Below are 144179 nucleotides of genomic sequence, written 5' to 3'. Positions count from 1 at the left end.
TGTTTTTCCTCGCCGTGTTGATGCTGTCTGCCACGGCGTGTAGTTCGACAGCCTTTTAGTTGTTCCTTCATATTTTTTCTTAAGATCGGTTATTGTGCCTTGGCTCTTTTGGATGCCAATTTTGAAGGTGTAATGCGGCTGGTATCTGCGTCCTCGGCTGATATTTTCCGTTGTCGCACTGTTGGTCCGGTGGAAGGGAATTGATTAGGTTGCTGGTCGGTCCTTCAGCTGTCCCTGGGTCGGGTTGCCATCCGATTATTTAACCTTACTCTTGGCTGCCTGCCTCACCTCACCTTACATTAGAACTACCTCCTCAGGCCGACCCTTGAAACACTTCTGACCACCACTGTTCTGTTGGTTTTAGACTGTGATTTTCGTTTTAGTCTGATGTACTGTGCGAGGCCTTCTGCTGTTTATTAATTCAGTTTGTTTTAATTTTAAAATAAGGCATTCAGCCGACTTAAATTAAAATTTTGAAAGTTTACTTGTTTAAAACTAAGTTTAAAAAAAATTGCTCTATGTGAAATTCTTGTTATCCAGGCCCTAAGCCCTGAGTTGTTCAATGTCTGGCCTTCAGCTGAGTGTTTAGGTGAAATATTTTTTTTTAAGTAAGGTCTTCAGCGGCTTGTATTCTTTAAGGTAATTTTTATAACTTGTGTTCAGGCCTTCAGCCATTCTTGATTTTGCTGTGGTTTTGGCTCTGAGCACTATGGGACAACATCTGAGGTCATCAGTCCCCTAGAACTTGGAACCACTTAAACCTAACTAACCTAAGCACGTGACACACATCCATGCCATGCGGCAGGATTCGAACCTGCCACCGTAGCGGTCGCTCGGTTCCAGACTGTAGCGCCTAGAACCGCTCGGCCACCTCGGCCAGCGTAGCTGATTAGTTGTGTGCTTTCCAGTATTCTGCAGAGTTCTCGTTTTCATTTTCAGGCTCAATACTTCGACGGCAGACACAGTCGTCTTCTTCAGGTGCTGTGAGTTTTGCTGTTACGTGTAGAGCAAGGAATGGACACTCAGGACATCGAATCTGAAGTTAACGGGAGGTCGGTAGGGTGCAGGGGCAGGCCGTGTGGTACCGGTCAAACAGCCAGCAGTTGTCAAGTTCCTTCATCACGGCTCACTGCCGTGGTTTCGTACAGGAAGCAGCGGCGTGGCTCGAGCCATCCAGCGGCCTGCCGTGTGCTGTCAGCCAGCGGTGCAGACGGAGCACGGCGTCTGCCTGTGACGCAAGAGCCTCTGCCAGTGACGACTTCGGTCCCCGCAGCCTCCTCGCTATGGCTGCAGGAGATGTGGGGCGGCTCTCGCCACCAGCACTGTCCAGCAGGTAGGTGACGCAACGGCCGTCACCCACTGCCCTCAGTCGATAGCCGGAAAACCGCTTCTCAGGGTTGTTGCTGGTCCAGTGTGGCGGTGGCTCCGACTCCCGCGGTTCCAGGGTGGACTGTCCTGTCGCAGAGTCGAACTGCAGTCCACGAACAGCATTCCGGATAGTACCTCCAGTGTCACAGTCCTGTGATAGCAGAGCTGCGACACTAACACGAGTGACTTTAGTACAAAATTTCTGGGTATTTATATGCTTTACGGCTGTGCTCGTGTGGGCTTGTACACTGGACACTTCCACAGCTGCTGGTGTGGAAGAACTCCTGTCCAGGTACTGCTGTGTCAGCCTCGCCAGGCTGGATCGCCTCGCAACGTTGTGACAGCTGTGTCGTATTTTCCAAAGTGCGCGTTTCTGGCCAAATATGCTTCGAACACTACAAACGCAACGGGCGATGCAGTCAAAATTAAGAACGCGTGAGAAAGAGATTGAGACTGACACCGAGGAAGAGAAGCCAAATATCGCTCATCTACATTATGCTGGCCCAATACGCGGGAAGATCAGTTCACCCTTATGGAAACATGGCGTCCAATTTATTTTTCTCTCCTTCAGCTAAGATAAAAGATATTCTTTGTAACGTTAAAAACGTTGCGCTTGTGGCATGTCCTATACCAGGGGCACACTACCAAAACAGTCGAGGAGAAATGGGAGCAACATCGGTGACATAAAATAAATCAATGAATAACTAAAGTTTTCCGTGGCCGAGGTCACTAACACCCAGGACCGTTTGGTGGCAGTCGACCTGGGGGTAAGTCGGTTCGAATCCTGGTGGTGGAAAAAATGATGACTACCAGTATTTTGCTGGGAAGGGGGGAACAAGTGATGGCGTAAAGTTTCTGATCAGTTTACCTTGCGCCAATGTCCTGATTTATAAAGCCAACCTCTCCGCAGTGTCTGATGAAATGGTTCAAATGGCTCTGAGCACTATGGGACTTAACATCTGTGGTCATCAGTCCCCTAGAACTTAGAACTACTTAAACCTAACTAACCTAAGGACATCACACACGTCCATGCCCGAGGCAGGATTCGAACCTGCGACCGTAGCGGTCACGCGGTTCCAGACTGAAGCGCCTAGAACCGCACGGCCACACCGGCCGGCAGTGTCTGATGAAGTGAGGGCGTCAGACACTGTTGATCATGATCCGTCCATTGGATGGGAATGTTAAGACTAGCGGTCCCCTTCGTGCTGTTCACGAAGAGTAGGCTATGTGCCAGCCCGGGGCTTCACTCTCTCCTCTCATCACGATGACGATGATGATCATCATCATACAACACAAACGTTCCCCTCCACTACACACACACACACACACACAAACAAAATTCATACATGCAGTATTACAAATGTTGTAATGGAGCATGTTACAAATAAATAAACCAAAAATATATTTATATACGAGGCTTGGAACTTTAATAGTGGCAAATATTTATTTACCGCCCGTACAAAATAGATACGTGTTCCAAAGTTTTACTGACCCTCAGAGTAGTCACCAGCATTCTGTATAACCCTTTTCCAGCGATGTGGAAGTCGCAGGATACTCTTAGCAGTGCCAATTGTGTTGACATCTCGAGCGGCGCGGTCTATTGCCCGACGAATTTGTAGCAGTTCTGAAGCGAATGCCGCGTAGTGTTTCCTTCAATTTATAAATCGAGTTGAACTGACGAGGGCTTGTCAGGGGAGTGCAGTAGGTGGTACAGCACTTAGCAGCCCCATCAGTCAAACAAATCAGTAACAGCTTGCAATGTACGTGCTTGAGCATTGTCCTGCACAATGATCTACATCTACATCTACATTTATACTCCGCAAGCCACCCAACGGTGTGTGGCGGAGGGTACTTTACGTGCCACTGTCATTACCTCCCTTTCCTGTTCCAGTCGCGTATGGTTCGCGGGAAGAACGACTGTCTGAAAGCCTCCGTGCGCGCTCTAATCTCTCTAATTTTACATTCGTGATCTCCTCGGTAGGTATAAGTAGGGGGAAGCAATATATTCGATACCTCATCCAGAAACGCACCCTCTCGCGAGCAAGCTACACCGCGATGCAGAGCGCCTCTCTTGCAGAGTCTGCCACTTGAGTGTATTAAACATCTCCGTAACGCTATCACGGTTACCAAATAACCCTGTGACGAAACGCGCCGCTCTTCTTTGGATCTTCTCTATCTCCTCCGTCAACCCGATCTGGTACGGATCCCACACTGATGAGCAATACTCAAGTATAGGTCGAACGAGTGTTTTGTAAGCCACCTCCTTTGTTGATGGACTACATTTTCTAAGCACTCTCCCAATGAATCTCAACCTGGTACCCGCCTTACCAACAATTAATTTTATATGATCATTCCACTTCAAATCGTTCCGCACGCATACTCCCAGATATTTTACAGAAGTAACTGCTACCAGTGTTTGTTCCGCTATCATATAATCATACAATAAAGGATCCTTCTTTCTGTGTATTCGCAATACATTACATTTGTCTATGTTAAGGGACAGTTGCCACTCCCTGCACCAAGTGCCTATCCGCTGCAGATCTTCCTGCATTTCGCTACAATTTTCTAACGCTGCAACTTCTCTGTATACTACAGCATCATCCGCGAAAAGCCGCATGGAACTTCCGACACTATCTACTAGGTCATTTATATATATTGTGAAAAGCAATGGTCCCATAACACTCCCCTGTGGCACGCCAGAGGTTACTTTAACGTCTGTAGACGTCTCTCCATTGATAACAACATGCTGTGTTCTGTTTGCTAAAAGCTCTTCAATCCAGCCACACAGCTGGTCTGATATTCCGTAGGCTCTTACTTTGTTTATCAGGCGACAGTGCGGAACTGTATCGAACGCCTTCCGGAAGTCAAGAAAAATAGCATCTACCTGGGAGCCTGTATCTAATATTTTCTGGGTCTCGTGAACAAATAAAGCGAGTTGGGTCTCACACGATCGCTGTTTCCGGAATCCATGTTGATTCCTACATAGTAGATTCTGGGTTTCGAAAAACGACATGATACTCGAGCAAAAAACATGGTCTAAAATTCTACAACAGATCGACGTCAGAGATATAGGTCTATAGTTTTGCGCATCTGCTCGACGACCCTTCTTGAAGACTGGGACTACCTGTGCTCTTTTCCAATCATTTGGAACCCTCCGTTCCTCTAGAGACTTGAGGTACACGGCTGTTAGAAGGGGGGCAAGTTCTTTCGCGTACTCTGTGTAGAATCGAATTGGTATCCCGTCAGGTCCAGTGGACTTTCCTCTGTTGAGTGATTCCAGTTGCTTTTCTATTCCTTGGACACTTATTTCGATGTCAGCTATTTTTTCGTTTGTGCGAGGATTTAGAGAAGGAACTGCAGTGCGGTCTTCCTCTGTGAAACAGCTTTGGAAAAAGGTGTTTAGTATTTCAGCTTTACGCGTGTCGTCCTCTGTTTCAATGCCATCATCATCCCGGAGTGTCTGGATATGCTGTTTCGAGCCACTTACTGATTTAACGTAAGACCAGAACTTCCTAGGATTTTCTGTCAAGTCGGTACATAGAATTTTACTTTCGAATTCACTGAACGCTTCTCGCATAGCCCTCCTTACGCTAACTTTGACATCGTTTAGCTTCTGTTTGTCTGAGAGGTTTTGGCTGCGTTTAAACTTGGAGTGAAGCTCTCTTTGCTTTCGCAGTAGTTTCCTAACTTTGTTGTTGAACCACGGTGGGTTTTTCCCGTCCCTCACAGTTTTACTCGGCACGTACCTGTCTAAAACGCATTTTACAATTGCCTTGAACTTTTTCCATAAACACTCAACATTGTCAGTGTCGGAACAGAAATTTTCGTTTTGATCTGTTAGGTAGCCTGAAATCTGCCTTCTATTACTCTTGCTAAACAGATAAACCTTCCTCCCTTTTTTTGTATTCCTATTAACTTCCATATTCAGGGATGCTGAAACGGCCTTATGATCACTGATTCCTTGTTCTGCACATACAGAGTCGAAAAGTTCGGGTCTGTTTGTATCAGTAGGTCCAAGATGTTATCTCCACGAGTCGGTTCTCTGTTTAATTGCTCGAGTTAATTTTCGGATAGTGCACTCAGTATAATGTCACTCGATGCTCTGTCCCTACCACCCGTCCTAAACATCTGAGTGTCCCAGTCTATATCTGGTAAATTGAAATCTCCACCTAAGACTATAACATGCTGAGAAAATTTATATGAAATGTATTCCAAATTTTCTCTTAGTTGTTCTGCCACTAATGCTGCTGAGTCGGGAGGTCGGTAAAAGGAGCCAATTATGAACCTAGCTCGGTTGTTGAGTGTAACCTCCACCCATAATAATTCACAGGAACTATCCACTTCTACTTCACTACAGGATAAACTACTACTAACAGCAACGAACACCCCACCACCGGTTGCATGCAATCTATCCTTTCTAAACACCGTCTGTACCATTTTAAAAATTTCGGCAGAATTTATCTCTGGCTTCAGCCAGCTTTCTGTACCTATAACGATTTCAGCTTCGGTCCAGCAGAAAGTGTCATCACTTCTGTCTCTGTGCTGTTCATTTCTGGAACACAACCTACGACCAGCTTAGAAACAGAAGTGATGACACTTTCGGCAGGACCTGACCATCATTTTGCAGAACAATGCTCAAACACATACATTGCAAGCTGTTACTGATTTGTTTGACTAATAGGGCTGCTAAGTGCTATACACCTACTGCACTCCCCTGATTTAAGCCCTTGTGAGTTCAACTCGATTTCTAAACTGAAGTAAACACTTCACGGCATCCGCTTCAGAACTGCTACAAATTCGCCGGGCAATAGACCGCGCTGCTCGAACTGTCAACACAATTGGCACTGCTAAGAGTATGCTACGACTTCCACATCGCTGGAAACGGGTTATACACAATGCTGGTGACTACTCTGAAGGTCAGTAAAACTTTGAAACACGTATCTATTTTTTACGAGCTGTAAATAAATAGTTGCCACTATTAAAGTTCCAACCCGCATACTTACTGAAACAATCGAGAAAATCAGCTGTTGCCGAGCACAACCTCGAACATAATCACGAAATGAAATACGATGAGACCAGTATGGTGGTCTAAACGCCAAGTTTCTGGGACAACATGTAAGGTAATAACTTCGGACACTTACTAAAATTATTCTGCTGTGTATGGAATACACTGAATGATGGCGAGTGCATACAAATATTTATATTGTCTTACCTGTAAAGCAGCAATGGTGGAACGGGATGTCTTGTGGTCTCTCGTAAAAAAATATGAATGCTCCCTACAAGCTCAGCAGTTTGCAGTGCTTGCCATAATACTTGAAATGCACATGAAATTCTTTTGGGTGATCACCGAGAACAATTATGAGAAAATCCAACTGCTTTGAAAAATATATGACATGGACAGGGAGGCAGTAATGGATAGTGGTGAATTGCTAACACAGATAAAAAATCTGTGTTAGCACTTCACCACTATCCATTAAGTTATATTGCAAGTTTGACAACTGAAGTTACATTGGTCAAAGAAACGAATATATCATACTTACAAGGGAACCTCCCCATCGCACCCCCCTCAGATTTAGTTATAAGTTGGCACAGTGGATAGGCCTTGAAAAACTGAACACAGATCAATCGAGAAAACAGGAAGAAGTTGCGTGGAACTGTGAAAAATAAGCAAAATATACAAACTGAGTAGTCCATGGGCCACATAGGCAACATCATGGACAATGTGAGCTCAGGAGCGCCGTGGTCTCGTGGTAGCGTGAGCAGCTGCGGAACGAAAGGTCCTTGGTTCAAGTCTTCCATCCAGTGAGAATTTTACTTTATTTTTACATCGTTATTATCTGTCCGTTCGTTCATTGACGTCTCTGTTCACTGTAATAAGTTTAGTGTCTGTGTCTTGCGACCGCATCGCAAAACCGTGCGATTAGTAGACGAAAGGACGTGCCTCTCCAATGGGAACCGAAAACATTTGATCGCAAGGTCATAGGTCAACCGATTCCTCCACAGGAAAACACATGTGATATATTCTATACGACACTGGTAACGGCATGTGCGTCACATGACAGGAATATGTTGTCGACCCACCTAACTTGTACACTTGGCGAATGGGTAAAAAGATTCTTCTACCTTGCCCAATTTAGGTTTTCTTGTGGATGTGATAATCACTCCCAAAAAAGTGATGAAAACACAATAGTTTGTCACATAAACTGAAAATAAAACAATTAAACTTTTTACTCGATGGAGGATTTGAACCAAGGACCTCTCGTTCCGCAGCTGCTCACGTTACCACGAGACCACGGCGCTCCTGTGTTGTTAGAGTCCTTAATGTCGCATATCTTCCCATGAACTACTCAGTTTGTATATTTTGCTTATTGTTTCACAGTTCCACACAACTTCTTCCTGTTTTCTCAATTGATCTGTGTTCAGTTTTTCAAGGCCTATCCACTGTGCCAACTTATAACTAAATCTGAGGGGGGTGCGATGGGGAGGTTCCCTTGTTAGTAACTTACCCACAAACAATGAGGTTTTTACAGCAAATATTATCTAACCTCACTAATCCAGCGTAAATGCAAATCATAAAATTACATATAGCTCTGTTAACAAATCTTAGAAACAGTACGAAAGTGATATATCTAACTAGCCTTTTGTATCAATCAGTTTTCGTACGTTCTGGGGTTACTCAACAATTACAAATTCTCACCCAAGTCATCTGTACTAACACGCTGGCAAAACGAAAATCTTAATTATTTAACATCTTTACCTTGCTTGCTTGAAGACTTCTGCTTCCATGTTCTCGTAATTCCTACATTAATCTAACCCTTGCGGCTTCGCAGAGCACACCACAAAAACTGCTTACACGATCCTCTTTCACTCACAGACAGCTACCTGCAACTATGCACTCAGCGCTCTCTTAGTCCAACACTACTGTCTCAGACCAGATGCAGTATCTTTGGCTCTGCGGTCGTGGACAGTCAGCGATCCGCTTTATAAAGTCTGTCAGAGACATAACATCGTTTATAAAATCGTGCACTAGTTTCATTTTAGTTTACATTAATATTATTATCGTATTCGTGTACCACGTACAAGGGTGCCACAGTAGACTCCTTTCAAACATAATGAAGGAGTCTTTCGAAATAAAGATGTCAGGAAACCTAATAAATAGGGACACAGAATCCCGGCTGCTTACCCAACCACTCCCTCATCTCTCGCCGCTAATACGTGAAACACGTGATCTCGTGGAAACAATGACCAACGGTGTCTAAACACGGTGAACGCCCAGTTTTTCTGCATATGACTTTGGCGGACTGCACGGACGTCTTGCTTCGCACAGAGGCAGTCAGAGCACCACTACAACCTCCATATTACCAGACCTTATCAAGAAGCACCACGCAACACTCATACTGTGGACATCTTGCACAACGACAGAACCATTAGTGTGTCAATAGAGTGAGTAAAGTCAGCAGAGGGTGTTACGGGAAACCGAGTGCAGCGACACTCAACTGGAAGAGAAGGACGAAAGTTTGGAGCGCACTGTGCGTAATGTGCCAGAAGAATCCAAGTCAAGACGGCATGGAACCGCAGCGCGGCAGTCCATATCGTCTCCCTCATCATCAGTTTAAATAACGCTTCGAGTCGAGCACCGATTTATTAAAATCTCGCCGGCCTTCACATTCACCAGTGCTGGCAAACGCTGAGAGAATTTCAGTGTCACGGAATACCAGTGCAGTTCGGTCGTCGAAATATTGGTCAGAAAATGGCAATTTTATTTATTTATTTATTGCCAAATTATAGACCTGTTACCTGATATTTAAAACAGGTCGTACACCTTACAATTTTCGTTTTTCATCTTTTTACAGTTTTCTTTTCTTTTGCTTTATCTACAACATTTACAAAGAATGATACTTTTCAAAATAATAATTTAAGGTTGAAATATAAGTAAAATTTTTTTAAGAAGAATATAAAAAGAAGATAGGATAGAGGAGAGATTTGTTAGTACCATCACCGAATGTGACTGACGGTGAATACCTCGGAATGGTTTCTTCGAGCCGTTGACCGCCAGTCACACACACACATAAATGGCTATTAGTAGAGAAATAATGTTGCTTATCCTATTTATTACTAATCCTATGTATTAACTACTTTAGGTGCTCTTCCATGTACAGCATTTGGTGTTTTCTTGGCTAGATCGCCAGCACATGTACTTTTTTACTGTCACATCTGAGCTTCCTCCCCCTGTTCCTCCTCATTGTCACTATTTTCGCTGTCACTGTGGGTATCGCTGTCCATCCTCTGGAGATTGTTGTTACGCTGCACATAGGCATGTCTGTAATGTCGTGTCCGCATGTACTCTTCACGGTTGTTTTTGAAATACTGTTTGCCGCGCGGGATTAGCCGAGCGGTCACAGCCGGCACAGTAGCTCAGCGTGTTCGGTCAGAGAGCCGGTAGGCCTCTGTAATAAAAAACTGAGTAGAAGGATCAACCACCGAACCTGAACAGGATGTCTTGCGACGTCCGCAATGACCAAACACAACGATCAACAACGAACAAAATGAAAAATGAAAAAAAAAAGCGGTCTAAGGCGCTGCAGTCATGGACTGTGCGGCTGCTCCCGTCGGGGGTTCGAGTCCTCCCTCGGGCATGGGTGTGTGTGTGTTTGTCCTTAGCATAATGTAGGTTAAGTAGTGTGTAACCTTAGGAACTGATGACCTTAGCAGTTAAGTCCCATAAGATTTCACACACATTTTTTTCAAATACTGTCAGTGCGTTTAATTGTGCCCATTGTTCTTCGTCTCTTATTGCTGTGTATATATCTGTGTCTGTATCTGTGTAGTCTAAGTGTAGTGTATGTCTATTGTTCGCGTATTGCCCGCAGAAAAAGAGAGTGTGTTCTGGGGAACCTTCTTCCCCGGATGTGCATGTAGGTGTCTGCCTCAGACTCACGCGGTTTAAGTGCGTGGTATAAGGTCCGTGTCCGGTTAAGAAATGTACCATACCGCGGCTGGGATCGATATGTCTCGTTCTCAACCACTCCCTTACGTCAGGGAGGAAGTCGTGCAGTCTACTTCCCTTATCAGTTACATCGCACCTTGCCATGTATCCAAACGCCAACTTTTAAGGTGACGTATCGTCTCTATCGGCACACCGGTTATTGTGTGCGTAATGAAAATGGAAACGGCAGCTCGGCAGAACACCCGGAAGCACACTGTTAATGCAGAGGGAGGCGTTGCCTGGGAAGTGCCAGCAGCCTCCTTATTTACGGTGGGACGTACACAGCGGCAGCGGGGACGCAGGCGGCGGCGCCCGGTGGTCCAGAAGCGGCGGCGGCGGCGGCGCAGATAGGCCTCCGCTGGCGCTGCCGGCTGGCTCATTTGTTGGCCAAGTTGCGTCGTTAGGGCGGCGGGCGGCGCTCGGCCGCCTTATCGCCCTCCCTCCGCGACGCTCATTTCTGCGGCCAACTTGGCCGACAACTCGGCGTCCGCGCCGCACCCTCTGTATGCCCGCTGCCGTCCTTCTGCTCGCGGAACACGTGTGTCTCCGACGGGCTCTCGCTTGCCGACGTTCCGTCTCTCTCCGTGTAATGGAACTCGCCTCTTTTGTGCCTTACCCACACAAATTATAACAAGGGATGTAAACAAGTACGAAGCGTATCCCGTAACTAAGGTCCGTCTCATCATACAAGAGTAAGCTCATGAGACAAGGTTTTTAGTGACAGTAATTTTTTACTTCATAATTACTTTACTTTTCCATATAATCGCCGCTCACATATACAGGGTGGTCCATTGATCGTGACTGGGCCAAGTATCTCACGAAATACGCGTCAAACGAAAAAACTACAAAGAACGAAACTTGTCTAGCTTGAAGGGGGAAACCAGATGGCGCTATGGTTGGCCCGCTAGATGGAGCTGCCATAGGTCAAACGGATATCAACTGCGTTTTTTAAATAGGAACCCCCATTTTTATTACATATTCGTGTAGTATGTAAAGAAAGATGAATGTTTTAGTTGACCACTCTTTTCACTTTGTGATAGATGGCGTTGTAATAGTCACAAACGTAGAAGTACGTGGTATCAGGTAACATTCCGCCAGTGCGGACGGTATTTGCTTCGTGATACATTATTCGTGTTAAAATGGACCGTTTACCAATTGCGGAAAACGTCGATATCGTATTGATGTATGGCTATTGTGATCACAATGCCCAACGAGCGTGTGCTATGTATGCTGCTCGGTATCCTGGACGACATCATCCAAGTGTACGGACCGTTCGCCGGATAGTTACGTTATTTAACGAAAGAGAAAGTGTTCAGTCACATGTGAAACGTTAACCACGACCTGCAACAAATCATGATCCCCAAGTTGTTGTTTTAGCTGCTGTCGCGGCTAATCCGCACATCAGTGGCAGACAAACTGCGCGAGAATCGGGAATCTGAGAAACGTCGGTGTTGAGAATGCTACATCAACACCGATTCCACCCGTACCATATTTCTATGCACCAGGAATTACATGGCGACGACTTTGCACGTCGTGTACAGTTCTGCCATTGGGCACAGGAGAAATTACGGGATGATGGCAGAGTTTTTGCGCGCGTTCTATTTAGCGACGAACCGTCATTGACCAACAGTGGTAACGTAAACCGGCATAATGTGCAATATTGGGCAACGGAAAATCCACGATGGCTGCGACAAGTAGAACATGAGCGACCTTGGCGGGTTAATGTATTGTGCGACATTATGGGAGGAAGGATAATTGGCCCCCATTTTATCGATGGCAATCTAAATGGTGCAATGTATGCTGATTTCCTACGTAATGCTCTACCGATGTTCAAAAAAATGGCTCTGAGCACTATGGGACTCAACTGCTGAGGTCATTAGTCCCCTACAACTTAGAACTAGTTAAACCTAACTAACCTAAGGACATCACAAACATCCATGCCCGAGGCAGGATTCGAACCTGCGACCGTAGCGGTCTTGCGGTTCCAGACTGCAGCGCCTTTAACCGCACGGCCACTTCGGCCGGCTCTACCGATGTTACTACAAGATGTTTCACTGCATGACAGAATGGCGATGTACTTCCAACATGATGGATGTCCGGCACATAGCTCGCGTGCGGTTGAAGCGGTACTGAATAGCATATTTCATAACAGGTGGATTGGTCGTCGAAGCACCATACCATGGCCCGCACGTTCACCGGATCTCACGTCCCCCGATTTCTTTGTGTCAGGAAAGTTGAAGGATATTTGCTATCGTGATCCAACGACAACGCCTCACAACATACGTCAGCGCATTGTCAATGCATGTGCGAACATTACGGAAGGCGAACTACTCGCTGCTGAGAGGAATGTCCTTACACGTATTGCCAAATGCACTGAGGCTGACGGACATCATTTTGAGCATTTATTGCATTAATGTGGTATTTACAGGTAATCACGCTGTAACAGCATGCGTTCTCAAAAATGATAAGTTCACAAAGGTACATGTATCACATTGGAACAACCGAAATGAAATGTTCAAACGAACCTACGTTCTGTATTTTAATTTAAAAAACCTACCTGTTACCAAGTGTTCGTCTAAAATTGTGAGCCATATGTTTGTGACTATTACAGCGCCATATATCACGAAGCGAAAAAACTGGTCCAACTAAAACATTCATATTTCTTTACGTACTACACGAATATGTAATAAAAATGGCTGTTCCTATTTTTAAAAAACGCAATTGATATCCGTTTGACCTATGGCAGCGCCATCTAGCGGGCCAGCCATAGCGCCATCTGGTTTCCCCTTCAAGCTAGACAAGTTTCGTACTTTGTAGTTTTTTCGTTTGATGCTTATTTCGTGAGATATTTAGCCCGGTCACTGTCAATGGATCAAACGGTTCAAATGGCTCTGAGCACTATGGGACTTAACATCTGTGGTCATCAGTCCCCTAGAACTTAGAACTACTTAAACCTAACTAACCTAAGGACAGCACACAACACCCAGCCATCACGAGGCAGAGAAAATCCCTGACCCCGCCGGGAATCGAACCCGGGCGTGTCAATGGATCACCCTGTATACACTTTCTGTATCACTGCACCAGCTTCTTTAACCCCACTGCGTAGAAGTCTGCCTCCTGGGCATTCAACCAGTTAGTATCGCCAGTCCTGAGTTTATCGTCGTTTTGAAATTGTTGTTCACCCAGTCACCTTTTCAAATGTAAGAAGAGGAAATAGTCGCTTGGTGCAAGGTCCGGACTGTACGGATGGTGATCAAAAAGTTCCCGAGGAATATCTTGAACCTTCCCCTTGGTTTTGGCAGCGGTGTGAGGGCGTGCGTTGTCACGAAGGAAGATTACGCCAGACGACAGTTTCCCACTGAGAGGATTTTGGATCGCACGTCTCATTTTGTTACAGTTTCACACTATATGTTAGCTGTAATTGTTGACCCCACGGTCCATGAAATCAATCAAAAGGACGCCCCTTTTCGTCCCAAAAACCGATAGCCATTATTTCTCGATTCGGGATCGGAGACAGCTTCAATTTTTTTTTGGTTCGGGTGAACTTTAATGGCCCAGCTGCACTGACTGTTGTTTGGGTCCTGAGTCGGTATATGGGATACACGTCTCGTCGCCCTTAACATTAAAACATCTCCATCTTGCCTATACTGATCCAAAAACTGTCGTGCACTCCGCATTCATTGCTCTTTGTATTAAGCAGTGAGCATTTTTGGGACCCACATCGCACACAGTTTGTGATATTCAAGCTGTTCAGTGACAGTCCTGTTAACTGAGGTTCGGACAACATTTTGGAATTCATTAGGCACACAACTACTCGTTAAGCGCCGATCACTTCGAAGTCTTCAGTTCAGTAGATGATGTCGTCGATCCAAATGCTGGGCCTGCCACTCCGCTGTTCATCTTAAACATTTGTGCGGCCATTTTCAAATTCTCGACTCCATTTTCGAACTCATTATTTCAGGCCCACACACTAGGCATAACATATGATGGATTTCAGCACCTGAAGATCCTTTTTCCACCAAAAATCTAATCATACCGCGCACTTCACAACTGGTGGGATCTACGATTGTCTCAATCATTGCGAAATGCTCTCGCCGACTGGCAAACGAGTATTGAATCAAACCAACACCGCAGTTGTTTACTAAAGAGTCGGCAGACAGCGCCGCATGAGTGAAACTTCATTCAGCCGTACCACCAGTTAAATGTCACCGGAACTTAGCTACGTAATACGCCTGTGTGTGCGCGCTCCATGTCTTCTGCTAAACCAGTGGACCGGTTTCAACCGAACTTTCATGGTGTAGGACTACCTCATGAAGCATGAGCCTTCAATTTATATTTCTTTACTACTAACTGTATTCGTGACACATTTTGCAGACACTGTTCTCATATAACACTGAAAGTACCAGAAAAATTACATCATCGTACCACACTTAATTAAGGAGGTATGACGTTTTAAGCTGAGATGAGTGAGAAACTAACGCATCATGCAAGATCTTTAAAAGTATTACTTCGTTGCTACTAGCTCTATTTGCAACACTTCTCGCAGGCAGTAGCCACATATGCCGCTGAATGTACCTAGAAAAATATGTCATTGTACTACACACAGTTCACGAGTTAAGACGTCATAAGCCTTAAGAAGTGAAGAACGGTCACGTCTTGCTTGATGTTTTAATGTATTACTTCTTTACTGCCAATTCTATTCACAAAATATTCCACAGACACGAGGCACATATACCACTGAGTGTACCTGAAAAATTATATTCTTGTACTGAGCATAGCTCAGGAGCTACGACGTCATAAACAATGAGCTGCGTGAAAACTGCTGGGCAATATTCGCTAGACATATGGATGAAATGTGTGTCAAAATACGTGTGAAATTTACTACATATGTGTCAAATATATTTGACATGTGCGTATGCGAACAAATCCATTGTAAAAAGCTCATCCTACACGCCTACAACGACTTCAGTCTAACCTGGTGCACGTATTAGTTACAGTATGGAAAGAAATACGGCAGGGGTAAGGACCTCCAGCCTCCTATTGGGGGTTAGTGTGATAACATGAAGATAGAAGGGAGGACGAGAAGTTGGACTGATAGCAAGGGGGAAGGAGGAGACAGACACAGTTAGGAGGAGGAGGCGGAGATGGACAGAAAGAGAGGAGGGGGAACTGGGGAGAGAAATGGGAGAAGAGGAGATGGACAGAAAAAGGAAAGAAGAGGATGGACAGAGACAGGGGGAGTTGGAAATGAACAGAGAAAGGATAGAGGAGGAGATAGAGAGGGAAGGAGCGGATGGGCAGAAGGGGGAGGGGCAAATGGACAGAGACAGGGCGGAGGAGGAGACAGACAGAGAGAGAGAGAGGGGCGACGGAGATGGAAAGGCAGTGGGTGAAGGACGGGACGGACGAAGAGAAGAGGAAAGAGTAGATGGACTAATTGAAGATGGGAATAAATACGTACTTGGACAACGCTGGCTTCTCAGCTAGTTTGTTCTGATAAATTGTTTTCGTCTCAGTGGCTTCTGTAGTCAGTGACTAAAATGATGAAACAAGTAAGGGTACCAATCGACTGGGAAAAAGCGCAGGTCATTTCAGCTTTCAAGAACGGTCGTCGAACTGACGCACACATTGGAGGCATTCATCGCTGACGCCCGTCTAATTTCGGAAGGCATTCTCTAACGGGATGAAATCGACAGAGATAAACGTAATTTCAGGAGTACTTCAGGGGTTCAAATGAGGTCGATCGTGGCATCTCGGAGTAGATGCAGAAACAACAATGTCGTATCTTGCCACTGACGCTCTCTTTACTAGGTCACACTCAATATTGTGTCCAGGATCACTGTTTATACTGTTACCCGACCCACCCTTTATAACCACGACGTCTTCTTTAATGAAAACCTTATGGAGTGATCCTAAACCCTTCTGTCACCTGTCACAGACCACAGACCAGCACTAGATTCAAACAAACTGGTGACATGCTATTCATATCATTTTCTCTTTACTCACTTCCTTATAGGTAGGTTGGAACTTAAATAGTGGCAACACTGCTGTGAAGACACTATGCAATGGAATCTACTATTGTCGCCGATAGCACACGTTGTTGGCATAACTGCCTTACCTCCGAGCAAATGGACTCGCCCGTCCGACGTCACCGGTGTGCGCATAATCGAGGGAAACACAGTCACTTGTGAGCGAGCGGTCTAACGTAACGGTGTCACTATGTTTTCGAAACAGGAACAACGGAGTTGGATCGAGACTGAATGTGCCAGAGGTCGTACAGCACGACAGTGTCATCAAGGTCTTCAAGAGGCGCGCGGGCAATCGGCATTGCCTATCATTTTGCACGACAATGCGCTGGCGCATACAGCTCAAGCTGTGGCTGCTCTGTTCGGTCATGGACTGGGAAGTACTGTACCATCCACCATACTCCCCGGACTTAACTCCTTGTGTCTTTGATTTGAGTCCGAAGATGAAGGAACCACTTCGTGGCATTCGCTTCAGAACTGTTCCAGATATTCGACAGGCAGTAGACCGCTCCATTCGCACCATCAACAGAACAGGCTCTGCTAACGGTATACTACGCCTTCCACATCGCTGGCAACGGGTTCTACACAACGATGGTGACTACTTTGAAGGACAGTAACAAGTGCAAACATGTAACTCTTTTGTATCGGTTGTGAATAAATAATTGCCACTATTTAAGTTCCAACCCTCGTATTTTTACTTTTCAAATTGTTGCTCGCTGTGTGCGCCTGAAGATTCTGAACACACCCACACACAGAGTAGCGCCGCTCCCTAGTACTCAGCTGCAGTTGCGTTTATGGCCAGCTTCCAGAAAGGTTTGCTGTATGTTTCCTTCGTATTTCCATCAAATAGTTCCCAAGCGAACATTCATGTACCAAATGCAGGTTTACGCCAACACACAGCTCCACTTAGACAGCACCAAGTTAGCACAATAGCACATCATCATCAATGTCTGAAGACAGCCTCAGGACCGTGTCTACAGCCGCCGCCAACAAGAACCAAACTGTACACTCTACAACTGATCGCATTTGTCGTTTACTGCGTTCGGCATTAGACCAGAGTGAAAGACAGATCAGTGAATACGGACGCTTAACTTCTACCACATCCTACTTCGTTCTACAGTTAATTGATATGAAGTTCTTATCAGTAAAGTATTGTGAACTGTTGCTAATCTGTGTTGCCGTCATTTCTGACATGCGGTGTCCAACCCTGTTTGGTGCTGTGCTGTGGCGAGACTTTACAGCTGCTGCATGCATGCAGGCCGCCTCGTAACGTGAACTACCTCTGGTGGTAGTGGCATATCATGTCTGACGCTACGAGTATTTGCTGAATACGACTTTCCTAAAAGTTTCTTGCTTTCTGACGGCACTTACGTTTACCTGAGGCTGATCCGTTTCTACTGAAGCAACAGGTCAAAGCTATTTTCATACTGACCACCAAGCTATCAGTGAACCCCTATGTCTGTTTTTCTACAGCCTGTTGTCACGTTCCGACCTTCTTAACTCTTCTCACTCCTTACCTGTCCAGGTCTTTCCAAGATTTAGCGTCTACAGTAACTAATTCAGCGTGAGGGATAGCAGCTAACACCTACTATTGCACTATGTTCTTATCTCTACCGCATATCGCGCAATGGTAAGGGTTTCATTTACACCATTTCCTACGGCACTTCAGCCAACTCAGTGGAAAAAAAAGAAAACTACACCACTTATCACAAGATACGCCGGAAACAGCAACACTACGGTAACTCTGGCGCTTTGTAGACACGGTAAAACAATTTGCAAGAATGAGTTAATTAAGGTATCGAGAAACTAGAAAACTCGTTTACATTTACAAAAATTTGGCGGATACGCAACTATATGTAAACAAACTACTTGTGAAAAGTTTCAGAAACAAAATTTGCACTGCCTTTCATAAGTATGAACTAATTAATGATGGGATATGCTCTACTTATACTGATGCAAAGAAGAAAAAACAGTTTAACGATACTGTCTGTTTACTGCGCCAAAATGTAAACAAAAATAAGACAACAATTTGACTTAACGGTCTTTTAATACATAAACAAAAGTGAAATCTTTTATAAGTGGCTTAAAGCACCGACTAATGCACGTATTTACTGTGTTGTTTGTACTAAAGTAACTGATACTACGAGCTAAATCTGTTATCTTGACGAGAGCACAAAACTCGCGCGACCCGCATGGCGCAGGGCGACTGCGTAACTTACACGGCAGTTTATTCGCGTTCCTAGCAAAAACCACATGTCTGATTGTTTTTCAGCACGGCGAGGCTACAAACAGCAAAGGAATTGACGACGACAGGTAACTGGCACGAAAATGTAATGTAGTGACGGCTAAACGTCGAATCACTCCAGCACTAGGCGAAGTTAAAAAGCGTGACGCCAACAATGCTACCGCCGTGGCCATAGCGTGAGTGTCACATTTCTAGCAGGTTGTGGGCCATACTGTTCTTCCACAGCCATGGAGATGATGGAGCATTTGAGTTTTCTGACTTTTCGTTTCATGGCTTGTTGTTTCATTTACGATCAAAAAGGTGAATTACGAAAAGTTTATTGAGTCGTGCGTAAGTACCCTGAAGTTGTTTGATTCGTCAGTTCCAAATTGCACGGACAGAAATGGTGAATAATTCTATCTGGAGTAAAACGAGAGAGGAGAATTTTACAGAAATCATATTTACTCTTGTTTTTAATTCAGAACTTTCATAACAGGAAGAAAGAAAGTTAAACACTTACTTCAGTCGAAAAGGGAGCTTCTGTCTTCGCTCCATCGCCTTCTCCGGTGTGTTTTTCTCTCATGTTAACTTCCAAATTTGCCAGCAGCAAGTAGCAAGAATTTTCTGACGGTCTGAAGTATTAACGAAACTTAGCTGCTTCGTGAACCAATCTTTCTACAGAGTAACAAATTCCTACACTGTTGCTTGATTTTGTCATACCTGATGAACTCATTCTGTTTGTTTTTAATTATTTCGATTTGCTCTTTATTCAAAGTTACAGCCGTCATCCAGAGGTCATCCTCAGAATATATCGCCAAAATGTCCACTGAAATGCAGAGTCAGGCGAGGACTGTACGAGATTAAGGCCGATGGAGTGGCTGGTCGGTGAAGGCACTGTATCCTCTCGGCTGTCCGAGAACAGACGTTGAACTTGCACCCAGTGCTTGAGTCTTGACTGCCTCCTGTGCCACTAGTTCATACTGTCGTACGTCGGAGCTGCTCTTCTGTCAATTAACCAGAATACTCAAACGTTTTACCTGGCCTAGTCAACTGTTTTATGCGCGAACGAGGATTTCCCTCAAAATTTATAAGTATGATGTAGAGGGCAGTGATTCGTACCACACTGTAGGGGTCACGGTGAGAGGGAATGATTCCTTTTAATTACTAAGGAATACCCGTTTGCTGCGAGTCTGTTAGTGTATATATTCTGACACCCAAAGCGCCATCTGTTGGCCAAATTTGCGTTAAATTTTTTCCCATGATGTCAGTAATTTGCTTTTCAAATTTGATGACATTTTGAGCAGTGGTTGCCTTTCTACAGTGTTTTGAAACTGGAAGTTTAGTTATGGACACCACATGTAAATATGACGGCTGTTTGCAAACTAAGTTTCAATCGGTCGCGAAGTGAAAGCCAAAGTGAAAGTAAAAAAATTTTTATTCGCGACAGTTAGCCACAACTTCCAGCTACCTCTCTAAATAGTCGCCTCTCAGAGTTAGACATTTGTGGTGGCGTTGTACACACTTTCCAGTACCCCGTCACAGAAAGCAGCCGCCTGTGCTTTCCGCCAATTCTCTACGCTGGTCTGCCTTTCGTCGTCTGTCCCAAAATGTTGCCTTCGTAGCCAGCGGTTCATATGAGCAGAGATGAACAACGGAGGGATCCAATTAAGGGCTGTGTTGTGGGTGATCAAACACTTCCCATCAAAGACGGTGCAGGGGCGTCTTCATTGCCCCTGCAGAATGCGGCTGAAAATTGTCTTGAAGAAAGAAACGCATGACATTTATGTAATGTGCGCTGCATAGCTTCAGGCGAAATCTCTCACCAGATCCACATGCTTGGCGGGAGACACTGTTTTAGGCATTTATACGTAATCACTTTGCTCTCTGGTCTGAGAAGAGCGACGTGAAGCGATCGATAGGCCCACTGAAGACACTGTCCAACACATCTGTGCAAAGTTGCATCGGATTTTCACAGTAGTTTCCATTTAGCGCATAATCGGACCTTACTTTCCGAATACGCCTCGTAACATGAATTTGGCTATGTCTTATGATCTTTCTAAATATGTGCAAACTGATTAATTATGAACTTTACTATTAATATCTTTAATTAAACAAAGCGGTCCCTGTGCGTTAATGATCTGACTGCTGTTCATCAAATGGTCACTGTGCGTTGGTAATTTTCGTAACAAACTGTAGCTGAAATGAAAAATACCGTACCTCGTAACGTAACTGCTCAGAAACGTGGTGCTCGCTGCTCTCTGTGCGTAAGCTGCAAATATCTAACTACAGTTGCTGAGAGGTTAGTGCAATGGTCCAGACAGTAAGTAAACTACTTTATACGCATACATGAAGACATGTCCGAAAGAACAGATACTAACTTCATACATACATACATACATACATACATACATATATATATATATATATATAGTTAAGGTTCACCGGCCAATTATATAATTCAGAATCGTGCTCTGAAAAGGGCACTCCACCTGCCATACCGGTTCCCAACGAATGAACTTCACCAACTCGCAGGGGTACCCTATGTGAAAGACCGATTCAGAACCACTGCCAAAACCTTTTACGAAAACATACAAGAGTCAGATAACGAACTTGTACGACAACTTGGACACAGGGTGCACTACCTGGCGTCCACCAGATGGCCCGATGATCTACACGAATAGCAAGACTACACATCTTGTGCATATATTTTTATATAATTTTAATTTAATTTTAATTTTAATTTATTTTAGTTAAAATTTAAATCTTATTTTATTGTACTTATTATTTATTTATTATTTTTATTAACATTATTTTATACACAAAAAAAGGTGAATGAATGAGTGTGAGAATGTGTTAACTGTAATATGTATGAGTGTGTACAATGTACATATCGTATGAATGTGTGAGCGAATGGGGGGAAAAAAATTAAAAAAATTAAAAAACTAAAAAATAATAATAAAATATAAAACGATTTATCATACAGCCAATGTATTTTTAAATCATTTAAAAGTAGAAAAAAACATGACAACCAAAAAGCTATTGTTTTAATGTTAATTTTTATTATTGAAGGCGTAGCCGCATGGCTTGAACTTCTATTTTCAGACTAGGCAATCCTACATGCCCTAATATATTCCGCAGCGGCAGCGGCGGCCATTGACCGAACTCGTACGGGAATCGGCAAAAAAGCCGCGAGTAATGAGTATAGTGGACAGGGGCACTATGAATATCGTGCGGGCCAATAAGTTGAGAATGTGGGTCTCACGGGAGGCTTGCCTGAGAAAAGTCCGTGCAGTCGTACTATCCTCTGTGTCCTTGGTGGCTCAGATGGATAGAGTGTCTTCTGCCATGTAAGCAGGAGAATCCTGGGATCGAGTCCCGGTCGGGGAACACATTTTCAGCTGTTCTCGAGTGACGCAGGCTTCGTTGTGACGTCAGCTCGGCGGCCAACTGCCCAGCGTGCACAAAGGATTTTCGACACTCCTGCTTGTACTGGAACTGGTGGTAGTATGTCAAGTAATACTGCGTCCCAGCTCTCGGTTAATAGACCACACTGAGGTAATAGAAGTCATGGAACAGCGGCATGCACAAATACAGATGGTGGTGGTATCGCTTAAGCGAGATATAAAAGGGCAGGGCATCGGTGGAGCTTCATTTGGATTCAGATGGTTATGTCAAAAGGTGACCGACGTATGGCGGCAAAACGGGAATTAACAGAGTTTTAACGCCGAATGATAGAGCTAGACGCATGGGACATCCCATTTTGGAAATCCTTAGAGAATTCAATATTCCGCAGTCCACAGTGTCAAGAGTCAGGCATTACTGCTCGCCACTGACAACGCTGTGACCGGCAACCGTCACTTGACGTTCGCGTATAGTTGTCAGTGCTAACAGACAAGCAACACTGCAGAAATCAATGTGGCGTATACGAAGAACTTATGTGTTACGACAGTGCAGTGAAATTTGGCGTTAACTGACTATGACGGCAGACGAACGACGCGAGTGCCTTTGCTAACAGCACGACATCGTCTGTAGCGTCTCTCGTGGTCTCGTGACTATATTGATTGGATCCCAAACGACTGGAAAACCGTGGCCTGCTTAGATGAGTCCCGATTTCAGTTGGTAAGAGCTGACGGTAGGGTTCGAATGTGGCGCAGAGCCCAAGAAGCTGTGGACCCAGGTTGTGAACAAGCACTGAGCGAGCTGGTGGTGGCTTCTTAATGGTGAGGGCTGTGTTTACACGGGGTGGACTGAGTCCTCTGGTCAAACGGTACCGACGGTTGACTCAGAATGGTTATGTTCCGCTGCTTGGCGACCATTTGCGGACCATTTTCAGCCATCCATGGGCTTCATGTTCCCAAACAGTGATGTCATGTCACCGAGCCACAGTTGATTGTGCTTGGTTTGAAGAACATTCTGGACAATTCGAGTGAACGATTTGGCCACCCAGATCGCCCGGTATGAATCTCATCGAACATTTACGAGACGCAATCGACAGGGCAGTTCGTGCATAAAATCCTACACAGGCAACACTTCCGCTGTTATGAACTGTTATAGAGGCAGCACGGCTCAATATTTCTGCAGGGGACTTCCAACGACTTGTTGAGTCTATGTCACGTCGAGTTGTTGCACTACCCCGGGAAAGAGAAGGCCCGACACGAAATTAGGAGGTGTTCCGCGACTTTTGTCACCTCAGTGTATACCTAGCGTACTTCGTACGCTGTAGTGGGAGTAGAAAAGTTGTTCTTCGGTTATTAGGTTTTAGGAGGAAGGAGTCTGCACGGCGTTATGGTAAGTCTTAAAAACGCCGAAGAAATAAGAGCGCGGCTATGTCGGGCGAAAGTTATTGGGAGCGTTTCAGAGTCTGAAAGCACCGGGAGATTTAGCCAAGTTCAGCGTTCCTCTTAGCATGCATGCGTGCGCGCAGCCTCCCGGCATGTTATTAAAGGGCAGACAGCAGCCGGCGGTTCTCGCCGGGGCCCGGGGGGCAGGGGGCAGGGGGCAGGGGGGCAGCCATCGGAAGCGGCGGCAATCACGGCCGCAAATTAGCGCCGGCTGCCCGCCTAGCTGGCCGGCCGCGCACGCCGCACGCGCGCCCTTTGTGGCCGAGTGGCCGGGGGCGGTGGCGGGGGCGGGGGCAGCGGCAGCGGAAGGTCCACCACCTGCCGCCCGCCGCCGCTTACCTTCCGGGAGCGGCCGGCAGCCGCTGCGGCCGTCCTCACGCGGCGCGCTTTCCTCATCGCGAAGTACAGCAGACGTGGCGCGCGCTCAGAAACGAGTTGGCACTTCACACCGAACTCGCTCGTCATTGTGATTCTGACCACAGTGCAATCCAGCGGCAAATCACACAGTTTAGTACGTACGTGCATGCTGCTTGTACACACAATCGCGCACAGTATTTATAACGCAGTTGTGCATCCCACAATATGACGAGCTTTTTGCGTGATGGAGTAGAAAACAAATAAATAAGTAGTCAGTTTCGATTGAATCAGGCAGTGATCCAGAAAGCCGTCTCGTAAGCCTTAAGTCCATGTTCCTTGACATGTTAAAAAATCCTACAGTACTCACTCCTGAGACAGTCTTGTACACACCTAATAGAACATACTACTTTTAAATTAACAATAAAGTCCTAGAATCTTTTATTAAAAAAAAGTGAACAAAAATTGTATGAACATACTACGACGTGAACCAGCTACGTTTGACTTCATAGTTTCACGCCTCTATCCAGTACACTATAACGAAATGGTGTTTTGTATGTCCATGTTATCGATGTTATCGTATCCTGAAAGCTTTAACTGCCGATATGTCATTAAATATTTATTGTGTTGCTACGTATAAGTTCGTAGTCTTTTTTCCGCAAGCTTAACAAACACAACAGATACACATCACTTTAATCATCACTAATGTATTCTCCTTCTCTATTTGCAAAAGCCTGCCAACGCTAGGGTAGCGACTCTAGGAGTCACGTGGTTTTGAGGCGAAGAACTCGTCGAGTCATGTTCGGAGCGCATTTTCGTCCGAAACAAAAGTTGTTCGATAGAGATCGGAAGAGGTGATAATATGGCGGCGCAAAATCAGGTGAACAAGGTGGTTGGAGAATGACCTGCCAACACGACTCCTGTATAGCGTTTTTTTTTTTTTTGTGTCTAGTAAATTGGGTCCGGACTTCATCGTCGACTAGCATCACTTCACTCAGACTTCCTGATCGTTGTTTTCTGCAAGACGTCTCAGTTGTTGACGTTAAATATCAGCAATGACGGTTACATCCTTGGGAAGCACTTCTTAGTAAACTACACAATCACTGTTTGACCACAAGCATAACATTATCTTTTACGGATGGGCGCCGGTCTTTGCACGTAGACTTTCTGCTTTGGGTTCAATTATACGTTTCTTTTCCTTATCTTAGCATAAAGACACCATTTCTCGTCACCAGTAACGACGCACTATTGATAACGGTCAAGCAGAGTTGCACATAGGACAACCCACCGGTTTTTGTGATTTTGTCTTGGACCAGGCCTTACTCATACTCTCGATTTTTTAACCTTCCCTATTGCATGAAAATACCGAACGATGGTGGAATGATCATAATTCATTATATTTCTCAGTTCTCGAGTACAATGACGTGGGTCATTGTGGATCAATGCGTTTAAACACTCATCACCAAATCCCGAAGGTCTTCCTGAACGGGGACAATCACTAATGTCAAAACGATCCTCATTAAAACAAAGAAAGAAAAACATTTTCTTGCCGTGCTCTGTCATTCGGTGTTATTCCCATACACAGCGCAAATGCTTCTGACTGCCTCCTCTACTCAACTCAAATAGAAGAATATGGCGGAAATGTTCCGATTTCTCCACTTGGAACACCATTTTCTAGCGTCCACAGCTCCACTCACTATCTCCAAATGACAAAATGACAAGATGTAAACGCAAACAGTAACAGTGAACTACAAATAAATGACAACTGATGAATAAACCCATAGCAGCCGGAATTCTAACACCCAAAACAAGAACGCTATGAACTTACGCTGCAAAGTGATAATTATAACAAATCGTTCCAAGAACGACAAGTTTTTATTAAATGTTCATTCCGCCAATGCCTCGAAACTACCTGTTTTCATAACACGAAAGTTATATAACATGGAAACCACCAAAGACGACAATTCTTTAATCACATGACATTCATTACTCCCTATTAAGGTTATCTTTAGCACAAAAAGGGATACACAAAGCTGGAATAGAAGTTTTTGATGACTAACCCAGTGATTTAAAATGACTGACAGACGGCAAAATTGAAATCTGAAAACAAACTGGGACAGTTTCTCCTTTACACGTCCTTCTGATCCCTATAAGAATTTGTTATTATAATGTGCCAAAGGTGATGGGTGAGCAGTAATAAATTACATCTGCATCTTTTTTTTAACAAAGTAACCTTAAGAACATTCAGCATGTAGCCATATTTACAAATTAATTATTAATTTTCGGTGCGAATGTAAAGTGACTCGTTCCATATCATTAAGATATATCATGCTAAATGATCCATTGAACATGAAAGTAACTAACTAATCAACCAATATGACGTTTCCCGTCATTTTAGTCTAAAAATTGGTATCAAATCGACTCGATGTCGATAGATACTCAATCTGCCGGTGATTTGAAACACCATACATTCATAGGACGCAAGTTACAAAAAAATGGTTCATATGGCTCTGAGCACTATGGGACTTAACATCTTAGGTCATCAGTCCCCTAGAACTTAGAACTACTTAAACCTAACTAACCTAAGGACAGTACACACATCCATGCCCGAGGCAGGATTCGAACCTGCGACCGTAGCAGTCCCGCGGTTCCGGACTGAAGGGCCTAGAACCGCAAGGCCACCGCGGCCGGTTGCAAGTTACAAATAATGCCCCTCAACTAAAGGCTTGAACAGCAAAAGATGTAATCCGATACGGCATCTCCCAAGTTCTGGTTGGTTGGTTGACTGATCTGGGGGGATCAAAGAGCGATGTCATCGGTCCCATCGTATTAGGGAAGAATGGGGAACGAAGTCGGTCGTGCCCTTTCAAAGCAACCACCTCTATATTTGCCTGAAGCGATTTAGGGGAAACACAGAAAACCTAAACAGGGTGGCCGGACGCGGGTTTGAGCCGTCGTCCTTCCGAAATCGAGTGCGCGTGCTAATTACTGGGCTACCTCGCTCGGTCCAAGTTCTGCTTGTGGAGCAGAAAGCGATTTTATATATAATTGGCCATGTTTCTCTCCCCGAAGCAAACATCTGCCTTGTCTTATTCAGTTGTTTACACCTCGGAATAGTGTTGAAGGTGAAACACAACGTTGTGACATCACGAAACTCGACCACCTCCTCGTCCACGAACGCTTTAACGGCCTGTCTGAGCGCGGCATTTAGCAGCACGAAGCTCGTAGTCTGTTTGCATAGGCAGCCGCTGTGACCGAGCGGTTCTAGGCGCTTCAGTACGGAACCGCACTGCTGCGAAGGTCGCAGGTTCGAATCCTGCCTCGGACATGGAGGTGTGTGACGTCCTAAGGTTAGTTGGGTTTAAGTAGTTCTAAGTCTACGGGACTGATGACCTCAGATGCTAAGTCCCGTAGTGCTTAGAGCCATTTGAACCATTTTCTGTTTGCATGCTACTATCCTCAGCATCTATGGAAAATGCTTAAAGGACGGTGGAAGCACGAGTCCACATGTCACCAACTAGCGCACAGGTCACAGGCTTGTCCACTATATAGAGCAGTATATATGGCGCTCTGTGACAGACCCGATGACGGAACACAGTACTGGTGGAAGCCCAAGTGTTTCGGAGCACACGTTTCAGCGCACACTGTTGAACGTGAGGCTACACAGCATGCGACCCCTCCTCTGGGAGGTGGCATCAGCAACGGCGTCCACCCACCAACCGCCACTAGCTTTCCCAAAACCCACATAACAACGCCGACCCCGTAGGGAATGGGGAAGAAGAAGAAGAAGAGGAAGAAGAAGAAGGTCAGCGTACTTGTGTAGACAGTTTCATCCCACACCAGCATTCAAAGTGACGTCACCACTCCACCGTGACTTCATGTAGAGCATTTTCGCAATTTCGGTGCACATATAAAATTTTGATCCATGGTAATATGCAACATTGGAACGTGAATAAGAAATTGCTTAAAAAGGACACTGGAATAATTAAAAAAAAATAGTATTCTGGCCGTCCAGCCAGATACGTACGTCTTCCATGATTTAGGTAAATCACTATATTTGAACGCTGGAATGGTTTCTTTCAAAAGGACACGACCGATTATCCCCCTCCCCTCTCACAATCTTTGTCCAATTCGAGCTCTTTTCTGTCTCTTAATGATGCTCAGCGATTTGAGCATAGCCCAAACTCTAAACTCCTTGAACTCCACACGCCTTCTCTCATTCTCATTAGTGACGCGGTCGAATCCTCAATTCAAGGAGGAAAACTATGACGTATATTCAAGAATCTTGACGCATAGTTAAATGCTTCCGTCATATTTCTCTACTCCCTCTCGACCTGCCTCATGCGTGTCTGCGCCTTGTGTGAATGATAGTTAAAAAGTGTTTATGCAGTTAATGTCGTATTTCTGTCGTTATGAGTGATAAAGAAAACTATTGGGAAGCAAAGAATGAAATCTAGTGCTTGCACAATGTCTACTTCTCCGGAAGGGCACCATGGATTCATCCGCGCCTAAGTCCCCACACAGCGGACAAGCCACCGTCAATACATTCACATTCCCTCACTCCATGATACCGCATGCAGAACGCTGGTGCGGTCTGGCCGATAAGAAACATACGCCATCACTTTCCTTCCTTTACTGGTCAAGTCATGACGTTAAAAATTCCTTGTATTAGCAGAATTCGAAATGATTTACTGTATGAAAGGCCACCACACACTCATGCGTTACTGACCTTGGCTGTATTAGCAGGTCCTTGCATCAGAGGTTGATCAGGAAGATACACTAAAGCTGTTGAGATATACCTCGAAGAAAAGAAGAAATCGTTTACTAGACTGACATAGAAGGCTGAAGAAGTAATACAATCTCTGCCTGCCCTGACCACTACAAGGCTATGAAGTTAGAAACAGAGTACTTGACAAAGCAGTCCACGGCTGGGAACTTCAATTCGCTCTCCAGCAGACTGGTTTGTCTTTTTTTGCGGAGTCGCTAGTTAGCTGCGTAAGAAAACGCGGGCAGGCTAACCTGTTCCCACGGCTTGGCGCTGGCCACTTATCCGGGCGAGAAGTGCCGAAACACTCCGAGGGCCCAGCGCCCCACACACCGCAGAGCGGTGCTGCGTATTTTCATTTCCATTCTGGGCACCCTCACGCGTTTCTCGCTCTTAATAATCTCCCTGCAGCGAGGGGACCTGGGGAGGGGGGGGGGGGGGGTGCAGATACCGCTGCCGCTTCACTGTCCCTGGTGGCTCACCTGTTGCTTCCCCAGTTGATCCCCAAACGCTGGAGACCCACGGTGGTTTACGAGTCGTTCAAACTCACGGCTCGCTGTTCAGGGGGCTGAACCCCGTGCAGGGCGCGTACGTTCGTGTTCCACAACTGAGCACACGGGAGCAGATTGCACCCGACATTAAATACCAGCCGGCCGCGGTGGCCGTGCGGTTCTGGCGCTGCAGTCCGGAACCGCGGGACTGCTACGGTCGCAGGTTCGAATCCTGCCTCGGGCATGGGTGTGTGTGATGTCCTTAGGTTAGTTCGGTTTAAGTAGTTCTAAGTTCTAGGGGACTTATGACCTAAGATGTTGGGTCACATAGTGCTCAGAGCCATTTGAACCATTTTTTTTTAAATTTACCTGGAAAAGGAAAATCATCTCTAAATCATGATTCTTGCATTTATTTGACAAAATACAACTTACACTTTTGATTTTACACAGCATTCTGCTGAATATTACGGCCTTTTTTCGATAAGCACTAGACTGCTTTGAAGCACGTTAAACAAATGTCTTTGAACTGCTCTCCACGCAAATGTCTCTTACATTACAATTGCCGCCTACTTGTATTCTTGTCTTTCCTCTTCCGCGGGCACGACAACTTCCTGCGGACCCTGATGGCTTCTCAGAATCCACCGCCGCCTCTTCCTCAACACCATGTAACAGTCGACCCCTCTTCCTTAATCATCTTGAGGTTGAGGCTCTTTCGCATTTGTTTGCTTTAACAATACATATGTTTTTGGGTGGGGTCCGCCTTTAGCAAAACACAATTGTGTTTTTTGTCCCAGACCTGTTTCACTGCTGTTGCAGCCTCATCAGCGGTTTTTTTTATTTTACGGCTGTTACACATGAGAAATATTCTTTACTGTTTATATACATGTAAATATTACTTTTTAAATCGAAATTAGAGATTTTTGAAGAGCACATAAAATTACGCAATCATACTTTCTTGCCACATGGTGTGGTTTCCCTGCTGTATTACGTTTTTCCAGTGTCTGTTTTTCTTTACAATTTGTCGACTGCAGCCATATACAGCTTAATATGGACAAACTATTTACGCAAAAATTACGATTTACAAACTGTTTTTCTGTGCCTGGAATTGGTTAATTTTATGTGAAAGGTTGTGTGTGTGTGTTTACATTATGTTTCACTTACTTTTTTTTTCCTACATCTTCTTCACTGTCAAGATCTGCGTGTTTTGTTGTCACTTTCACTGTTTACCAGCTGCAAAAACAAGATGGCGGACGGTGGAACAGCTGAAGGTGTTTATTTCATGTCTATCATCATGACTTGGACCTGTCACTGTTTTGCAGAAAGAATGGTTTAAGATTCCCTTGAAAACTATACAGGAGCTGTACTTGCCGCATCCATTCCTGGATGACAGGAAGCTGTTTTCTGCACCGTATTAGGCATGGTAAAGTGTAATGTGTTTGGTGTTTCCATTGTTTTGTCCAATCCTCACGTGTCTCGCAATAAAGCAATTACTTTATTTATTTATCCAATCTGACTTGATTAGGGCCATCAGGTCCATTCTTACATCGGACCAAGGTTTCACATATAAAGTACATTTCTTAATCATAGTTACATAAGAAATCACAATTTGAATATGAAAACTGCTGTTAAAATTGAGTGTCTATAGAGACAATGAGCATGAATAATACTGACTATGAACAAATAAAGTTAATACTGGCAGTATTTCAACTGCTGCTGTTGCTGCTGCTGCTGCTGCTGCTCCTAAACATAATAATAATAATAATAATAATAATAATGGCAACAATGATAATGGCAGATATAAAAAGAATTTATAAGTGTACAAAATAGATCTTTTCTGCTATAACAAGTTCTCCTGAAAGGAAATTTTAGGAGACTGAACCAGCTAAGAGTGCTGGGAAATGAGGAAGATCTGGTTGGAAAGAAGGACGTTAAGCGACGACGAGTGCGTTCGGGGACGATGGCAGTCATTACTGTTGCCTCAGTAGATGTGCCATTAGCTGTCTTTTGAAGCTGGAGGTGGTCTAGCGGTTCTAGGCGCTCAGTCCGGAGCCGCGCGACTGCTACGGTCGCAGGTTCGAATCCTGCCTCGGGCATGGATGTGTGTGATGTCCTTAGGTTAGTTAGGTTTAACTAGTTCTAAGTTCTAGGGGACTGATGACCATAGATGTTAAGTCCCATAGAGCTCAGGGCCATTTGAACCATTTTTTTGAAGCTGGAGATGTTATTCAGTTCTCTAATATAATTAATGCGGGAGATTGTTCCAGAATTGGATACACGCTGAGGCCGTTTCTCGAATTTCCCGAGTGTTGCACAAAACACTTCGGCGTTGATCGTTGCACCATAAGGGAGGACATGAAACAAATTACCCCCTTCAGAGTCCCAGGGGACAGCCGATGTCACTTTACCGGCTGAGGGAGCGGCTTTGCACATCTTGTTCAGAGGAGATGACGTGTGGCGCCACTTCACGGATTGCCGTTTTGTTTCCGGTCCGAAGTCATGAACCCATGTTTCAACGCCTATGACGATGTTAGACAAGAAATTGTCACGATCAGCGTCGACACCCCCAAGCAGTTCTGCACAGGCGGTCTTTGGTTGCTCTTTATGGTCTTCTCTTTGTCGTTGAACAACCCAGCGGGCACGCGCCTTCCAGCAGCCCAGCTGGTGGAAGAGTGTGTCAGCACTGCCGACAGAGGCGTCCAGTTGTGCAGCGAGGTGTGCGACTGTGATGATCTGTCCGCCACTTCGAGTGCCAGTGTCCGTACGTCCAGCGTTGCAGGAGTCACAGCTGTGTGCAGCTCGCCCGCACACGGGTGCTCGGACAGGTTTTCGGGGTCTTGTTGCAATGATGACAGATGTCTGGCCCAACGACTCACTGTGCTTTTGTTCATTGGTAGGTCTCCGTAGATATTTCGCAAGCGCCCGTGAATATCGACGATGCTCTGGTTTTCTGCCAAAAGGAATTCAATGACACCTCTCTCCTTGGAACGCACCTCAACTGCAGACGCCATTTTGAGGGTTACGTATAGAACCGTCGCCTACCGGAGCTTCATGAAACTATAGGAACTGAAGTGGGAATGTTGGACGATGTCCCACAGCAAATTCCGCATTTTTTTTAACCTAAACTAGCCGAGAAAAAAAAAGTCTTGCATTACTTTTTGAACACCCCTCGTATGATGTACAGTAACAATATAAATGCACAAACGAGAGGCACCAAGAGTTGGCATGTTCTTAGCTTCTGAGGAGCAGGCTTTCGAGTTCATTTTCATTGTAAACTGATCTTTCTCCAGTACTGGTTCCGTTGTCGCGTTCTAATACAATGATCGCGAATTCAAGGGAAAAAGCAGTACTATTACCACCTGTCCGGTGTCTGTGCATTGGGCGTTCCAGTTACGAGCCTACCAAACACTTTGGTGCCGTGTCCGACCGTTCAGTGTAGGCACCGTCTGAGGTGCGTGACGCAGTTATCTGTACGAAGCAGCGGGTCTTATTTTTCTGACGCTCCGGCAGGGAAGGCAGCCGAGGGAGGCGCGGCCGGTCGCCGCCAGCGAGACAAATGGCCGCGCGCCCCATCAGTCTGCGTTAGCCCCCGGGGTGGGATCCGTCACGCGCCCCGCCCCGCCTAGCCGCTTCCACTGCGCAGCGTCGCTGCAGCGCCGCCACTGTCCCCGCCTGAAATATCCGGCCGGCGCGCCATCACTCACGGCTGCCTCCTGTCCAGAGGCGCCGAAAACAATGCGCCAGCCGCCCGGGAGGAATATGGGATGCGACGGTGCGCTGACCTCCAGCCGTGACTTCCGCCAAGTTCTGTAACACGTAGCGCGGTTGCTGACGTGCTACCTGCAGCAGAACGCCGAGGGCCGCGTCCTGTTATTCGAGGATGGCGACGGTAAAATCATGAACCGTTTTATTATGAGGCACGTGCTCTTAGTAAATACATAAAAAAACCCTAACCTGATGTGAGTTATTTACTTGCATGTTGTATACATTATTTTCATGGCATGCACCTCGTGAGGGCGAAGTAAGAAACGAAACCATATCCTACAGACAGCACGAGGCGCTAGGAGCACAGTGAACGACCCACCCAGACAGGAGCGCGCGTTAACACGACGCATCCGGGATTCCGGGAGACGCTGCGCTTTCGGATACAATGCCCCTGACGGACTGACCAAGAGGGCAGGTTTGCCGGCCAGCCTGGATGTGGTTTCTGGCGGTTTCGCACATCCGACTAGTTGAATATCAGCCTACTACTATCAAGCTACTACCCAACTCCCGCATCAGTTACGTTATTCGCTAACAGCTTGAAAAACGTAAGACAAAGCGCAGAGAGATGAGCTACACCTATTGCTTCTCAGGGAGATGACTGGGGGGATAGGGGGTAGCGAGTAATGTTATCAAATGCAGGTTAACCCGCCAGTCCCGTGTAGATGCGGGATAAGACCATGAAAAAGAAGAAGAAGAAGAAGAAGAAGTACACTAGGAGCACAGTAAATGGGTGAACAGCACTCTAGCAATGGCTTAAAACGCAATTACTGTACATGGTGTTTCTTATTAATGTTTATAAACCCCCGGGGCGACGTGGACGTCGCTGAGACAGGTAATTTTGTATAGGACACATGTCAAAAAATACGTCAAAAGTGGATGACAAACATTGAACATTTGACGTCACCAGATGGCGTACCTCGCCACACCCATCAGGGTTAGAGACTGACGGTCTGTCGCGCCTGATCATCCCAACCCAAATCAAATAATCACGCTGGTGTGGCTCCCAGCCTACGTGCGTGACCGTAGCGCTTGGAGTCGAGGGTTCGAGTCTTACGTCTGGCAGGCAGTATCATTCTTTTGCATTGAGTTGGACAGTTGGGTGTTTACAGTGAGGTAATATTCATTATTTTATTTACCAGTCTCGCAGTCTTCGCTGGTTAACTGCACTGTACAGTACAACAAAATCCTAACATACTGCGTCACAAGTAAAGAAGTATCACCTTCCAAACTGTATCGCTGGAAGTAAATGACCCGAAAAATAGAAGAAGAGGCAGAAGGAAAGAAATACAAAATCAGAACAGCTTTTGCTTGGTTAGAGCGAGGACAATAACCCTGAAACTTCCACGTTTGCACTACACCACGTTTACCAAAGGGGCTCGAAAACAGAGTGGCCTAGCAGAGCGATGTGTAGTACTCCCTCGGTCCCCCTGTCGGCGAGGGTAGGATCGACAAGCGCAATCAGTACTGCTCGTGGGCGAGTTACGTCATCTAGAACCATAACACATTGAATATCTGTCGTCCTAACATTTTCGGTCTCGTGTATCTTATATGATACACACAAAAAAAGTTACGCATCACCTCGGTTCCGAGAGTTCCGGAACTTGTACAAGAAAACTGGAACAGAGATCAACATAAACATCATTTCCGCCCTTTTTATTGCTCATGAATGCCACACATAGCGTGTTTCACCACCATACAGCGAGATATTCAGACGTGTTGGTCCAGATTGATGGACACTCCGGTACCTCTTATACCCAGTAGCAAGTCCTCCTGCATTGATGCGTGCCTGTATTCGTCGTGGCATACTATCCCCAAACCGATGAAGACACTTTTGGTCCACATTGTCCCACTCCTCAATGGCGATTCGGCGTAGATCCCTCAGAGTGGTTGGTGGATCACGTCGTCCATAAAGAGCCCTTTTCAATCTATCCCGACAGAGTTCATGTCTGGAAAACATGCTGGCCACTCTAGTCGATCGATTCGTTATCCTGAAGGAAGTCATTCACAAGTTGTACACGATGGGGACGCGAATTGTCGTTCATGAAGACGAATGCCTCGCCAATATGCAACCGATATGGTTGCACTATCGGTCGGATGATGGCATTCACTTATCGTACAGCCGTTACTGCGTCTTCCATAACCCCCAGCAGCCTACGTCGGCCCCACATAGTGCCACCCCAAAACAGCAGGGTACCTACACCTTGCTGCACTCGCTGGACAGTGTGTCTAAGGCGTTCGGCCTGACCAGGTTGCCTCCAAACTCGCCTCCGATTATTGTCTGGTTGAAAGCATATGCGACACTCATCGGTGAAGAGAAGGTGATACCAATCCTGAGAGGTCCATTCGGCATGTTGCTGGGCCCATCTGTACCGCGCTGCATGGTGTCGTGGTTGCAAAGATGGACCTCGCCATGGACGTTTGAAGTGAAGTTGCGCTTCATGCAGCCTACTGCGTACAGTTTGAGTCGTAACATGACGTCGTGTGGCTGCACGAAAAGCATTATTCGACATGGTGGCGTTGCTGTCAGGGTTCCTCCGAGCCATAATCCGTAGGTATCGGTCATCCACTGCAGTAGTAAGCCTTGGGCGGCCTGAGCGAGGCATGTCATTGACAGTTCCTGTCTCCCTGCATCTCCTCTATGTCCGAACAACATCGCATTGGTTCCCTCTGAGACGCCTGGACACTTCAATTGCTGAGAACCAAAGAAATGGTTCAAATGGCTCTGAGCACTATGGGACTTAACAAAAAAATGGTTCAAATGGCTCTGAGCACTATGGGACTTAAAATCTGAGGTCATCAGTCCCCTAGAACTTAGAACTACTTAAACCTAACTAACCTAAGGACATCACGCATATCCATGCCCCAGGCAGGATTCGAACCTGCGACCGTAGCGGTCGCGCGGTTCCAGACTGAAGCCCCTAGAATGGCTCGGCCACACCGGCCGGCTGTTGAAAACCCTTCCTGGCACAAAGTAACAATGTGGACGCGATCGAACCGCGGCATTGACCGTCTAGGCATGGTTGAACGACAGACAACACGAGCCGTGTACCTCCTTCCTGGTGGAGTGACTGGAACTGATCTGTTGTCGGACCCCCTCCGTCTAATAGTCGCTGCTCATGCAAGGTTGTTTACATCTTTGTGCAGGTTTAGTGACATCTCTGAACGGTCAAAGGGACTGTGTCTGTGAAACAATATCCATAGCCGGCCGCGGTGGTCCAGCGGTTCTAGGCGCTTCAGTCCGGAACCGCGCGACTGCTACGGTCGCAGGTTCGAATCCTGCCTCGGGCATGGATGTGTGTTATGTCCTTAGGTTAGTTAGGTTTAACTAGTTCTAAGTTCTGGGGGACTGATGACCTCAGATGTTAAGTCCCATAGTGCTCAGAGCCATTTGTGCCAATATCCACAGTCAACGTTTATCTTCAGGAGTTCTGGGAACCGGAGTGATGCACAACTTTTTTTGATGTGTGTTAATTACTTGTCTCAGCGTCATCTACGTCGCTTCGGTGGTTTTTAAACATTAAATAAGAATCACCCTGTATATGAAAAGCAGGCAGTGCAATGCGACAAGTTACGGTATCATGTAGCCGCTACAAAAATGTGAAAAACTTCACGAAAAGTGTTTGTGAACAGGAACATCCAGTATGGATTTTGCTTTGGTCGTTGATAAGCTATATTCTTTGATTGTTCCTATATTTTATTTAAATATTTCGATTTTTTCATAAAATGAATAGTCCTTCACCGTTCAGATGTCAGACTGCACAACAGACAGCTTTCACAACACATACAATTTTATGAAGTTCGAACATAATAGGCAATACGACCAGCAGCTTCGGCATGAAATAGTCTTTTTTACCAATATCCATCACAGTGGCCGCAAAGAAAATGACTATTATCGCAACTGTGACGAATATTGGGAAAAATGAATACAAAGGGTGAGTCAAAAAGTACTTAACAGCTATGGCATCATATAGAAATGTATTGAGATAACTTATAGAACTGGTATATTTTTCATTTTGTTGCAAATAACCTCAAGTTTCACATAAAAGTGTCAAGTATCATTTTGGTTCGATGTGACTACCATTTGCGACTCGGAAAAACATATTTCTTCCCCACCTGTTGCAGCAGATTGGACGTAACTTGTGCAATGACAGCGTACATTCGATTTTTCGGGTCGGCTAGAATTGCTTGGTAGGAGGGGAACATACACACGGTCTTTAATGAAACCCCCGAGAAAGAAATCCAGTGGTCACCAACACGTGAACGACCTGGTGCTTTGTCATGTCATAGTGAAAAACCCGTCTCAAAAAACTTCTTGTGACAAGAGTAAATTGTAGGGTTGCTCGGAAGTTCCTTAGCGTATTCGGTGCGAAATTTACGCCGAACAGTTGTTGCATAGTTCGCTTCATGAAACCAAAACACATAGCGAGCCCGCTCCGCACCAGTGAAGGTAGCCATCTCAACTGTTCACCATGGTGGCGCTCCTGGTGATAGAATGCGGTACTAATGTGTTAAGAGAATCGAACTTGAGGCTGTTTGCTACAAAATGAGACATCTACCAATTCTTTAAGTTATCTCAACAAATTTCAATATCATTCGAAAGTGGTAAAGTCCTTTACGAGTCAGCCGGTATTGCACGCAATGTTTTCGCAGACGTATAAATGTGATTGACCACTTGTGACAGAAGAGACTCAGTAAAAGAATAAAACGCCAGGGGCGTTGCAGTAGACTCGTCTCGAGCAGTCAGTTGAGACAAGGAAGTCGACCGTGTAAAAGGGGCTTAAGAGAATTTTCTCATTGCACTCTGTTCACAGCGTGAGCAAGCAAGTGCCTACAAAAGGGGAGAAATCTCTTCGCCGCAAGCTAGTCGCGACACGGTGCAATGTAAGCAGCTTTCAGCTTTGACTCTTTCCCCAGTACACAAGGGGAAAGGGCGTGTCTTACAGGAATGGCGCGCTCCTTCGTGGCGCCAGTTCTGACACTCACGCCGGGAGGGACCACCCATCTCTAAATCTTTTCAACCCGGAAAGGCATAACTAGCCCTTTGTGAACATACGAGAAAAGGGACACCAGCCCGTGTGGCGAACGCTGCCCTGGGACACGACGGCGCCGTGCCCACACGCTGCGACCGACTCCCCTATTCTGGCGAAGCGATGCCCAGCGGGAAATATCGTTACAAGCGAAACCTCTCTTGCTCTTGCTTTTCTATCAACTGAAGTTGCGAAATAACTGCCTCTCAGCGCAGGGAATCTACACTACATAGAAAATGCTTTGTAAATTGCGTTACTTATTGGACTGACCCTATTGTTTTTGCTATTCATCAGTCCCAAGATCATTCTGCTTCTACCATAGACGCGGAAATTTGCATGACATTCCTACTCTCCCTGTGACTGAACAGTAAATTGATTGTGCCTCAGTAAGGGAAAGAGACAGACCTGTGACTGTTGACATTATACATGGATGTTGCTGAGCTTTGACAAACAGCTTAAGATTAAATCAAGAAAAGTTTGTGATTCAAATGTGTGGAACAACAACAGATTCCATGTTGTCGAGGGAACTTAAATCAACAAGTGAGACTCAAATAAAAAAGAAAGAAATTCCAAAAGCAACAGAAAACAGCTTTGGCAGATAAAGCTTAAGATCACGCTTAAAATACGACTGAGGGTGTTTGGGGAGCACCAAAAATTTGTGCGGCGAGCGTGTAATTGATCAATTATGTTGTCTTTGCAAGAAAAATAGTCTGATACACTGACTGATCAAAAGTATTCGGACACAGTCGTGTAATGCGGGACTGACCACCAGATGATGAATTCTTCTCGGGTTATCAGCCGAGTGGTCGTCTTGTCGCAACGTTTCAATGAGTATCGTACCCATCATCTTCTGGCCGGCCGGCGTGGCCGAGCGGTTCTAGGCGCTACAGTCTGGAACCGCGCGACCGCTACGGTCGCAGGTTCGAATCCTGCCTGGGGCATGGATGCGTGTGATGTCCTTAGGTTAGTTAGGTTTAAGTAGTTCTAAGTTCTAGGGGACTGATGCCCTTAGAAGTTAAGTCCCATAGTGCTCAGAGCCATTTTTGAACCATCATCTTCTGGCGAAGTCAGCTTCGCAAAAATGGTTCGGTCGGCAGACTTCGGTAGCCTCTAGCGTGGATACCACCTGAGTAACTGAAACTATCTCTTTAATTACTTTTTATTAAAGACTGACCTACAGAATTTTCCCTGATAAAGACAACTCAAACTTAACCTATTCATTTATTACCCACAATATACTAAGACTTCCAATAATTAACAGTAGAAAATGGCCCTGAATTGCAAGAAATCTTAACAATAATACAAATCCAAAAAATATTAAATTAAAGAAATATGAAACTATCTGCAACTCTTAATCGCCTAAACTCATTTCAATCAAGAATCCCAACATTCCAAACGGCATTCCTTTTCATAAGTTACTTACCTCTCACAAAATCTTCATAACACGAATTACAGCAAGTAGCAACTACAGCCAGCTAAATAAAAATTTGGCATATGGTTCCCGAAACAAAGATTTTGTTGAAGAGCTGACAGTGTATTTAGAAAATTTTACCTTATTCATGCGAAATCCAGTTCCAAAAATTATATAGTCGTCAATAATTCCACTGCCCAAACATTAGCCACCAAACATCCATCATCATACATTTCCTTGGGTATTTTCTTATAAACACACAATTTCATCTGACTTTACAATGCATGTCCTACCAACACAGAGTCTCTACTAATAATATCACGTCCATACACTGTTCTATCCACTCGCTAACTGCTAGTCCTTCCAAACGCAGAATCTCCTGCCGAGGGCACAGAGCACTGTCAGCGATATTAACACAGTCTACAGCGCTGCCAACGTACAGACGGGCTACTTACATAATAAACGAATCAGGACATTTCAACCTTTCCAAAACAGCCAGAATCGACAGTTCGTTACATTACTGTGAAGTGAAAACGCGAAGGAACAACCAGAACCAAACCGAGACCAGGGCAGTCCTTAGGTACTGATGGATTGCGGAAGTTGGTAGTACAAAATCACATGAAATCAACGGAAGGAATCACGTGTGAGTTCCAAAGTGCTACCAACAGTCTAGGTAGCACAATGACTGTGCGTAGGGTTAACAGGAGTGGAGTACGGTCGTCGAGTAGCTTCGCGTAGGCCAGACATTTCTTTAGGCAGTGGTAAGTGAAACTTGAGGTTGAGTAAACAGCGACGCCACTGGACGGTGATTTACTGGCAACCAATGATTTGGAGTGACGAATCACGCTGTACCCTGTGGCAGTCCGATGGATGGCTCTGAGTTTGGCGAACGTCCGGGAGAACCAAACCTGTCGTCATGTGTAGTGCCAACAGTGAAGTACGGGGAGGTGGTGGTATAGGGGGGGGGGGTGTTTTTCGTGGTTAAGGTGTGATCCCCTTACTGTGCTTAATAAAACGCTACATGTGGAACGTTATGATCATATTTTGCAGTATTACTAGTACGTACAGTACAGGAACAATTTGTAGTCGATGACTTTGTATCAGCATGACAACGCACCATCTCTACAGCAGCACCTGTAAGAAAATGGTTTGTGAAGAATAACATTCCTCAAATGGACTGCCCTACCCAGAGGCCCTACCTGAACCTAATGGAAAACATCTTCTTTACTATAATTCCAGTCTTGGCTCACAATATTTGTGACTATAACCGAGTTCTTCTCCATGTGCGGTTCTAGGCGCTTCAGTCTGGAACCGCGTGACCGCTACGGTTGCAGGTTCGAATCCTGCCTCGGGCATGGATGTGTGTGATGTTCTTAGGTTAGTTAGGTTTAATTAGTTCTAAGTTCTAGGCGACTGATGACCTCAGAAGTTAAGTCGCATAGTGCTCAGAGCCATTTGAACCATTTGTTCTCCATGTGCAGCCTGTATGCTTCAGTAGTGCTCTTTACATACTGTAACTTTATCTGTTTGACGAAGCCGAAATGGCTAATGATTCTGACTGCACTATCACAAGTAATGGGGTTATATATGTAATGCAACACGTTTTTACTCAGGTCTGAAAGCTGCCATTACCGACAGAAATTGATAACCTGATTACAAATAAACGTTGTGGTACAATACTAAAATTGTAATGAAACAGACTGATGACCACAGATGTTAAGTCCCATAGTGCTCAGAGCCATTTGTAATGAAACATTTTCCTGAATGGCTGGAAACTTTTTCGTGACTATGTCACAACTTGTCTAATGGGAAACCTTTGGATTGAATCAGAGTGTCGAATTCGCTCCAGACTCGAACCTCCAACATCATTACCCTCTCTGGTTTTTGCTCTTCAGGAAGATTTTAGTGTTATCCCTATCTCTCTCTTCTCCTCCTCCTTCTTCTTCTTCTTTAAAGAGAAGCATAGCCCTCCCATCCTCGTATTATTACAGTGATCAACAGAAAAAATGGTTCAAATGGCTCTGAGAACTATGGGACTTAGAACTTAGAACTACTTAAACCTAACTAACCTAAGGACATCACACACACATCCATGCCCGAGGCAGGATTCGAACCTGCGACCGTAGCAGTCGCGCGGTTCCGGACTGAGCGCCTAGAACCGCTAGACCACCACGGCCGGCGATCAACAGAAAAAGTTCTACTGTCGCTTCTGGGAAAATGTTTAGCGTGCTAATCGAGGAGCCAGAGGATGCACGTCTGTGATGTTGTCCGTACGTTTGTCGTACGTCTGTGATGTTGTCCGTACGTTTGTCGTACGTCTGTGATGTTGTCCGTACGTTTGTCGTACGTCTGGATGCGATCACCCTCTAATACCGTCCCGTCGATTCGACACAAAACGATGGAGGGGCAGCGATTTTACGGGCAAAGGGCAAAAAAGTGTCACAGCAAGTGCTTTGGGAAAATTTCTCTGCGAGAATTTGTATGGTAAGTAGGACTGCTGGATGATTTGTGGCAGTAGCGACAGTTCTGTGAGTGTTGGGAAATGTCACCGTTGTAGCTGGACTAAGACGAAATCTCTCTGCCTATCTGCAGCGTCAGTGTACCTCCTGTAACTTGCCCAAGTCTGCATACGAGAAGTTAATTTCGTTGTAAAATCGGCCACTTGTTGCATATAGTCGTGGGGAGTTTGCAAGTGTTTTGTGTGTTCGGCTTTCCTATTTTCGCCGGTTCGTAGGCTGTACGAAAGCAGCTGGCGGTGCTAGCCAGGTTTCCTGTAATACAAGGGTTCGCCGAAATTGCTTTGTTTGTGTGCTTAGTTTAAGCCCGCCATACGAAGTTAACTTTCCCTAAGAAAAAGTGTTCCTCTAAGGGAAGAAGTGTTCCTCTACAGACCTTCAGATACCTCACTGCAAATGTCCCTAGCAGAGTTAAGCCGTCATAAAGGCGAAAAGTCGATACACCCCATACTGAAGCTCGCTAATAGAGATCCGGTCCCTTTTGATTAGATGGTATACTAAGACCTGTTTGTTCGTAAGTCTTCAGTCGAATGGCGTATCTAGTCGAATATTCGGTATGCGTGTACTTCGTTTCTTCAAGAATACTGAACTGTCACAAAAGCTTACAGGAAAACAAGAAGCCACAGAACGATCACACTATACATCTCTGAATTCTGCGAGAGAACTACGTCAGTGACGCAGGTCTATATTTCAGCAGATTGGAATAACCTGTACCTTTTCAAATGGCTGCCACCCTCCGATGTTCTAGAAATCGCTGGTAAAATAGTGCTAGAACGGCCATCTTATCAGAGATTCAATTTAAAATCTAGCGATTTAAAATAAGTTAAGTATTAAACAGTGGGTAAGAACGGATAACCACAGAAAGACGTCAGACTGCACGGTGTTTTTTTCAACAAGTGCCTGTACAGTAACGTAAGGATACCTGCTTTTTTTTCCTTTTATTGAAAATGCTCTCACAGAAGGTACATAGAATAAAGTTATGGGCGAGAGCAAAAAATGCCCTCCTTATGAGTGTAAGAAATGCAGCACACTTAAATTTCTCGCTTCCGTTACAGCCATATTTAAAGAGTGACCGAATTACGACGGTGCTAGTGCCGAGGCATAACTAACGCTGCACTCCCAGGAAAGCCGATGTATCGTCGGACGGTCGCTATCAGTAGCGAGGGCCTCGGAGCACAGAGCTCTGCGCAGCGGTGACCTTAATCGCTCAATCTGTGACATCCTGACTTACAACATAACTCCTTGCACAAGTACCTCTACGAACAAGCAAATTGCCTTCAATCGCTGCCCGTCCTTCCTTCAACGAGCCACGATCATTGCAGAGTGGCGGCGCGTGCGCCCCGCGCTCTGAGCTGGACGCGGGCCCGGCGGTGCGACACGTGGCAGCCTGGCGACAAGTGTGCTCCACTTACAAGAACGTCTTCCAAAGAGGACAGCCAGTACACTTACAGCAACTGTACGCAACTAATATCAATGTATACAGTGAAGCGCCAAATGAGCTAGTGTAGACATGCGAATTCAAATACAGAGATATGTAAAGGAGCAGAATACGGCGCTGCGGTCGGCAGCGCCTGTATAAGACAAGTGTCTGGCGCAGTTGTTGCATCGGTTACTACATCTACATACATACTCCGCAATCCACCATACGGTGCGTGGCGGAGGGTACCTCGTACCACAACTAGCATCTTCTCTCCCTGTTCCACTCCCAAACAGAACGAGGCAAAAATGACTGCCTATATGCCTCTGTACGAGCCCTAATCTCTCTCTCATCTTATATTTGTGGTCTTTCCGCCAAATGTAAGTTGGCGGCAGTAAAATTGTACTGCAAACCTTCCTCAAATGCTGGTTCTCTAAACTTCCTCGGTAGCGATTCACGAAAAGAACGCCTCCTATTCTCCAGAGACTGCCACCCGAGTTCCTGAAGCATTTCCGTAACACTCGCGTGATGATCAAACCTACCAGCAAAATCTAGCAGCCCGCCTCTGAATTGCTTCCATGTCCTCCCTCAATCCGACCCGACAGGGATCCCAAACGCTCGAGCAGTAATCAAGAATAGGCCGTATTAGTGTTTCATAATCGGTCTCCTTTACACATGAACCACATCTTCCCAAAATTCTACCAATGAACCGAAGACGACTATCCGCCTTCCCCACAACTGCCATTACATGCTTGTCCCACTTCATATCGCTCTGCAATGTTACGCCCAAATATTTAATCGACGTGACTCTGTCAAGCGCTACACAGCTAATGGAGTATTCACACATTACGGGATTCTTTTTCCTATTCGTCTGCATTAATTTACATTTATCTATATTTAGAGTTAGCTTCCATTCTTTACAACAATCACAAATCCTGTCCAAATGATCTTGTCTCCTCCTACAGTAACTCGACGACGACACCTCCCCGTACACCACAGCATTATCAGCAAACAGCCGCACATTGCTATCCACCGTATCCAAAAGATCATTTATGTAGACAAAAAACGACCGCGGACCTACCACACTTCCCTGGGGCACTCCAGATGATACCCTCACCTCCGATGAACACTCATCATCGAGGACAACGTACTTGGTTCTATTACTTAAGAAGTCTTCGAGCCACTCACATACTTGGGAACCAATCCCATATGCTCGTACCTTAGTTAGGAGTCTGCAGTGAGGCGCCGAGTCAAACGCTTTCCGGAAGACAAGGAATATGGCATCCGTCTGATACCCTTCATCCATGGCAAGATATCATGTGAAAAAAGGGCGAGTTGCGTTTCGCAGGAGCGAGGCTTTCTAAAGCCGTGCTGATGCATGAACAGCAACTTCTCTGTCTCAAGGAAATTCATTATATTCGAACTGAGAATATGTTCGAGAATCCTGCAAAAAACCGACGTTAAGGATATTGGTCTCTAATTTTGAGGATCCGTCCTTCTACCCTTCTTATATACAGGCGTCACCTGCGCTTTTTTCCAGTCGCTCGGGACTTTATGTTGGACAAGAGATTCGCGATAAATGCAAGCTAAGTAAGGAGCCAATACAGTAGAGTACTCTCTGTAAAACCGATTTGGAATCCCATCAGGACCTGGCGATTTATTTATTTTCAACCCATTCAGCTGCTTCACAACCCCAGGGATGTCTATCACTATGTCCTCCATACGGGAATCTGTACGAGACTCAACGGCGGAATGTTTGTACGATCCTCCTGCGTGAAAGATTTCTCAAATGCAAAATTTGAAATTTCAGCTTTCGTTTTGCTACAATGGCAGGTTATCATGACTGAAGTGGGTTTGAACATGGTGATACAGTCGGCGCACGAGCGATGGGACGCAGCATCTCCGAGGTGGCGATGAAGTGGGGATTCTCCCGAACGACCATTTTACGAGTGTGCCGTGAATATCAGGAATTCGGTAAAACATCAAATCTTCGACATTGCTGCGGCTGGAAAGAGATTCTGCAAGAACAGGACCAACGACGACTCAAGAGAATCGTTGAACGTGGCAGAAGAGCAACCCTTCCGCAAATTGCTGCAGATTTCAATGCTGGGACATCAACAGGTGTCAGCGTACGAACCATTCAACCAAACATCTTCGATATGGGCTTTCGAAGCCGAAGTTCCACTCGTGCACCCTTGATGTATGTACGACACAAAGATTTGCGCCTCGCCTGGGACCGTCAACATCGACATTGGACTGTTGATGACTGGAAACATGTTGCCTCGTCGGAGGAGTCTCGTTTCAGAATGTATCCAGCGCATTAACGTGTGCGGGTATGGAGACAACCTCATGAATCCATGGACCCTGGGGTCTGTTCAACCTGGTGAAGGCTCTGTAATGGTGTGGGACGTGTGCAGTTGGAGTGATATGGGACCCCTGATACTTCTAGATACGTACATAAGCATCCTTTCTGACCACCTGCATTCATTCATGTCCACTGTGCATTCCGAAGGACTGGGCAATTCCAGCAGGGCAATGCGACACCCCACACGTCCAGAATTGCTACAGAGTGGGTCCAGCAACACTCTTCTGAGTTGAAGCAGTTCCGCCTGCCTCCAAACTCCCGAGACATGAACTTTATTGAGCATATTTGGGATGCTTTGCAGCGAGCTGTTCAGAAAAGATTTCCACTCCGTCATATTCTTACGGATTTATGGACAGCCCTGCTGAATTCAGGGTGTCAGTTCCCTCCAGCACTACTTCAGACATTAGTCGAGTCCATGCCACGTCGTGCTGCGGCACTTCTGCCTGCACATCGGTGCCCTACACTACATTAGGCAGGTGTAGCAGCTTCTTTGGGTCTTCAGAGCATATGCCGAATCATCTACGTAGCCAGAGTTGCCAATGAATATTACTGCGATGGCGATCGATATGGGGGTAGCCCGGTTGAAACATCCGCATTAGAGCGGTAAGAAAAGGAAAGTTCGCGATATACAATTTGCCATTGCCAATCAGTGCGCCAGTGTCTTGTGTTGAATTCCGTGTCTCAGTGCAGAATCTAGTCGAACCAGGACATACGATATTCTAATCCTAACTTTTTATCGTCACCGTATGTCCCACTGTCAGGGTTCCTTGTCTCAGTCTGTAAAGACGGAACCCTTGTAGGATCGCCTTGTTGACCGTCTTTCTGTCTTCCTGGCCGTCCGACTGTTAAGAACCCTTTTTCTTACACGCAAACCTGCAGATGTCATACACTCAGATCGGTAACAAACGTTGTATGTCGATAGAGTGCCAACCGAAACACCGATTTAGTTCGTACTGTGTGCTGTCGTCCAGTGGAGCATGCGTAACCTGTAATTAAAAGATCATCAGAGCTACGGAACACAGGAAAGCGTATATGTGAGTGTATAGTAGATCTCGCGTGGGTGAAAAGGTAGAGCGATCAAACCCCACTGATGCCAATTTTTTTAATTGATTACGCGTGACATTGATGTAGGGGTGAACATTTTCCTGACATGTAAAAGGACTTTTCGGAGTTTGTAGCAATGATATCTTAGCATTCGGTTTTCGCTTCGTTAGTTGAACATTATATACTTTGCATTGCTCTTATTATTTTGTATATTATATACTATTATTATTATTACTATTACTTACGCATGTATGCTGCAACTGTTTCATTATTTGTGTTCTGATTGTATATTCTGTGAAACTACAGATGTACTCTATGGGTTTATAACTATCAAAGAAACGAAGCGAAATGTCAAACACGTTGTCTCATACAGTACTTTCACGCATAATACATTAAAAAAAAGTTTGTCGACATAGCAGTTTGAAAGCCTGACTCTCGATACGAGATCTAACACTCTTCCAACTTTCCCACCGAAGGAACAGGTGTTAGTTGCAGGTATGCTTTGACGTGCTCCCTAGTTACGGTGTTACTTTTAATTAATGTTTACTCCAGTTCTGCTGGCTGACAGCACATAGTACGAAGTAAATCCGAGTTATGGTTGATACTCTATCGACATACATCGTTTGGTACCGATCTGAAGATCTGATATCTGGAGGTTTGGGTGTTAGGAACGAGCAGACGTATCAAGTTTAAATTTATGTCAGGTACTGAGGTTCACGGTCCCTTGGCGGTGTAAAAATTTTAAGTTTCCAAGTCAGTTCAGTCAAAATATGTGGCCATTTATGTCATATATTTTGATACCCGCAAACTCATTGTTCAGAAACTATAGTGTACTTCCCGGTGACCCAGAATCATTAAATTTGCCGAGAAGCAAAGTTTCACAGAACAAATATAAGAAAACGTTCAAAAATTCTAAATTTGTAACTATATAAAACGAAAAAATATTTTTTTCTCATTTTTTGTACGACTGTCTGTGTGTCAGTCTTAAGACTTTTTTTCTCTGGAACAGATTGTCGTATGAAGTTCACATTTATGTCATATACTAAAGTCTATGGTCCCTTATTAGTGTAAACATTTTAAGATCCTAAGTCATCTCAATCAAAAGATGCGTTTATTTATGTCACATATTTTGCCACTCGAAAACTCCCTCATCAAATGATAATTAAATCGACATCCTAGTTGCAAACAGACGTTGATATACATCACTGGGAACATGTTGAAAACGTGTGCCTCTACCGGGACTCGAACTCGGGTTCTCCTGCTAACATGGCAGACGCTCTATCCATCTGAGCCACCGAGGGCATCAAAACCTATAGGGTACTTCCCGTTGACAGAGAATCATGAAATTTGGCAAGAAGCACGGGTTCACAGTACAAATAAAGAGAAAAATTCGAAATTGTTAATTTGTCATTTGTTATACTACTCATTTGGAATTTGTACTTGCAGCCATCTTGTAACTGACATTGCTACATAGATGTATGTGACACTGTTGACGATTGTCTGTCGGTCTGATTGGGGCGTTAAGCGCCGTAGATACCTTGGCACTATCGGAGAGAAGTAGACTGTGAGCTGGTCACAGCTTTAACTGTTTCCTTTCATAAGTAAGAACTATGTCAGGGAAAAAAGAGGGAATCTATCTCAGTATGTATGACAAAATCCTGTCCACCACGAAGTAAGTGGTTAAGACACTGCTCTCGTATTCGGAAGGATGATGGTTCATATCTCCCACCCAGTCATCCATATTTCCGTAAATAACTAAGGGAGGATGTTGGGGTGATTCTTTTCAAAATGTCACGGCTGATTTCCTTCCCCATCTTTCCTCAATCTGAGCTTGCGTTCCGGCTCTAACGACCTCGTCGTCGACGGGATGGTAAGCGCTAATATATATATATATATATATATATATATATATATATATATATATATATATATATATATATATACAACGACTTCGGACTGTGCTTAACAGTTGCGTATTTATTCGCTACAAAGTCAACGAAATGTTAAGCAGAACATAACGTAGAAGGGTTGTCTTCTCTGGCATTGTATTTACAATTCTCACTTATATGTTTTATGTAGGGTAAGACAGACAGTTTACAACGTGTCTCCCATTTGCTGTTATTGCAAATGGATAGAGCCACCGTTCGAAGTATGTCTTTAAGAAAGACTATACTAACTGGACAGCGCTTTTTATTCGGTTTTGGTTAATAGAGATGAAAATTGACGTTATTCTATCCCGCTACGCACTGGATGCTGTTTCGCTTCCTGTCTGTTACGTACGCGATGTCGCTGTAGTTATTCAGATTTAAAAACATCTCTTTCATAAGAACTGTAATTTATTTTTAGTATCGTTCACATTTCATGCTACCTTTCTGTTTTCTTTATATTACATTTTTCCATCTCTATTTTGAATGTACATCACATCTACATTTTCTCAGGAAGACATTAGACCGCTTTTACAGTGGGTTTAAGTTTTCGGCTGGCGTTTTTCGTCAGTGATTCTGTAGTCAGACGTGCCTCACCTTTTCTGTCTCTACAGAACATCACCACATTGGTTGAGTCTTGCTAATATTTACTATTTTATCTTGATTTGAAATCCTAGTTAAATCACTTTACGATACTTCTACGGTAAATGTATTCTGCCAGCATTTTTCTGGTATTTACAGTCTGCGTTGCACGAGCTCTTTTCTGATCGGTTCAGAAGTGAGCACTCCACTGTTCACGGTCAGTCTCCCCCGTCTTCATTCGCTTTCGTGCACCAAACAGGCTTTCCAGCAGCGGAGAGCGGCAGCTTCTTATTTTGCTTTAATTTCAGATCGTCAAGGACTTTACGATTTGACAGCAACGTACTGGCAAACCTGAACCGCTTACGAAGGTTTGCGTATGACAGGCAAAAGTACCCAGAGCAATCAGCATTTCCTATTTCCTGTTGTACTACAGATTATTCTTAGCTATTTGCACAGGCTTCCGCGTTATTGAAAGGAAACCAGCCTCACTGTTACTCATGTGCATAGTGAATAAGAGCTAATGATTTTAGTTCAATATGCGAAACCCAACTACTCCTGGATAGTCGTTAGCTGGTTCTGTATTAACGTTATCTCATCTGTTATAACACTTGTTTACTTAAGATTTGGTTCAGTTGCTTCAGAAATGGTAAAGTTGCAGATTGCAGATCCAAGAGTGCTGAATACGATCTGTGCTCAGTCGTGCGATGTTTATCACATATCAGTTCTTTCACCTTTGGCGATATTCGTCAATGTGAAAAATGACGAGTTGCCTAGACTGTAGCTCCCCCCGCCCTACAACTGGCTGGATTAGTCAGTTCAGAGGTCAGGTGAAGCCAGTGCCACACCACCTCTAGCACGACCGTACTTAGTAAAATTGTGCGCTCTTCAGACCAACCCTGAGGTTGAGGACAGCATTACCTTTATTAACTCCCATGATGTTTTACAACATTAATTTCGTTGTTGGAACCACTGCTAATTGCTATTATGTCTTCACATTCTCATAACTGATCTATACATTATGAAGTTTCCTTTATAGAATCTTTGCCTTTCTTCTTCCATAGACAGAAATTAGGTAGCAATTGTTGCTGATAAAGATTTTACAGGGTGTAATGGGTTGCAGACCAGTAATTATTGCTACCATACGTCGTATATTTTTAGCTTGGGTAGAATCTCCAACTACATGTGTCAAGACCAAGCCATTATTTCTTATTTTCCCCTGCGTAGCAGGTCAGGTGTCGAAGTATGGATGGACAGAGAGAAGGCGGTTAGTCTACACTGACAGGTGTAGTCCACTTGCAGTTGCGAGCATGCGGAAAACATCAGGTCATAAGGTTTGTGATGTGTTTTGGGAAGACAGTACAATACAGAAAATAAACAACTAACACACTGATGTGTGTACATATTAAGATACCACATATAAAAATATCTCCACTTGTACCCGTACATCCAGTATATTAGCCTTCTAATCATAACTGAAAAAAAGACACTTTTGCTTGCAAGACGCGACTTACTGAAAATCTTTATATCTGTGCCCATAATGTACAATATCTTCATTAAAATTACCACCTACTGCATAGGAGAATCATTAAGTTCTAACTAGGCAAAGGAACAAGCTTTAGAAATGGATGATAATGGATAACCACTTTGCCTGAGAAACTTTTTGGTTTCCTTTCAGAAACAATATGTTGATTCACTGTATGTTAGTATAATGAAGACTATAAACGTCGGTGCTACAGATTCAGGTACACTTAATCAGGATAGTGAGGAATTCGTAACTGAAATGGCAAACAGGTTAGGAGATTCCAAATGACACAATTTTTTTCAACAATCCTAGAGGAATCGTTTAGATTCTTAAAACAGCAAAAAGGAGGTGGTTCAAATGGTTCAAATGGCTCTGAGCACTATGGGACTCAACTGCTGAGGTCATTAGTCCCCTAGAACTTAGAACTAGTTAAACCTAACTAACCTAAGGACATCACACACATCCATGCCCGAGGCAGGATTCGAACCTGCGACCGTAGCGGTCTCGCGGTTCCAGACTGCAGCGCCAGAACCGCGCGGCCACTTCGGCCGGCAAAAGGAGGTGGAAGACGTCTTAATGGAACATATCTAAAAACACTTTCATTCAGTTGGGCCGGCCGGGGTGGCCAAGCGGTTAAAGGCGCTACAGTCTGGAACCGCGCGACCGCTACGGTCGCAGGTTAGAATCCTGCCTCGGGCATGGATGTGTGTGATGTCCTTAGGTTAGTTGGGTTTAAGTAGTTCTAAGTTTTAGAGCCATTTGATTCAGTTGGTGATGATGGATGTCCGTATATGTGAAACCGTACTGAGTGGAAAAGTTTAGAGAGGCCTTATCAGAAGATGATACTGGTGATGAGCAGGCTACTTGATGTCGTCATCATTCACTGAGGTAAATCTTGCTGTGGCGTACGTTATACATTTTCCAGAATGAATTTCACTCTGCCGCGGAGTGTGCACAAATTTGAAACTTTTTGGCTCATTAAAACCGAGTGTCGGGTCAGGACTCGAACGTGGGACCTGGTCTCTGGTTCGAGTACCGGCCCGATACACAAGTTGTCATCGGTCGAAAAGTTTCGTTCTACACTTTGCCTGATTTTCATCATACATAACACACAGGGTTTTCATATGTCGTTTTTTCGTTATCTTTTTACTCGGTTTATGTAAATCAGTTGCATGACGCCGACACAGAGAAGCGAAGAATAATAGTGATTTATTGTACTTGAAGAGACTTTCCACGAATTGGCATTACAGTCTTGAAAATTAGGAAAACTGCTTCTAGCTGTTTAGTGAAATGAATAAAGAACGGCAGGTTTGGAAATATTTGAAATTCGCTTCATATTTTGGGATCTTTATTTCAGACAACAGTAGCCATTGTGTTATCACATTACATTCTATTGAATAAACTTCGCAAGTTATACATAAAATCCCCACTTTCATTATGAGGGCTTTCACCATTGTCTCGTTTTCAAAGGTGCGATCTGTTAAGTAAGAGCGTGGTCGGCATTACACACAGATGGTAAAAGATACCACCTTATTTCTTTCAGAGCCTAATAGAGGCAATCTTTGTCCTTCATAGAATACCGATAAAACATTAGTTTACATTGAACTCTTAACTGAGATACACAAGAACAGATACGAATGCAGCTTACGTGTCGCATTTTGAAGCTGTGTTTCACTGCAGTCACCCCAAAGGTCCGAAAATGAGTCATGCAGCGGGTCTGAAGATATGGAAAATCAGAGTCATTTGTACAGAAGTGGGTAACACACTATTAATTGGTTTAAAACGTGGATGACTTTGAAAATGCGCTGCAGTCATTTCTTTTCTTGTGTGTCTCAGTCAAGAATTCAAAGTAAGCGAACGCTTTATGGACATTTCATGAAGCACAAAGGTTCCCTCTATTGGGTTGTGAAAAAAAAACTAAAGGAATATCTTTTACCATCTGTGTGTAATACCGACCACACTCTTACTTAATAGACCGTATATCACATTATCGTAAACGATCTAGAAATAATAATTTCTTACAATGTTAACCCTGCAACAAATTAATTGATTTTCTGCGGCACTGCGTTCAAATCTTACGAGAATCGTGCCCAGGCTCGGTAAATCGGAAGGGAAGTCTCTTAAAGCCAAGGCCGCCGCCACAACAGCGCCTAGAAGTGAAATGCGTGCCATTAAAATGGAATTCCGTTTCTGCTTCCATCCTGTTGCATATTTCATGTGCGGCAGACATAAAATTCGGTTTACGCTGTCACATAAATCACAAATAATTAGCAAGCGCTGTAAAACTTAAAATATCTTTGCCTTTGGGCGGCTTCAAATTACAGGAATTGTTTGCGACTGTACCTCATTTGATCTTGTTAGATTAAAATAACTGTGCGTTTTATAGGGAATGTCGCTCCGTCCACATGTAGAGATTGAAAGGAATGTCATTCCATTCTCAACTGGTACTAATGTTAGTGGTAGTAAACAGGCATAAGAACGGTTGTTTTGTATTTAAACGCACGGTCAGACCTTTCTTCAGACCTTGCGTTTACTCAGAAGGAAAACTTCCGAATTAGAAATGCAGTATACAGTGTTTCGGTTCCTACCTGCCCTGTCGGAAATCAGTTCTACCTGTGATACGCCGAACTATAAAATGGTGGGGAGAAGGACGTGGGAGGGTGGGGAGAGAGGCAGTAATCAGATACGAAAATGTGTGGGTGTACTGCAGTAACTGTTCTATATGCGTCTGAGAAGTAGCTAACTGTACGACTCCCAATATTGGCGGTTGTCAGACCCAAGAATGATAGCAAAGTAACACCATATATGGTAGACACACAGAAGGACGTACGAACTGGCCATCGGAGAGAGGAAACATGTGTCTCTGTTGAGCGGAAAGTTTTCGGGTTAAACCCAAAACTTCTGTGCAGGGTACCAGAGACTGAGGCCGCGAAAGTTTTGTGTGTCCATTCGACCGTCATGTCGGGACGTTGCGTTCGATGGCCCGTTAGGTTCAATTCGAAAGCAGCAGACTGTGTGTTAACACTAAGTTGTAGCCTCTGCAGCCTTTTCATTGCATCCACCCGTAAGAATTTCAGCACAGCACACGTTCATAATATACAGGTCGTTTGAAAAGAGCGTCACGTGTTCCTACAGGAGACAGCACGGTCCAAACCTAGAAGAAACTCCGTGCGAACAGGCCTCGGAAGGGCCATCGGTAGCGACCGAACGCCGTGTGATCCTTAGCCACGGGCGCCAGTGGATGCGGATTTGGAGGGGCACGTGGTCAGCACACCGCTGCAACCTGTCGTGATGGGAGCCGCTACTTCTCAGTCAAGTAGCTCCTCAGTCGCCCTCACAAGGGCTGGGTGCACCCCGCTTGGTAACAGTCCTGGGAAGATAAGGACAATCACCCATCTAAGTGCTAATCAATCCCGACAGCGCTTAACTTCGGTGATATGACAAGAATCGGTGTTGCCACTGCGGCAAGGCCGTTGGCAAAACTAGAAGATAAGTTCCTGTAGACATATATCCGAAAACCAATACATGTTGACATATGGGCTGTTTTACTTATGACGAGTAGTATTTAGTGGCGTAGACAGGGTTTACAAGAGATGTGTAACGTATCACTATGTTTACGACGTTTTTCATCGAGCCATATACGTTATCTCGCATTTCTAGCTGCTTCTCTCGCACAAATAATGATAAAAATTTAGAAAAAAAACGGAGCTGGAAAATTATTAGTTTAATTACTTTAATAGTTTAATTACAAGTACGCAAATTTCTTTAAGCAGCCAGATAAATAGCACTCCATGTCGTGCATGAAGCAACTTGATTAATTCAGGAATGGAAGTCAGAGTAAGGGGGTAAGATCGAAACCAAAGAATTTATCTTTCACGTAAATTATTTATTGTAACTAAATATTTGGTTGCACATCCTAACTACACATAACTGGTTCCTGACTCGAAATATTTAAGTAAGAATCACGTGAGAATGAAACAGAGCACAATGTAACTACACCAAGAAGACGGGGGTGGGAGACAATTATACTATCATCTCCTTTGCATTAATACCACAAAAATATCTAAGTGAGATTTGCATTGCGGTTCTACGCATGCTTTATTCTGGACAGAGGTTTAACAAATACACAAGACTGTGCGATAATTATTTAACATACTAACTGCGTCTACTGCTTGCAAACTGTTGTGCTGCTTTGTAGAAAGCGCACGAAAGAACAGATATTCTTGCAGACATTGTAGATCATTAAACAAGCAAACTATTAAAATAAAGCCTACTGCGGTGCCGTGGTGAACCAGAAGGGTCATTGATTATCAAACACGTGGCACAAAATCGACACACAAAGACAAAAGCAATTTCCACAAAATATAAGATTAAAAATCATAAAAAAATAACTCGCTCCACACGCTTCAGATAAGCTTAAGTTCTTAAGTATTTCACCAGTCAAACATAACGAAGTCCTAACTCAACCTGATTACTATCACCTGAAACCCCCCTTAAGAGCTACGGTCCGTACTCACCAAGCGTTCACCGAAGAGTGCCGCTTTCTCTCACGAGATTACCTAGCTCCCCGTGCAGCGGAAGCTACCAGAGGGGTAGCCCTCCGTCACCAACCTCACACACAAAAACAGCCTTCGACTAAGACGGGTAAACCTCTCTGTTCAGGTATTGGAAACCTAAGTTGCTCATCCGGTGCTCTCCTTTGAACGAGAAGCAACATCGTCTGCTCCCAGCAGACGATGACCAACTCAGCGTTTCCCACAAAAGAAAACCGAAACCCCACATTAAAACACACATATAATAATCAATAGACCTTATTTCAGTGCTCAGTCTTTCTGGAAGAGTTCATGAATTGAGCTAAAATCAGGTAGTAAAATGATTAAGTTGTACCTGATTCGACAAGCGTCTTATGAAACGACTTCACAGAGACGTTTCAGATGGTTCAGTATATTACCACAAGTAGTATGTCAGGGCACTTGCAAATCCTCGAACAATCATGGAGATGAGCCATCAAGCACGCTTGTATCAGTGTGTGAGCAGGAATTATCTGTGATAGGCACATACGGCCATACACTTTACCTAACAGATTAATAGGTGCTGTGTACCTCTGAGTGATGAACTGCCAACACTATCGGAGGACGTTACCCTCATGAAAAAAAGTAAACAATGTATTACGAACGACGGTGCACCACACTATTTCCTACGGATGGTGCAGTGGTACCTCACCGTAACGTTTGATGGGCAATGGATTGGTATAAGAGGTCCGGTCTCCTCAATCACCGGTCTTGAATTAATTGGATTTCTGGCAGTGGGGATATTTTAAGGCATTGGTGTATCCTCAGTCTATCGACAATTGTACAGACGTTATGAAAGCGAATGGAGCCAGGTGTATTTGAAAGAGTGCGTGATTCGTTGCGAAGAAGGGCTGAAGGATGTGTGAGGATGAGTGGTAACCACATGCAGCGCTACCTGCACTATCTACTTGTACGAAGGTAACAAATGGGAATTAGACGACAGGTTGGCCCACACCTCAATATTTGTGTCCGGACATACAAATAAATGAACTTTTCTTCTAGTCTTGACCAGTACTATCTCCTGTAGGAATATCTGAAACGGCTTTTAAACATCCTATAGATACACTATTAACACTTAACTGAGAGGTTAGAAAAAGGCACCAGCCATTTACTTCCTCTAAGACATTAAACAGCAATATTTGAGGTACCTTTTATCTCTGACGCTCAAAATAGGTCTTACTGTTTAAAGCTAAAGGTGAACATTAATAAAACCGACAAACTGAAGGAAATGGATGCCTGACTGGACATGAAGAAAAAAGGGTCTTACGGACTCGTGTCTGGAAACAGACAGAACACAGCTGCAGCTCATCCACGTGGCAACAGATGCTCAAAGCGGCCTCCATGGAATTGCAGGTGATGGGGACAGTAGCTGTTGTCACGCAGGATACAAAAAATCGTAACCATGTTGGTGTGTCTTGCCTGGAGCTTGCACTAAGGTTCGTCTCAATACCCTGTAGAACCTGGTCCTACTGATATGGTGTTCGTAGAATCCACTCTCTCCTTGCACATTCGTCTGTCTGAAAAGACCCACGATCAGACAAACGTCAAAAAAGAACTTTACATATTGTGTGATGTGGCTGGTATCAGTGAAAGTACTTGCTGTGGTATGGCCATGCTGCCTCTCGACCGTTTCCTTCTGCTTGGCAGTACACAAACACCACCTAGGCTTGTTCCCTACAGCAATACCAGACGATTCCGCCGCTTACATTACGCTACATCAATCGCACAGCCTGCAACACACTACGAATACACTTTACGTGGTCAGAGGAAGTGTCATTCGTCAGCGTCATCTCCCGTGGCAACAATGCATTTCCGGGCGCATGTTAATAGGATATTTTCCTCCATTTCCAGTCAGGAATTGGTCCCTGCAGTTTGTTGATTTCATTAATGTTCATCCTACATAGTACAAAAGAACAATCCGTATGTCAGACCTTAGCCATCTTCATAACAATGTGTTAACGTGTACGTAATGCATGTGACAAAGTTCTCGGTTCAAGAAATCAGACGTTTCCTCCTGTTGGTTGAGGGTACGGTGCGAGTAGCATTTGCGACAAGTTAAAACATGTGCCGCACTGGGACTCGAAACCATAGCTCTGTCTTCGACGGACAGAGCACTGCCAACAGCTCTATCTAAACACACCTCCTCTCGGACCTACTCGTAGCTTCCTCGCACCTAGCAGGAATGAATGAAAAAGTCAGTTACGTGGAGCTGACGAACTTGCAACTTGGGTTAACTGATTCAGCTACGTACCTGTAACAAACAAAAAATGGTTCAAATGGCTCTGAGCACTATGGGACTTAACATCTGAGGTCATCAGTCCCCTACAACTCAGAACTACTTAAACCTAAGGACATCACACACATCCGTGCCCGAGGCCGGGATTCGAACCTGCGACCGTAGCGGTCGCGCGGTTCTAGACTGAAGCGCCCAGAACCGCTCGGCCACACCGGCCGGCCTGTAACAAACAAGCAGGTGCAAGAAGTTTCACCACCCTTAAACGTACCCCCATTTACTGATCTATGTTTCATAGTGAACAGATTCTTTATGGAGAGTCCGTATCTGAAAAGTTACTTAGCAAATAAATTTGCATCTTCACTTGAAAGTTGAAGAGTTTGCCCTAAAACATTTGCTGTTTTCCATCGCCATACACTTCTAGCATCTACAGTTTTTCTAGTAGGTTCAAGCAAATTGTGTTTTAATTGAGTTGGTGGTTGTAAATAATAATGAAACTATGTTCCCACTTAACAAAAACTTTTATGACTCTAGCAGTCGCTGCCGATACCCGAAAGGATAGAAATCGCATTATGATCCTACCTCTACTATTGTAATTTAGTATGCTTTTACCTAAATAACAAAAAAAGTCTTTCTCTATGTTGTCACGTATACTATACCCAAACAGAACAAATAGTCCTGTTACGGGAAAAGCCACGTATAACCCTTACTAAAATTTAGTTTAGTTTCCGAATAAAGTACACTATGGGAGGATAGTCCTGTTAATAGGAAAAGCTAATCAATAAAGCTACCCTTTTTACAGGATTTGACCGTATGTTGTGTAATTGATAAGTAAATCAGACTATTCAATTCTTTTCCTAAGATATTATCCAGCAATTAAATAGTAACGCAGTATGAATAATATTATACTGAAGATAGGACAACTCAGTTGCTGGTTCATTTAGTGGTTTAAAACATGTACTAATGGTCGCCAGCCTATCCAGGCAATGAAACAGAAGTATTGGCAAAGCAGAAGTATGAGTTTTTGCCTACTTTCATCCTAATGTTTAATTTGGTTCTTTAAATTAATGCCGGCCGTGGTGGCCAAGCGGTTAAAGGCGCTACAGTCTGGAACCGCGTGACCGCTACGGTCGCAGGTTCGAATCCTGCCTCGGGCATGGATGTGTGTGATGTTCTTAGGTTAGTTAGGTTTAAGTAGTTCTAAGTTCTAGGGGACTGATGACCTTAGAAGTTAAGTCCCATAGTGCTCAGAGCCATTTGAACCATTTTTTTTAAATTAATATTACTCCACGTAAACAATGTTAGAATTTCTTTTTAACTACTACACCCTTACACATTACGTTTTAAAAAGAGAAAAAGCCCATTAGATAACTAAAGGGAAGCTAAACATTTGGGCCGGGGTGGGGGGGGGGTGACATATGGGAAACGATTTTTCTATAATACTAAAATACTTAGATATTAAAGCACACAATTTTTATACTGATCATTTCACTTCAAGAAAACCTCTTTCTAACTGGAATTTAGTGTTAAAAGCAACTATTCTTTGAACTACCTTTGTATAGTCATTTACCAGATTCTAGTAACTTGTCTACACTCTGATTGGATTTTACTAAAGCGAACTTTTACTATAACGCTTTTCAGTTGTTAAGAAAACACAAAAACAATTTAAATGGTGCCTCTTTATATTAACTTGGCACTTCATAATTTTGTAAAATAGGATACTCGGATTTATCAAACTCAGGTTCAAATGGCTCTAAGCACTATGGGACTTAACATCTGAGGTCATCAGTCCCCTAGACTTAGAACTACTTAACACTAACTAACTTAAGGACTGCACACACATCCATGCCCGAGGCAGGAGTCGAACCTGCGACCGTAGCAGCAGCGCGGTTCCGCACTGAAGCGCCTAGAACCGCTCGGCCACAGCGGCCGGCTCAAACACCAGGAAGGAACCCTGCATAGGTGTATGATTAGGATGAAATAACAGGGTGAACCACTTTCTTGAAAGTTCAAGAATGATTATTAAAACACAGTTTAAATTAATGGTTCACGCTGTACAAAAGTAAATTTACTATAAAAATGTGTTATCTGGTGGCTGTAGGCTTGGGTGTGGAAAACAATTATGGCGCCTACACTACTTCTCTTCTTGGCGTCGTTCATTTCTACATACAGTAGCCCTACAAGTCGCAGCTATGCCGCAAGCCGTTCTCAGTCTCCATCCGAGGCATTTTATGCAAATTTGCAGGCAAAGCTTATCCTGCTCCACAAACGTGTGCCTCAATCACTGGTGCCTACAGACTGTGTGACTTACTTCCCGCGCTTGCTCTAGGTAGCGCGCCAATTCGCCCCTTCCACCTTTTCCACTCCCCAGAGCCACTTTCGTTTTAAACAGAAGCACACTGGCTTTTAAAAACACCTATTTCTTATATTGTTGCTAAGCGTGACCATTTCTTAAATTGTCAAATTTACATCAAAATGAACAATTTGCACACACAAATATTTTTAAATACGAAAGGTCTTCAGAAAATTATTTAACGTAATAAACAATTTACATAGTTTTTTTTTTACATACATTACTCACATACAATGCAAAGAACTTCAATCTCCAATATAGTACACTTTACTTTACGTACAGAGAAAAGTTAGTGCCAATCTGCGAAATTTTTGCAGCAAAAAAATTATAAAAAAAATTCATATGAATGATAAACAAATATTCTTATAACATTGCTTGTAGATAGTTTAGTTTTTGAACTAACGTGTTGACTGATTTCAGGCATGAAGGAATTGTGAGTTTGGTAATGGAGGGAAGTGTGGAGGACAAAAAATTGTTCATGGTGACGAGAGTTTGCCAGAAATCGCTAACTGCTCTCACCATCAAACACTGGATGAATATTGTGTGGATAATTTGCGCATTATTTTTACCAAGAGCTAGTTTTGCACGCATCTCAGTGTTTATGGCGACACATCTCCTGAACTGAGCGTCGCACAATGAGATAATTTTGCAAGTAGATTCCGTGGTACATGTGGATAGTGTCTGCAAAATGTGTTGCGAACAGAATTACCCATAAAGAAGTAATACATTAACACGTGATGCCTGACGCTGAGGTTTTACTGCACGAACGGCGAAAATGTAGTAATCTTTTTTCCTTTCGCCATTTTGTGGGGACTGTTAGCGAGAAAAAGTTGGCCAAGTCGCTAAGTGCTCTCATTTTCGTATACTGGATGAATGTAGTTCCGCTCCTCGTAAGCTATGCTGCCTCGAGGCATAATGTGTACACAGTTTCTAACGGCAGTACTTGTCTCACTGCGCTAAATCTTTAACGCAGGGTTGTAGTCCGTAATAAGTGGATTATGACAGCATTTTAAATTCGATCAGTAATTATATGAAATATTCAAAATCAAATTCTTGTGGGGTGACCATGCCCAAGGCTAGCCGTTTAGTGATACAGATAATGAGGAACCGTTCGCTATTTTAATTGTATATGATTTATTGTACCATTATCTAGTTTCTGAGACACTGTTGGTTCGTCAAAAGGAGGAATTACAAGGACATTACATTCCGGACCACGTGCACCTATACGCTATGGTGTTTTTTTTGTTTTTTTTCCTCCAAAATCTCCATCACGAGAGACGGATGCGGACGAATGGGAACAACAAACCCGTAATGTTCGGATAGAGCATTAGTATTGTCATGCTTGACGCAGTCACTCGTTTAAATATCTGGTCGTAACGTTGTTAAGCTATATGAAACGGAAAGAGCATGTGAAGATTGTGGTAGGGAAGGCAAATGGTCGGCTTCGGTATACTGGCGGAATTTTAGGAAACTGTGGTTCATCTGTAAACGAGGCCGCATATAAGATGCTAGTCCGAGTATTGCGAACAATTGTAGGCCGGTGACATAACATCGTTATTTGGGAAAATCAAGTCGATGGATGACTCCAGATGGTCCGTAAGTAGTCGAACATAACCATTTCGAGTCAATGATCGTTTCAGTTGCACTAGAGGACCCTGTCCATTCCATTTCAACACAGCACACACCGTTATGAAGCCACCACCAGTTTGCTCAGTGCCTTGTTGACAACTTGACTTCGTCGGGTCTGCGCCACTGTCGGCCCATACCGTCAGCTCTTACCAACCGAAATCGTGACTCATCTGATAACGCCACAGTTTTCCAGTCTCTATGGTCCAACCGCTGTGGTCACGGCCCTACGAGAGGCGCCACAGACGATGCCGGGCTGTCAGTAAATGCACTCGCGTCGGTCGTCTTCTGCCATAACTCGTTAACGCCAAATTTCGTCACACTGCCCTAACGAATACGTTCGTCGTATGTCCCTCATTGATTTCTGCGGTTATTTCACGCAGTGTTACTTGTCTGTAACAGACAACTGCCTACTCTACGTAGACCGGTCTAAGGCGCTGCAGTCATGGACTGTGCGGCTGCTCCCGGCGGAGGTTCGAGTCCTCCCTCTGTCATGGGTGTGTGTGTTTGTCCTTAGGATAATTTAGGTTAAGTGGTGTGTAAGCTTAGGGACTGATGACATTAGCAGTTATGTCCCATAAGGTTTCACAAACATTTGAACATCTTTCTACGCAAACGCCGCTGCTCTCGGTCGTTAAGAAAAGTTCGTGGGCACTTGCGTTGTCCGTGGTGGGAGATCATGTCTGAAATTTGGTAATCTCGTTACATTCTTGACACTGTGAGTTCTCTAACGATTTCTGAAAAGGGATGTCCCATGCGTCTAGCTCCAACTACGATTCAGCGTTCAAAGTCTGTGCCGTAACACTGTCGGAAACCTTTGCACGTGACTCACCTGGTAGACGCGACTACTGCGTCAATGCACTGCCCTTTTATACCTCGTGTATGCGATGCTACCGTCATCTGATTATGTGCATGTCGCTATCATATGACTGCCGTCACCTCAGTGTAATGGTCTGATGACGAATCTCGAAAACCAGTTAATGGTACAATAAATCGTGTCAAATTCAAAGAGTGCTTGTGACACAAAATACGCACACAGACACGGAAATACGTTAAAAATGCTGTAACTGTTCTAGGCGAGTGACACGGAAGCTCAGAATGCAACCGAACAAAGAAAGCGGCTCCCGTTAGCGCGGCAACGTGATAGATGGTGTGCGTGGCGCTAAATCTCGGCCGTTAAATAGGAGCCACTGAGCGACGGGCAGCCGGCCTAAATTGGCCTCTCACCGTCGAACCCGTGAGCGCGCGCGCACGCACGCAGAGGAACGGCAGCGTTCGCACGCACGGCCGCACGCAAGCGGCACGGGCCGGTTTGCCCGGCCCGCTAACCTTCCCCCACTCGCCGCTGGCCTTGGAATGAAATAACGATCCGAACGAAAACTCGTCCAAGTGCTCGGCAGCGAATATGCGATCAGCCGGCCGCCGAATTAGCATTGTCGTCCCCCCGGCCGCGTCGCCGCCGCCCGCTTCTCCACTCGCCTATCGCGATCTGCTCCGCTGGCCCGGCGCGGCCGTGGAACTAGGAAAAACGACTACAGCAGCTGCGTCTGTTTCCCCGCTATGTATGTGCCGTGTACGTCTATAAATCTTATTTGGATATCGGAATCAGAAAATGGTATTCCCTCCCCGAAAAGTAGTTGACCTTAGGACCGCCGAAATAAAAGCGGTGCCCCCCTCCCTCCCTCCCCCTCCACTCCCCCACGCGTTAGAGTTCAAAAGACGACTTTCTTTATTTAGGCTGCCCAGTGGCAGCAGGAGGGGAAGCGGAGTGGGGGGAACGGTGCGTTAATGTGGTGGGAGATCGCAGTGCGTGACGGCGGAAAGAAAGATGGGGAAATAGAGCGACGTGCATTCGCGCGCTCTGTTCGGAGCGGTCGCCGAGTGGGTTCGGACTCAAAATTCGTCCCGTAACCGGATCTGATTCATGCAGAGGCTCGCTTCGGAGGGGATTCCGGTTTGGAAACTTCATCTCTCGTCTCCCGGTTCCTTTCTTCCATCCTTCATCTCTTAATTTTTCTCCTCCGCTCTAACGTCTGCCTCTCTTGCAGGAGGAGGACAGCGGACGCTCTCAGAGGAGGCAAGACAGGATGAAAGTCGTGAGACCAGCAGCTGAAGCACGTTTCTCTCTAGTTTAGCTGAACGTCATTTCCAAAGTAGTGCTACATCTGCACAGGTCTGTCTCGGTGCTTTATGCACCTACCTATATCTAACACACCATTGTCTCAAACCAAGAAGATAAGGTCACACCGTAAAGGTTTCTATGATGGAATAGCTAGTATTGCACACCATTCACTTGGTGGAGAGGAAAGTTTCATGTTGTGGAAAATATTTCTTAGTGCGTTTTGGTTACCCGATCACAAATTTACTTGTCGCTCGTCGGTCCCTCTCTCTCCAGACCATAGCTCTTTCAGAAGAGTTTCTCGAGAATAAGAGAGGAAATTCACTTCCTATAGAGTCCACGGACACGATTATTAATGTCATTATACAGGGTGAGTCAATAACTATTGCCACCAAAACTGCGAAAGTATGGCAGGAGCTGAAAAGTTTGTGGGACAAATGTTGCGTGGGACAACGGGGGCCATAATATGACATTCGTTTTATGTTTCTATGAGGAGTCACTTCAGAGATATGAAGGTCAACTTCGTTTTTTTTTCTTTGCTTTTTTTTTAATAGGACGCTATAGTTCGGTACTTATTTTCTGATAGCGGCTATCGAGACGAATCCAATGATGTCTAACAGAAAGGTCTTTCAAGGTCAACGAAGGTCACAAAAGTGGCATGAACGTCGATTTACAGAAGATGTTCGAAGTGATGTCCATTGGTATCAATGCAGTGCTACAATCTTCTTATCATCGATTGAGTGATATTCCTTATCACAGCCGCACTTATCGAAGCACATGCTCTGAAAATTCTCTCTCGCATATCTTTCGCGTCCAATCCAACGATTTGCGAATAGTCTCTGCAACTCGTTTCTAGCCATCAGCGAAAAATATGCCGGACACCCATCGTCTTGATACCACGTTCTATTCCTTGTTCTTAAAAATATTTCTTCCAATAGCAGACCTAATGTTTCTTGCAGGAATGCGGTGAACTTCCTACCATTAAGATTTCCTTAGATGAAATAGGGGCCTATAATTCTGTCCTCCAGAATCCCACACCATACATTCACCGACCATGGTTTTTGGTATGCAGCTTCCGGCAGCCAACATGGATTTTCAGTAGCCCAATAATGCATCATATGCAAATTAACATTTCCATGGTTCGTCAATGTAGACTCGTCAGTAAATAAAATCAAATTAATAAATGGATCATCCCTCTGAATCTGAAGTTGAGCCCATCGGCAGAATTCAATGCGACGCATACAATCTGTACCAGTTAATTATTGATGAAGACTGATATGGTAATGGTGATATTTGTGGCGATGCAGAACACGAACAACACTACTCTGGCTCATGCCAGATGCCCTTGCGATTTGACGCGAACTAACACAACGATCTCCAACCACGGTGGCAAGAGTACCAATTTCCGTTTCCTCGTTAGTAACTTTCCTTTGTCGGATATGTTTCCGATGCGTTGAAGATCCAGTTGTTCTCAATTTATCGTACACATATTTAAATGAACGACATGTAGGGTAAGAACGTTGAGGATATCTTTCAGCGTACAAGTCTCTAGCTCTCACTGAATTTCGTTGGCATTCTCCGTAAATGAGAAGTATGTGGACTTGTTCTTCGAAGGAATACATGATTCACATTCGCTTGATTCGACGATACTAGCCTTGCCGTTCCTCTTAGTGTTGTATTGCGAAACCATCGAATGGTGTTTACACGTTAATGGCACGTTACATGGATACGCCGTAGTCGGCGAATATTTACTATTTGCACGATATTCGAGAGAGAACTGTCAGAGCATGTGCTTCGATAAGTGCCGATGTGATAAGGAATACCATTCAATCCATGATAAGAAGATTGCAGCCCTGCATTGGTACCTATGGTCACCACTTCGAACACCTTCTGTAAATGGACGTTCATGACACCTTTTTGACCTTCAAAGACCTTACTATTACACATCATTGGATTCGTCTCGATAGACGATATCAGAAAATAAGTACCGAACTATTGCATCCCATTTAAAAAAAACAAATTTGACCTTGATATTTTTGAAGCGACCCCACCTTGCAACAAAAAAACCAACGTCACATTACGGCCCCCGTTGTCCAATGCAACATTTGTCCCACAAACTTTTCAGCTCCTATCATACATTCAGGGTTATTCTAGACGTTAATAGTTAGTGACTCACCCTGTATTTTGATGCACGTAAGGTGTTTATTCTGAGCATCATCGAACACTGTATTCGTGTCACCTATGCATGTACAACGTGGCTTAAAAAGTTAAATTCCATCTTTCAATGGAAATGTTCAAACTTTCAAACTTTTCCTCGGCACGTCATCGGATGCACAGCGACGTGGAACAGCCAGTATCGATGCTCTCTTAGTGAACATTTGTTGATGGGCACAGATCAATCGTCGGCACGAAAGACAGAGTTAAATCTGTTGAACACGTGCTCTGCTAAGAGTCAGTACATCTACCCTAACAGATCCTTTGCAGCTTATGCAGATAATTTGCTCAAAAACCAAACAAGATAATGTATCCAAGTCACATACCACAAGAGCAATATCAAAACACCCTAGGAAACACAGGAACAAACGTCGTTTGTTAGCTGTAACTACCTTTCGCCATGTCCGTCACTTCCACCAAACTACACCTCCAGCTAGTGTACGGACTCACGATATACTACGAGACCTGGACTACGAATTACGCGAGCCCTCACTAGGCCAGAACACTAGCCTACAAAAAACGGGAGAAACTGATAAGAATTCCACAAGCTGCGACATCGCCGCGAATCGAATTGTCGTCCAGAAAATGTAGAATACATTTCTTTATTTCTGTCTATGACTACACAGTGTTAGGTCTTGAGACTACCGGTTCTGGTCAGCAATGACAATCTTCAGATCTGTTTTTAAAACATATCCTAGTTTAACGGAACCAAAGTGGCATCGTCAAAAGATAAACACAAAATCAGCTCAGCATCGTCACACCTAAATGATAAGAATTCCTCATGCCGTGCACGGCAGCGCACCTCAGAATTCTTGCACGTTTGCCGTAATGCAACAATAACTTTATAAAAAACCGTCACCACGTTTCGACATCGTATACCAGTAGTGCCACTCGAGTCACATCCTAAATCCAGCAGTGCTGAGTCTTTGCGATTTTCCATTCAGTCCCGAAATGGTTTTAAACATCGAAATCTTTGTCAGTCACGCCTCAGGAGCAGAAATGTTAACTTGTAGCTCAGAAGCAAACTATGACGCTGAGCATCGCCTTCGACGGCTAATACCACTTCCCCGAAATGCTTTTCCTTCTGTCAGTATTTCTCGCAGTATGATTTCCTAATTAATGCCATTGAGAAGTACCGAACATTGAGTATGTCCCTAACCTCTTCAGTGTCCCTAGGAGAGGCACAGCACAACAGCTTGCTCGTACCGTGAATCTTCGCTATAGCTCGCTTTATGTGAATTAAGGAAAACCACGCCGTCAGTTATCAGCAGAAGACAAACAGAGACCTATAGCTCAAATGGTTCAAATGGCTCTGAGCACCGTGCGACTTAACTTCTGAGGTCATCAGTCGCCTAGAACTTAGAACTAATTAAACCAAACTAACCTAAGGACATCACACACATCCATGCCCGAGGCAGGATTCGAACCTGCGACCGTAGAGGTCGCTCGGCTCCAGACTGTAGCGCCTAGAACCGCACGGCCACTCCGGCCGGCAGACCTATAGCTCAAAGCGCTGTCGGAAGCAGCCATCGCCAGCTCTTACGACGGTAGCAGCTGAGACCACGTCGCAAGGTCACGGGCGTCTGCGGAGACTGACGCATAATGACACGAAATCGCCGCTCCAATTGAAATTCTAAACTAGTAACTGTTCCTCTAAACTCGTGCCTCAAAACCCTCGGGAATGATATATGACAACAAGAGTCAGTCGTTTCATTCATGTACCCTACATTTCGGCTAAATTTTATCAGGCTAGCATGAGTTGTTATTTCTGCGTTGTTTCTTTTATTTATGTGACCCATTACAAAAGGGTAACGACTTATATTCTGTATTAAATACACTGAAAGAAATGGCAATTTTTACTCCATTAACATCTTGACCGTATGCTACCACAATGATGCTTCAGTACTTCCACGGGTCTGGGAGGTGTTTATTAAAATTCATCCTTACGCGAGTTTCACCGAGCGAGGTGGCGCAATGGCTAGCACACTGGACTCGCGTTCGGGAGGACGACGGTTCAATCCCGCGTCCGGCCATCCTGATTCAGGTTTTCTGTGATTTCCCTAAATCTCTCCAGGCGAATGCAGGAATCGCTCCTTTGAAAGGGCACGGCCGACTTCCTTCCCCGTCCTTCCGTAATCCGATGAGACCAATGACCTCGCTGTCTGTCTCCTCCCCAACCAACCCCTTACACGAGTTCATTTTCAGTACAGAAAATATCCATACCTACAAATGCTGCATCATGTGGGTGCACGATCGCTACTCGGTGTGTCTAACGTCACTGGAAACTTTCAGGCGGAGATCGCAACACAGTCCTGCCGGAGAACGTGCACGTTCAGGTTGTGCCAACTTCGTACCTTGAGAAAGGTCCAATGATTAGCATGAGGGGTGTGGGAGTATCGTACGGATAGATCGCACAAACATTTGTGTGTAGCGCAATGATTGACAAACGAGTGGTGAAGAGATGTACAGGGGACAGCAGTGCTGGCAAGAAGGGTAAGCAGGGATCCTTCCAGGAGCACTTCACCACGGGGAGATCAGAGTACCGTTCGGAAGGCTCGGGCAAACAGACGAATGACTACAGCTGAATCAAGGCGGACATTGCAGGCAGAGTATCACCAGGAACTCTTCGGAAACCGATTACTTGGAGTTGGATTGAGGTGTCGTGCGTCATTGCACTGCCAGCTAAGACTTGCGTCGTGTAGAACCAGACACAACTGGGACACTGAGTGGCATTCTGCGCTGTTCAGCAATAAGTCCCACTTCTCTTTATGCCGGTTAAATCGACGTCAACGTGGCCGTAGATGGAGTGGTGGCGGGCGGCAGCAAGCAAAGATTCTCGAGACCTATTCCTCTTCATCCTCTGGAATCATGGTGTGGAGCACTGTTGGATATGAAAATAGGACTGATTTCGTAACTGTACAAGGAAGGCCGAATGCTCGCCAATATGAGGCAATAACGGGAAGTGCCGTTGGCATACCATTCGTGGTCAGAGTGAAAAGTTCCTCGTCGTCCGTTGTGGCGGAGCTTCTGTAGCGCCCCGTGAAGTCCCCGCGGCCAGGCGGTGCAGTGCGCGAGACAAATCACGCGACGTGTTGCTCCGTACACGTCCTCCCAAACGTCTGTTGGTGGACCTGGACAATTTTTTGGCCCTGTCACACCCACGCTGTAATGCCAAGTAACGGGTGCCAGTCTCACTTAGGACAGGGAGACAGGCTTAAAACAGCCACTTCCGCTATGCCACCATTCAGTGCCCTGAAGTCATCTGACTACCTCTAAAACCTCCCAAGTCTGACCACTGGATTGGACAACAAACACCGCAATCAGCCACCATACTGTCACCAGTCGATTTCTCAGATATCTTCTGTAAACAACACAGGAGCACAGCCAAAAGTCAAAGAAGGTAAGGACATACACGAGACTTCTCCACTTCAAATTTTTATTGGAGCATTACTCATTTTCTGTTAACCCTGTTGGCCGTGCGGTCTAACGCGCGGCTTTCCGGAGTGGGAAGGGGCGCCCGGTCCCCGGCACGAATCCGCCCGGCGGACTTGTGTCGAGGTCCGGTGAGCCGGCCAGGCTGTGGATGGTTTTTAGGCGGTTTTCCATCTGCCTCGGCGAATGCGAGCCGGTTCCCCTTATTCCGCCTCAGCTACACTATGTCGGCGATTGCTGCGCAAACAAGTTCTCCACGTGCGCAAACACCACCATTATTCTACCACACAAACGTAGGGGTTACACTCGTCTGGTGTGAGACGTTCCCTGGGGGTCCACCGGGAGCCGAACCGTACAGTAACCGTGGGTTCGGTGTGGGGCGGCGGAGGGGTGAACGGAGTGGCCGAGCGGTTCTAGGCGCTACAGTCTGGAGCCGCACGACCGCTACGGTCGCAGGTTCGAATCCTGCCTCGGGCATGGATGTGTCTGATATCCTCAGGTTAGTTAGGTTTAAGTAGTTCTAAGTTCTAGGAGACTGATGATCTCAGAAGTCCCATAGTGGTCAGAGCCATTTGAACCATTTTGGAGGGGTGAAGCGGACTGCAGTAGTCGTCGTGGGGTTGTGGACCACTGCGGCTGCGACGGGGACGGAGCCTCTCCGTCGTTTCTAGGTCGCCGGTTAATATGCAATACAATACAATACTCATTTTATTCTTCACCTAATAACCCTCGCCAAATCCGCTTCCTTCGGTACACAACGCCTCCCGCTATCCAAATGCTCCACACACTATTAGGCGGTCTCCTACTTAACAATCCCTGTACGCTCGCTAACATCAACATCCGCTTCGCAAACCAGCAACAGATTAAGACGTTTCCCGCGCGCACGAAAGGGAGCGCACTTCCGAACACGTCTGAACTCTCCACATCTAGAATACAGCCTGACTGCGAACTTCCGTAATACCTCACCGCACCACCTTTGCCCCAGAAGTTTCAAACTCGTCCCCTGCATCCTACCAGAGCCACCGACCGACTGCTCGATTTCGCGAACTTGCCCACAGCTCGACGGCAGTAGCTTTACGTGCCTACATTTCGGACGATCAGCGTCCATAGCAGAAAGTAGGCACTAGGACTGGACATTTCCTGATCGTGCTCGTAGCACTACGGTGAACTGCTGCTTCCCGCAAACACATTTAGTAGTTTGTTTCCCAGAGAGTACTAGGAAACGCCAGCCATTCTGCTGGAAAACATTCGCGGCAGGCCAGCACCCTTTAGCCGGGTTGACGGAACCCACCCCGTTACCGCCAGGCCTGTGAGCAGCCGCGCACCCCCGCGGACACTGGAAACTTGGCGCTGTCACTCACGATAGAGTCAGTACTCACCGATGGCAGCGGAACGTAAGTAATCCTTTAGAAGCGTACCGAACGGTATATTCCAGGACGATAATGCTAGATCCCAGACTGCAGTTCTCTGCACAAATCTTTGAAGAATGCTCGGATACTCGAGCGGTGTGCCCGGTTTTTCACCCATAAACCATGAACAGAAGAAAGCTTAGGGTGTGGGATAAAATGTCAGGGTGAAAGGATGGGAGTGATAAGACTCGTGGTCCTCTCCAGTGGAATGAACAGTGTAACGAGTGCACGCTAGTTTTGATCAAGAGTAAACCAAAGAAAAACGAACGTAGTGAGGAACAGCAGAAATACTAGGTCTACAACTTTGCTTCCGCCGTTTTTTCTCGAAGTTCGCGGCTTTATTGTGAAAAACTTAAAAAAATTATGATTCATAGTATTGTCCATCGCTGGCCACTACATACTACCATGTTTCGGATAGCATACGAGTCCCGTGGCAGAAGAATTGGGCGTCTTTTGTGGGGATCCAGGAATCGATTCAATTTTGTACTTGTTCATATGATCGGAAGTGCTGGTCAGCCAGACTGTACGCCACTGATCGAAAAAGGTGGTAGTCAGAGAGAGCAACGTATGGAGAATACGGCGCGAGGGACAGGACTTCTCATTTCAACGTTTCCACGTATATTCTGACGGGTTTTGCGACATGGGGCCGAGCACTGACCTCCTGAAAAATTACCTTTACGTGTCTATCGCTCAATTGTGGCCGTTTGTGTTCCAGTCCTGGGCTCGAACGCATCAGTCTTCGTCTGTTTCAGTAGTTACGAAATCGTTCTGTCTTCCACCGCCATGCCGGCCTTCGACATTAAAATCACCGTTCTTAAAGCGTTGAAAACATTCTCTGCACATTCTTCCACTAATAGATCCCTCGCCATTGGTCTTACCCAGCACTTTAAGAGCCACAGCCACAGATTTCTTCATGTTAAAGCAGAAAATTAAAACTTCGCGCAAATGGCGAGAAATGGGTACGTAAGTTGACGTACTTAATCGAGAATAATCTTATGATGCAATCAGGAATCGACTAATATTTTTATGGCATTTTGTTTACAGATGCCTAAGCTTATTGTATTACACGTATGACCAAACACCTGAACCCCACTTGACGCTACTGCCGTCTATTGCAAGACGGCGGAAGCAAAGTTGTAATCCTAATAAGATTAGCGATAAAGTGGACCGTTACACCCAAAACAAGTCTACTAGTGTCAAACATTCGACATATTTTGAGGAAGAAAATTCCCTGGATGCGCGCCTGGACCACAAAATGTATGGAAGTGAATCATGTTCCTTTGGGAATACGGGAAAAGTAATTGAAGCACTCGAGATATGGTGTTGTGAAAGGATGTTGAGGGTCAAGTGGAGTGATAAGAAATGAATATGCAGAATCGGAGATGAAAATGTGAGAAACATGCACAAGAAGAACGGAAAGTGAGATAAGGCACGTGTGAAGCCATGGAAAATAAGTTCCTTGGTGCTAGAGAGAGTTGTAGGGAGCAAAAATTACATGAGAAGACAGAGGTTGGAATACATCCGACAAGTAATTAAGGACATAGGATGTAACTGAAGAGGTTGGCACAGGGAACAAATTCGTTGCGGATTGCATCAGAGCAGTCAGACAAGTGATGAGTGGAAACCAGGAGCTAATATGCGATGCTTCATGTACATGTATACTTTCATATACCAGTCAACAGCCAGCAATCTGTATGAACAGGGACAGCATGTGTTTTAGATACGACTAGAAGTTCTTCAAGATGACACGCATAGGCAACATGTACGTGAGTGCATTCGTGGCTGTGGACGACACACGTCATACTGATGTTCAGTTTGGACATCAGTTCCGAGTGGGAGGTTAATCATCCAGTAAGCTAAATGTGATCACCATCTCCACAATGTCTGACAGATACCGGATTGTTCATTTATGCTGTAACAGTTTCCACTTCCGTCAATGTATTTATCTTACAGTCTAAGACCATTAGTTTAGACACGAATATGATATCAGTGGCAATGACATGAACATCTACATTTAAATGATGACTTTGCAGTTGACAATTAATCACCAGCAGAGGGCTCATCGAAGTACCTTCAAGCTATTTGTCTACCATTCCATTCTCGAACAGCGCGCGGAAAAACGCACATTTAAATCTTTCCGTGCGAGCTCTGATTTCTCTTATTTTCTTATGATCATTTCTTCCTATGTAGTCGGGCACCTAAAAAATATTTTTGCACTTTTAGGAGAAAGTTGGTGACTGAAATTTCATAATGTTGCGGCAGCGAAAAACGCCTTTGTTTTAATGAATGTCACCCCAATTCGCATATCATAGGGCGTGACACTGTCTCCCCTATTTGGCCACAGTACGAAACGAGCTGCCGTTGTCTGAACTTCATCGGTGTCCTCCATCAATCCTATCTGATGCGGATCGCACACCACACTGCAGCGCTCCAGAAGAGGGCGGGCAAGCGTACTCAAATGGTTCAAATGGCTCTGAGCACTATGGGACTCAACTTCCGTGGTCATCAGTCCCCTAGAACCTAGAACTACTTAAACCTAACTAACCTAAGGACATCACACACATCCATGCCCCAGGCAGGATTCGAACCTGCGACCGTAGCGGTCGTGCGGTGCCAGACTGTAGCGCCTAGAACCGCTCGGCCACCCCGGCCGGCGACAAGCGTACTGAAAGCAGTCTCTTTAGTAGACATGTTGCATCTTCCAAGTGTCCTGCCAATAGATCGCAATCTTTAGTTTCCTTTCCCCACAACATTACCTATGTGATCATTCCAATTTAAATTATCCGTAATTGTAATCCCTATGTATCCAATTGAATTTGCAGAATGTGTACTTGTGTAGTTTATCGTGTAAACGAAATTTAACGGATTTGTTTTACTACTCATGTGTATGACTTCACACACATTATTATTTAGAGTCAATTACCACTTTTCACTCCATACAGATATCCTGTCTACTTACTTTACAAGACTGTAAATGACAGCATCATCTGCAAACAATCCAAGAGGGCTGCTCAGAATTACACCTAAATCGAGTCTGTAGAGCAGGAATAGCAGAGGGCCTATAACACTTCGTTGGAGAACGCCAACTATTACTTCTGTTTTACTCAATGACTTTCCGTTCAGTTACTACGAACTGTGACCTTTCCGACAGGAAATCACGAATCCAGTTGCACAGTTGAGACTATAGTCCACAGACACGCACTTTATTTATTTAATTACGCGTCTAGTTCCGTTGGGCCAAAATTGAAGAGCAAATCTCCAAGGTCATGGAACGCGCAAGCACATGAAATTAGTACATACAAGTAATACCAGATAAAATAAAATGTTTATGATGCCAAAAATTATCAAGCCGTAAGTTTAAGTAAACGCAATCAACAATATAACATAGAAATCAGCTTAGTTTTTCAAGGAACTCCTCAACAGAACAGGAGGAAACTTCATTTTCGGTTTGAAAGCCCGTGGATTACTGCTAAGATTTTTGAATTCTTGTCGTAGCTTATTGAAAATGGATGCAGCAGTACACTGCACACCCTTCTGCACAAGAGTTAAGGAAGGGCGACCCAGATTGGATTTCTGCCTAGTAGCAACTGCATGAAAGTTGCTAATTCTTCGGAATAAGCTGAAATGGTTAACAACAAACGACAGTAAAGAATATATATATATTGAGAGCCCAACGCGAAAATACACAGGCTAGTGAACAGGGGTCGCCGGCCGAAGTGGCCGAGCGGTTCTAGGCGCTACAGTCTGGAGCCGCGCGACCGCTACGGTCGCAGCTTCGAATCCTGCCTCGGGCATGGATGTGTGTGATGTCCTTAGGTTAGTTAGGTTTAAGTAGTTCTAAGTTCTAGGGGATTGATGACCTCAATGCTAACTCCCATAGTGCTCAGAGCCATTTGAACCATTTTTGAACAGGCGTCGATAAGAGATTCGCGAACTTACACCACTTATTACCCGAACTGCCCGTTTCTGAGACATAAAAATTTCCTTTTAGAATGGGGAGAGTTACCCCAAAATATAATACCATACGATATAAGCGAATGAAAAAAAGCAAAGTAACTAACACGTTTGTTTGTGTGGCCATCCTCCGCAGCAAGCATATAAATACCTGTTTAGCAAATCAAACTGCCTTTTCCTGCTGCTATTTATTTTATTTAATCCATACACGTTTCGCCTTCTCCTGTTCTAAGGCATCATCAGTGGAATCTATAATGATACAGTTTTGTCAGTTATAGATTATCAAACAGTTCACTCTGCGATTTTTTAAAAAAAAATGTAATTACTTACGATTTGCTGATCTGCGTTTCCTCGCATCTGGTCTGGAGGTCGCACTACCACTTTTATCACTGTTCTATATTCACCTCTTCGTGTTTTCGCCATCCATACACTGTTCAGCATGTTTGTCGCTCTTTTTTGTTGTGGACTATCGTTCTTCTGTCACTCGATACAACTATTTCGTCGTTCACTTCTTTTCACAGCGTAAATATTGCGACTCCATTACGTGTTTTATCGTCTTTGGTACGTTTACCTATGTGTTGCCAACCTCAAAAAAAAAAAAAAAAAAAAAAAAAGAAACCGGCTCTATCCCCCCTTCGCTCTCTCACTCATACGCACACAGACGGTATAAATACCATCAACAGAAGTTAGTAACGAACATATACTTAGTTAGGTTGGCGACACATACGTAAACATACCAAAGACGATGAAACACGTAATGGAGGTGCGATATTTACGCTGTGAAAAGAAGTTTACGACGAAATAGTTGTATCGAGTGACAGAAGAACGATAGTCCACCACGAAAAAGAGTGACAAACACGCTAAACAGTGTGTGGATGGCGAAAACACGAAGAGGTGAATAATACAACAGTGATGAAAGTGGTAGTGCGACCTCCAGACCAGATGTGAGGAAACGCAGATCAGCAAATCGTAAGTAATTACATTTTTTTAAAAAAATCGCGAAGTGAACTCTTTGATAATTTATAACTAACAAAAATGTATCATTATAGATCCCACTGTTGATGCCTTAAAACAGTAGAAGGGGAAACGCGTATAGATTAAATAAAATAAATAGCAGCAGGAAAAGGCAGTTTGATTTGCAAAACAAGCAAAGTATCTAATTTTCGTGTCGAACGATCACTTGCTTCAGATACAGTTCGTATAGTAAAAATGGCAGCAGTAGGTGTTTGAACAAGATCCTGAACATGGGCTTTCCACGACAGTTTCCTATCTGTCTGAACAGCTAGAATTTTGAACTGTTCAATGTCACTAATCATACGCCCATTTCGATTCCGTACTATTAATCGACCTATTAATTCTGGTTTTTATTTAATTGTACAATAACGGGAAACGCGTCTGTTAATATGTAGAGCTGAGTGACGGAACTCGTCCAGGTTTATCTGAAGTACGTAAATGCGGATAACGGGGAGCACGACAGGTGCGATGCTGGTGTCCAGAAAGGGACAGGCCGGCTGGAAGAGTCGAGGAGAGCGCAACGAGTTATTAGGCGGTTCCGGCGCGGCAGGATGCGGTGCGAATCGAGTGGGTGTGCGGCGTGCGGCGGCAGCCGGCGTAACAGGTCAGACGGGTCGTCCGCGCAGGCGCAGCCGCGGCCGCGGCAGTCACGACGCAGACGTCGGCGGCGCGCACGCAGCGCGGCCATGCGGCGCCGCAGGCCGTGCCGCAATGAGCGTGGGAACCACCGTGTGGACACCCGAGTACCCGGCGAGGCACTGCGACCGAGCGGGGCTATTGTCGCTGGGAGCGAAGCGCGCGGGTGCCTCCCCGGCAGAAGCGACGGTTGCAGGACATCCAGTGACGCTTGTGATCTGAGGATGACACGGCGGCCGGTCGGTACCGTTGCGCCTTCATGGCCTGTCCGGGGCTGCGTTTAGTTTTATATATAACCAGGTTCCCCCCACGAATCGTAACCTTGCCGCGATGGCATCGCCGGGCGCCTCAGATGCAGCTATATCGGAATGGTATCTGTGGAGAGGTCAGACCATAGCAACTGAAGCGACACCCGCCGGCCGGAGTGGCCGAGCGGTTCTAGGCGCTACAGTCTGGAGCCGCGCGACTGCTACGGTCGCAGGTTCGAATCCTGCCTCGGGCATGGATGTGTGTCATGTCCTTAGGTTAGTTACGTTCAAATAGTTCTAAGTGCTAGGGGACTGATGACCTCAGAAGTTAAGTCCCATAGTGCTCAGAGCCATTTGCACCACTCAGCAGCCACTCGGCTGGCGTCACCAAAACTGGATACGGAGGCTGCCAGATTCCTACGCTATCACTCGAGTGACGCCACTTTTAGGTATGCCAGTAACAAAGTCGCTGTAATTTCGTGGCGCTACTTTTCTCGCCCCCACCCCAGATTATTCTCATTCGGGTGCCGCCTCGTGGCTGAATTTCGAAGCGACGTCGCTGTATTCTGGTTTGCTTGTTTCTTAGACACCTGTCCAGTGAATTCGTCTAAGGAAGTAACAAGGTAGCTAGTGGCAGTATACTTTTAGCTTCACTCTAGCTTTTAATAGAGAAACGTGAATATCCAATTTCCAACTACATTATAGTGTCTTGCAGTGCACGTGCGCAAAGCGTACCTCCAAAATTCAATAAAAAGTAACTGCAGTATTTACAATGCCCATGGTGCCTTATTTAGTAACAGATACTGGGGTGCAAAAGATACTACATTAGCTGTCATACACACTGATCAGCCAAAACACTGTGACCATCTACCTAATAGCCGGATAACAGCGCCGACGCGTCTTGACATGGAAGTGGTGAGTTGCAGACAGAAGTCCCTTAGTTCCCATAAATTCCGGGGAGGGCGGCCATGAGCTCTGACGCTACATTCAGTACCATTCCAGGTGAGTTCAATCGGGTTCTGATTTGGCGAATTGGGGGGCGGGGGGGGAGGGGGTGGCAGCACATCAATTGGTGGAACTCGCCACTGGGTTTCTCGAACGACTCCATCATACTCCTGGCCTTGTGACACAGTGCATTATCATGTTGAAAAATGCCACTGTCATCGGGAAACATGATCGTCATGAAGGGGTGTACGTCGTTTGAAATCGGCGTACGATACTCGTTCGCCATCATGGTGCCTTGCACGAGCTCCACTGGACCTAAAGATGTTCCCCAGAGCGTACTGGAGACACCCCGCCAGCTTGCCTGCGTCCCGCAGTACAGGTGCCAAGGAGCTGTTGCACTGGAGGGCGACAGATTCGTTCCCTCCCGTCCGTATGGTGAAGATGGTATCGGGACTCGTCAGACCGTGCACTGCTCTGCCACTGTGTCAACGTCCAGTGCCGATGGCCACGTCCCCATTTCACTTGTAGCTGCCGATGTCGTAGTGTTAACATTGCGACATGCACGGTTCGTCGGTTGCGAAGGCCCGTAGTTGCAAGTGTTCGGTGCACTGTGTGTTCAGACACACTTGTACTGTGCTCAGCATTAAAGTGTGATGTTACTTCTGTCACATTTCGCCGCCTGTCCTGTTTTACCAGTCTGCCCGTCCTACGACGTTTGATATCTCTAGTGAGGAGTGGATGCCGAACCCCACGAGATCTCCCGTGGTTTCAACTTGGCTTCATCACGTGTTGGAAACACTCACCACAGCTGTCCTTGAACACTCCGCAAGTCGTGCAGCTTCCGACATGCTCGTGCCGTGCCTCTGGGCCACCGTAGCCTGCCCTCGGTCACACTCAGACAGGTCGCTCGCGCCTTCCCCATTCCACGCGCGGGCAGCACGCTCACTGATACCACATGTCCTGTGCGTGTGTCTGCCTAGCAGTCATTCCACACTATGTGACGCTGCTACCGCCTGCACGGGTTTATATCGATAGTAGGTCGGTAAACCTTCCTGGCATCGTAAGTGGCATCCAAAACATCACACAACTCAGCTGATGTACTTCTGGTGACGTGGTTTTGTACTGAGTGAGTCAGGAGGAAAGGTACGTGCTTTGAGGGATGACAATATTGGTGATTCTGAACAAATAATTTCACGTGAACGTATGCCCTTTTCTTAACCCTTCTCACATACAGTTGTTTGAAAATCCATATGGCCAGTGTCACAGCACCGCACTGAAACGTATCCTGGGTGTTGGATCGGTCGTTGTTGTGTCATTTCTTGGCTACCGAGGCTATCCGTTCACTCTCCATTAGATTACTGTTCGTGGGGTTGGCATAAGAGTGAAGTCTACAAGAGCAGAGTAGACACAGAGGAGGAAATTGTCGCTTACCTTTTAGATGCGTCCATCGCCCCACGCGCATGTGAAGTGCGCATTGATATGGTCACTAAAGACAAGACTATGTAGCTTAACGTCACTTAAGTTTTTGTTTTTTTTCGCTCGTGAGTGCTAGTGAAGAAGAACAAGCGCCTGATGCCCATGTGGTCAAGTTAAGGTCCGTGCGAATGACGCTCAGATCACGACACAGCATGTTTCTATTAGAGCTTCAAAGTGCATTGCAGTTGACGGTGGACTATTTGAACATCTTTTCTGAGAAAATGTATATAATTAAACGAAACATTGGATCACAACATTTAATTTACTATCGGCTTCATTTTTTCTGTTGCCCATAGTTTTCAACAGTTTCCTTGGAAACTGTTAAGGAAACGAAATTGTCCGTACGGCATTTTTTGTTCCGAATAACTAATACTATCCCCTTTCCGCCTGACTCACCCTGTATACGGGAGATATGACACGCAATCGCCAGATGCTAAACATCGAAGAATCACTTGCAGTTTCATTCGAGCCAATACTGCATCTCTATTGTGAGTAAAGGATTTTTTAATATAGCCCGATACGCAGCTCAGAAAGAATGCTAAATTTTCTATTATTATTCGAAAGTGGTTTACGAAAGGATTTTAGTTTATTTTTTTAGACAACATAGTTGTATGGAGATAAACAGCGATTAATTTACTTATAATCAATTATTCAAAATGACGGTCACAATCGCATTATTTATTTTGACGCCAACCGGTTTCAACCCACGATGGTGTCATCTTCAGGGCAATTTACACCATTTGGTCGCTCGCTGGAGTCGTCACCCTGCCTGTGCGCAGTTGGTAACCATGCCGTTACGAACCGTGCACAGGCAGGGTGACGACTCCAGGGAGCGACCAAATGGAGTAAATTGTCCTGAAGACGACCCCATCGCGGGTTGAAACCAGTTGGCGGAAAAATAAATAATGCGATTGTGACTGTCATTTTGAATAATTGATTTTCGTTTATAATGGCTAATTCCCTGTGTGTTTGATCTCTCTGTCTTCTCTCTGTTCAAAACCCACTTACAAATCCAACATTAATGATTTCTTTTCTTGTGAAGTGGATTCTTGGCTAAATTCATGTGCCATAACCTGAATGACAACACCACTGTCCGTACGAATAATCTCAGTTGACGCCATATTGAGAAAGCTGCCACTGGGATTTTGAGACTATCGTGTGTAAACAGCAATGTGCGGTGCCACAACCGTATCACCGGTCATGCCATTTGCTGTGGCGTGGCCTCAGTTGCGTGTGGAATCTCGTCTTATCGTCTGTTTCTTAAACAGGTCCGTTTTAGTATGTATAGAGACTCAGAGACAACAGTCTGGAAGTCACTGACCTAACATTTAAATAATTAGCCGTCGTGGCCTTGCTATGTTGGAACTGCCAACAGATAAAAGCAAGACAAAACTACAGCCATTATATTTCCCGAGGACTTGCCGGTCTGCTGTATGGCTTAATGGTGATGACATCCTCTTGAGTGAAATATTGCAAACGCAAAATAGTCCCCCATTCTGATCTCCTGTTGCGGACTACTTTGAATATGTTGTCATCCGGAAAAACAAAAAAAATGAATTCCATGGGTCAGAGTATGCAATCTTAGATCTCAAAATCTGGCAGAAGGGTTAGAGAAATTAACAAGAGAACTGTATTAGTTGCTGTTATGTAACGCGGGAATAAGAGAAGCCTGTGACAAGCAGAAGTGGACGCCTGGTGAGGTGAGTACAGGTTTGGCAACACCACACACACACACGCACACACGCACACACACACAACGAGGACAACGCAGAAAGATACCTAATTCGTTTTATTATTCATTATAAGAAAAAAGAGATTTCTAATAACAGAGAAAGGTTGCACACGGAAAGACTGGATTAGTGACGAACAAATTAGAGAAGAAATGGTTGTGAAGGGATAACAAACACAACTAAGAAATATATGAGAGAAGAAAGACTGACTAAATAACCGTTGAGATACAGTCCTAGAGGAAAAAGACACCCTAACTAGCTCAAAATGAGATCAGCTTAACAGTAACTTCTGGAGATGGAACAGACAGTTAGCCTAATTCCTGAAAGTGAAGATGACGATCATAAAAACAGGAATGAGAGTGAGCTACTAAGAACAACAAAGTTAAATCACTGCAACAACCACGATAGACAGAAAGCCAACTTCCACTATAGCAGTACAAGTTTGAATGCCTACTACATTCGCAGATAAGAGACTGAAGGACTATAGCCAATGATGAAATGGAAAAAAAATATTCAGATCGTTAAAGGAGACTAAAATTTAAATGTTACTGGGGACGGGAATTTGAAAGTGAGAAAAAGAAGAGAAGGAAAAACAATACGAGAATATGGACTGGGGCAAAGGAATGAAAGTGAAAGCTACCGTGTGGAATTTTTCACATGTACCTACAGTGACACTCACACATATACACAACATACATACACAATACACATATAAACAATTTTAACACAAGCACTTATTTTTAGCTGACACAAATTCACCTGGCGATGGAGGCTCAAATATCCAATACGCATAGTGGAAACGAAAATAAATTGTTGACTGGTTACAATAAAATTGTAGTTTCTATTGGAGAAGGTCTATGCTGGTATCTGAAACTTATGTATCGACTTAACCCACTGTTTAATACGCTGAACAGCAGGATGGAAATGTCTGTCTGACCTCCTGGATTTTGGCGCTCTGTGGTTTTCCTGCATCGCTTCAGTGTAGAGTCTCATACTTGCATATTCGGAACTCTCACTTTGTCTCTAATAAGCTAGTTGTCGAAGAGACGTGAGACTCTAATAGTATTTTCCTCTTCTTGCCTATAAAATATTAACGGAGAACTGAGGATAATGTTCTTGAAACTATATGTCTGGAGCGTTGCAATGTTTGGAAATGTACGTCGTAGTGTAAGAGAGTGTCTGCATATATGCATGAAGCAATAACACGGCACAACACAACAAGCGAATGGAAAAAAAAGGTTCAAATGGCAATAAGCACTATGGGACTTAACATCTGAGGTCATCAGTCTCCTAGAACTTAGAACTACTTAAAGCTAACTAACCTAAGGACATCACACGCATCCATGCCCGAGTAAGGATTCGAACCTGCGACCGTAGCAGCCGCGTGGTTCCAGACTGAAGCGCTTAGCACCGCTCGACCACAGCGGCCGGCAAGCGAATGTAGAATGTAAGTACAAAGTGCCATCGTTAGTTTTTGTATTCCATTAAAAATTGAACTGTGTTGAAATTATAGGTACTAAAGATAATAGTACGACGTGAGGTAGACACTAACTGTACGTTTATTTAACGGACAACGAACACCTATCACTTTCATTTCATACTATGTACCTTCAACAGCACGGTTTCATTGTTTAAACTTAAACAATACTAATTTATTTTGCAGTACTTTACTTTTTCTCGTACCACACTAACGCTCTGCCGGTAACTTTGTGAATGAATATGCACGGGTGTGGTGTGCTTGTATCCATCTGCAACAGCGAGACGGCACTGGGGCTATGGCTACACTTTACTAAATGGAGCTTCGATATTCACCGTGTAAATCCTTCTCGACATGCAAATAACCGCACTACGATTCAGATGTATGGGAATGATGTAAGTGCAAGGAAGTGAAAGGGAATGATGACACTGACATGTGAACCATAGCTGGGGGTCGGGTATGAAAATAATAAATATGAGAGTAGCTTTGGGGACACATGACTATTGGAATGAAATGAGAATTCAGAAACATTGGACAAAAGTATTCAAACCGTGTAGAATGTATGACCCAGTGCGGCTGACTATTGTACCAGGCGCCATGGTAAAACTGTAAAACGCTTACAACTGAGTAGACTATGATATCAACATACCTTAGTAAGTAACCTTGAGAGGTATTGCACAAAGATGTCAGGCTGAAGGTCACGTTCCGAGACAGCAAAGGTGAAGGGACCTCTGCCACTCAATCTAACCTAATATCACTCTTCTTAATCAAATTTTCTTAGTTTTATAATTTCCTGTTTGCAATATGATGTGTAATATTTTTATAACAGAGCTGCCATTTAACTAAGAAAGGGGACAAACCGCATCTACGAGGCCCCACCTCCACGTGGTGCTGCCCACGGGCTCAGCTGCTTAGCATGAAAGCTGCACGGTGGGACCCACTGGTCCCCTCTGAGAGGACTGAGTGGATAACTAAGGCGCACACAAAATTTATCAGATGGCGGGGGGTGGTAGACCAAATGCAGCACGAAAAACAATCAAATTTCTGTATGGAATGAAGTGAGTGCTGAACCAGAGTTCGTGAAATAATCACTTTAACTGTTGGGGTGACAGGTATAGCCCATAAAGGAACTGAAATAGCTCTGGTAACAAAACTTCGCACAGAATGTAATTCAATTTATACCCAGGGTCATTCTGAACGTGATGATTTCATCGATTTGATGAGTGAGGTGGGTAAGCATGTGAAAAAACTCTACGACAAAGCCATGGGCAAGAGGTGAAGAACAAAGCGTGACCTGCTAGTATCATGAAGTCTAAAAGCTCCTATTCCCGCACGAGTGTTACTTGCTTGCCACATTGCTGTGTAAACTTACAAAAGTTACACGAATCTGAGGTGAGAAGAAGAACAGAGAGTGAGGGTCAGCAGAGTAGGCGACGGCTCCAGACCTCTGCTGTCCCCTCCTGAAGTGTCTCTGAAGAAGGCTAACGCCTGCCTGCCTCTCGAGAACACTCCCGCCTGGATGTCCAACAACTTGTGCTCTCCGCTTCTGCACTCGCGATCTACTGGTAAGTCAGTCTAAATGAATGTCTCAAGCTCTGCCAACGGGAGATCTCATCTCAAAAATGGAGCATTCATTGTGCAAAATAATCGGATCTATTTCGGGGAGTTGTGACGAATGGTAAGCCACGGTTCCCACGGTTTGCGAACGCCGACCAATCGTAACTCAGCCTTACTTTCCCACCTACTCTTCACATGGACAGTGCTTTTAATAGCGACTCCAGCGAGGAGGTTTCAGCAAGCTACAAAGCTGGTCTTCAGAGCGAAATTTTGCTTTTCCGAAGTTAAGAATCGGTCTCAACTTGTCAAGGTATCCAGAGTCGCACGGCTGTACCTCCTGCCGACTGGACACCCCGTCCCATATGCGGGTGATGAATAGTAGTTCGGAGGCTCTCTACAGAAGATACCGCGTCCTCGCCGAAGCGCAGCGGGCGGCTGGGGGAGCACGCCAGGCCAGGCGCCGCCAGTTCGAGGAAACGTTAATCCCTTCAAACATAGAAACCGCCGGACTACCTGAAGGACCACGGCGAAACGGCCGGCTGCCCTCACCTATACAATGGCTTGTGGGTGAATGGATTTCCGGACGCTGACTTGGCTTCCAGCCCTTTCCTAACGGCATTCTCTGGCCACCGATCTGCTGTTCTGCCCTCTACATACCCACAGATGTAGTACAGAAAGAAGTATTAAAATCAGGAATGGGTTATCCAGCATCAATCACTCATGCCCTTTGGGAATTAAGACCCACATTACGTATACGTCACATTCTCCAGAGCAAAATCTACCTGTCATTTTACTGATTCAATAAGCATGCGTGGTTAGAATTAAGCGCGAGGCAAGGATACAGCCTGATGCGTTCCACAGCAACGAAACATTGTAGAGTACATCATAGCAAACACACTTCACTGAAAAAAAAAAAAAAAAAAACAGACTCGCACAGTATGGGACTGCTACATTCCAGACTCAGAAGAATGCTGTTGGCAACAGTAATATTACTAAACAAAGAGTATAAGAATTTCCTTTAGGGTCATTCCATGTCAAGTGTCCCAGTTTAAATGCTCCCAGCTCGACCATCTTCAGTTTTGATTAAATTTGTACAGTACGTACCTTAGGGCCCTACACGAACTTATGCAAAGTTTCAGGCTCACCTCTAACTTTGTTGAGGTGCTAGAGCCACTTTTGTGAAGACCACTTTTACTGAGACCGAAAAGTCGTGAAGAAATCTTCAAAGCCGCGCGGGATTAGCGGATCGGTCTCAGGCGCTGCAGTCATGGACTGTGCGGCTGGTCCCGGCGGAGGTTCGAGTCCTGCCTCGGCCATGGGTCTGTGTGTTTGTCCTTAGGATAATTTAGGTTAAGTATTATGTAAGCTTAGGGAGTGATGACCTTAGCAGTTAAGTTCCATAAGATTTCACACACATTTGAACTTTTTTTTGAAATCTTCAAGTTTGGCATTCTACTGTTCCTAATGTAAAAGAACTAGACTCTTGCTTCTGGGTGTAGTGGTACAACTTTTTGTGCACTACGCACAAATGATTCAAGTAGAGTTCAGCAATCAATGCGTTTGGCATAATTTCAATTCAAAGTGGGCAACAAATCGTGTCGTGAGATATTTGTCCCATACTTTAACGAGGCATAAGTAGTGGAGAAAGTGCGCTATGGACCTAGTCTACTACGATCTGTCTGGGTGTTTAGTATATCTCAAATTTGGGCCTGGCTTGTGTGTTTAATTACTGTGCTACCATCCTGTAAATTTGCTAAAAAACATGAATGTATTAAAATATACCAATGTTCAAAATCATGTGTCTCAAAATGGACACCTACCCCATTACATTCATTAACGACATTCAACAGAGCACATTCCATTCTATTAGAAAAACGTTTTTTCATTTTGGTGTCTCTTGGGTAAGGTGCAAAAATGCGCCTAAACTATTTTTTTTTTGTAACTCGAGAAAAATCTTTGCGTTGGTCCATGGTGACTATGCCATTACCAATCTCAGTGACTGGTAGCCCCATCGCCATGGGACCATTTCCGATAACCATGCAAGGTCAGCTATTGGTGGATTTCTTTACTGCAGGTTCCCAAGCCTTGTTTGGGTCTCTCTGTAGTTCCCAAACTATAATGCAGAATTCTTCAGTTGTTAAATGCTTTAAATTTGTTGCTAATGTCCAAAACTATTGTTCCTGGCAAAATGTATTGTCGCCCCATCATTGAAGCAGCTGGAACTGGTATGACTGCAATTATCTGTTGTTCTGGAATCCAGCATATGTCTCTTCTAGTAGGCCACTGATATGATCGAGCAGCTCAATGAGGATGCATGAAATTAATCAAGGCATCTTTTTCTTCACATGAAACTTCACAGATACTTCCTATGCACCATTTTCCATCATAAATGCAAGCGACATACTGGCCAGGCGGTAGTTCACTAATGGCAACATATTGAGTGGCAACTTTAGCACAGCGGTTAACGTTTGCTATAAAGGACAATGTATCATTTGATACTCTATGAATCTGAAGTCGCTTTTCATCAGTTGGTACAAAATGATTATGGTCTCTTTACCAGTCACTGTACGTGAGACGTCCTGCTAAACCCGCTGGACTGAACAGGTGATTACGATTGTGGAAAGGGCCAAATAAGGTTGGGGTCAGTTGCACCTTAAATTGTAATTTTTTGTAATTTAATAACAGATTTACAACCAAAGCGGGACATACCCGAACTTTTACAACTACAAGTTTCCAAAATGCAATTCTTTCACAGCTGAAGACCTCCAAACAGGAAATTTTAAAAATCAACAAGTTAAAAATGCAGTTAAAATAGCAAATAAAATAATTAAAATATATTTTTATCACAGTTAGGCTGAACCCCTCAAGGCAAAAGTGGGTAGACAAACATAAAGAAAATGCAATACAAACGGCCGAAGGCCCACAATAAAATTTTGATGATTTTAAAATAAATTAGCATAACCTATCAAAGGCAGAAGGCCGCAGTGTTTTGCTTAAAGGGTAATTTTAAGAATAAGGATCCAAGCCGCAATGTTTAAGCTTGAGATGTAATGAGTTTCCAAGGCTGAAGGCCCACAGTTAATTTTCCAAAATTAAAAAAGAAATATAACCATAAGCCTAAAGTTTTAAGGAACCGGACTAAAAGAAAAGACAACACAACGGCAATAACCTTTCAGCAATTATCCACTTGCCTGAATTCAAACTTCCTTTCAGAAAACACAGTAGAACCAAGAATTTTTTTGTCATTGGCTATGATAGATTATAAACAGACAACTAAACACCGGTGAGAAAGCCAGTGAAGACAACAGCACTCAGAAGCCTCCGGGGGGTCGGTCTGCCCCTGTTAACTTAGTTGCGACAGGTGGTGAGCCCAACTACACTTGATCCGTCGGAACCCAACCAAGGGACAGCCACGGAGCGACCGACAAACGACTTGCTTGCCACTAATCGGTACATGAGAAGTCAAACAAAATGTTATGGGAGTGATTATCCACAATCAAATATGTATATGTATTAAGCTGTCAAAAATACGCACCGTGTTGGACAGTGACAACAGGTGAGGAAAGGACACTGCCTGAAATTACGTTAGTGGCCAGGGTAGGTAACCGGAACACTAACGGCCACAAGGCAGAAAATTCCGCTGGTGCACTCGAATTGTAGTCAACCAATACAGTTAATTCCACCGCATGGCGGCTAAATTTCAGGAATACAAACACTCGGTGTTGCTCAGAGGAGCCGGCCGCGGTGGTCTAGCGGTTCTAGGCGCTCAGTCCGGAACAGCGGGACTGCTACGGTCGCAGGTTCGAATCCCGCCTCGGGCATGGATGTGTGTGATGTCCTTAGGTTAGTTAGGTCTAACTAGTTCTAAGTTCTATGGGACTAATGACCACAGATGTTAAGTCCCACAGTGCTCAGAGCCATTTGAGCTATTTGCTCACAGGAAAACCTCCCCAACAGCGAACCACCGAAACGAACCACACAACACGAATGGATGTGGCTTGGGTACTTGAAACGACTACTCAACTTTGACGTCCTGGGGCGGTGAACCACGAAGCTCGTAGCGATCGGACAGCTCCACTAACGCTCCGACACTGCGCAGGGACTGCCAGCGGACCCAGCGGACTGCACCGCGCGGAGATATCCTCCCTGGTCCACACCAACCGACCGACTGCCCTCAGACCCCCTAGCTGCAAACTATATGCACAAAACCAAATTTGGTACACGGTGCAAGTATTGATACACATCGCTGTTGCCACACATAGGAGGGAGAAGAACCACGGTCTAACCGCAACAAGGGCGGGAAACCAAACACAGACAGACAGCCAAGTTCACAAAACTGCGTAGTTGGGAGTGAGCGCGGCTCAGTACGTCCATCCTCAAAACGTTTTTCTTGATAAATTTTTGCATCTTCAATTGTTGTTGTTGTTGTTGTGGTCTTCAGTCCTGAGACTGGTTTGATGCAGCTCTCTCGCCGGCCGGTGTGGCCGTGCGGTTAAAGGCACTTCAGTCTGGAACCGCGTGACCGCTACGGTCGCAGGTTCGAATCCTGCCTCGGGCATGGATGTGTGTGATGTCCTTAGGTTAGTTAGGTTTAATTAGTTCTAAGTTCTAGGCGACTGATGACCTCAGAAGTTAAGTCGCATAGTGCTCAGAGCCATTTGAACCATTTTTTTGATGCAGCTCTCCATGCTACTCTATCCTGTGCAAGCTTCTTCATCTCCCAGTACCTACTGCAACCTACATCCTTCTGAATCTGCTTAGTGTATTGATCTCTTGGTCTCCCTCTACGATTTTTACCCTCCACGCTGCCCTCCAATGCTAAATTTGTGATCCCTTGATGCCTCAAAACATGTCCTACCAACTGATCCCTTCTTCTTGTCAAGTTGTGCCACAAACTTCTCTTCTCCCCAATCCTATTCAATACCTCCTCATTAGTTACGTGATCTACCCGCCTTATCTTCAGCATTCTTCTGTAGCACCACATTTCGAAAGCTTCTGTTCTCTTCTTGTCCAAACTGGTTATCATCCATGTTTCACTTCCATACATGGCTACACTCCATACAAATACTTTCAGAAACGACTTCCTGACACTTAAATCTATACTCGATCTTAACAAATTTCTCTTCTTCAGAAACGATTTCCTTGCCATTGCCAGTCTACATTTTATATCCTCTCTACTTCGACCATCATCAGTTAGTTTGCTCCCTAAATAGCAAAACTCCTTTACTACTTTAAGTGTCTCATTTCCTAATCTAATCCCCTCAGCATCACCCGATTTAATTTGACTACATTCCATTATCCTCGTTTTGCTTTTGTTGATGTTCATCTTATATCCTCCTTTCAAGACACTGTCCATTCCGTTCAACTGCTCTTCCAAGTCCTTTGCTGTCTCTGACAGAATTACAATGTCATCGGCGAACCTCAAAGTTTTTACTTCTTCTCCATGAATTTTAATACCTACTCCGAATTTTTCTTTTGTTTCCTTTACTGCTTGCTCAATATACAGATTGAATAACATCGGGGAGAGGCTACAACCCTGTCTCACTCCTTTCCCAACCACTGCTTCCCTTTCATGCCCCTCGACTCTTATAACTGCCATCTGGTTTCTGTACAAATTGTAAATAGCCTTTCGCTCCCTGTATTTTACCCCTGCCACTTTCATAAATTGAAAGAGAGTATTCCATTTAACGTTGTCAAAAGCTTTCTCTAAGTCTACAAATGCTAGAAACGTAGGTTTGCCTTTCCTTAATCTTTCTTCTAAGATAAGTCGTAAGGTTAGTATTGCCTCACGTGTTCCAACATTTCTACGGAATCCAAACTGATCTTCCCCGAGGTCCGCTTCTACCAGTTTTTCCATTCGTCTGTAAAGAATTCGCGTTAGTATTTTGCAGCTGTGACTTATTAAACCGATAGTTCGGTAATTTTCACATCTGTCAACACCTGCTTTCTTTGGGATTGTAATTATTATATTCTTCTTGAAGTCTGTGGGTATTTCGCCTGTCTCATACATCTTGCTCACCAGATGGTAGAGTTTTGTCATGACTGGCTCTCCCAAGGCCATCAGTAGTTCTAATGGAATGTTGTCTACTCCCGGGGCCTTGTTTCGTCTCAGGTCTTTCAGTCCTCTGTCAAACTCTTCACGCAGTATCATATATCCCATTTCGTCTTCATCTACATCCTCTTCCATTTCCATAATATTGTCCTCAAGTACATCGCCCTTGTATAAACCCTCTATATACTCCTTCCACCTTTCTGCCTTCCCTTCTTTGCTTAGAACTGGGTAGCCATCTGAGCTCTTGATATTCATACAAGTGGTTCTCTTCCCAAAGGTCTCTTTAATTTTCCTGTGGGCGGTATCTATCTTACCCCTAGTTAGACAAGCCTCTACATCCTTACATTTGTCCTCCAGCCGTCCCTGCTTAGCCATTTTGCACTTCCTGTCGATCTCATTTTTGAGACGTTTGTATTCCTTTTTGCCTGCTTCATTTACTGCATTTTTATATTTTCTCCTTTCATCAATTAAATTCAATATTTCTTCTGTTACCCAAGGATTTCTATTAGCCCTCGTCTTTTTACCTACTTGATCCTCTGCTGCCTTCACTACTTCATCCCTCAGAGCTACCCATTCTTCTTCTACTGTATTTCTTTCCCCCATTTCTGTCAATTGTTCCCTTATGCTCTCCCTGAAACTCTCTACAACCTCTGGTTCTTTCAGTTTATGCAGGTCCCATCTCCTTAAATTCCCACCTTTTTGCAGTTTCTTCAGTTTTAATCTGCAGTTCATAACCAATAATTGTGGTCAGAATCCACATCTGCCCCAGGAAATGTCTTACAATTTAAAACCTGGTTCCTAAATCTCTGTCTTACCATTATATAATCTATCTGATACCTTTTATTATCTCCAGGATTCTTCCAGGTATACAACCTTCTTTTATGATTCTTGAACCAAGTGTTAGCTATGATTAAGTTATGCTCTGTGCAAAATTCTACAAGGCGGCTTCCTCTTTCATTTCTTCCCTCCAATCCATATTCACCTACTATGTTTCCTTCTCTCCCTTTTCCTACTGACGAATTCCAGTCACCCATGACTATTAAATTTTCGTCTCGCTTCACAAAATATATAAATTTGAAGGTGCAATTATTAAGAAAACTGCAGAAATATGAGGACTTGATCCCAGTGAACTGGAGCAACCATCTTTTTAATATAGATCAATTCAATGCATGCTTATTTTTTGGTGATATTCAAATAGATCCGTTGGTGTTAACATTTGGTTGTCAATTGAGCGTTGAAGGGTATCTCTTGCTGCTAAACGCTTAACCGTGCCCCCAATTCCGCTACATTGTGATTTCCCATGGCTTGTTCCGAAAAAATTCCATTCTGCAATAACGCCAAAATCTTTTTTGTGATGGCAAAGATTTCGGAAGCTCTTAAAATTTTTGTACTTTGCGGCCGAACCATCACTAAAATCATGAATACACTTAATTTCTTTAAAAATGCACTGCAGGGGTTTGATCAAGTACGTTAAAAACACGTACACTGCAACTGTGTTATGTCGGAGGCAATCACTGATTATGCAGTAGCTGACGCTTTTTAGGTCTTCATTATCTTTGTAGTAAATGACAAATGGACGTATTGCAGCTTGACTATTTTCCCAATGGAATCCTTGAACTGCGTTTTGGACGACAAAGGAGTAATTTTCAGCGAGATCCATTAATATAATCAGTTCTCCTGGTTTGAGACCTTCTTTAGTGAACTAAAAATGCTTGCTCTGACGCTTTGCAATGTAGTGGTGAGTAGAAAGGGCCAAAAGTTTTGTAACTAGTAGTCCAATGATTACTTCAGCTGTCATTTCCCTGATTTCAAGTATATCTCTGTCAGTGTTAGTCCATTGTTTGAACTTAATTGTATTCTCAGGATCAATATCTGCAAAGGCAATTTCTAAATATTCCTTTAGAGCTTCTGTTCCTCCAAAAACTTCACAGGGATGAGGCAATCAATCTCTTGTTTCCAAATTACAGACAATTTTGCTCAGTAATATTTTGTAATCTTCTTTTATTGGGTTACGTGCCAACATTAGTTTCACATTTTGATGTACTGTGCAGACACAAACTGAATGTGAACCAGCTGTGCCTAAAGTCACACACCACTTTGGCCTTAATTCACAAAATTTGGAAAATCCAATTTCCGGTCCATTTTTATTGCGGTACCTAAAAAACATTTCTTTTAAGTTGCTCAGTAATAAGTATGTTTGGTTTTGAACCTTTTCTCCGTCAATCCGAACAGTAACACAGTCCTTTTTTCCTGGACAAATCCGACTAAACTCTTCATTATAAAAATATTCTACGGCTCTTGCCTTCACAGCCTCAGAAAGCTTTTGCCAACATTTACCTGTGGGCTGTGCCAATATTCCCTGTTCAGTTTTTAACTTTCTAGCCTTCCTTACCATTCATTCTGAAGCACAAAATTCTTTTTGATAGACCAGCTTTGGGGAACTAAGGTCAAAATTTGAATTTTCTCATTATGATTTGATATATGTAATTGTCTTTCAATTCTTGGATCAGGTGACTGTAATCTGAACAAGTCAAGCATTGCTTGCTTGTGGATGGTTGCTCCAGTTCACTGGGATCAAGTCCTCCCATTTCTGCAGTTTTCTTAATAATTGCACCTTCAAATTTATATATTTTGCGCTTTGCATATCCTTTTGTATCTCTTGCACCAATTCGTTGAAGTTTTAATGTTGATATTCTAACAGCTTGTATGCAAATTGTGAGCAATATAAGTCGTATCATCTCCATCTGACTGACATGTAACTTCCATTTGTGAATTTTTCTGTGTAACAAATTCTTTTCTACAGGAACAGCACATTTTTTGGCTTGGTTTAATATCAGACATGGTTATCCTTTTCAGCTGTTTCTACGTTGATTGAGCGCAAACTTATTCGGTTGCAGCATGATCTTTGCAAAAATTCAAATCTTTGTAGGAGTGAAGCTTTATGGTGGAAGCATAATTGAGCATTTTCAGTAGAGTGTAAAGCACTCCGTTTAGTAAGTAATTCTTGTTCCTCTAGGGGAAGATCCTTTACAGCTTTTAGTCCTTTAAAAGGCACTGTATGTCGTTAAATGGCATGGGGAATCAGCATTTCCAAAACTCTTATTTTTCCGTTTTAGCAACAACTTGATATTCTTCAGGCACTAAAATCAAATTGTCGATTCCTAGGTGAAGAAAATAAATAAAATTAATAAGCATTCAACTTCACAAAAATTATGTAAAAGTCTCTAGTAATGTTGAATGGTTAAATTTAGCAATGAAATTGTCACAAACAGGTTTAAAATCACCAAATAAACAGCAAAATGAATATTTAAACACTGCAGACATAATCAACAAAATTTCAAATTTAAGTCGCAAAGAGAAACCAAAATGACAGTAAGTTTATCTAATAGAATGAAATGTGGTCTGTTGAATGGTATTAATTAATGTAATGTGGTAGACTCTGAGACACATGACTTGGAACATGGGTGTATTTTGATACATTCATGTTTCTTAGCAAATTTTTCAGGATGGTAGCACAGTAATTAAACACACAAGCCAACCCCAAATATGTGGTATACTAAACACCCAGACAGACAGTAGTTTGGCAAAAGACTAGCTCCATAGCGCACGTTCTCCACTACTTATGCCTCGTTAAAGTATGGGACAAATTTCTCACGACATGATTTGTTGCCCAATTTGAACTGAGATTATACCAAATGCATTGCTTTCTGAACTCTACTTCCATCATTTGTGTGTAGAGCACAAAAAGTTGTCCCACTATACCCAGAAGCAAGAGTCTAGCTCTTTTACATTAGGAACAGTGGAACGCCAAACGTGAAGATTTCTTCGCGACTTTTCGGTCTCGGTAAAAGTGGTCTTCACAAAAGTGGCTCCAGCACCTCAACCAAGTTAGAGGTGAGCCTGAAACTTTGCATAAATTCATGTAGGGCCCTAAGGTACATACTGTACAAATTTCATCAAAACTGAAGATGGTTGAGCTGGGAGCCCTAGGACACTTCACGTGGAATGACCCTTTAGTTTCTTAATAACAAGCAAAGGAAAGGAATGGTACTGGCGATGATCTATTAATAGGAACCATCCTGATATTTCTCTTCAATGACTTGAGAAATGCTGGAATTAGTTAAACAAACCATTACTGTTTTCGTACTTCCCACAGCATTATGTAACTTGCTACTATAATAACACCATAAATCAGAATTAAAATTGTCATTCCATTCTTTTAACTGAATTTCATCTGTGCAACACCATTAAGTGGACTTGAAGAATTCATGTAGAGAAACGAAGTAGTTTGTTAGGGAAAAACCTTCTCTTTTACTCAAGAATCCAGCTACCTGTAATACACTTCACCTACTGTGGAAACCTAGAAACCTATTGAAAACATATATTTTGCTGCAGCCTCTTGTGGAGAGTAGTCACAGATAGGGTAGCAACACAAACATTGTCCTGTCTTGTATTTAGTAGACAGATTCTGTTGTCGCTTTTAAACAAGTTCATCTTCACAACTGCGACGCTCACAAACGAACAGGTGTACCTCGATGACATTGTAACAATTCGTAACTCGTTTACAACAGACCTACATGAAGTGATACTTGCTTTGTTACATACGTATCCTCTTCTGTCTTTGCCTCGTTGCCTATGACTGTCCTGTTTGGTTTTCAGTACCACTAGCTGTTCCCGACCATCTCGCCGGTGAAGCAGAAATATACTTCTGGCGCTTAAGCACTCAGTGAGAACTTACAAGTTAACGAGAGCTGCTCAGAGGAAATGCCCGTTAAAACAACGAAGCAGCGAGCCGGCTTTGCATTAAACAGCGTTCTCACCCGGCGAGTCGTCGATATCTTCCGAGAGCTAATTACAGCGTTTCTGTAACTCGTTAAACCCGTTTAGATGGGAATCTCTCAAGTTTTGATTGACTGTGGACGCGACGTAAATTGTCGAATCAGCTATAGCAGGTGGGCCGGGCCTCTCCGGCACTTCGGAATAAACAGTAACGGGCCATTACGCCGCCGGGTAGGCACCGATAATTACGTGTCGTAATGGAGGCGCGAAGGCGCCGCGCCGCGCCGAGCCGCGCCGTGCCCGCAGATTGGACTCCCGTAGCTGCAGTCCCAGAGGCCGGCGGCTGTCTCAGCGCGTCACGCTGCCTGTCGTCAGTAACTTCCACAGCGAAGTCTTCACCGTTACAGAATTTCAACCAGCAGCTCCTAGAAGCCACACGAAGAAGGTTCAGACATTGATGAGAAATCTGTTTACGCTGGAAAGATACATTACATAGCGGAACTAAAAAATTTTCCTATCCTTTTTATTAGGTAATAGTGTTTTTTGAGCACTGCATGGAAATCTGACATCAGTTTTTTTTCTATCACATACAGATTTATTGAAATGTGTCTTCGTTAAAAAATGGACAATGATCAAAAAACACAGTTGGGAAGGATACTTATTTATTATAAAATGGTTTTATTGAAGTGTAAACATTAAGGTACATGTTCACTACGTAGGAGTTTTGCACCCTTTGGCATATATTTCCTTCCTCTTTTGTTCTTAAAAGCATCCAGTTCAGCTTGTCAGTCGTACAGCTCAACGAAGTGACCAACATAAGTCTCTCATACTGATATTTCAAAGGCTCTAATTTAAGTCTTTCCGTCACCTTCAACTCTTGATCAAAGCTCTCACCATGTTCATCAGCGAGATTACATATTTCTCTGGAGAAAACTCAAATGATTGTTCAAGACTTACTTGTAAATATATATACGAAGACTGTAACTTGTTCTCGAAAGGACAGTTACTGTTGATGACCCTGCAGCTTCTTCCTAGAATAAATGTCTATAAGGTACAATACATATGTAGAATTGTGGACAGTTGGGAATGTGAGTCTCACGGGAAGCGTGCAAGGGATAAGTCCCTGCAGTCGCGCTATTCATCTGTGTCCTCGGTGGCTCAGATGGAGAGAGGGTCTGCCATGTAAGCAGGAGATCCCGGGTTCGAGTCCCGGTCGGGGCACACATTTTCAGCTGTCCACATCGAGGTATAACAACAAAATCTGTCGGCAGTTGAGGTTGTCAGTTAGTCATCATTTACTTGTAAATACTGAAGCTCATCAAAGAGTCTAGATTCTCGAATTTCCCCATTTACACCTCCCTGGCAGATACCCGAGCCTGACTCTCAGCATCATCATCATTAACAGTTTCTGGCCTATCCATTCATGTTTCTCTATCTTCTCTGTCTTTGTTTTTCTCTTCTACTCAGACGCCTTCAATCCAACGACATCATCGACATCATTACCGTCACCACCACCGTTTTTGTTGCTGTCGTCTTCAGTCCTGAGACTGGTTTGATGCAGCTCTCCATGCTACTCTATCCTGTGCAAGCTTCTTCATCTCCAAGTACTTACTGCAACCTACATCCTTCTGAATCTGCTTAGTGTATTCATCTCTTGGTCTCCCTCTACGATTTTTAGCCTCCACGCTGCCCTCCAATGCTAAATTTGTGATCCCCTGATGCCTCAGAACATGTCCTACCAACCGGTCCCTTCTTCTTGTCAAGTTGTGCCACAAACTCCTCTTCTCCCCAATTATATTCAAAACCTCCTCATTAGTTATGTGATCTACCCATCTAATCTTCAGCATTCTTCTGTAGCACCACATTTCTAAAGCTTCTATTCTCTTCTTGTCCAAACTATTTATCGTCCATGTTTCACTTCTGTAGTGTCGGCAGACTTGCCAACACTACGCACACTAATTGAAAGAGGCGGCCAAGATGCACGAGCTAACTCACGACGGATGGAGTGAGGTCTGAAACAGGAGACTTAATGAATGCTATAAAGAAAAGTACATATCTTCTGGACTACTTAACTTTTAATCCTTCCTTTGTATACATCGTTCTTGATGAGACATCTGGAGATTGTGGCGATACAAGTGCGACTCTTTAGATACAAGCTATCTAAGGCTAATGGCGCCTTGCTAGGTCGTAGACATGAACTTAGCTGAAGGCTATTCTGTCTGTTTCTCGGCAAATGAGAGCAAAGGCTTCGTCCGTATAGTCGCTAGCAACGTCGTCGTAAAACTGGGGCGAGCTGCTCGTAAGTCTCTCGAGACCTGCCGTGTGGTGGCGCTCGGTCTGCGATCACACAGTGGCGACACGCGGGTCCGACATGTACTAAGGGACCGCGGCCGATTTAAGCTACCACCTAGCAAGTGTGGTGTCTGGCAGTGACACCACAACTTCCACCACCACTTTCTACAATTTCCACCCCTCCCATCACATTTCTCTCTTCTCTCTGTCCCAGTCTTTTCCACCCTTCTTCACACATTCCTTCAGTTCAATGATATCATCGTTATCATCTTCGATAGTTTCCTGCGCCTCCCACCACGTTTCTCTCTCTTGTCTGTCAAAGTCTTCTCCTCTCTTCTTCACGCATTCCCTCAGTCCAACCATATCATAATCATCATCAACATCATTAATTGCCACCCCTTCACATCACGTTTATCTTTCCTCTTTGTCCCATTCTTCCCTCTCTTCTTCACAGACTCCTTCAGTCCAACGACATCATCATTATCGTCATCTTCTATAGTTTCTGACGCTTCCCACTATGTTTCTCTCTCCTCTTTATCCCAGTCGTCCTCTTTCTTGTTCACGTATTCCTTCAGTATAACGATCCACCCCTCTCAAGGTCTTTCTCTAGGTCTCTAGCCTTGTACTGTCATTTCACGTGCATGTCTCTGTATCCTGACAACTACCTGTTTCTTAACATGTCCATAAAATCTTTATCTTGTCTTTTCTACAGTCTCTTGCATGGGCATCTCTTTCACCGTCTTACCGTGTCATTCGTTACTCTATCTATTCTAATACGTCCCATCCCGTTGCCCTGAAATTTCATCTCGCCATCTTGTATCCTGCTCACCTGCTTCTCTTCATGCCTTGCCTTTGAAGCATGCGTAAGTACTGAAGCTTACGTAAGTATTGGAGAATGCGCAGTATAATGTTTGTTCCCACTGACGCATTCTTTTTTATTAATAAAATAAGTTTTACTTTATTAAATTAATTAATAATTAAGTAAGTTAATTAAACCAAAGACTGCATTTTACTGGCAGAACACTTAGAAGATGCAACAATTCTAATACAGTGACTGCGTGCACCACGCTTTTCCGTACTCATCTATGGTATGATTAACAAAGGACACCGAACATCGAAAAATTTCAAAGAGCAGCTCTATCGTTTTATCTGGAAACTGGAGAGGGAGTGTCACGAATATGATAAAGGAGCTGGGTGGGAATCATTGAGACAAAGGCGCTTTTCTTTGCGGCGAGATCTTTTCACGACATTTCAATCAGCAGTTTGTTTTGCAATATTCAGGATTCAACCCACTTGTCAATCGTGTCATTATTGCCACAACACGTTTCGGGATAACATTATCGCATTTTCAAGAGCAAAAAGCAAGGAAACCAGATAAAACAACCCTCCTTGTATACATAGACATATAACGGCTACAGACGTCCTGGGTTACAACCTGCCTTATGAAACTTTCTGCCATTACGCCTCGCCACAACTTAAAAACAAGTTGCACACGTGCAATGTAAACTCAGACGATAAAACATCACAAGACGGTGTATTCACCGTTCCCGAGGTACAAGTGCAAACTGAAAGCTGCCATCACCTTTCAACGTTGATATTTACTTAAAGCCTAATGCACAGAACCAACGATACTGTCGTCTGCCATAAAATCCTTGAGAAACGCCTGTTTTCGTAGCCCATTCTAACTTAAACTATCTCTACGCTGTAATCTCAGCGGAAATAGCGTGCGAAAATCCTATGTCAGTAGGGAAAATACGTTGGTGGCTGCGTCTTAAGGAGCATATCACCAAAGAGTGTCCGTAAATGCCATTCAGACACTTCCGTCCTCTCATTTAAAGCGCCGACGCACTCCTTTTTCAAGGCACAATAAATCTCTACCTCCTCTAAGTTTGATAAGAATCACCCTTTTTCTTCAACGTGCAACACTCTCATGCTTTCCATTATACCCCCAACGAATGCTACTCATTCTTGAAATACTTTGCTACGGCTGTTATAATGCTCTTTATATCTAACTTTATAATTCTGTCCCATGTGCCTCACACATCTCGCTTCACAATCCTAACATTTTACTTCATACACTCCCGATTCCCTCATCCAGCTCTCATCTGTGTCGATCTTATGCCTCGGCCTCTGTCCTAATTTGATGTCTGCCTTGAAAGCAATTCTAACCCCTTTCTTGCTAAACAACCTCGCTAATTTATGTGAGATGACCCCCCCCCCCAATACGGATGACTATGCATTTTTCTGGATTGTTATCATTTTGCTAGTTACATGCCTGATTGCTACAGCCAACCGATCTTTTCCAACACGCGTCAAACACATTTTCTACCGCTAATTTTCTAAATGTTTTTCATTTCCTCATTCTTCTTTTCTGGATTTAGAAGTACGAAATCGGCCTTGTGCACAGCGTTTTTGAAAAAAATTAGTTTATTTTTATGGGGGTGGCATCAGGACTTGTCAATAAGCGCCCCTATGAACGTGGGTTCCCTAAAATTCCTATCTCGAGCTCGTTATATTGGTTCTCGCTCCTCAGGTCCACACATGTTTACATAGGTTTGTTGTTATGTTAACTGCTAAGGTCATCAGTCCCTAAGCTTACACACTACTTAACCTAAATTATCCTAAGGACAAACACACACACCCATGCCCGAGGGAGGACTCGACCTCTGCCGGGACCAGCCGGTCCTCAGGTCCAGATAATTTAAGACTACATGTTTCTCATGCTCTACTGTAAAAACCATGTGCTCATGCATCTTGCATCATGAGTGGTTAACCAACTCACAGTAGAGCATGAGCAACGTGGAGTCAAGTTATCTGGACACGTATGGAGTTTGTTTTTAAGTTGTGACGAGGCCTAATGACATAAAAAAAATTTAAGGCAGGTTATAACTCAGTAAATTTGTAACTTTTACATCTGTGGGTATAAGGAGGCTTGTTTAACTGGTTTCCTTGTTTTTAGAACTTGAAAATGGTGCAATGTTGTCCCGGAATATACGAGTATTGAGGCAATAATGACACGATTGACAAATGGGCTGAATGTCCTCAATATTACTTGCATAACAGTTGCACGATGACTTCACATCAGTAATCCAGAACATGAAAACATTTTGTTGACTCTCCTTACATAGGAAGAAATAATCATTGCAATGTAGTAGGAGGAATCAGTGCTTGCACGGAAAATTTTCGGTGATAATTTTTTCCACGTGCAATTCGAAAGCGGAAAGGTCGAGAAACGGCCTGAAATTGGCTCTGTGAATCCTCTACCAATCACTTAAGTTGGAAATCTATAGCAGATGTGCCAACGGAACAAAAATAAATTTTCGCTGACCTCTATGCCCTCTCTGTATCAGTACGAGAATTTTCCACTTTGTTCTAGTTAGTTTTCTTTTCGATTGTACAGGAAGTGTGATAAAAAAGTAAAGGGAATTTTAATTTCGCGTGCTTGATACATCCGATATTTAAAACTTTATTTTTCTTGTTGGTATGTGTTGTGTACATAGTTCTGCGTAGTCAGCGCGTACACAACTCTCCCACTAGAGCGCGCCCCGCTAAGCACAACAGCGCAGGCGCAGCTCTGGCCCGTCTCCACACTACGAGATGGCGCTGCCTTAGAGACGGACCAAATTCTGCTTCCGCCGGTCCACGTATTAATATGTAACGCAGCCAATGAGATTGCTGCTAAAGTAGAACCTTTTCTCCTCGCGGATCACACTCGCGCAGTGATACATGAACGTGCGAGGTATTACAACAAGTGTACAAACCTCCGATTAGTCAGTCTGCATCAGTCTGTACCAGTCTGCATCAGTCTGTACCAGTCTGCATTAGTCTGCATTTGTCTGTACCAGTCTATAGTCAAGTTGCAGTCTGCGCCTAATAAGATTATCATATTCCTGTACATAGCCATGAAGATAAATGTATAGACACCTTGTCAAGTATCAGAGATACGTGAGAATAAGATTAACGCACCAAGACCAAAGGAACTTCAGATTGTCAATTGTAAACAGCATCCAGAATCAAGTTACGTAATATCTATGCCTTTTATTATTTTAATAAATATGTGTGAAAATTAATCAAGTTCTGTTTAAAGTTGGTCACCGTCAATCTGCTACTCTAAGCGTGCAAGTGGCATTTCTATCGTCTGACGTAACGGCAGAAGATAAACACGCCACGATAAGACCACGAGACATATTGCTGACACTCGCCTACTTCGTTAGAGCGACAAGTCAAATAATCTGATGGTGTGTGTACCAAAGGTCTTACAGTACGCACACCACAGTATGTTTGAATATCTAGTTTATTGTTGACAATCGGAAAAAGATGGGTCAAAGATCTGCATTAAATTGTGCTTGAAAAATTGAATAAAGTGAAGGAGCGAATGTGAAATGTTGACTGTGGTTTTTGGCGAATCTACTATAAGTGGCAAGAGCTTACGAGTAGTATAAAAGTTTCAAAGGGGGTCGAGAAGACGAAGACGATGACTGCACTGGACGGCATAGCACATCAGTTATTGAAGACAGTGTGGAACAAATAAAGAAAATGGTTCTGGACAATCGCCGAATCACCATCAGAGAGTTTGCTGACGATTTCGGCATATCTTTTGCCTCATCCCAAGTAATTTATTTCGGATGTTCTGGGCATGAAACGTACTGCAGAAAACTTGGTTCCGAAGCTGTTGAATTTCGACCAAAAATGACGTCACGTAGGCATCGCTCAGACCTTGCTGAATGATGTTGCCAACGATCCAAAACTTCTATAGACGGTTGTAAGAGGAGGCGAAACATAAGTATACGAATATGACGTCGAAACCAAGGCCCAATCGTCCTAATGGAAACTGCCGGAAGAGCTGAGACCGCAAAAAATTCGACAAGTTCGATCACTTGCGAAGGTTATTCTCACTGTTTTCTTCGATTATAATTGCAACATGAGTTCCTGTTTTATGTCGTACGGTCAGTAAGGAATACTTGCTGGAAGTTACGCTTCGTTTGCATGAAGCAGTCCGAAGAAAACGATCAGAACTGTCCCCAAACCACTCGTGGAAATTGCATCACACCTGAGTGCTTGGTCGGCGTATTTGGCAAAAAGCAAAACCGTCATGTTTCCTTTTCCACCGTATTCGCCTTACATGCCCCCCGGCGACTTCTTTCTGTCTACCCCGCGGCTGAAGAGAACCACGGAAGAACGTCGTTTTGCCACCGCTGATGATAGAAAACAGAATCGCTGAATGAGCTGAACACCATAACGAGAAGTGATTTCCAGAATACTTCTACGATTGTAAAAAACATTGACACAACGGTATTACACTGAAGCGCAAGAGAGTATAGGCACGCGTATTCAAATACAGGGCTATTACAAATGATTGAAGCGATTTCATAAATTCACTGTAGCTCCATTCATTGACATATTGTCACGACAAACTACAGATACGTAGAAAAACTCATAAAGTTTTGTTCGGCTGAAGCCGCACTTCAGGTTTCTGCCGCCAGAGCGCTCGAGAGCGCAGTGAGACAAAATGGCGACAGGAGCCGAGAAAGCGTATGTCGTGCTTGAAATGCACTCACATCAGTCAGTCATAACAGTGCAACGACACTTCAGGACGAAGTTCAACAAAGATCCACCAACTGCTAACTCCATTCGGCGATGGTATGCCTAGTTTAAAGCTTCTGGATGCCTCTGTAAGGGGAAATCAACGGGTCGGCCTGCAGTGAGCGAAGAAACGGTTGAACGCGTGCGGCCAAGTTTCACGCGTAGCCCGCGGAAGTCGACGAATAAAGCAAGCAGGGAGCTAAACGTACCACAGCCGACGGTTTGGAAAATCTTACGGAAAAGGCTAAAGCAGAAGCCTTACCGTTTACAATTGCTACAAGCCCTGACACCCGATGACAAAGTCAAACGCTTTGAATTTTCGGCGCGGTTGCAACAGCTCATGGAAGAGGATGCGAAACTTGTTTTCAGTGATGAAGCAACATTTTTTCTTAATGGTGAAGTGAACAGACACAATATGCGAATCTGGGCGGTAGAGAATCCTCCCGCATTCGTGCAGCAAATTCGCAATTCACCAAAAGTTAACGTGTTTTGTGCAATCTCACGGTTTAAAGTTTATGGCCCCTTTTTCTTCTGCGAAAAAAACGTTACAGGACACGTGTATCTGGACATGCTGGAAAATTGGCTCATCCCACAACTGGAGACCGACAGCGCCGACTTCATCTTTCAACAGGATGGTGCTCCACCGCACTTCCATCATGATGTTCGGCATTTCTTAAACAGGAGATTGGAAAACCGATGGATCGGTCGTGGTGGAGATCATGATCAGCAATTCATGTCATAGCCTCTACGCTCTCCCGACTTAACCCCATGCGATTTCTTTCTGTGGGGTTATGTGAAAGATTCAGTGTTTAAACCTCCTCTACCAAGAAACGTGCCAGAACTGCGAGCTCGCATCAACGAATTCATTGATGGGGACATGCTGCGCCGAGTGTGGGAGGAACTTGATTATCGGCTTGATGTCTGCCGAATCACTAAAGGGGCACATATCGAACAATTGTGAATGCCTAAAAAAACTTTTTGAGTTTTTGTATGTGTGTGCAAAGCATTGTGAAAATATCTCAAATAATAAAGTTATTGTAGAGCTGTGAAATCGCTTCAATCATTTTTAATAACCCTGTACAGAGATACGTAAACAGGCAGAACACGGCGCTGCGGTCGGCAACGCCTATGTAAGACGACACGTTTCTGGCGCAGTTGTTAGATCGGTTACTGCTGCTACAGTGGTAGATTATCAAGATTTAAGTGAATTTGAACGTGGTGGTATAGTCGGCGCACGAGCGATGGGACGCGGCATCTCTGAGGTAGCGATGAAGTGGGGATTTTCCCGTACGACCATTTCAAGAATGTACCGTGAATAGCAGGAATCCGGTAAAACATCAGATCTCCGACATCGCTGCGGCCGGAAAAGTATCCTACAAGAACGGGACCAACGACCACTGAAGAGAATCGTTCAACGTGACGGAAGTCCAACCCTTCCTCAGATTGCTGTACATTTCAGTGCTGGACCATCAACAGGGGCCAGCGTGCGAACCATTCGGCGAAACATCATCGATATAGAATTTCTGAGCCGAAGGCCCACTCGTGTACCCTTGATGACTGCGCGACACAAAGCTTTACTCCTCGCCCGTGCCAGTCAACACCGACATTGGACTGTTGATGACTGGAAACGTGTTGCCTGGTCGGACGAGTCTCGTTTCAAATTGTATCGAGCGGATGCACGTGTACGGGTATGGAAACAATCTCATGATTCCATGGTCCCTGTATGTCATCACGGGACTGTTCAAGCTAGTGGAGGCTCTGTTTTGGTGTGGGGCGTGTGCAGTTGGGACCCCTGATACGTCTAGATACGACTCTGGCAGGTGACGCGTACGTAAGCATCCTGTCTGATCACCTGCATCCATTCCTGCCCAGTCTACATTCTGACAGACTTGGACAATTCCAGCAGGACAATGCGTCACTCCACCCTCCAGAACTGTTACAGAGTGACTCCAGGAAGACTCTTCCGAGTTTAAACACTTCCGCTGGCCACCAAACTCCACAGACATGAACATTATTAAGCAAATCTGTGGTGCCATGCAACGTGCTGTTCAGAAGAGATCTCCACTCCGTCGTACTGTTACGTATTTATCGGCAGCCGTGCAGTATTCATGGTGTCAATTCCCTCCAGCACTACTTCAGACATTAGTCGAGTCCGTGCCACGACATGTTGCTGCACTTCTCAAATGTTAAAATGTGTGTGAATTCCTAAGGGACCAAACTGGCGAAGTCGTCGCGTCGGTCCCTAGACTTACACACTAATTAAACTGATCCGTGACATGGCGCCTTAAACCACGCGGCGCCACTTCTGCGTGCTCGCGGTGGCGCTATACTTTCTTTTCTTCTTCGCGGATGGATCACTTAGGACCACGCGTAATCAACATTTGTTGGCCTTCCTTTTTGCCCAGTATTCCTTCATAAACAACGAATGGGCTAGCTTTCGTTGCGTAGACCGCGTATGTCGGTTAGTTTTTCTCTCTTCTTTCTCAAAACCCCGTGTGTTTGTGATTTTTCTCATTTCGTTTCTGTCATGTAGATTCGGAGACCCTAATTCTCTTAGGTCTTTTTCCGTCTGTTTGTACCAGTTCGGTCTTGTAGTTTTGTTCTTTAAAAATGTATGGATTTTGTGCGTTAACCTGTTTGAGTCCATTCTTTCTAAGTGCCCCATGAATTGGATTCTTCTCATGCGCATTGTGTCTGTTACTTTGGAGATATTTTTATATATTTCTGCATTGGGTTTTGGATAATGCCCACCATCTTTAGTTCTTGGTCCTAGGATTTTCCTCATTATTTTACGTTCTTTCACTTCTAATTCCTCTTTTAGTGTTCTGTGTTGAAGGTTTAGTGTCTCAGATGCGTAGAGAGCTTCGGGTCTTACTACTGTTGTATAGTGTCGCATTTTGCAGTTACACGAGAGACTCTTTTTGTTGTAAATGTTTTTTGTTAACTGAAACGCCGTCTCCATTTTCTGGACTCTTGATCTGACAGATTTCTTTTCATTACAATTTTCTGCAATCCATTCACCTAAATATTTAAATTCTTTTACTCGAGAGATGTAGTTATTACCAATTTTGAGATCAGAAGGTGCATCTTTGATGTCAGTCATAAATTTTGTTTTTTCAAATGAAATTTGTAACCCTATTTTAGCTGCCTGCTCTTGTAATAATTCTAGCTGTTTCTGTCCATCGGTAATGTCTTGTGCGATCAGCGCCATGTCATCAGCAAATGCTAAACAGTCTAATTCTATGCCCTTACGTCTTGGTCCCAGTCTGCGTGCTGGTGCACCTGCTTTTCTCCATTCTCTAACAACTTTTTCAAGAGTAGCGCTTCACTGTATTAGACAGGTGTACCAGTTTCTTTAGCTCTTTAATAGTGTATCAGTGGGGGATTACTTGGAAGGGGGCAATGTTGATGTCGATGAATAACTAAAGACACTTTAAGAAAAACAAAAATTCCCGTTATTTTTTGGCCCTGCGTCGTATGACAGTCCGATTCGAGAAAGAAAGCCACCCCGATAAGCCAGAGGCTTCCCCGGCCGACTACCAACAAGGAGCGCCGGGCACAGTGGTCAGCGGTGTTTCGCTTCGCCCCCGCCGCCGCCGGGTGGGGAGCGCGCGCGGGGCCGGCCGCGTTTATAAATCTCCGGCGGCGGCGGCGGCGGCGGCGGCAGAGGGCGCCCCTTTCACGCCTCCCGCTTAATTAGGCGTAAACTAATTTCTCCAGTGTGTTTGTTGTCCGGGTTAAACGGCGCAGCGCGGCCCGCCGCTGCCAGCTCCCGGGCGAGGTACGCAGTTAGCCGCTTTTAATTTAGTGCGCGCGTCTCCCGCGCAGCTCGAGGACAAATTATGATTACTGGCGAGCGGTGAGCCGCTCCGACGTCCCTCCCGTTGTTTCGGAGCCCCGGAAGACGTGTTCTCAACATCTGTTGCGCTGTCGTAGCTCGCCGAATAGGGGCCGTGCATGGTCTGCTTTGAGTTTGTCGTCATTCGACGCTTGCGCGACAGTCACCGTCTGCGGGCAGCCGTATTGCCGCCCCACACACTGCGACGATAAGAAGCACTTTAAAGCCTCTGATTCACGCAAAAATTACTCAAAAAATCTGAAACTAACATTTGGTGTCGACTCTACAATACCTCTAAGCGTGTAAAAAATTTGCTCTCGATTTTAATTAGGGCCATGGTTAACTTCAGTTTTTTGAAACGAGTTAAATTTTCCGCTTCCAAGAATCAAACTTACAACGTCTTGTTTCGAAAACTGTTAAACTCACGAAATACTTTTTTTTGCGATCGTTAATTAGCGCCACTCGACTAAAGATGGTTTCAAAGTTGCGTGTCGGATTGCGTTTGCCATACACATGCTTTAGAGATCGTTGTTTTTCCTTTAAAAATATCTATGAAAATTTAACTTCTTTAAGGTAAGATGTTTAAAGTCTCTACCTCGTACAAACGTCACGTAAAAATTCTGTAATTCTCATGTGAGATACAGTGTCACTAAGTATGTAAATAACATCTTGTTTGAGGCTAAACTGTAGAGTCCGGGAACTGACAGGCACAAAAATTTGCGTGGCGGATGTTGCAACGCAGTGGAAGGCAAATATGCCGCTCTCCTGTTGGCGTATTGGTGACGGGAGCAGTTCAGCCCGCCAGCTGCCAAGTGACGACTACTTTAAATCGGACTATAGCTAACAGTTTACTTACTAGCCTGAATTTGCCTGAAACAAACACGTAGCAAATTTTAGACTTTTCACCAATATTTTAATTTCTATACGATATTAACACTCGTCTTCAAAAGTCCTTGTTTACCAAAAATACTAAATTTACGTACAGAGAGAAATGGTAAGAGCAATTGGAGAACAACTCACAACTTGTACTACGATAAGGAAAGCTAATCACAAAGTGACTGTGTTACGTTTTCATAAGTCATTCCACAAAGAACTTCGGCTGGATATCCTTCAATTACTTGCATTATACATCCCCTAAAGACGTGTTTATGTTATTAGCAAGATATTGTAGGAACCAGCAAGCTGAAAAGAAAAGAAAAGAAAAAAAAACCATCCCAATAAATAAAGCAAAGCAGGGTATAATCAAGAAGTATGAGCTATTGTTCACTGTCTAGTAACAAAATAGGCAGTACAAGAGATCTGGTACTCTTGTTGACGCATGCCGCACCCCTTGAAGTACCAAGAGCAGCAGACACATTTATTTACGAAAATGTTTGAAACTGTAAATTTGAGATAATTCAATTTATCAGTAGTCAAATTGTAGCCTCTCTTCCTGATAAATTTGAGTGTTTTCAGCCATACATAGTTCATCTTCATATTACAAAATTTGAGTGGAGGTACAGCCCTATTATAATGATGTGAAAGGTAAAAATAATAACCAAAGAAATCTTCTTCCTAACGAAGAAAACAAGCGATATTACGTATTTTCTTTTTCATAGACTACACAGATTTCTATCCATTCCGCGTCGGTATATCGAAACACATTCATGTATTCGTTAAAGAAACTTTTCACTTATTTTATATCTTCACACACTTCGCTTATTGTTTTTATTTGAGTTATTTCGTGGTTCAAATGGCTCTAAGCACTATGGGACTTAACATCTGAGGTCATCAGTCCCCTAAACTTAGAACTACTTAAACCTAACACGCATCCATGCCCGAAGCAGGATTCGAACCTGCGAACGTAGCAGCCGCGCAGTTCTGGACTGAAGCGGCTAGAACCGCTCGGCCACAGCGGCGGGCAGAGTTATTTCATGTACCAGTTGCTTTCGCACTTTTCTTTTTTTCTGGGAACGCCGTATGTCGCGCGGGAATTTCAATGTGTACCACGATTGCAGACGCGTACCTCAAACAAACAAAAAAGTAATTGAGAGAATGTGAATTTCGTAGCGAAGATCTCTTGTAGAAAATCATATTGTCGATTACGGGATTCGGTAACCGTGGTTACTATCTTCAGATATCGGTGAAAGGTAATTGCATGTCTCCTAAACGAGCAGTACAAGTAGTCTTTTTAAACACTCTCAGGTGTGTGTGGTTGGAGACGAACGATACATCGGCGAGTCAAAGTTAAAACCACAATGTACAGAGCAGTTCGTCAAATGCCCGTTTCCAGCTCATTGCAGCCGGGTCACCGCTGGGTCTAGGTCTAGTGGAGCCCTGGGGATGCAGAAGGGTGTGGTATGGGACTCGAGCACTTGCTGAATTACTCTGGATATTGTCGTTTTAACTTTGACTTGCGGATGCATCATTCACCGCCACACTCACGCAGCTGACAGTGTTTTAGAAAGATTACTCGTACAGCTGGTTTAGGAGACATGCAATAATCTTTTACCGAGATCTGAAGACGGTTTTCACCGTGCCCAAAACTAAAAAGAACACATTCGAAGACTTCACTTTGATAGTAATAAAGCGATACAAGCAGAGATGAGGTTGTGGCTCCGTCAACAAAGTCAAACGTTCTACAGCGACGGTATCAACAAATTGGTCTCCCGCCAGCGTGACTATGTTGAGAAATAAATATGTAGAAGTGAAGAATAAAGATGTAGAATGTTAATAAGGTACTCAAGAGTTGCAACATTGGCTCGGTTTCAAATAGTGCAGTACATGACCTCAGTTCATGGCTTGTAGAAAATAAACTAACGTTAAATCACAGTAAGACTCAGTTTTTACAGTTTCTAACACACAATTCAACAAAACCTGACGTTTTCATCTCACAGAACGAGCATATGATTAGTGAAACTGAACAGTTCAAATTCCTAGGTGTTCAGATAGATAGTAAGCTGTCGTGGAAAGCCCACGTTCAGGATCTTGTTCAAAGACTTAATACTGTCATTTTCACTATTCGAACGGTATCAGAAGTGAGTGATACTTCGACACGAAAATTAGTCTACTTTGCTTATTTCCATTCGCTTATGTCGTGTGGTATTATATTTTGGGGTAACTCTCCCCATTCTAAAAGGATATTTTTGGCTCAGAAACGGGCAATAAGTGGTGTGAGCTGACGAACGTCTTGTGGACCTCTCTTCACGAGTCTGGGTATTTTGACATTGTCCTCTCAATACGTATATTCCTTACTGCCGTTTCTTGTTACCAATATTAGTTTATTCCCAAGAATAAGCAGTTTTCACTCGGTTACTACTTGGCAGAAATCAAACCTGCATTTGGATCGGACTTCCTTAACTCTTGTGCAAAAAGGTGTGCTGCATACTTACTGCTGCATCCATTTTCAATAAGCTGCAACTCGAATTCAAAAATCTTAGCAGTAACCCAAGCGCTTTCAAATCGAAACTTAAAGAGTTTCCTCATGGGTCACTCCTTTTATTCTGTCGAGGAGTTCCTTGAAAAATTAAGCTGATTCTTATTGTATTGCTGATAGCGTTTACTTAAACATATGGACTGACTTTTTTCAGGTTCATTAACATTTATTTTTATCTGTTATTACTTTTATGTTGTAATTTCATGTACTGACACGTTCCATGTCCGTGGAGACTTGCTCCTCAATTTGGTCCTACGGAACTTGACGTGTAAATAAATCAATAAAATAAATAAACATAAAAATTTCAGAGGCATTACTTTTCGGCACGCCTCGTAGATTGCATCTTAGAAACAACATACATTAAGGGACTGTATGAAAAATTTACTCTCGCTCGAGTTTGTTCGTACAACACGAATCGTAGCTTCCGACCCCACTTTGACGGATATTTTTTATTTCGCAGCGCGTGCGTAGACTCGCCTGCGCACTGCCGCTCGTGCTGTGCGCGTGGAAAAAGAGAGCGACACACGTTTGATTCCTTCTGAACGGGCGGAAGAATTCGGTGTTTACGGAACGCATAAAGTGCTGTAAATGTTATGCCTCGTAGAGGGAGCGCGGGGAATAACAAGATCAATGGAGCAGCCAGCTCGGCTGCTGAGTCAGGAATTTATTTTTACCGCCGCTGCACCGAGCGCGCGCCGCCTCCTCGCCCCCCTCTGCCCCCCCCCCCCCCGAGCCTCGCCGTCCCGACGCCGACTAGCGCCCCGACGGCCGGGCGCCGCGACGCACGTGTCCAGCCGGCCAGGGGTCTTTGTCCGGTGCGGCGCCGCGGGCTGGGGGGGGGGGGGGGGTACGCGTCTTCCCCCGCGCGTAGCTCCAGCCTCCGTTTCAGCTGCCGGCCGCTTTCTGCTGTCACCCAACACCGAAAGCGCAGTTTCGTTACGTCGAGGTAAACACCAGCTTGCCTCCGTATCTGTGGCTACTAGTAAACGTAACTACATTTACTGAACTCTTCGTCGGCGTCTGGGACAACTTGATAGCAAACACGAAACGATATCTCGCCTTTCAGCAACAATGTTAAATTTATCAGTACCCATTGTTGGGCTTCTTAGGAATGCAGTATAATGAGGAGACAAAAGTCATGGGATACCTCATTATGGCGTGTCGGACCTCCTTTTGCGCAGCGTACTGCAGCGACTCGACGAGGCAACTCGACGTTGGAAGTCCCATGAAGGAATACTGAACCGTGACGCCTCTATAGCTGTCCATAACTGCGGGAGTGTTACTGGTGCAGGATTTTCTGCACGGACTGACCTCTCGTTATGTCCCATAAACGTTCGAGTGGATTCATGTCGTGTGATCTGGATGGGAAAACCATTCTCTCGAATCAACCAGAATATTCTTCAAACGAATTGCAAACAATTGCGGCACAGTGACATGGTACGTTCTTATCCGTAAAACTGCATCGTTGTTTGCGAACGTTTAGTCAGTGAATGGCTGCTGATGGTCTCAAAGTAGCCGCACATCCAGGACCCAGCTCATTCCGTGTAAACACAGCCCGTACTATTATGGAGTCACCACCGACTTGTACAGTGCTTTGTTGACAACCTGTGCCTGTGGGTTCATGGGGTCTGCGGTACACTTGAACTCTGCCATCAGCTCATACCAACTGAAACCAGGACTCATCTGACTAGTCTCTAGGGTCCAACCGCTATGGTCACGAGCCCGAGAGGCGGTGCGGGCGATGACGTGCTGTCAGCAAAGGCACTCGCCTCGGTTGTCTACTGCCACAGCCCATGAGGGCCAAATTTCGCCACACTGTCCTAACGGATCCTTCTGCGGTTATTTCACGCAGTGTTCTATGTCTGTTAGTACTGACAACTCTGCGCAAACTCTGCTGCTCTCGGTCGTTAGGTGAAGGCCATCAGCCTTCGCCGTGTCCGTGGTGAGAAGTAATGCCTGAAACGTGTAGTTCTTGGTACAGTATTGACACAGTGGATCTGTGAGTACTGAATTCCCTAACGATTTCCGAAATGGAATTTCTCATGCCTTCAACACTCTGAAATAACAGGCGCAGTACAGCTCACATACTTGCTTCCCTGTCTGTGCCAAGTGTTAGTGCACGAGTGCCAAAAATGAGCGAAATAGTACATCGAAAAGGTCCGAGGATCCAAAGCCAAATCGCCGAGCGGAATAGCGAAATCCTCCAGTAGGGTGATCCAGTCGTATCCGTGTCCATTAAAGGCGAATTTTGTTGGCGTTTGTATAAATCATTAAAACTGTTGAATTTATTTGTCGTTTAAATTAAATTCAAAGAACTGAAACATAAACACAAAAATACGTATTACAGAAATGGTCACATTCTAATATCGAGGTCATATAAATGTGTTCCACAGCGTTGAAGGGTGTGAGCAGAAAAATATATGAGTCCGTTGGGTAGTAACTATGGAGGTGAAGGTAGGTGTAGGAGTGGCTTGTGGCATTACACAGGATGACGAGCAGTACGGTGGGTGGGTAGAGCCGTACAATCAAGAGAGATGGAGAGGGAACAGCAAGAGGGGAGCCGAAATGTGATAGGTGGGGCGGAGCGGTATTTCGTAGTATGGATAGATATCGGTGCCGATTTCAATGTCTGTGATAGGAAGACGTTTCAAGTTGCGTTGGATTAGGGTATTGAGTGGTGTAGGTGTAGAAACGGCGCCATGTTTTGGTAAAGGCGGAACAGCATATCAGTACTGGTGATGAGACGGCAAAGAAGGCTTGTTGGAATCTAACTTGTGGGTAGTGCGGGATATACGGGGGCTGTCTGTTTAGGTTAAAAAGCCGGCCGTTGTGACCGAGACGTTGTAGGCGCTTCAGCCCGGAACCGCGCTGCTGCTACGGTCGCACGTTTGAATCCTGCGCCGGCTGGAGTGGCCGAGCGGTTCTAGGCGCTTCATTCTGGAACCGCGCGACCGCTACGTCGCAGGTTCGAATCTTGCTTCGGGCATGGATGTCTGTGATGTCCTTAGGTTAGTTAGATTTAACTAATTCTAAGTTCTAGGGGGCTGATGACTTCAGAAGTTAAGTCCCATAGTGCTTAGAACCATTTGAACCATTTAGGTTAAGAGGAGTGGAAATTTGATGAGATGGTAAACGTATGTGGAAAGCAGGGCGGAGTGCAAGACGTTCAAGGATTTGGAGGGCCACTGCACGGCGAGTGCCTATCCTTACGTACTGGCTACTCGCTGCAGCTGAGGCACCACTTCACGTTTCGCGGGCACCTCCTCGCGCGGGGACAGTGTCTGTGAGCGACTGAGCAGAGTCGATAGCAACGTCTGAATCTGCTCCTTAGTTGCCTTTATGCTGGGATACAAGACTAGTAGAGGATCAAACAGGCCTAGTAGAAATCCCTGAATAATATACTAGTAGTAGAGAATCAAACAGGCAAAAAGACTAGCCCTAGTAGAAATCCTTGGGTAATACCCTAGATACTGAATGTAATTGATGAAAGGAGAAAAAATAAAATGCAGCAAATTATACAGGCGAAACGGTACGCAGACGGTTGAGAAATTAGATTCACAAAAAGCAAGAATGGCTAGAGGAGAAATGCAGATCTATAGAACGATGCGTAAGTATGAGAAAAATAGATGAAGCCTGTAGCAAAATTAAGGAGATTTTTGGAGAAATGAAAAGTATCTGTACGATAACAAGCAAGTACTATGCTAAGAACGGAAGGCTGAAAGGTGGGAGACATACATTGTTGTTGTTGTGGTCTTCAGTCCTGAGACTGGTTTGATGCAGCTCTCCATGCTACTCTATCCTGTGCAAGCTTCTTCATCTCCCAGTACCTACTGCAACCTACATCCTTCTGAATCTGCTTAGTGTATTGATCTCTTGGTCTCCCTCTACGATTTTTACCCTCCACGCTGCCCTCCAATGCTAAATTTGTGATCCCTTGATGCCTCAAAACATGTCCTACCAACCGATCCCTTCTTCTAGTCAAGTTGTGCCACAAACTTCTCTTCTCCCCAATCCTATTCAATACCTCCTCATTAGTTACGTGATCTACCCACCTTACCTTCAACATTCTTCTGTAGCACCACATTTCGAAAGCTTCTATTCTCTTCTTGTCCAAACTAGTTATCGTCCATGTTTCACTTCCATACATGGCTACACTCCATGCAAATACTTTCAGAAACGACTTCCTGACACTTAAATCTATACTCGATGTTAACAAACTTCTCTTCTTCAGAAACGATTTCCTTGCCATTGCCAGTCTACATTTTATATCCTCTCGACTTCGACCATCATCAGTTATTTTACTCCCTAAATAGCAAAACTCCTTTACTACTTTAAGTATCTCATTTCCTAATCCAATTCCCTCAGCATCACCAGACTTAATTCGACTACATTCCATTATCCTCGTTTTGCTTTTGTTGATGTTCATCTTATATCCTCCTTTCAAGACACTGTCCATTCCGTTCAACTGCTCTTCCAAGTCCTTTGCTGTCTCTGACAGAATTACAATGTCATCGGCGAACCTCAAAGTTTTTACTTCTTCTCCATGAATTTTAATGCCTACTCCGAATTTTTCTTTTGTTTCCTTTACTGCTTGCTCAATATACAGATTGAATAACATCGGGGAGAAGCTACAACCCTGTCTCACTCCTTTCCCAACCACTACTTCCCTTTCATGTCCCTCGACTCTTTATAACTGCCATCTGGTTTCTGTACAAATTGTAAATAGCCTTTCGCTCCCTGTCTTTTACCCGTGCCAGCTTCAGAATTTGAAAGAGAGTATTCCAGTTAACATTGTCAAAAGCTTTCTCTAAGTCTACAAATGCTAGAAACGTAGGCTTGCCTTTTCTTAATCTTTCTTCTAAGATAAGTCGTAAGGTTAATATTGCCTCACGTGTTCCAACATTTCTACGGACATACATAGAAAGGCTATACAAGGGCAGCTAACTTGAAGACATCGTTATAAAAAGGAGGAGGAAGTAGAGGAAGAGGTGACGGGAGCTGTGACACTGCAAGGAGAATTAGACATGGGCACTGAAAGGCTAGAGTGGATGACACACCCTTAAAATAATGAAAATCTGATGAAACCATTCCACATAGTATGCAAGACATACTAGACAGATGAGATATTTTCAGATTTCAAGAATAAAATAACAGTTGCAATTACACAGAAGACAGATGCACGCAGATGTGAACACTACAGAATATCATTTTAATACGTCACAGTTGCAAACTACTGACACCAGTTATTGACAGAAGGCGGAAAAGACTAGTAGATCAGCTTCGGTTTCGGAGGAGTGTTGAACACACGAAGCAACACTGACCCTATGAAATTTGTCAGCTCTATGTGACAATGCTTTGCTGAATGTATTTATATGTTTTGACGATGCCATTACGGCCTTATCACATTAGGACATGGTGTAGAACAGGGACTCTGTACCTTATTTTATCTATACATTTTCCAGTTTGTATGATAGTATATCGTGATATGAAATGCTGTATTGTTTTGAAAGATAGACTGTCCACTAGGTGTATATTATTTTTTTATACTGTAGATCTGAAGATGGTCATTACTGACTGAAACCGGTCGTCGTCGAAGGACTTTATATTGTGATCGAAGACTAGAATAAAAAAACATTTGATTTGTTAGGAGATAGACTTGAGAAAGGCAAATGGTATTCATAGTAATTGCAGATCTATGAAACCTTCTGATAATGTTGAATGACATACAGTCTGAAGGTAGCAGGCATAAAATACAGAGTGGAAGGTCATCTGCAACTTGTACAGAAATCAAACTGCAGTTATAAGGGTAGAAGGACATGAAGGGAAGCAGCACTATCAAAAGGTAATGTGCGACGTGGTTGCAACCTATCCCTCTTGTTATTCAATCTATACATTGAGGAAACAGTAAAGGAAAAACCAAGAAATAATCTGAAAAGGGAATTATAGGCAAAATAGAACAAATAAAAGCTTAGCTTTTGTCAGACACGATGAAGGATTTGGAAGATCAGTTGAGCAAAATTCGTAGCAAACAGGTTACATGATGTACACCAACAAAAGTAAAAGGAGGCTAATGGAGAGCAGTCGATTTAAATCAGGTGACACTGAGAGAATCAGTGAGACTAAAAGTAGGCTACGGCTTTTGCTGTTTGAGTAGTAAAATAAATTATGATTGCCGAGATAGAGAGGACATAAAAGGGACAATGCCAACAGCGTGAAAAAAATTTGTGAAAAAGATGAATTTTTTGACATGAGATGTATATTTCAGTGTCAAGGAAACGTTTTTGAAAGTATTCGTCTGGAGTGTAGCCTTGTACGAATGTGAGACGTGAACGGTATGTGTTCAGAAAAGAAGAAAATATAAACATCTAAAATGTGATACTGAGACTTGCTTGAACACTTCATTTTATGTGTGGCTGGCGCACACGAGTGCAGCGAATGTGTCAGAAATTAAGCAAAACCTCCCACTCTACCTAAATTTGAGAGTTTCACAGAACATGAGAAGAAATAGCGTTGACGTACTTTGTTTAAACTCATGTTATACGTGAACATACTTGCAATAAGTGTCATAATGCGATATTTATGCGGTGCATTTTCCTTGCCTTGTTTCATTTGCTTTTTATGTTGTACGAAGTAGTGAGCGACGTTGGCATCGTGTGCGATCGAAACGACATGATAACGCTGTACTCGTACATCTCTAAGTCTCCTACTTTCCTCTGTGTACATTAATATACTTACAAGTACACGAGAGGTTCACATTTTCTTTCCGGAACACATTGTTCCAAAGTTAAATTAAAAATAGTTCTAAACACCCTCACTTGGTTTCCCTTAGTTGCAAGGTAAATGCCGGAAGTGAAATTTGTTCCGATGTAGTGGCAGTTGGAACCCTTATTGCCCCGCTACATTTCGCTTAGTATTCGGCTGAAAAGATTGACTCCGCATTTCGAACAGCCCACTGTACCTGTGGGGGGTATAAAATGAAATAATATTTTTTTTAAACAGTGAGAACAGTAAACAAACTATTTCAATGTAACCGTCTGATTATTTACTGGACACGCAACATGTATAACACACATTTAACGGAAAAATGAACTGTGTAATATCGACATCATTTTATTTCTAATACAGCGCACCAAGTATTCACTGGTACTCATGAGATGAAAATTGTATTTCCTTCTATAGAATTGAGTATCTACGTTTCAGATATACCTGGTTTTCAGAATAAATTCCGCTGAAGATGGTTCAGTTCCAGTGAAAGATGTTTTTTAGATGCATGCATCTTCTGACATCAATTGGGACAGCAGCTAATACATTTATGAGCAATAGTGATTATGGCTATACAGTTACCGTGTTTTCCATCACATATGCTTCACTGTTATTCTGCAGTTTTGTTCCATCACTTCCTAAAGTCATTACAAAAGCTCAACACAACAGTGGATGTCGTGATTCCTATGTAATATTTTGGTACATACATTTTGTTATATGGATCCGTAAGATTCCTTTTAATGCAGAGAGTTATATATCATTACTGCAACCATGTATATCAATCTATCGCATCGCTTCTACATGATACTGTTTGTAATTTTTGTTTTTTCCCAGTGTTTTTTGATATCTTAAGACTCTCCTTCCTTCAAAGAATTAAGATGATGTCAACATTCGAATGCACCACAGACGAAAGGTATTTGGAGGCATTGCGATTAACTTTACGTATTACTTGTGAAAGATAACCCTGATTATAGCCGGACTCTCATATATTATGTTATATTCAGTTCACTTTTGCATACACCGATACTAGTGGACCTTTACTGTAAGTATAATGGTATACTTGTTTTGTAAACGTGATCACCATACCTTATAAAGGTGAGCATTTTCGACACTCCGATTAAACTTATGCAGCGTGATTTTCTATGTATGCTATGCTGTTGGTAGTAAACAAGTACACCGATGTTCACGTCAGCCTATAGATATCGTCACATGCTATATTTATTACACATACGATATGTTTACGTCAGATAAGGGTCCGCTTCTGGAATGATACACATGTCAAACTATTTATTCCCACACCAGATTACACTTTGCTACACTAACAAAATATACCTTACTATTAAAACAGACCACATGTACAGAAATTGCAATTCAGATCGTATACCTGCTTTGACTGGGCGAAGTATGTGGACCATCGTACTTAATCACATGTAGCCTATTATGTTACAAATAGTGTTTCTACTCCACATGATTATATCTTTTAACACGTGTTTCAATTCTGACCAACTTAAGTTGTAACCAAATCAACTATAAATGTTCTGTTATACAGAAGAGTTATACAGTTCTCAACACTCGAGATCCCTACATAGTTACAATATAGGCTATTTGGTTCTCCACAAAAAGAGTTATTAGAAGAGATACACTTACTGTAGTTGATATCTTCACTATTTGAATTCTACGTTTTGTATAATATGTTGAATAATATGTTTACTGAACCTAAGAACCTGAATATGGTGAATTGACCCACCCAAAGCCGTCCGTAAATAAACGAAAATTAATACACGAAGCTGAAGGCATCATCATTATTGCACAGAAAAATCTTTTGGTTTTCAAAAAAGTCGTGACGTTACAATTAGGCTGATCTCGATTTGGTTGTACACTGAGTAGGTAAACTTCGCCATTTTATAGGAAAGACTTCTGTATTTTGACGCCTCATTTGCTATTGCAGACACAGCACTATCGCATTTTGATAAAGACGAAAAGGTTTTAGTATGATTGTTTAGAGAACCATCCCAGCATACCTCGAAGTAGTTTAGCGAAACTCCAAAAAATGTAAATGAAGGCACTATGTAGATTTCAGTGTCGCTGTTTCCATATACGAGTGTAGCGCCTAAGAACAGCGTGACAGCGCTTAATTTCAATGGCACACAGAAATGAAAGCATCTGGGGAATTATTCTAAATTAAAATAAAGTAGATTTGTCGCACTATTTGATTTCTCGAGACCAGGTAAAGCTGACTAGTTGGTTTCGTAAGTGCTGAAACGTTGTTTCCTCAATAAGAAAAACTCAACCTTCACCCTCACCAAAGAAGTTCACTCTGACTGTAGCCAATGAGTCACGCATTACTTCGCAACGAACTTACGTCCTTCTCCTAGTCAAGCAATGAGATCTATTAAGAAAAAAGAGCTGTGCGTCGCAGTTCAAAAGACTCGCATTTATTCACATTGCTTAGTTCACAGTGATACGACATCAGGTAAAAACGTCCATCTAATGGGGTAAATTAGTCAGAAATTAATTTAAACCTGGAATATTTCGGAAAGCCATCATCGCATCGGGTCATAACTCAAATCAATAAGCATGCTCTTCGCGAAGCTCTACGAACAATGGAACCTGTTTCCCTGGATACGTCTCGCCATCAGTTCGGCAACACACCAGGAAGAGTAAGTTGTCATAGGCGCAAAGCCCTTGGAACACCCACATTAAACGCAAATTCGTGAGGTGGGCTAAGGGGGAAATTTGGACGTCTATTCCAGGTATGAATCTTGACATTTTTGATAAACACGTTTCAGTAAGGGAATGAAGACTTTTTTGTCTTACGAACTTTTCTTCAGATCGATACATTTTCAATGTTTACGTGCTTGTACTGTATATTTAACTGCGCGCGTTCGTTACAAAAACTTATTGTCAAATGATAATATGTACAAACCGCTCTGTGTATCTCTTCGACATTTTTTAATTAGAAGCTTCGCTCATATCCTATTTACTTGCGTTATCGCTTCTGTTAATGCTTCCGAGGCTCTTTTTTATTTTAGGTCGGATTAACGTATTAGCTCACTGTCTAGATGTTGGTATTTTGCGCTGTAATATTGGTAATAACGAGTAGAAAAATCCACGTTTCAGAAAATATTACTAGTAATACGAAGCAGTTTTTCCTGGAAATCAACAGAAAGCCATAAGAACATTTTTAACAACAAAGATTACTGGCAATAGAAAAACAGTATTAGTATCTCGACACTGTTTAGTTGCGCAGGTTGCTGTTTTTTTATTTGAAGAACATTACTATGCTATTCTGTGCATTTCTGCAATACCCACATCACATTGCTAGCGTTATTTTTAGAGTTTTAGTTTTCTCTTTGCCGTTGCTTTTACCACGCTTAGTACATTCAAAAATTACAATGCTGTTTTGTATCTAATTTCCGTTAGTGGGTAGCTAGTTATTTCCAGAAATACAATCGCGATTGTAGACTGTAGCAACAAACTACGTTGGAAGTGAAACATATCGGTCCCAGCCGCAGTATGGTACATTTCTTAACCGGACACAGACCTTATCCCACGCACTTAAATCGCGTGAGTCTGAGGCAGACACCTATGTGCAATGCGGGGAAGAGGGTTCCCCAGAACACACTGTCTTTTTCTGCGGGCAATATGCAAACAATAGACATACACTGCACTTAGACTACACAGATACAGACAGATGTATACACAGCAATAAGAGACGAAGAACAATGGGCACAATGAAACGTATTGACAAACCGTATTTAAAAACATTAAATGAAGAGAAAATGCGAACACGACGTAACAGACATGCCTATGTGCAACGCAACAACGATCTGCAGAGGGTGGACAGCGATACCCACAGTGACAGCGAAAACAGTGACAATGAGGAGGAACAGGAGGAGGAAGCCGAGATGTGACAGTAAATAGGCATAAAGTGCTGGCTATCTAGCCAAGAAATCACCAAACGCTGTACACGGATGGGCACCTAATGTGTGTTTCTGTGTGTGTGACTGGCGGTCATCGGCTCGAAGAATTCATTCGGTGGTATTCACAGTCAGTCACATTCGGGGATGGTACTAACAAATCTCTTCTATCAAATCATCTTTTTATATTATTCTTAGAAAAATTATTTGTATTTCAACCTTAAATTATTGTTATTTTGATAAGTATTATTCTTTGTAAATGTTTTAGATAAAATAAAATAAAAGAAAACAGCAAAAAGATGAAAAACGAAAATTGTAAGATGTGCAACCTGTTTTAGAAAATCAGCTAACAGGTCTATAATTTGGCAATAAATAAATAAAATAAATGTCAAGCGGTACACTGATATCTGTAGGTCACCCTTTTTATGGAAAGCCCTAACAATCATTCTTCCTGCGTACCATTCGCGACTGGAACAGGAAAGACACGAAGTGATAGGGGTACGCTAAGTACCCTCCACTAGTCACCATAAGGTGGCTTGTGAAGTATGTATATTCAGATGTACGAGGGTGGGTCAAAAAGTTATGCCTCGTGTGTTAAAAAATTAAATAATGAACATACAACTGCGGAATTGCCTGAAATGACATCTTACACAATACTGCAGTTTAACGCGGTCATCATGTATTTGTACACATTTGCGGCATCGTTGAACCCAGGCATCAAAACCAGATAGCAAAAATACATGATCTTGCTTGTTGACCCATGATTTTAGAGCTCTTTTAAACTCACTCAAGTCATTGGACCTATAACTACGTAGATTGTCTTTCATAGCTGCAAACAGGAAGAAGCTAGACGGAGCCCAATCAGGACTGTAGGGTACATGGGGTACCATTGAACAGTTCGGTGTTTGAAATCGCTTGAGTTGTGAGAAATGAAGTGTGGTTGCGTACATTATTCCCTCCTTAATTTCCTTAAGGAAACAGGGTACTTTATCCGCTCCATATTATGTTAAAATGAACACCCATTTGATTCGTGCACTATTTATTTGGTATACATTTTACAGTTTGCCACATTTAATGCCGAATACTATCTAAACAATTTACGAGTAGTTTGAGCAATTTACGACATACTGATGTTTTTGAAAAACAATAACAAAGAAATTGTAGCATAAAATTTTCCAAATTGTTTCGTCCAATTCAGGTACCATTTAACCCTATAATACACATTTGAAAGAGACCAAATATTTACCATATATATGTATTTTGATGACAAATGCTAGATTTATTCAATTCCACACATTAAGTATATTAACCAAAAAAATATTATTACATCTTACATCTCAATTTTTAAAATATTTTTCCTAATAAAAATTTTTATTTCTCTATAATTTGCATGAAACTGCAATAAAGTTTGTCTACTGGATAAGTACGCACAACTGCAAGTAACAGAAAAAATTAGTACAATGCTTTGTGAACCTAAGGAATTATAAATAAATAAATTTAAAAAAAAGAAAAAAAATACAACTCGTGGGAAACTGCGAATAAAGCCATGAGTCATATTAAACTGTGCCTCAGAAGATTCCTGAAGTATAGTTCTTTCTGTTGAATTTCTTCATTTTCAACCTTTCTTTTGGTATTCCTTTTAGCCCTTCTTGCTCTTTGGTGACTTTTAGCATGAACCTTTCAGCTTCCTGCACCTGCAGTCTATCACAGAGAAGCAATTAGTCTTCCATATCAGAGTCATATTTAATGCTCAAATTTCTCAGAATTTTCTCTGTATCTATCACTCCATCATTGAAATTGTCACTGCACACTAAAGCTAATCTATACCCACAACTACAGGTAGAACTTCGGCAACAAGTTTTCAGTAGAACGTAAACAGACCACCTTAGCAAAGTTAAACGAAATAAGGCCAAAATTATCGTTTAGAAATGCTATAAAACAGCAGTGCTATACCAAACGGAATCGCTGGCAATAAAAACTTAATAACTGTTTTACGAAATTCTAATGGTTTCTGTAATTGAAATAAAGGTGGCATGGCAGCGTACATGATACTTACGATGGAATTTAGAAAATAACTGTCATTTTTCATTCGAAACCCAATAACGTTTATATCAATGTAACCAGGAAAGATAATCGAATTTAATAAAGTTATACAAAAATTTCTATTTTTCCATCATTCAAAAGTACCTTGTGCCCTTAAATGTGGTTTCATAGGTTTTGCTGTTGATTGTTTACACACCTGTCTTCCCAAACAACTTAATTTCAACTCCTCGGCTGGCAGCTGTGACAGAAATTGTTGACTGTCCGGTTAATCAGCGACGTCCATTTCTCTGTTACCAAACTTCTCCACCCACTTCGCACATTGCTTATGCCCACTACAGCATCACCATACACTATCTTGATGGATGAGGCCAAACCAGTTTTCAAATCATGGGCCAAGAAGCAAAACCCTGAATTTTTCAAAACTGGTTCTGATGCCACAGTTCAACACAGGCGCGAATGTTTACAAATGCGTGATGTCTATATTGAACGATAATATTGCGTAGAGACAGTTCAGGGGATGATCTGTACTAATTCCGTTGTTGCATGTTCATTATTATTTTTTTATGGCACGCGAGTCATTATTATTTGATTGACCCCGTCAATGTTAGCCACTAAAGCGGTCTCTAGACGGTCAGTACATCTACATCTACATCTACATCCATACTCCGCAAGCCACCTGACGGTGTGTGGGGGAGGGTACCCTGAGTACCTCTATCGGTTCTCCCTTCTATTCCAGTCTCGTATTGTTCCTGGAAAGAAGGATTGTCGGTATGCCTCTGTGTGGGCTCTAATCTCTCTGATTTTATCCTCATGGTCTCTTCACGAGATATACGTAGGAGGGAGCAATATACTGCTTGACTCCTCGGTGAAGGTATGTTCTCGAAACTTCAACAAAAGCCCGTACCGAGCTACTGAGCGTCTCTCCTGCAGAGTCTTCCACTGGAATTTATCTATCATCTCCGTAACGCTTTCGCGATTACTAAATTGTCCTGTAACGAAGCACGCTGCCCTCCGTTGGATCTTCACTATCTCTTCTATCAACCCTATCTGGTACGGATCCCACAATGGTGAGCAATATTCAAACAGTAGGCGAGCAAGTGTATTGTAACCTACTTCCTTTGTTTTCGGATTGAATTTTCTTAGAATTCTTCCAATGAATCTCAGTCTGGCATCTGCTTTACCGACGATCAACTTTATATGATCATTCCATTTTAAATCACTCCTAATTCTTACTCCCAGATAATTTGTGGAATTAACTGCTTCCAGTTGCTGACCTGCTATATTGTAGCTAAATGATAAAGGATCTTCCTTTCTATGTATTCGCAGCACATTACACTTGTCTACATTGAGATTCAATTGCCATTCCCTGCACCATGCGTCAATTCGTTACAGATCCTCCTGCATTTACAGCATAATCCGCAAAAAGCCCCAGTGAACTTCCGCTGTTATCCACAAGGTGATTTATGTATATTGTGAATAGCGACGGTCCTACGACACTCCCCTGCGGCGCACCTGAAATCACTCTTACTGCGGAAGACTTCTCTCCATTGAGAATGACATGCTGCGTTCTGTTATCCAGGACCTCTTCAATCCAATCTCCGCTTTGCGGAAGTCAAGAAACACGGCATCTACCTGGGAACCCGTTTCTATGGCCCTCTCTGTCTCGTGGACGAATAGCGCGAACTGGGTTTCACACGATCGTCTTTTTCGAAACCCATGCTGGTTCCTACAGAGTAGGCACAATAACGTTTTGCAATATTACTGACATTCTTCCTAGCTTGCTCAATAATATTGACTGTGATATTGTGCAATAACACTGTGGTTAGAAATGTTGGAAGACAAGGAAGCTGTTGCTCTGACAGTTGCTCTACCTTGCTGCAAGCAGAAAAAAAGGCGGATGAAAATTTGGTTTAGGGCGCGTGAAATATCACTCACGAAAGCTTTTCGAGAAAACTGAGGTCGAAGGAAAAACTGTCACAATTGTCCACAGATGGTAGAGTATATCGGGGCAGGGCAATGTATATCCGTTCTCAGCATTCTTGCTCAACCTCTCAATCTCACACCTAGATCGTCAATATTATTGCGCACCAGGAAATATTGCGCAATATTATTGACCGTCTGGGGACCACTTAATACCGACGTCGCTACTGCGACTGAAGTGTTTCCTGTGTCGACTGACATCAGACACTCAGCCTTGTTTTGTGACAACAAGGTGTGCTTCCAGATGGACGCCTGCCAACACGAGTTAATGGCATGCCGAGCTCTACTCGTGACGTGATAAATTTCACGGATTATCGCCCGCGGCGTTGATTATTACGCCCCCGCCAGTGGGCCACAGTGCAGAGCAGAGGCGGGGGCAGGCGGCCGGTGCCGGCGGGACATAAATCGCGGGCGTGCAGCCTGCGGGGGCGGGGGCGGGGGCCCGCTAATCCCCTTCCGGGAGGCTGGTGGCTGGTGGCCGGTGGCGGGTGGCGCAGTCCTTGACCTCCCTACGCGCTGAGCGGCGCGCCGGGCCGTGATTCAGCCGCCGCCGCCGCCGCCGCCGCCGCCGCCGCCGCCGCTATGAATGGCCGCCTCCGGCCCGTCTACCGCCTCTCAAGGTCACGGCCATTGTGCGCCGCCGCCGGGCGCCACGTTCAATGAAATTGCGCTTGCTGCTCTTTTTCCATCGCGTACAATAGCTTTTGCATGTTACTGGACGCCTTCTGCTTCGTCATCGTAGTCATGCCGAGTCGGCAGACCGGGATCTCTCAGTCGTGTCGCAGTAGTTTCGTAAATGGCACCTCAGACCCGGCCCAACTGTCCTACGCTCGTGCCCCCAACAGGCAGTCCAACGGTCAGTTGCATGTCTATTTTAATGGAAATGCCGTAAAATACAACCCTACCCCAAAATATCTGAATGTCAGGCTTGACAGACCGTTGACATTAGGATCACACTAGGCTAACATTACAGTCAAACAGTCTTTCGTGGGTTTGCCGCTGGATGACGTTGCGCAAACTCCACAATATTTCGTCGGCTACGGACAACAAGGTTCAACCACCTGAAGATGTCGAACAGCTGCACCGAGGAAATATTGTGGAATTTGCGCAATGTCATCCAGCGGCAAACCCGTGAAGACTATTTACAATATATCCGACGGAAAAGCTTGGTCAGCCACATTACAGCCAAATATTGTAAATGACGGCATGTTCGCTGTCCCCTCTTATTGTTAATAATAATTTGCACAATTGCAATTTCGAGCTTAACTCCTTTTGAAGTGGTTGATCTGCAGTCGATAACAAGCTCATTAATAAACTCTGCAGAATCCTAGTGGTCGTTATATTCCCAAACCCACAAAACTGTGGGCAGACGAATTCTTTAAGATCTACCCTTTAAATGTCAGTGCTGCTCAAAGGGAAGTGGACAACACGCAATTGTGGCCTTGGAATCGACCTTAAAGTGGAGAATATGCATAAAGCTAAATCTGGTTAAAGCTAGCTGACTGGACTAATTTAGGTACTTGCATAAATTTACTACGACTGAATGTATGTCCCTGAACACTGGTTAATTGCCTGTAACTTGACAGAGTCACGGTAGGAAATGGCAACACTGAATAGTTAAAACACACAAATGAATTCACAAACACATCAATTAACGACATATAAATTCAATTATAAAAATAATGACAGTTCTGTATCCAAACTCGGGTATAACTTTAAGTGGATAGCAGTGTTGTGTTGTATTGTATGAACTGGGGATCTAGAAACGACGGAGAGGCTTCGTCCCCGCCGTAGTCCTCCGTGGTTCACAACCCCACAACAGGCTACAGCAGTCAACTCACCCCACCGCCGCTCCACACCGAACCCAGGGTTATTGTGCGGTTCGGACCCCAGTAGAACCCCACCCCCTCCCCGGGAACGTCTCACACCAGACGAGTGTAACGCTAATGTCTGTGTGGTACAGTAATTATGGTGTACGCGAACGTGGAGAAAGTGTTTGCGCAGCAATCGCCGACATAGTGTAACTGAGGCGGAATAAGGGGAACCAGCCCGCATTCGCCGACGCAAATGGAAAATCGTCTTAAAAACCATCTACAGGTTGGCACACCGGACCTTGACACTAATCCGCTGGGCGGATGCGTGCCGGGGTCCGGCACGCCTTCCCGCCCGGAAAGCAGTGCGTTGGACCGCACGGCTACCCGGGCGTGGGATAGCAGTGTTACTGACCCATCTATTAATTTACTGCTTGCCCACTTGAGAATTCACTCTCAAATAAAGTACAACAATAATTCTACTGTGTACAATCGTACAAATTGCCGACTGGAACAGTGACTGGAAGTGGGTGACTATCCCCAAAGGTTCACACATTCATACACGCGTATTTTTTTAACTTGAGACAGGTGATCGTCTTGGATTCTAGAAGTGTGAAACCGAATTTAACTACTCTGCCGGTGCTGCATATTATGGCGGAGTTGCACTGCGCTGTACTCTGCAGGAGTACATCTACACCTACATCTACATCTACATACATACTCTGCAATCCACCATAAAGTGCATGGCGGAGGGTACCTAGTACCACAACTAGCATCTTCTCCCCCTGTTCCACTCCCAAACAGCACGAGGCAAAAATGACTGCCTATATGACTCTGTACGCGCTCTAATCTCTCTTATCTTATCTTTGTGGTCTTTCTGCGAAATATAAGTTGGCGGTAGTAAAATTGTACTGCAGTCAGCCTCAAATGCTGGTTCTCTAAATTTCCTCAGTAGCGATTCACAAAAAGAATGCCTCCTTTCCTCTAGAGACTCCCACCCGAGTTCCTGAAGCATTTCCGTAAAACTCGCGTGATGATCAAACCTACCAGTAACAAATCTAGCAGCCCGCCTCTGAATTGCTTCTATGTCCTCCCTCAATCCGACCTGATAGGGATCCCAAACGCTCAAGCAGTACTCAAGAATAGGTCGTATTAGTGTTTTACAAGCAGTCTCCTTTACAGATGAACCACATCTTCCCAAAATTCTACCAGTGAACCGAAGACGACTATCCTCCGCCTTCCGCACAACTGCCATTACATGCTTGTCCCACTTCATATCGCTCTCCAGTGTTACGCCCAAATATTTAATCGACGTGACTGTGTCAAGCGCTACACTACTAATGGAGTATTCAGACATTATAGGATTCTTTTTCCTATTCATCTGCATTAATTTACATTTATCTATATTTAGAGTTAGCTGCCATTCTTTACACCAATCACAAATCCTGTTCAAGTCATCTTGTATCCTCGTAGAGTCACTCAACGACGACACCTTCCCGTACACCACAGCATCATCAGCAAACAGCCGTACATTGCTATCCACCCAATCCAAAAGATGATTTATGTAGATAGAAAACAACAGCGGACCTACCACACTTCCCTGGGGCACTCCAGATGATACCCTCGCCTCCGATGAACACTCACCATCGAGGACAACGTACTGGGTTCTGTTACTAAGAAGTCTTCGAGCCACTCACTTATTTGGGAACCAATCCCCTGTATGCTCGTACTTTAGTTAGGAGTCTGCAGTGGGGCACCGAGTAAAACGCTTTCCGGAAGTCATGGAACATAGCATCCATCTGATCCCCTTCATCCATGGTTCGCAAGATATCATGTGGAAAAAGGGCGAGTTACGAGTACTGGCCCTTAGTGAAGATGTTGCAGACTCAACCACGATGCAACACCGAGCCGATCTGTCCTGTAAGCTACCGTCCACGGGTTCCACCCGCACACCTCCACGATCAATGCTCGAGACTATGCGGACGCCACCGCGAGAAAATATCTAGTTCCTTCTCTCTTGGCGCTCGCTTACATCGTCTTAATTTCTTCCCGACAAACGGTGTTAGTTGCCAGTTGCAAAATTGAGAAGCACTGTTGCCCAATCGCAAGGATTCCCTTCAACTAGAGAATCCCGCGAAGAAAGTGCACCTCCTTCAGACGGCAATCACAACACGAATATATCCCTTACTTCCAAAACACTGTGCTCACGACTTCTCATACTATTACGCTAGTCGCGCGTTCTGTCCCCGCCTCGCACCACAGGGCTCGAGAACTAAAGCAACAGCCGCTACGAGGCTGGCTAGCCTTTGTTTCCTATAACGCTCGCTTTCCACAACAGGTAGGTGGCCGCCTTCAGAGCAGGTCCCCCAAACAGGGAAAGGTTTCCCCGTTCCCTGCGCCCGGCGCCGCACTGCCCGCCTTCCAGACATCAGTCTGTGCAGACGTACAGCTGGACAATGGACTGCTGCCCCACGGGGCGGGCGTTCCGTCCTCCGTTCTGAGAATCAACCACCCGGGTGACCCGTCCTTCACCACGGTTTCCCGTCTCACCATGTCACATCCAACACGGTGTTCATTTGGAAGCACGCCAGAAACTTCCGCAAACCAGTGAGTTGATATCTTCGTTAATAAAGGAAAAAAATTACAATTACGAAGAGGACCATACTTCCAAGTCACCATCATTCCATCTCACCAATGCACTTTCTCATACCGATTTACCCTGATTTCAGTCTCTGAATATCAAAATCTCACATTATTTTTGATGAAAACAGCTTGCCGAATTGCATGCCGCTCTTCAACTCCACAGACAAAAATCATAGACATTTCACTGTATTTCCATGAAAACTCTGCACTGGCAAGTGACAAAAATTACTCACCTGTTGAAATTACAGTAGTTGTCAACGTAAACAAAAGAAGTAAAAAGAATTGGAGTGCACATGGCTCATCTCAGCATTATTCAGCTATTTATATTATTATTTTGAGCTTTTCCTCATTACAGACGCTTATCTCCAACATAATAATTTACTTGGAAATTACAATACAAACAATAAACGTTCTTAAACTATAGTCTCAAAATATTTCTCCAGGTGTTTCGATCTTGTGTGTCCTCTTCCTCTGCGCCCATTCTCCTCATTATGTGCTGTACATTCCTAAGGGGCCACACTGCTTAGATCATCGGTCCCTAGACTTACGCACTACTTAAACTAACTTATGCTAAGATCAACATACACACACCCATGCCCGAGGGAGGACTCGAACCACTATATTTTTTAATTATTATTTTCTTTCTCTTTTTAATTTTTCTCGATTCCTGGCGGGGTCAGGGATTTTCTCTGCCTCGTGATGACTGGGTGTTGTGTGATGTCCTTAGGTTGGTTAGGTTTAAGTAGTTCTAAGTTCTAGGGGACTGATGACCATAGATGTTAATTCCCATAGTGCTCAGAGCCATTTGAACCATTTTTTTCTTATGACCACCTTAGCTGCACTGGCGTTACAACTCCCATACATTAACCACCACAAGTCCGCCCCCGGTAGCTGAGTGGTCAGCGCTACAGACTGTCCCTCCTACCACCCACACCACACTGGCAGCAAGTGTCCTGTCAGCGCCAAATGGTTTTAAAATTGTTTAAAATACGAGTACTTTACAGAGGGAGGAAATGAAGTTATGAGTTTGTGTAGAGTGCAGTGGGCAATAGTATTATGAAATTTGTGGGTTTTTGGGTGGAATGAAGCATGGATTTCATGTGGATGGATGTTTGTTTGATGTATTCGGAAGAGTGATAAGAGACAGGTTTGGCAAGAAGCCTTAGGATGCTGGTGCAGGGGAGTGGTGACGACGGGCGGATTGTGCTGGAACTGGTAGGAAAGTTACACAGCTGGGCGGACTCCATGCTCACGTAAGGAAAGGCGAGTTGATATGAGGAATGTGTTTCTGTAGGCGCAGCAGAGTCTAGGATCGGGGGAATATATAAAAATGGCTCTGAGCACTATGAGACTTAACATCTGAGGTCATCAGTCCCTTAGAACTTAAAACTACTTAAACCTAACCAACCTAAGGACAACACACACATCCGAGGCAGGATTCGAACCTGCGACCGTAGCGGTCGGACGGTTCCAGACTGAAGCGCCTAGAACCGCTCGGCCCCACCGGCCGGCAGGGGAAAATATATGCAGGGTGTATCATAATTAAAGGCGTAAACGCATACAGTTGAAAGTACACCATACTAGAAGCAAAAAAGTCTCAGTGAACACAGGGTCGAAAATGCATACCTTAAGAGCTACGAGTAATTTTTCATCTTCTATACTGTGAAACAAATCTCTTCTACTGCAAGCTCTTTGCTTTCCATATTTTGGGAAATGGTAATGTGGACGAAAAGAAGAAAAAAATGTCCGGTAAACATGTGCTCTAAAATGCATACCTTAAAAGTTATGAGCACGTGCTCATCTTCGCTACTTTGAAACATAACTCTTCTAATGAACAAATGTTCATAACTTTTAAGGTATGCATTTTAGAGCACATGTTCACTGGACATTTTTTTCTTGTTTTGGTACATACTACCACTTCACAAAATATGGAAAGCAAAGAGCTTGCAGTAGAAGAGATTTCTTTCACAGTATCGAAGATGAAAACGGCCGCTCCCTTGCCGGTGGTTCGAGTCCTCCCTCGGGCATGGGTGTGTGTATGTTGTTCTTAGCGTAAGTTAGTTTAAGTAGTGTGTAAGTCTAGGGACCGATGACCTAAGCAGTGTGGCCCCTTAGGAAGTCACACACATTTGAACATTTCTGGAGATTAAAAATTGCTCGTATCTCTTAAGGTATGCTTACTGAGATTTTTTGCTTCTAGTATCGTGCACTTACAACTGTACGCGTTTACGCCATTAATTATGATATACCCTGTATAAGATGGTTAATGGCAAGTTGGAGAGTAATGTAGGAAGTTCAAAAATGTTCAGTATAGAAGACAAGTGTGCAAAATTTCATAAGTTCATAGAGAATTCCTGTAGGGGACAGTAGTCGGATCCGAAAGGGGAAGTGGAGTGCGTGGAGTTCTAGGATCTGTAGGGCATGTGAGAAATTTGGAGGAGCGGAAATTCGTGTTAGATTTACATAGCAGAGGATGGGTCCGATCAGGGAAGGTGCGTGGGACTGTAACAGGGCGTCCCCGTGTTCAGGCAGCTGGTAGTTTTAGTGCACTGTGAGCCTTTGCTTGGATGGTTAGAAAGGGGGGATGGGCGGTTTCCGTTTTGGTGATCAAGGTCAAGCTCCAGTCCAAGGTTCATCACGTCACATACATAACCTGTAACAGGGATCAAAGTACACACTCTCGTCACGGAGACATGTCGCAAAACAAGAAAATAAATAAAACACTCTTAACTAATTTTATAGTGAAACTGGATCCTTGATTTCTACGAATGTCAATAACGTACTTCGTACTGGTCAAAAACAGGTGGGAATCAGCTATAATGTATTTACATATGTAAGACGCACATAACCGTCTTGATATAAAACTTGTGGTATTACTGGCACAGATATTCGTGTGTGCTAAGCTTAAGATAAGAGAAAAATGAGGAATATGACACTTTATTCTCATTGTAAGTTAAATGTAATAAATGCTACAAAGCCTTAAAACCGGTATATTCATTTAGAAAAACCCTTTATTTGGTTAGTTTATTGTTGTTTGAATCTCTGGCGTAAGGCGTACACCGGTTTTATGTGGGACACCCAGTATTTCTGTCACTGTATTAGCGTAATGAGCGATATAGGAGCTCAGATGAGTGAATTTCGGGCAACGAATTTCCCATGCAGCGCAACGTCGATAACGAATTGGGGCTGTGGAACGTTGTATAGTATACGGTGCGGCATGTAGCCGGTTATCGCCTCGTTGCGGCGGCCAGTGTGGAGGAACTGTTGGAAGTGCAGGCGAGGGCTGAGGCGGAAGGCGCGGCGGCTGCCGCCGACACCCCGCGGCCACGGCGGGCCGCCGCGTTTACTGTACAGCACCGCGGCCCACTGTGTGTCGCGCCCTCCAAGTTCGGCCGACTTCTGCAGAGTGCCAAAGCTACGAGTCTGTGGCCCTGCGCTCGAGGTGGCCTTGTCTCCCGCAACTCACCGCCAATTAATGGCCTTTTCTTATGGCCACTGCCTGGGTTCCCGGGTTCGATTCCCGGCGGGGTCAGGGATTTTCTCTGCCTCGTGATGACTGGGTGTTTTGTGATGTCCTTAGGTTAGTTAGGTTTAAGTAGTTCTAAGTTCTAGGGGACTGATGACCATAGATGTTAATTCCCGTAGTGCTCAGAGCCATTTGAACCATTTTTTTCTTATGGCCACCTTAGCTGCACTGGCGTTACAACTCCCATACATTAACCACCACAAGTCCGCCCCCGGTAGCTGAGTGGTCAGCGCTACAGACTGTCAATCCTAAGGGCACGGGTTCGATTCCCGGCTGGGTCGGAGATTTTCTCTGTTCAGGGACTGGGTGTCGTGTTGTCGTAATCACCATCATTTCATCCCCATCGACGCGCAAGTCGCCAGAGTGGCGTCAGATCGAAAGACTTGCACCCGGCGAACGGTCTACCCGACGTGAGGCCCTAGTCACACGACATTACCACCAGAAGCACGAACAGGCAATTAAATTGTAACGTAATTCGCGGCGTTTACTGCCGTTCAGCCAATAAAATTGCCATCTTCCAGTACCTATGCAATTTAACCACTGACGCCTGATTGATTCCGAAATTTTCATTTCAAATATAAAAATACTATTTTATTAGGCTAAGAATCGCATCGTATAACAGAAAACAGTACCTCTTTATTTTTATTTAAGGCAGTCAATCTCGGCCATGAGTCTGACCATCTTTCGGTTACCTTTAGGCCAGGAGGATAACCAAATAACACGAGTATACAATCCCACATCTAGTATAAATGCCAAAATTTGTGTATGAGTATGTTTGCTACTCTTTCACACTAAAACGGCTGGTCGGATTTGGAAGAAATTTGGAATGGAGGTAGCTTACACCCCGAATTCACACAAGGGCTACTTTTAGAAGTGTACGCGAAATGTGGAACTATAATTACTCTTGGAAAAAGCTTCTTCCACTTTTGAACTGTTTCATGTGTTATTGTTTAATATGTCCTACATAATACGATTCAACGTGATGAAAACAATGCTTATACAATCCTCAGAGTGTTCAGTCCGTTCTGACATACAAGCCCGTTGCATTTTAGCCGCTGAGGGTGTCACAGCTTCTGAGACGCGTAAAGAGCCATGGCGACGACGCCATGTAAAGTCACAGAGGCGTCGTGCCTTCACATACAGAACGTGGCAGGCTTTTAGTGAGGCTGGATTTCACTGTGATGTGCTAGCGTATCCTCTGATAATAGGCACATAGGTTATAGCACATATAGAATTTCAGCTGCTCCGAACTAGTAATTGCTTTTTATTTTTTATTTTTTCCTTCGTTCAGTTAGTATATTTGTTACTCCTCCACGCTGGAGCGGCTCGGCAGATTTGGATGAACTTTGGAATGGAGACAGCCTATATTCTGAATTAACACATAAGCTATATTTTATTCCGAAAAAAAACCACTGTTACCGTGTGATGGCCAATGTGACTACTGTTCGCATGGAACAGGTGCGCGTCTAAAAAGTCATCCATGAAAGTAAACTATCAAATGAATGCATTAAGTTTGCCGTAGAGATTAGCTATTTTCTTAAGTAAACGAGTGAGCTGTGAGCTATATGTGTTCTGCAGCTTCTTCCGTCCTCTCAAAAAGGGAAAAAAAGTCGTGCGGTTTGTTGAGCCGCAAGTGACTCACTCCTCAGTACCTGCAAGAGACAGCTTTCGTGATGGCGCATTAGCGTGGATAGTGAGTTTCGGCTTTAACATTTCTTCATAAATGATTGTTTAACCGCGGGCTAGTATTGTATAAAATATCTTTTAAAACACTGTTCTTCATTTTTACGTACATTACATGCAGAGCGTCACATATTATTACAAGGTAATATTTAAAAAAAGAAATTCAGTTAAGCACTGCAGAATGTCAATTGCCAATGGACCACTTAAAACGATCCATTGTTAATATAGCCACCCATGTCTAACATTCATGTCATGTAAACATCAAACAGGCTTATTTCAACCCTGTTCTCTCACCCTGAACTAAGTTGCCCAAAGAGCTTATGTTACACGCTCTAGACATTCCAAAGATACTTGACTATTGATGTATCCCACCTACCAACATATCAGAGATGTCATGTTGTTCCGAAATTCAACTAGCTACTGTATGATCTAGGCTTAACATTATTTATTTCTTCGTTAGGTTGTATTAAATGAACAATTAGATCATTGAAGTACTACATTCATACCATGCAAGAGTGAATGCGTTCGTGTAATAAATTCAAAACATACTAATTTAGTGGAAAGTATAAAAAAAAGACGATTTGTAGATAAAAATAACTTCTGGAAACACACTTTGAACTTATTATCAACTGACAGTGTATTCAATTACACTGACCAGTAATGTCCAGTGGAGAGTGCCGATGACAGGGCTATTGCACAAATAAGTAAATACGATGGGATGACGCCATTGCAGGGTATTTCAAACGTATACATGCATGAGAACAGAACCTCGGGGTAAATCGAAGCTAAAAATTTACTTTGCCGCCAATGATAAGTCACCAGTTCATGTGGCGGCATGTAAAGGTTTCCAGGTGCAACTACATCGCTCGATCACTCATTACCCAACATATGCCGTGGCGTTTTCTGTGCAAACGCAACGGAGTGCACATGTCCAAGAGAATGTCTTAACAGTGATCTGTCCCAGCGACTGGTCGGCCTCAAGCGGCATCAGGCTTTCCCATTGCACAGTCTGCCTCCGAGGTCGCCCGACCTCACGGTATGTGATTTTTTTATGCAGGGGGAGAGTAGGGATGACGGTTATCGCTAAAACAACCTATTTTTGGTTATATCGGCTTTTTCCACGTCAGTCTAAGCTGAGTCTTGATATTGCCGAGAATAATCGGTTCTGAAAGAACTGGTTTCCGGCTCTTTATTTCTATTAATTCTTGTAGTAGACGTAGAAATCGAACAAAGATTGAAAAATTTTGAGCCTCCCAATTTTAGGATGCACAGAATCAATATAATAAATTAAATAGGCAAACAAAAGAAAATTTAGTAAGTCCACTCTTCGCCGTATTTCTCGAAAGGTGGTAAGGGGTTCAGCACTACAAGAAATCACCAGCATTCTCCAACTGGTTCTAATTTTTTGAAACTCTGCTCAAAACTAATATTGAAATAAGGGACCGTGCCACTAGTCCTAAATGGTGAAAGCTGAGGTTGCAGAATCTTGTTTTTCGTATTAATTTGCCCGCTTTAGACGAAGGTAGCAAATCAGCTACTTTGTATTTTTATGCTACGAATGAACTGTTGTTAAGTTTTTAATTTATTACTGTTACCATAATTACATCCTCCTTTATTGTTTCTCGGTAAACGATGAAGGAAAAAAATGTGGTTGCTCAGCACAAAGTTTAGAGAACTCGGACTTACTATTCGGTAATAAAACACGTAACTGGTCCATGCAGCTATTACACTACACAACTGATTCTTTGAGACGAAGATGGTGGCAGTGTCGATCTCCTGTAGCTACTAAAAAAAGGCGGCAAAAGTAAACCATGGCTCTTCCTATACAACAAGCTCCGAAAATTCTCTTCTTTCACATCTGAGACTATATAAAATAATCTTGCTGCTCTTCTTGTCTCATTCCGCTCACAAAATGCGATCACTGTGCATGTTAGCCACCGACTAACTCTTGCCACTTAGGACCCTTAAGTTCGAGCGCCAAATCCACCTTCTCCGTCCCCGCCAAACTAGTGTCGCTGCGGAGGGACTAAACACAGTGTGCGTGAACCAGTATTACAGGTCAAGTTTCAACATTTCCGTTCTCTCGTAGAATATTACTTTTAAAATTACATCCATATGATAGTTGCAGTTACATAAATTATGAAGAAAACATTTACGTATATGTTACATCAAAGAGCATCGCTATATACACGCATAGAAAAACGTTTTGCATCACCTTGGTTCCGATAGCTCCGAAACCTGTACAGAAATTTGCAATAGAGATCAACATAAACATCATTTCCGCCCATTATATTGCTCATGAAAACCAAACATTGCATGTTGTACCACCATACCTTCAGAGGTGGTGGTCCATACTGCTGTACACACCAGTTCCTCTAATACCCCGTAGCACGTCTTCTTGCACTGATGCATACCTGTATTCGTCGTGGCATACTGTCCATAAGTTCATCAAGGCACTGTTGGTCCAGTTTATCCCACTCCTTAACGGCGATTCGGCGTAGATCCCTTAGAGTGGTTGGTGGGTCACGTCGTTCACAAGCAGCCCTTTTCAATCTATACCAGGCATGTTCGATACGGTTAATGTCTGGAGAACATGCTGGCCACTCTAGTCGAGCGATGTCGTTATCCTGAAGGAAGTCACACACAAGATGTTCACGGTGGGGGAACGAATTGCCGTCCATGAAGACGAAAGCCTCGCCAGTATGCTGCCGATATGGTTGCACTATCGGACGGAGGATGGCATTCACGTCTAGTACAGCCGTTACGGCGCCTTCCATAAGCACCAGCGGCGTACGTCGGCCCCACATAATGCCATCCGGAAACAGCAGGGATGCCCCACCTTGCTGCACTGGCTCGACAATGCGTCTAAGGCGTTCAGCCTGACCGGGTTGCCTCCAAACACACCTCCGACGATTGTCTGGTTGAAGACATATGCGACACTCATCGGTGAAGAGAACACGATGCCAATGTTGAGCGGTCCATTCGGCATGTTGATGGGCCCATCTGTACCACGCTCCATGTTTATTTAAAAAAAAAAAAAGGATGGGGCCCCTCCACGCCCACACCAACGTGGTGACCAAACAAAAAGTTCTACTGTCACCTTCGTGTAGAACATGTTAGTTTTCAAATCGCGAGTCACAGTATGTGGGCTGTGATGTTGTCCATGCGTCTGGGTAGGATTACTCATTGACATGGTCCATCAGGAGACAGAAAGTGGACGAAAGCGATCGAAGGGTAGCAGTTTGTAAGGGCAGAGGGAAAAAAGTGCCAAGACAAGCGCCAAGGGAAAAAAACCTGCGACAGTAGGACGGGTAGTAAGGGCAGTAGCGGCTTGCTATCTGCGACAGTGCATGCAAGGTGTGGTTATGTTAGTGCGAGGTATCGTGCATCGTTACCTTTGTCGTAGCGGGTGCTCGTTGCAGGGCCTGCTGCAGCTGCTGCGTCCCTGTAACAGTTCAAGGTCGTCACACATTAGTGGGCGATTGGCCATAGATCAGCTCACAGTGTACGGTGCGTGTGGCTGGTTTGCGTGCTGTGTACAATACGGTTTCCCTGCGATTGCCTGTTTTTCGGCGGGTCGAGCATCTGGGGTTGCCAGTAGTAGCTGTGTTGCAGGGGCTCGCCAGTACTGTCATGTTAGCGTGCTATGGACAATAGATGTTTAGTGTCTTGCTAATAGTGTCTTTTGTCTATTATGTTTTTATTTATGGTTGTGGTCGTAGTTACCCAGAGAAAGGATAAACGGGCTATTCGAGTGTCTCGTGTTTCTGTACAGTCGCGTGGAGAGTTTTTGGAATACCTGCAAGATGGTATCTAGCAGATATTCCCGGTGAAGATCCGCGGTGCGTGTGTGACGCGGTGCATTGCTTATGATTCCGAGTACTTTGTTCTGTATGAGCTGCAGACGGCTAAGGCGTGTGGGCTCAGCGTATCCCCAGACGGGAGCAGCATACGTCATCAGAGGACTAATAAGTGTGGTGTAGATGGACCTGGACATCCTTCTATTCAGTGTGCTACACCTGTTAAGCATAGGGTAGAGTTTGAAACGTCCCCTTAGAACAATTATAGATGACTGTGCTTAACCTGACACACAATATTTTTAGCGCAACGCAATCTGACTTTCAAAAATCCCTACAAAAGAATGGCCCTGACTAACATTAACCTATACCTTTCACAAATCACTTACCTCACCAAAAATCTTCGTTACTCGAACTACTGCAAAACAGCGAGCGCCCACTACTGCCAGCTAAATTAAAGATTCAAACTACGGAAGGCACTAACTACTGATAGGCATAGTTAGGAAATGAAAGATTTTAGTAGAGAACAAACAATGTATTTACCTTAATAGTGTTGAAAAATCATAATATACATAACAGATCTTGACATCCAGTCTTACAAATTTCCAAACTCCGCCATCTCTCTCCCCACATCCACCACTGCTGGCGGCTCACCTCCAACTGCGCGACGCTACGCGCTGTTAAAACATCCAGCTGCCGCTGCCCAACACTACAATGGCAGACAACAATGCAAACTAGCCACAGACTGCACACAGCACAGCCAGTGATTTTCATACAGAACGCTACATAACGTTGCCAATAAGAAAACCTATACAGTCTGCTTACAAGTTGTTTGAGCCTCGTGTTTGCTTTGTTGGTCGTGTGTTGTATGTGGTCTCCCCGGAGTAGTTTCCGGTCCAGCCAGACACCGAGGTATTTGACCTCCTCGCGGAAACGTATTGGGCGTGCATGTAGTGTTATAGGGTTGTAGTGTTGAAGTTTGCGCACTAGTTTCGGTCTTCTAGTGAACAGAACGGCTTCGCACTTGTCGACGTTTGCTCTAACACGCCATTTCACCAACCAATGCTCTGACGCTCTGTAGTCTGTAGTCGTGAGTTAATGTTAGACGGCATACAATCTTGCGCAAGGATGGCAGTGTCATCCGCGTAGATTGCCACCGTCGTGTTGCGTGTAGGGTCCTCGCCGTGGACGTCGGGAGTGAAGTTGCGCATCATGCAGCCTATTGCGCACCGTTTGAGTCGTAACACGACGTCCTGTGTCTGCACGAAAAGCGTTATTCAACATGGTGGAATTGCTGTCAGGGTTCCTCCAAGCCATAATGCGCAGTAGCGGTCATCCACTGCAGTAGTAGCCCTTGGGCGGCCTGAGCGAGGCATGTCATTGACAGTTCCTATCTCTCTGTATCTCCTCCATATCCGTAAAACATCGCTTTGGTTCACTCCGAGACGCGTGGACACTTCCCTTGTTGAGAGCCCTTCCTCGCACAAATTAACAATGCGGATGCGATCGAACCGCGATATTGACCGTCTAGGGACGGTTGAATTACAGACAACTCGAGCAGTGTACCTCCTTCCTGGTGGAATGACTGGAGCTGATCGGCTGTCGGACCCCCTACGTCTAACAGGCGCTGCTCATGTATGGTTGTTTACATCTTTGGGCGGGTTTGGTGACGTCTCTGAACAGTCAGAGGGACTGTGTCTGTGATACAGTATCCACAGTCAACGTCTATCTTCAGGAGTTCTGGGAACCGGGAAATGCAAAACGTTTTTTGATTGTGTAGTTCTAATTTATTATGCGAAAGTGGTTGAACTTGGATGTAATGTTGAGTTGTCATTTGCACATCCAATTATACTTTTGACTAGGTCAAAAGACAGCTAATCAAATCACATTTGTTATTTAAAGAGTTTTAGTTTGTTGTGCTTTACTTAATTAATAATTAATGATATGAATACTTGCCATTCCTCATACATACTGGTGTAGTTTTGTTAATGAGCATGGTTCTTAAAACGATGAAAGATTAAGGGTCCTCATGTACTAGGCTAGTTAGTTATCGAAGCAATGCAAAGGCGCCTTCAGAGCCAGTGTAGTTAGATTTGCATTCTGTTTAGTTGCTTCAAGCCGCGTTTAAGAAAGAACTGTTTATTGTGTTCCCTATTCTAATACAAGTTGGTAAATGCACAGGCATAGAGACCGTGTACTAAACAATGAAGTTATGGATTATGATCATTAGCAGACCCCCTAGTTTAAATCCAGAATCATTTCAAGCTTTTCCCTGGCCGGTATTGCAACCAAATTCTTGTGTGTCGGTAACTGGTTTTATAAACTGTTGCACCTAGTTCATTTAAGGTACGTGTTGTCATTTCATTGGCCATTTGTTTGTTAGAACCCATTTACCTCCACGGTTAGGTTACCGTGTTTTAGTACACAGATATAAGGAAAGAGTTTGATGTATTTGTCAAGGAAGGTTGGGTTAGTCTTAGCACTGACTCCTGCTTTATCATTTTGATTCACACAAGAGTGTCTAATTAGGCTGTCGACTTTTAAAATAATCTTGCTTCTCTTCTTGTCTCATTCCGCTCACAAGAAGCGATCACTTTTCGTGTTAACCACCAACTAAATCTTGACACAAAGGACCCTGCAGTTCGACTGCCAAATCCAAACCCACGTTTCCTGTTCCCGCCCCGTCGCTGCGGAGGGACTTGCCTCCGAGGTTTACGTCAATACAAACCTAAGCACCGTATGCATGAACCAATATTACAAGTGAAGCTTTAACATTTCCGTTCTTTCGTGGAATATTGCTTTTAAAATTACATCCATATATTAATTACAGTTACATAAATAATGAATAAAACATTTACATAGTGTTTCATCAAATAGGATGGTTATATAGATGTCAGATTACGTAAAGCAGACGAAGAAGTCATATGAGTATAGAGAATATCGGTTCTGGTGTTTCAAGTTGCACTTCCCTGCGACAAGCTGAATGGCCACCAGAGTGAATCAGTGTTGCTTGTGTTTAGTGTCGTTACCAGGCCCGGTAGAATGTGCGAGAGGCGTGAACTGCATCAGGCGTTAAGTGAGCTTTGTAAAGGGCACGGAGGTGCCGCACACTCTTGTGAGACAGAGTTATCAGCACGCGAGGGATTTTGAAAACGAACTCACTGTGGGTCTTCATTTAGCCAGCTGGTCAAATCGTTCAATTCCAGATTCGTGGCTCACTAGGATGCGACAGTGGCACGATGTTGAAGTGCACGGGAACATAAGGGTAGGCACACTGGTCGCCAATATTCCACTCGCCCACACTGGAGCACTGCATGCATGGGACACACGCTGTTTTGTGCGAACGACGCCGTCAGATCCACGCCTGCCAGTCGAGAGCAAGTAATGGGCTCCCTGCAACATTCCAAGTCATTCCGCGTCCTTGGCCGGAGATTAGTAGCAGCCAGACTAGGAAATAACAGTCCCACGTGCAGGCTGCCGTCAACTCGACAACAGCAGCGGGCCAGTTCGGCTCGGGAGATGGTACAGTGGCTTTATAGCGCTGTCCCGACCGAGTCAGTGCCAGAGAGGGTGCAGGTCACTTTTGCCAAGTTCTTTGTTAATTTGATTCGATTTCGTAATCACTGCAGCAGCATCACACACCCTCTCAACCTGGGGAGTTTCATTTATTTTCCTCCTCTCTGGCTGCATCGCATTTTTTTGTCAGGTAATGTACAACGCTAATAAGTTCCGAGATTGATTTTACTTCTGGCGTATAAGTGACTTCACCGCAATAACTGTGGTGCCATCTTGAACTACTGACTGTAAACCACACATGTGCAATCAGCCAGTCAGCTGTGCGCAGACAGTGTTAAGTAGTGGGCGTCCGGCCAAAATGTGTCAACGTTCTTGTGCCACAAATCACAGTGGACAAACATCTCTGTATCAAGTGCTCGAGAGATTCTCCGGAATCTTTCGAAGAAGAGAAACGTGTTTGGAAAGTTTGTCCTACATACGTTCACTGCCGGACAATGAAAACGATACTTGAACGTCTTTCGCGACTTGACTGAAACGCCATCTTTTCTGGAAATAATCATCACGGGTGTCGAAACGTGGTGTTATCAATACGAACCTAGAAGAAAAGGACAAAGTGCGCAAATACACCTGAAGGGTAAACGCTCTGCCGACATAATAGACATTAAAACGAATGTGATGGCGAGTTGAACAACATCCAAAAGACACACGTTTCTCACTTTCACATTACGGCATCAACGCTCTGCGAGCTGCACTAAACTGGGCTGAGACTATACAGAACACTTGGAACATTGAAACCACCAAATTAAATTTTACCTATTTTTTCACTAATCCAGTCTCGAAACTTTTCCTACTGATGCGATGTGTTAGAGTCAACACCCCTTATAATGCGCTTGTAGTAATGAATGTAATGTAAAATATGAAGACTGCCTGATTAGATACAAAACTGTCTTTATTACAACTTAAATAAATACACTACTGGCCATTAAAATTGCTGCACCAAGAAGAAATGCAGATGAGAAACGGGTATTCATTGGACAAATATATTATACTAGAACTGAAATGTGATTACATTTTCAGGCAATTTGAGTGCATAGATCCTGAGAAATCAGTACCCAGAACAACCACCTCTGGCCATAATAACGACCTTGATACGCCTGGGCATTGAGTCAAAAAGAGCTTGGATGGCGTGTACAGGTACAGCTGCCCATGCAGCTTCAACACGATAGCACAGTTCATCAAGAGTAGTGACTGGCGTATTGTGACGAGCCAGTTGCTCGGTCACCATAGACCAGACGTTTTCAATTGTTGAGAGATCTGGAGAATGTGCTGCCCAGGGCAGCAGTCGAGCATTTTCTGCATCCAGAAAGGCCCGTACAGGACATTCAGCATGCGGTCGTCCATTATCCTGCTGAAATGCAGGGTTTCGCAGGGGTCGAATGAAGGGTAGAGCCACGAGTCCTAACTCATCTGAAATGTAACGTATACTGTTCAAAGTGCCGTCAATGCGAACTAGAGGTGACCGAGACGTGTCACCAATGGCACCCCACACCATCACGCCGGGTGATCCGCCAGTATGGCGATGACGAATACACGCTTCCAATGTGCGTTCACGGCGATGACGCCAAACACGGATACGACCATCACGACGCTGTAAACAGAACCTGCATTCATCCGACAAAATGACGTTTTGCCATTCGTGAACCCAGGTTCGTCGTTGAGTATACCATCGCAGGCGCTCCTGTCTGTGATGCAGCGTCAAGGGTAACGGCAGCCATGGTCTCCGAGCTGATAGTCCATACTGCTGCAAACGTCATCGAACTGTTCGTGCAGATGGTTGTCGTCTTGCAAACGTCCCCGTCTGTTGAAACAGGGATCGAGACGCGGCTGCACGATCCGTTACAGCCATGCGGATAAGATGCCTGTCATCTCGACTGCTAGTGATACGAGGCCGTTGGGATCCAGCACGGCGTTCCGTATTACCCTCCTGAACCCACCGATTCCATATTCTGCTAACAGTCATTGGATCTCGACCAACGCGAGCAGCAATGTCGCGATACGATAAACCGCAATCGCGATAGGCTACAATCCGACCTTTATCAAAGTCGGAAACGTGATGGTACCCATTTCTCCTCCTTACACGAGGCATCACAACAACGTTTCATCAGGCAACGCCGGTCAACTGCTGTTTGTGTATGAGGAATCGGTTGGAAATTTTCCTCGTGTCAGCACGTTGTAGGTGTCGCCACCGGCGCCAACCTTGTGTTAATGGTCTGAAAAGCTAATCATTTGCGTATCACAGCATCTTCTTCCTGGCGGTTAAATTTCGCGCCTGTAGCACGTCATCTTCGTGGTGTAGCAATTTTAATGGCCAGTAGTGTATATAAAAATATCAGCAAGTGGCGGACGAGGCGACATAGGATACAAAGAAATGAAAACTGTGAACTTCCGGCCGAGTTCTACGAAAACGTCTCCCAGCCCATCTGCGGTCGTGGACGTGGTTTTGTTTGAGCCTGTTGACGTTCGTAGCCCTGTGGACGGAAATCGCGTCGCGGTCACGACTCGGAAACCGGAGGAAACCTCTTCGCAAAGAACTTCTTTTCTTGAGACCCTCGTACACCGGAATATCTTCCGGCCATTCAACCATGGATACGCGCAAACAAAAAAGAGGAAAGTGAAGGGGGATAAAAAGTGTGGAGATTTAAAAGTCCGGATAATTTACAAGGGATGCTAGGCTGTGGGCCTCGGCAAGCGGGGAGCTTTAAAAATAAACTCTCTCATCGGTCATAACTGTCATGCTTAAAGTGCGCGATTTATGCGTCGTCGGCTCCTCTCGCGCCCTGCGCCGCGAGCGGGTGCGTGCGTGTGCGACTGCTTGTGCGTGTGCGTGCGTGCGGTCGGTTTATTCCTGGACGCAGTCGG

At 44.2% G+C, this 144179-nt stretch overlaps 1 protein-coding gene across 1 annotated transcript; it reads left to right on the top strand.

Moving 5' to 3' along the window:
- Positions 1-23510: 23510 nt before the first annotated feature.
- LOC126262656 (translation initiation factor IF-2-like) lies at positions 23511-124947 on the top strand. Its single transcript, XM_049959426.1, has 5 exons — positions 23511-23826; positions 29062-29228; positions 32563-32861; positions 124633-124772; positions 124829-124947. The coding sequence occupies exons 1-5, from the start codon at positions 23511-23513 to the stop codon at positions 124945-124947; spliced, it is 1041 nt and encodes a 346-aa protein (XP_049815383.1).
- The last annotated feature ends 19232 nt before the right edge of the window (positions 124948-144179 follow it).

This window comes from Schistocerca nitens, chromosome 6 (assembly GCF_023898315.1).
Source record: "Schistocerca nitens isolate TAMUIC-IGC-003100 chromosome 6, iqSchNite1.1, whole genome shotgun sequence".
Lineage (NCBI taxonomy): Eukaryota > Metazoa > Arthropoda > Insecta > Orthoptera > Acrididae > Schistocerca > Schistocerca nitens.
The sequence above is the reverse complement of the archived record's forward strand: the minus strand, read 5'-3'. Positions and strand labels throughout refer to the sequence as shown.

Excerpts from the sequence above, each read along its gene's own strand:
- LOC126262656 (XM_049959426.1), top strand. The coding sequence starts at position 23,511 with ATGCATGCGTGCGCGCAGCCTCCCGGCATGTTATTAAAGGGCAGACAG. Across the intron at positions 29,229-32,562 it reads ACCAGCCGGCCGCGGTGGCC|GGAAGGCAGCCGAGGGAGGC; the intron begins GTGCGGTTCTGG and ends ACGCTCCGGCAG. Across the intron at positions 32,862-124,632 it reads CGTGACTTCCGCCAAGTTCT|TGGGCCACAGTGCAGAGCAG; the intron begins GTAACACGTAGC and ends CGCCCCCGCCAG.